This window comes from Meleagris gallopavo, chromosome 20 (genome assembly GCF_905368555.1).
Source record: "Meleagris gallopavo chromosome 20, MGAL_WU_HG_1.1, whole genome shotgun sequence".
Taxonomy (NCBI): Eukaryota; Metazoa; Chordata; class Aves; order Galliformes; family Phasianidae; genus Meleagris; species Meleagris gallopavo.
In genome coordinates, this window is record NC_139423.1 from 5,686,363 (window position 1) to 5,814,983 (window position 128,621).

Below are 128,621 nucleotides of genomic sequence, written 5' to 3' on the forward strand. Positions count from 1 at the left end.
AAAAGCAAACACTCCTCAGGCAATTTTTAAAGCCCAAGTGATGAATGAAACTCCATTTTCCTCCCCATTAAAAAGAGGAAATCAGGTAGGTACTGCTGCTGCAGCCAATCTGACGCAGGGCTGCAGAATTCATCCCTGGCCGCCTGCATGCAGGGCAGTCCCACAGGGCAATGTGTTTCCAATTGCTGTGTCCCCAACCTCTCTGCAATGCAAACCACGTGTGGATGCTCACCTGCAACCCATCAGCACCCCGCTACCGAACAACGCGGCCCCAACGCTGTGAGGAAAGCAGGGGGAGCCGAAGGCAGCCTCCAGCACCACCATCAGCATAGAGACAGTAGGGTGGTGCCCCACCTCCAGCCCTGTGCTGCACGGCTCGGGCTCCTCCAAGCAGCCCTACAGTATGCCCACAGCTGCATCCCCACACGGGGTCTGCTGGGACCCCCAGCTCAGAGCTGCCCCCGGCCCCGATCCCTCCTGCTCTGGTGTGGGGAGCCCAGGAGAATAAGCAGGTCCTGAGGGGCTGCAGGCAGCTGCAATTAACTGTAATTAGAACAGGTGGCTGAGGGGCAGCTCAAAATCTCTCTCTGTTTTATGAAAACGCATCAAATCCCCACGAGGGTCTCACACTGCTGCGCTGGGGCAAAGCCTTTGTCCTGTGCTGCTCAGCGGGGGAGGCACGCTCACACATGCGTGTGTGCTCACGTGTGTGTGCACCTCGCTGAGCAGAGCGGCAGGAGAGAGCAGCAGCGGATTTGCAATTGGCAGAGCTGGGGCACTGAGCCCGTTCAAGGCTGCAGCCCAGAGGGGGACACATGGGGACACCCTAACCCTAATCCTGTCCCAACAAAGCAACCCACTCCACTCCTCCCACCTCAAAGGTCAATGCCTGGCAGAGCCCGGGAAGAACTTAGCAAGAATTTAAAAACATAAATTAAAACAAATTGCTTTTTTATATTGCAAATAAGGGCAGTTTTATCGTTTTTATTGCATAACAACCATTAATGAAGTGCAGTTTCAGGTCACCTTAATTGCTCGGAGACTAAAGTTCAATCCATCGCTGCGGCGCAGGCTGGAGGACACCGTGTGTCATGTGGGGACCTGACAGGTTGGAAGCAAGAATAAATTTATGGTTGCTATTAGGAAAATGGAGAAGAGGGTTCTGTCTGTGCAGGCATTCAGCCAGGAGGAGCAGAGTAGGGTACAAAGCACAAACCTTCTCGGGGAGGAATACAGGGAGGACGGGGTGTCCCCAAGATGTCCTTGGTGGACCCTCTGGTCCCCCTCCAGCAGAGGAAACGAGTGACACCGCGGGTGGGGAGCTCCGCGCTGCAGACATCGCAGATTTGGGCTGGGAAGGGACAGACCCACGCGGGTGCCAGCACCGGGCCTGGCGCAGGGCACGCGCGGGGGTGATCGGGAGCCGGGGGAACAACATGGGTTTGTGCCCGACACAGAGCAGCGCCCTACCCGCACCCCGGGGCAGCTGTGAGCACCCGCGGGCCTGCGGGGATCGCACGGACACGCGCGGCACACGCACGACGCGCGCCTCTCGTCCGTCTCGCATGAGCACAGACCCTCCGGAGTCACCCCGCCCCGCGCGGCTGTAACAGCGGCACACGCACGAGGATGCGGCCCCGCCGCCCCGCAGCACACGCGCGGGCGCCCCGCGCAGCCCGCACCCACCTGCCTGCGGTGCGCCAGCCGCAACGGCTCCGCCAGGCCGCGCCCCCGGCCGGCCCGCATGAATGGGCGCGCTCCGCCCCGCCCCTTTTAAGGCAACTAGCGCGGAGCGGAGGGCGGGGCCCGCCGGATCCTCGCCCCGCCCACCACCGCCGCCAACCCGCCAATGAGGGCCGCGAGCGGAGCCCCCGCGGGCGCCGGCCTTTGTTTGTGGAGGGCGCCGGGGCCAATGGGAGCGCGGCGGGGGGAAGGGCGGGCCAATGGGCGCGCGGGGGGAGGGGCGGCGCGGCGCGGCCGGGGATGCCCCAGCCCGGCCACGTGCGCGCGGCGCCGACACCGCGGGGCAGCGCCCGGGGCTCTCCCCGGTCCCCCCCCCTTTTCACCTCCCCACCCGGTGCCTCCGCAGCCGTTCCCGCGCCGTGCTGGGGCCGTGGGTGGGCCGAGCGCTCGCCGGGAGGGAGGCGGCGGGGGGCTCCCGAGGGGCTGCCCGCAGACACCCGCCCCGGTGGGGTTTGCTGAGGGCTGCTCGGCCCGTAGGGAGCGTCGTGCCCACCCCCTTCACGCCCGCTGGGCTCACGCTGACCGGGAACGGCGCGGAGCCGCCCGCGGGGCCGCAGGCGGTCGGGAGTCGCGCTGCCGGAAATGAGTGTTTTGCTCGGAAGGCGAAGGGCGCTGCCATTTTTTTCCGTTTCTGCCAATCTGCGTCCCGCTTCCGTCCCCTGGGGCGGCGCTGGCGACTGCGGGGCTCGGCCTCGTGCCCCCGCGGAGGTGCGGTGCTGCGCAACGGCAATGCCAGGGGTCGGCAGCACCGGCGCCGTGCTCGGGCTGCGACCTTCTCTGTGCCGCACGAGATCCACGCATCCGTCCATCCGTCCATGTGTCCATCTGTCCTTCCTGCAGCGCTGCCCATCCTCCATCCGCAGAGCCTCGGGGCGGCCCCGATACCGGCAGTGCGGTGGAGGGAACCCGGCACACCCCCCCAGCCCCGGTGAGAACAAAGGAGGGCAGCTGCAGCACCGGGTGTAGCGCCGGCCCACACCGCACCCCGGGTTGCACAGAGCTGGGCACAGCCCTGTGTGTGATCCCATCCCCACAGCACAGCCCTGGGTGTGATCCCATCCCCAGAGCAACGTGGTGGCCACACTCACCCCCGCTGATGCTGCACTATAAAGAAAAAAATCTTCCACGGACGACTTTTGTCACCAAAGTCATTAACATAATAGGACTTGCACATCAAAATTGAATATTAATGCTACACCCGGCTGCGGAGTGAGACGGATAATTGCTCTAATACATTTTCCAGTAGGATTTTCGCATCGTAGCAGCGACTGCATTTGCAAACCCGATTATTACCGCGTCCGATACAATGGGACAGCGAATAGGAGTTCAGCTGGCTGCCTTTTTTTCCTGGGAGCACAGCACAGAGCTGCCCTTCTCCCATTAGCAGAACATAGAGTTGGGCCGGGCCCTGGAAGGGACACCGGAGGGGACAGGGATATGAGAACACGGCAGCTCTGTCCCCATCTCGGTGCCTCAAACCCAGTGCTGTGCTACCGCTGTATGTCCCCCAGCCCCGCCACCAGCAGTGCCATCGACCACGAGGGCTGTCGCTCACCTCTTGTGCTGAGCCAGAGGAGTCTGCAGAGCCACAGGGAGCCCGCACGGGGGCTCGGCACAAGGTCCCTTTGGAGGTGATGTCCCCAGGCCGGTGACACAGCAGCAGTCGTGTGCATGGAGCACGGCACTGCAGGGCACCCGGGGTGCAGCCGGAGCCAGGCAGGGCGAGGTGGGCAATGCTGTGGCTATTTCACAGCTCACAGATCTTATGCACATGCATGGTCCCAGTGCAGCAACGCCAGCCCTGTGCGCAACCCTTCGGGGGGAATGAGAGAGCATGGGGAGAAATGGCAAAAGCCCCGAAGCAGGCTCCTTCTGCTGGGAACGGCTCAGCAGAGCTGGAATTCAGCTCTGGGAAGGGGGCAGGTGCCAATAAAGCTGGGTGCCAACGCAGCTGCCTCACTGGACCCCAACACCGGCCCCATTTTTGGGGCTGCCACTGCGCACAGCCCCGCACGGCAGCACGCAGCCTCTGCTGCCCGTGGGTGCCTGCGGTGCGGTGCAGCGGAGCCCCGCATGGCTCCAGGGCCGAGCAGCGGCGGGCAGAGCCGCGGACAAAGGAGACCGTGCGCTCCGCTCCGGGCCGGGCTCTCCTTTGTTCCCCGCGGGCGCAGAGAGAGCTCGAGGCCGGCCCGGTTCGGCCCCAACAAAGCGCGGCCCCGCGCCCCCCCACCGCCCTTTGTCTCCGGGGCCGCCCCGGGTGCGGACAAAGGCGCGCGTCGGGATGCGCTGGGTATTAAAATCTCCTTAATTAACCCACGCTGGTTTGCACCATTGATTGTCCCGCCGGAATCTGCACGCGAGCACCGGGGCGGCACCACACGGGGCATCGCCGGAGCGGTGCGGGGCTCAGAGCCATCGCTGTGCTGAGAGCACCAGAGGCTCGGAGCTCGGAAAAATTTTTTTTTAATCTTTAATATATATATATTCAATTGTTACTATTATATACAGATATATTTTTTAGCCGAAACAATTCTCTCCCGTTTTCCACCCCCGCGGCCGTGCACGCACCATTACTGACTGCCGTGCGCTGCTCCCGCGCCGCTCCGTCCCGGTTTTTCCCGGCCTCGGTGCGTTCCGCTGCGAGGAAAGAAACGGAAAGAAACATTAAGGAATGAAAAAGAGCTTTTTGCGGGGTTGGGACTGCGCTCCCCCGCACATTCCCGCTCCCGTCGAGGCTCTGGCGGCCGTTCCCCGCTCGTTATCCCTCGCTCCCGGTGCGCTGTGCGGTAACGGAGCGCTCCTCGCTGCCCCAGCCCCATCCACACAGCGCTCGGTGCGATTTATCCGCGCTTTTCAACGCTTTTATTTCTCGGATAAAGGCAGAACGCGGGGAGCGGTGCCTCCGCACGGCGCCTCCCGAACGCTTCGGTGCGCTCTGAGCACCGACTGCGCCGCGACGGCCCCGGAACGGCCCCGAAACGGCCCCGAAACGGCCCGGCCGCGAGACCACGTTAACCCGCACGGACAGCCCCGGTCATCCCGCACGGCCCTCCCGTTACTGCGCACCGTTCCCATCGCTGCCGCGCACGGTCCTCTGCGGTTACGACTCACAGTCCTCCCACGGTGCACGGGGTGCACGGTTCCCCCATTACCGTACTTAACTCTCCATAACCGTGCACCGTTCCCTTCCGTTACCGTTCTTAGCTCCCCCGTTACCGCGCACGGTTTCTCCCGTTGCCATACGCAGCTCTCCGTTACCGCGCACCGCTACCGGTACCGCGCACCGCTCCCCGCTCGCTGCCCGCCGCCTTCCATCTCTCGCTGCCGGGGCCGCGGTGGCGATGTCCGCCTGGGGAGGGTTTGGGGAAGGGGATGGTGGGGGGGAAGTGTCGGGGGGGGGAAGGGGGGGGAAGGTTTGGGGGGAGCCTGGAAACGGCCCCGCCGCTCCGCTTTCATCGCAGGGCCGCGGGCCGCCTTGAAACCGCGCGGCCGCCGCTCGCTCGGTGCGGGCGGCGCGGGGCGGGCTGGCGCGCGGCCAATGGGCGCCGTGTTTACACTGCGTGATTGGCAGCGGGCGGGCGGGCGGGCGGCCAATCCGCGCCGCCCCCGGCAGGGCGGGGGGAGGGAGGAGAGGGGGAAGAGCGCGCGCGCGCGCCGGCGGGAGTGCGCGCGCGCGCGCGGAAGTGAAAGAAGGAGGGGGCGGAGGTGGGGAGGGGGGAGGGGAGAGCGGCGGGGTTAACCCTCGCGGTGCCGGGTTGGGGCCGTGGGGGGGGGGGGGGGCAAAAGGAGCGGGATCGAGGTGGAAGTGCGCGGGTTGGGGTCGGGGTTTGCGAGTCGCGGGGTTGGGGAGCGCGGAGCGGTGGGGGCGGAATCGCCCGCTGTCCCGCGGGACGGCGCAGCCCGCTCCATCCCCGTGGAAAGAGCGCTCGGCACAAACAAACGGGCTCCTTAGGGTCGTTGTTTTGCAGGGGGAGGTTGCGACGCAGCAGCAGCAAAACGCAACCCCCCCAGCGCCGCAACGCAACCCCCCACCGCGCCGCACGGCGCACGCGTGCGAAGCGGGCAGGGAGGGGAAGGGGGCGGGCGGCAGCGGGGCGGCGCGCTCCCCTCCCCGCGCGTTCCCGCGCGCGCCTTTCCGCGCTCGCGCGCGCGCGCCTCCCCCCTCTCCTCCCCCCCCCCATTCATCCTTCGGGCTTGAATTCGGCGCCGCCGGGCCGCGGCGCTGCCCCCACCGCGCGCGGATTGGCAGCGCCCTGGCGGGGCGCCAGCCTATTGGGGGGCGGCGCTGACGCAACGCACCGCGGGGCGGGGAGGGGGGGGGAGCGCGGGAGGGGTGCGGGAAGAACGGGGGGGTGGGAAGGAGGGGGGGGGGGGGGAGGCCGGCGGGGCGCGAGCGCCGCGCGGCGGCCAATCAGGGGGCGCGCGCGCGGCACGCGCTTATTAGCATGCGGGGCGCGTCGCGCGGCGGAGTGCGCGGCGGGCGGGGAGGCGCGGCGGGGCCCCCGCTCCCTTTCTGCAGGAGCAGCCGGTGCATGGGCAGTGCGCGGGTACCGGCGGAGCTCCGTGCGCACCCCGCCAGGGCCGCCCCGCGCCGCTCCGCCGTGCCCTCGCCCCGCGCGCGGAACGCCCCTCCCGTAAGTAACTGCAATTAAATGGGATTTTGTTGGTGTTGTTGTTGTTGTTTGGGGGGTTTTATTTTAATTTTTTTTTTGCGCTTTTTAATTTTTTTTTGCGCGCGCGTTTAAAAATAAAATTGTGTTGTTTTTTTTTTTCTTGCGTCGCTTTTCTTTTTTTTTTTAATGTTTGGATTTTTTTTATTTCATTCCTATGATGATGGTTGTTATTTTTAAATACACATTTTTCCGCTCGCTCTCTTCTCCCCCGCCGAGCGCCCCGCGGCCGTCCGCGCTCGGGAGGGGCCGCGGGGTCCCGGCGCCGCGCTCCGCTCCGCTCTCCCTCTTTGTTCGCCGCCGCCCGCCCGGCCCCGGTGCCGCCACCCCGCGGGATCGGCCCGACCGCCGCCGCCGAGAACAATGCAAAGCCCCGACGGGCCCCGGCGCTTTGTGCGGCCTCCGAGCGGCGGGCACCGAGAGAACGGGAAAGACCGGCCCGGAGGAGGGCTGCTAGAGCCGTGGATGGCACCGCGGGGATGCGGGGCTCGGGGGAACGCGGCCGTGCCGAGCGGCGCGCCGGGGAGCGGGGACGGCGGGGCGGTTCGTGTCGGGGAACGGCTGGAGAACGGGGAGAACGCGGCGGGAGTAGCGGAAAAACGAGGGGTGGTGCGGCGGCGAGAGGGGAAATGGGGGCCGGGAAGCGGGAGGGGAAGGAAAATCGGTTCCGCCGGAGCGCCGGAGATTCGGGGAAATTACGGACCGCGCGGCGCCGGGATCGCGGATCGGGAGAAGCGGGGAACGGCGCGCCGGGAGCGGCGGAACGAGAGCGGAATCGCGCGGCGGAGCGGCGGGGAAACGCGGAGCCGCGCACCGGGAGCGGCGGGGATATCGGCGGCTCCGGGCGGCGGGGAAATCCGGCGGCGGGATGCGGGTCGCGGTGCGGGCAGGCCGCGCTCACGCTCTGCTTTCTCTCTCGTTCCCCAGGAGCGCAGCACCATGAGCCCGCAGCTCCGGCCCTGCGCTGCTCGGCCCCGCGACGCCCGGCCCGGCCCGGAGCGGCGCTGAGAGCCCCGGCCCGGCCCCGCCATGGACGGCCGCGACTTCGCGCCCGCCCCGCGGCTGCTGCCGGAGCGGGGCGGCCTCGGACAGCGGCACGGTGCGGGGCGCGGCCCGGGCTCGGCGCCCCCCGGCCCCTTCCAGCCCGCCAAGTTCTTCCCCGCGCCCATCTCCATGGCCACGCACTCAGGTCAGCGGCTGCGTTGAGGTGGGGGGTTTGTCGGGGGAAGATTAAATTCAGGGAGGAAAAAAAAAAAATAAAAAGAATAATTTTTTATAAAGGGGTGCGGGGTGCTGCGGGGAGAACAACGGCGCCGTTATGGGCGGTGGAAAAAGAATGCGGCGGAGCGCGGCCGCGGCTTTGTGCGCGGTGCGGGGGGGGCGCGGAGCCGCGGCTCCCGTCGCCGCGGCTCCCGTCGCCGTTTTGCTGCCCGGCTCGAATTCGCTCTGCTGTAATGGGATTACAATTAGTGCGTGGATTAGGGCGGGGGGCACGGCCGGGCCGCGCCGGGGGGGCTGCGGGTGAAGGGGGGAGCGCGGAACGGACCCCTCCGGAGCGGTTTCGCTTTGTGGCTGCGGCCACGGAGCGGCCCCGGAGGTTGGGGAGGGGAGGGAAATACATTGGGAGTCCAAAAGCAGAGCGGTGCTGCGAGGCGTAGCGCGGAGCTGGGGCTAAAAATACCGTGGCACGAATTATTATTATTTTATATTAAAAAAAAAAAATTAAAAAAAGAAGGGGGGGGGGAGAGGGAAAGGAGGAAAAAAAAAAAAGAAAGAAAAAAAAAAAAAAAGAAGCCAAAGCCAACAACAGAAAGAGCTAAAAATATTCGGCGCTGTTGGCACCGGAGCCGTTCGGCCGCGGCACGGGGCTGAGCAGCGCCGGCACTGCGGGCAACTGAGCTCCCCAAATGGCTCCGGGTCGGACTACAGCTCCCAGGAGGCACTGCTGAGCGGGGCTGGGGGGATTCGGAAGGAACCCTGAGAAAGGGGGGTTTAAAGGAAAGGAAAAAAAAAAAAACGAGGGGGAGAAATAATGTTGTAGCGTTGTTTGGTGAAAGGCGTCGCTGAGGGCCGCGCGGTTGTGGCGGAGCGGCGCTTCGGATGGCGGCTGCTTTTGGATGTGAGACGGGCCGGGGGGGCTCAGCCACATTGATACGGGGATGGGGGGGCGAGGGGGTGAGGGGGAAGCACCCCCAGGGTGAGCTGAGGGAGGGAAACGCGGCCGGAGCGGCGTCAGGGCTGCGATTTTTGCCCTTGTGATGTATTTATGGATTAACCCACAGCCGGGATCGCGGCGCAGCGGCAGCGGCACAGAGCTGTGCTGCCAGCAGGACTGCTCTGCAGCACGGACACGCTGCAACCCCTGCACTGCTTTGCGGCCGGGGCCGGGCTGCAGCCCTACGCCGGTTTGCATCGCGGTGCCGCTTTGCAGCCCGGCCGCGCGGTGCCGTTCTGCATCCCAACCACGCAGTCTGGGTTTGCAGTGCTGCCGGTGCTCCGTGGCCCCGCTGCTGCTTTGCAACCTTCTCCCGCTCTGCACCCCGCTGCCGTTTTGCACCCCGGTGCTGCCGTGCAGTTTGCAGCGCCGGTGCTGTGCTCTCCTCCCTACAGCTGTGCGTTGCATTCCGGGTTCGGGCCGAGCGCTGCTGGGACGGGGCTGGGCCCTAAAACAGGTGGGGATGGGGGGGCTACTGCTTGGCCTTGTGGCCCCACAATGGGGGGTTTTGGGGGATTCGCCTAGAGCTGGGCTTGGGGCTATCCGGGGCCGTGGGGGCTGCGGTGCTGGGATTGCTCCGCGTTCTGAAAAGTAGGTGTCAAAGTTAAAACAGATTTTGAGATTAACTTGTCTACTCCTTATTAGTGACACTTCTGTGGAAGATTACTGCGGGGTTGGGGGGGGTGGGGAGCGCACATGTGTCGGGGAAAAGGAAAGCAGGATGCTGAGAAACCCGAATCTCATGGAATCGTGCTGGGGTGGGTCCATCTGTGCACGGGTTGGGATTGGGATCCAACGGGGGGAGGGGGGGTGGCTGCGTGTCCTCCCCCTCCATCCCTCCTTTGTCCTCCGGCGCTCAGGCGGTGACCCCGTGGTGTGGGCTGGGGGCAGCGCTGGGGGCTCAGGGCTGAGCCCAGAGGGAGGGCCCGCAGCTGCAATTCCCCCCAACCCCTCGGATGCTTCTGTCCCCCCCCCCACGCAGCCGCTCCGTGTCCCCGTGCCAACAGCCGGGCGGGCAGTGCTAGCGGGACGTAAAAATAGCAGATTTGGCGATGGAGTGACTTTGCAAAGATTCGCACGGGCTTTGAACTGCGGCCCCTCCCTCCTGCCCGCGATAGCGGGTAAATAAACACTCACCCAATAATCTCATTCTTGGAGTTCTTCTTTATCCGCTCCGTAAAACGAAACAGATGGGCACGGAGCTGCGCCTCCAACCCCGGCACTGGCAGCGCTCAGCCCTGCCGGGACACCCGGGGGTCTCCTGGGCCCGGCAGCGACCCGTGGGAGGGGTGCAGTGCTTTGCTGCCTTCGCCTCTGCTTTGTGCACAAGGACCCCCGTGCATGCACAGGGTGAGGTTTCCTATACGCTTTGCACGAGGGGATTTGCATGGGGTGAATAGGGGTGAATAGGGCTGAGCGGGGGGACGGACAGCCCCGCGCCTTCCTGGCTTCCCCGCAGCCCCATCCTATTGTAGGGCACGGAGCTGCTCCCAAAATGGCCTCTGCAGCAACGGGGGGCACACGGTGTGCGACGGCAGTGTGCCGAGCCGCGTGCCAACCGTGCAGCGTGCTTCAGTCGTGCAAGGAGCTTGCACCGTCCTCGTGAGCGGCGTGCATGGAGCGGCGTGCAGCCCTGCTCTGTTCCGTCCTCCCCTTCCCTCCGTCAAAAGACGACAGATTGCAAGTGGCACTTAGCACGGAGAGACTGCCTTGTGATTACCCATCGGATAACATTTTAATTGTACTTCTGGCACTCTGTCAAGCTAATTTGAACGGCGTTTCAATATTACAGCATTTATTTAGTGCCATAACAATATGGATTAATCTTAAATTATAACGGCGGGGAAATTATATTACACTTATTTGCTATTTGCCAAATATTTAAAGGGGCCACGTTGGGTTAAAACGCGCTTTGCACGGAGGGGAGCATGATGTGGTGAGGGGGGGCATCCCCAGCACCTCCCAGTGGGGTCCCCAGAGCTGGGAGTGGCACCTCCAGGGCTGTCTGGCAGACGTGGGGTTATTAATGATCGCAGTGTTGTCATCGTGCTGGGATGAGGAGGGGGCCGTGCAGGGGGGTGTCCCCAGAGAGGGGTCCAGGGCTCTGCTGTGCCCTCAGTCTCACGCGCCACGTCCCATGTGTGCTGTCCCGGTGACCCCGGTGGGGGGGGGTCGCCTCCAGCCCCACATCTCGGCGTGCAGCCCCAGCCACGGCCCCGCTAGGAATGTTCCAGCCCTGAAATAGCCGAGGGAGTAACCCAACCCCACGGGGTGCTCACGTCGCAGCCGCGCACGCGGGGCAGCCCCGGGGACACCGCGGTGACAGCATCCTGAGGGCAGTGCCCCTCTTCCAGCCCCGTGTCCTGGTGCCCCCGCTGCATCCCGAGGGGGGCAGGAGGGGGTGACCTTTGTACCGGGGCATGGTGTGCGTGACCCCCGTGCCTTGGTGAGGTTGGGAGCAGTGGGGCGTGGGAAAAGCCGGGGCCTTCCCAGAGAGAGAGGGAGGGAGGGAAGAAGGGAGGGATGCTGCGTGGGTGCACGGCCGGGGACCCCCTCCCTTTCCCGGCAGCGCTGCTTTGGTTGTGTGCCCGTGGCCCCGCACCCCGCTCCGGGCGGGCGCCCAGCAAGCAGCTCAGCCGGAGCAGATGTGGCCGGAGTGCTCCTGCGGCCCCACTCAGCACCAGGGGAATCTTTTCTGTCTTCCCAACACATTCTCATCTGTGCCGGACCGGGCGCGGGGGCGAAGCGCGGCGCTGGGGGGGCTCACACCCTTCCTGACCCCCCGCTGCCCATCCCTGCGGGACGCGCTGAGGCCGGGCGCACTCGGTGCTGCGGTGACCCGGTGGTGGCTTGGGGCTGTCCTGCAGAAAAACCCCCACGCTCCCCCCGGGCTTCCCGGCCCCCACGGTTTGGCCGGGGATCAGAACGGGGATCAGAACGCAGTGCGGTGAGCTCCGCTTTTAACCCTTTCCTCTGTCCAGTCCAGCCTCGATTGGGGGATCCCAAATCCCACTGTATGTCCCCACTGTGCCTCGGTTTCCCTGCTCATGCTGCAGTGGCAGCGGGACACGAGTGGTTGTGTGCTGTGCCGTGGTTGGCACAGATGCGGGCACACCGGGGATGACCCCACGGCTGTGCCCTGAGTCCTGGTCCCGCTGGCTATCAGTGTGGGGAGTTTGGTGCTGGTGCAGAGCCGAGAGCGGTGCCAGCAGGGCTGAGTCACAGCGCTGGCCTCGGGGTACAGGCAGTGATGCCAGGGAGTTCCCGGCCGTGGGGCTGTGGGATGGCACCGCCTTGTGCTGCGTGGCTGTGGGGTGAGATGAGTTCCGCACAGCCTCAGAAGCCCTTCGTCCCACAGCCCCGCACTGGGAGAACCGAGGCCGTGGGAAGGGCTTCGAGCAGAGCCGAGCGTGCGAGCGGGGTGGGAACGTGGGGGCCTGCATGCGCCTGGGGATCCATCCGTGCCAGGGGGCGTGAGTCATGGATGGGACGCGCAGGGAGGGTGCGCTCCGGCCCCGTGTGTGTGCTGTGTGTTTTTCACAGCCTTTTTCACAGCTTCCAGAAGAGGCTCCTTCTGGAGCCCTCGGCTTCCTGCCGAGCTCACTGCGTCGCCGTTCCCAGCTCCGCACCACGGTCCCTCTGCTCCGTCACCGCAGTGCCGCGTCCCGACCCAGGCGTGGGGGCCGTTCCCAGGGCCACAGTGGGCTGCGGCCGTGCCCCCGACCCACGCGGCCCCGATGGCCGGCGCAGGAAGGAGCGAGCTGCCTGAAACCACATCCCCGACACTCATCCCAGAGGCATCCCGGCAGGATTAGCCTGGGAGCGTGGGCAGGCTTAGAAAGCAAAGCATCACTTCCTGCACCGGCCGGGCGGGCGGCCAGCACCGGTCCTCTGTGCCGAGCCGTGCCGAGCCGTGCCGAGCCAGGGAAGGGCCGAGCGGCCGCGGCCCCGCCAGCCCACGTCGGCAAACACATGCAGGCAGGAGTGGGGCCAAGCGTGGAGGGGCTGCTGGCTACCGGCTCCGATGTTTCCACCATGACCTCACAGCTTGGCCCGAAGAGCGGGGCAGGGGTGTCCCTGCGGGGCGCCCGGTGCCCCCCGGGCCGCAGGGCGGGGGCTGCCCTCTGCCCTCCCCATCCTCTGCTGTGCTGTCCTCCCTGCACACGTGTGCATGGACACACACATGCACACTGACAAAGCAGCGCCTGATGCACCGGCGTTGCTCCAAGGAGCCGTGCCCTGGTCGCAGGCGGCTGTCCCCATGTCCCCAGCCTTTGTGTCACCGCCTCCCGGGCACTGGCAGCGCTCCGGCTGCTGCGGCTGGCAGCTGCCCCACTGGGAGCAGCATGGTTCCGTGTACCCCATCTGTCTGGCTTGGCACAGCATGGCACAGCAAGGGGTTGCCCACAGCAGCTCAGTGCTGGGGTCGCAGGGAGCTGCACGCATGTGCATGGGGTGCACACACGGGGACAGGGCACGGGCGCTCCTCGTGCAGTCACACCGGGGAGATGTGTGGTCAAGTGTGTGTGCACAAGATGTGTGTGTGCACAAGTAGCATGCACGAGGGATGCTGCACACACGCGGCCCTACAACAGGTGTCTGTGCACAGCTGTGCAAGGGCAGGGGGTGAGTGACTGTACCAGCACAGCGGGAGCTGAGGATGTGGGTGCAAGGCGTGGCTCAGGGCACCCCCTGACTGTCTTCTCTCACCCCGCAGCAGGGAGCGGACTGATGGGGAGTGCACCCGCCTCGTCCTTCATGGGGAGCTTCCTGAGTGGCAGCCTGGGCTCGGGGGCTCCCAGCCACCCCTCGGGCCCCACCACCTCCCCCCCAGAGCCGGCTTTCCGCGGGCCGCACTCCGGCACCTCCCAGATCTGGTTCTCACACTCCCATGAAGGTGAGTGGGCACCTGGGCGCTGTGCAGAGGGGAGCACGTCCCACAGACCCCCCTCCCAGGATGAGACAAGGCTTGTTGTGCTGCATGCAGGGGGTGTTGTGGGGCTGCAGATGAAGGTGCTGTCCCCCAGCACTGTGCACAGAACTGGGCTGAAGCCCGGGCGGCTCATGGCACAGGTGGGCACTCTGCGGTGCTGAGTCTGGGGTGCACTCGGACGCTGGAGGTGCTGCGGGACCCCTGGGTGCTGCATGTGCAGTGGAGAGCTGGGATGATGGGAACCACCGCTGTGCCGTGATGAGCTGCAGCTGCGGTTCATCGGGGCTGCGGTGGGAGGGGGCAGCCCTGCGGTGTTCCCCCGGCGCGCCGTTGCCCCGGCCCCACCTGAGCGGGGGCCGACAGAGTTAAGACGTGGGGCGGTGGTGCTGGCGCAGGGCCCTGGCTCCCAGCCCAGCTGGTAGTTTGAGCGGCTGCCAGCTGGCTGCCGGCGTGCCGGGGCCTGCGTGCCGCACGGGGGGGGCCGGGGGGGACCGGGCAGCACACGCGGCTGACGGACGGCTCAGCCGGGTTGGGGAGTTCCACGCTGTGCCGGGCTGCCCTGAGCAGGGGGTGTATATTGGGCTGGGGTCACGGCCCCTGCATGGCGAGGTGAGGGCAGAGCGTGCACGGAGAGCTGCACACGTGGCACATGTGTGTGCATCACGATGGGTGGCACCGTGCAGCAAGCGGCCCCCTGACCGCTGCACCCCCCACAGCACCGGGGTACCCCCGCTTCTCCGGGAGCCTGGCATCCACCTTCCTGCCCATGAGTCACCTGGACCACCACGGGAACAGTAACGTCCTCTACAGCCAGCATCGCTTCTATGAGAGCCAGAAAGGCAGGTACCAGGGTGGCAGCGGAGTGGCACTGGGGATGGCACTGCGGTGCCTGTGGGGGATTCATCCTGGAGCGTGGGGGCTGCAGGACACAGTGCTGTGTGCAGGGACGCGGTGCCCATCCCTGGGTGCCCCCAGAGGGCTGTTGCTGGAGTAGGTGGCGTGTGCCCGGGATGGAGCAGAGCCGTGGGTGCAGGGTGGTGGGCAGCCGTCCCAGCTGCCACTCTCGCTTTTCAAAATATTGTGGCGGGCGCTTAATAGGGAACATTGTTTGGGTGGGTAATGGAGCTAATTAGGCCGTGCCTTTCCCCGCGCTCCTCCTCTCGTTAGCGGGGCGCTGGCACGGCCGCGGAGGCGCACACTGCGCGGTGCCGGAGGGGCTGACCCGCTCCTCTCGCCCCACAGATAACTTCTACCTGCGCAACCTGCCCGCCCAGCCCGCCCTGCTCCCCGCCGGCCACGGCTTCCCCGGCATCGCCCGCGCCGCCCCCGGCCCCCCCGCCGGCTCCTGCAGCCGCGAGCGCGACGCCGGCCCCCTGCCCAAGACCCCCAAGGACTACGACCGCTTCCTTGCGGCCAAGGAGAAGGCGAGCAAAGCGGACGGCAAGGAACGGGTGCCGGAGGACGACGGCAAGGAGCGGCACCGCGCCGTGCTGCCGGTGCCACCCGAGGGGCACTGCAAGGAGGGGCTGCCCCCCCGGGCGGGCGCCAAGCACCTGCCCTCCTGCCTGCTGGGTGCCAAGGGGCTGGAGGGCGACGGCCGCGCCGCGCTGCCCAGCTGTGCCGGCAGCGCTCTGCCCCGCGCCGTGCGCTGCGCCAAGGAGCCGTGCCGTGAGCCCGCCGCCCCCGAAGCCCCCCCGGCGTACGGAGAGTGCCTGGAGCGGCGGCAGATGCTGCACCACGCCGTGTCCTACGCCGTGCCCGCTGGTCCGGCCCCGCTCGGCGCCGCGGCCGCCGGTTCCTTCCCCTGTCTGCAGCTGCACGCCGGCCCCGACGTGCTGTGCCCGCTGCCGGAGAAGGGCGGGCGGGAGCTGAAGCTGAGCGGTGCCACCTTCGTGCCTTCGGTGGGACACCTGACGGACAAGAGCCGCTCTTTCCAGGTGGCGGCCGAGGGCTGCGGGATGGAGCGCGCCGAGGGCAAGGAGCGGCACGGCGACGCCGAGAACCCCGGCGCTGCCTACGGGGCCGCGTTCCACCACGGCAAAGCTGAGGGCAAAGCCGAGCGCAGGATGGAGTGGGGCGGCCCCGGCGCGCGGCTGAAGGGCTTGGAGTACCTGGGGGGCGGGGGCGGGGGGGCGGCCGAGGGGACCCCCTATGCTGCCCTCGGCCCCCCGCCCAAGGGCGCCCTGGAGAAGGGGTACTTCGAGGTGCCGCCTGCCCCCGACTGCGCCCGCGCCCCACACCACGGTGAGCCGCTGGGCGCCAAGCTGGGCCCCTCCTGCTGCACTTTAGAGAAGGGCCCCAAGGAGCCCCCCCCGCAGAAGGTGGCGCGGATCCGGCACCAGCAGCACGGCACCGGCGTCGAGGCGGAACAGTCCGAGGGTCAGCGCAAAGCTCTGGAGCTGAACTCGCTGGGCTACACCGCACCCCCCCTGCCCCCCTGGGGCGTGCAGGGCCAGGGCCCCCCCATGGGCATGGCGGAGGAGAGGAAGGGTTCCTACCTGGACCCCTTTGGCACGGGTCTGCAGCAGGCTGCACTGATGACTCAGGGCTCGGTGCTGAGCCAGGATATGCCCACCCCCCCGGATGAGGTCTCGGCCATGAAGAACCTCCTCAAGTACAGCAACCAAGCACTTATCGTGGGTCAGAAGGCCGCTCCCTTCGTGGGGCTGGGCGGCATCAAGGGCAGCTGCGCCCACCAGGATGCCAAGTTCCCCCCCCCGGCCAAGGGGCAGCCGGAGCTGCCGGACTGCGCCCGGAGCCGCGAGCACGAGCTGGGGCACGGCGAGGGTGAGGTGCGGCAGCCACCGGTGGGCATCGCCGTGGCCGTGGCGCGGCAGAAGGATACGCTGAGCCGTCCTGAGCCTTCCTATGGCAGTGGGTCCGGCCGGCAGGGCAGGACGGCCGCTGGCATCAAAGGTAAGGGCTGGGGGGTGGCGGGGGCCTGGGGGTCCCTTTGGGGCTGCGCTCACCTCTGTCTTCTCACAGCCGGCACCACGCGGCCCATGCACGTCATCGACCTGGAGGCAGAGGAGGAGAGGGGACGGCTCTGCGAGGAGCGCCTGGGGCTGCCGGGACGAGAGCTGCTGCTCCAGTGAGTGCCACGCCAGGGGGGATGGGAATGGGGCTCCCCTTTACGGTGTTACCCACTTAAGCGTGGCACGGTGCCGCTCAATGCCATGTGCCACCAAGGTCTGTTTCTCCCCCAGGGACAACAAGGAGCTGGTGGAGTTTGCACGGATGCACCCCTCTGGGGGTTGTCCCGGAGACCTCACCCCCCACCTGATGATGGCGGGGGGCTCCTCGCTGCCAGCAGGGCAGCTCGGGGGGGACCCGGCTGCCCACGCACACCCGGCGCACACGCATTGGCTGCCCCGCACCCGCAGCCCCTCCATCTGGATGGGGGGGCACTCCTACGGTCGGTGCCACAGGGGGGACACGGGAGCATGGGGCTGCCCCCCTCACCCCACTGCTGACAGCCCCATTTTGCCCTTCTCCCCCCTCCCCAGGCATTGGCCACCCCGCGCTGCACCAGAACCTGCCACCCGCCTTCCCCACCTCCATGCCCAGCACCATGCAGCCCGTCTTCCCCCTCTCCCAGGAGCCCCCCACCCAGCTCGTCATCCTGCCCACTGAGCCCCCTGCCCACGGCACCCCCCACACGCTGGGTGAGGCTGGTGGGTGTGGGGGGGTGACTGCGGGGCATCCTCGCTTTGTGCTTGGGGGGGGCCTTGGGGTGATGCTGGGAGTGCAGGGATGTGCGACGGGATTCCGGGGGTGTGCGTTTAGGACCTGCAGGATGACCCCATCCCACGTCCTCGTCTGTGCTGGGGGAGTTGCAGGGATTGACAATGGGGGAATCCACGTGGGTGCAGATGTGGTGCAAGGGTGGAAGATGGGGGGTCCCTGTGGGTGCAGGGTGTGAGGAAATGCACCTTTGGGGTCTGCAGGATGACCCTCTCTTGGGTCCACTGTTGACTCCTCCTCCCCCCACCATTGCTTGCAGCTGACGTGATGGACCAGGCGTCACTGTGGCCCCCCATGTACCCAGGCCGGGGTCCCGGCGCCCACCTGCAGCACACGGGGCAGCTGCCTGTGTACTCGCGCTCCCAGTTCCTGCGACAGCAGGAGCTCTACGCCCTGCAGCAGCAGCGGGCGGCCCAGGCCCTCGAGATCCAGCGCCAGGCTCACGTCCAGGTGCCATGGGGACGTGGGGATGCGTGGGGGCTGCGTTGGGGTGGGATGCAGGGCTGGGACGGTGAGGTGGGATGCTGCTGGGTGGGATGCGGGGCTGGATGTGTTGCAGGGGCACATGCTGACCTCATTCCCCGCAGCGCAAGCCGGAGGAGCAGCCCCTGGAGCTGGAGAACGTGGGTCCCGAGAAGCCCCTCAAGCCTTCTCACAAAGCAGTTGCCTTAAACCCCCCGGCCAAGGGCATGTCCTCGGCTGCACCTGGGCCTCCCAAGCTGTCCCCTTGCTGCCACTCCCCGGCCCTGCGGCACCCGGCCAAGTGCCCCGTGGCGCTCCCCACGGCCCCCTGCACTTTACCCGTCTGCCCCACTGCCAGCTCTGCCGTGGCCCCGCGCTCCCCGGCTGACAGCCCCGTCCCCGTGCAGAGCAAGGGCAGCGACGGCGAGGACAAGCGTGGGGAGGGACAGCCGCCCCGTGACTACCCCAAGTCCCTGGAGCCAGGTAGGGGCACGGCAGCGAGGAGGAGGAGGAGAAGGAGGTGGGGATGGGCGTTTGAGCTCACACTGAGCATCACTCGCTCCCCGCAGACCTGCCTCCGGGGTACAGCTACCCCGCGTCCAGCATGGGCTTCTCAGAGGTGCCCCCCGCCGAGCCCGCCGACCCCGACACCATGCAGGCAGGCTCCCCGCCAGCTGAGCCCGAGCAGTCACGGACCTTCAGCCCGGCTGAGGAGCCCATTGCTGCGCGGGAGCTGCCATCCACCGGGGCTGCAGCCGAGGGTCCGGGTGCCGTGCTGCACCGGCACCACCTGCTGCTGGCTGCGGCGCCGGGCGCTGTGCCCGGAGAGGAGAACTTTGGGGCGTGCAGGGAAACGGCGGCGGTGTTGGAGCAGAGCTCTGCAGAGCAGCAGCACCCGGTGCCCACAGAGGGATCCTCCCCGCTGGGCCCCCCAGATGGAGAGGAGGAGGAGGAGGAGGAGGAGGAGGAGGATGAAGAAGAGGAAGAAGGCGACAGCGAAGGCTCAGGGCCGGAGGGCAGCTGTGATGAGGAGGAGGAGGGCGACGGCCCCAACCGTGCACCCAGCAGGCAGCAGTGCTGCACAGGAGGGCTGGAGGCTCTCATCGCCGCCGGCATCGACCTGGGGGAGCTGCCAGCGCTGGAGTCCCCCGGGGAGCCCCCCCCAGCACCCCCTTCTCCTGCACCCTGCACTGTGGGACTGCCTGGCATCGCGCTGCTCAGCGAGCTGGCCGAACTGGAGCTGCGCCAACGCCGCTGTGACTTGGCCATGGAAGGTGAGCAGCCCTGTGTGCCCCCTCCCCATTGCTGTGCCCCCCGGTGCCTCCCAGGGATTCTCTGTGCGGTGCATGCAACGCAGAGGTCGTGCAGTGGAGGGGCTGCAGCATGTGTGCAGGGCTGTGCTGGGCAGAGTGCATGCTGTGCAGCAGAGGAGGGGCTGTGTGCACACTCGCAGTGTGCATTCACAGCACAGGGCCGTGTGAATGCCGTGCTGGCAGTGCAGGGCTTTGTGTGACTTCACAGCGCAGCGCTGCATGCACGAGCTGTGCGTGCTCACGGTGCAGCGCTGTGCACGTATTTGCAGAGCGGGACCATGTGCATGTTTCCACTGCAGAGCTTGTGTGTGCATGATCCGTATGTTTGCGGCACAGGCTGCTGCCTGTGTTTCCCTGTACATTTGCAGTGCAGGGCTTTTTGCATGCTTGCACTCTCTGCAGCTCAGGGCTTTGTGTGTGTTTGAATCACGTCTTCGCTGTGCAGGGCTGCATGTGCCTTTTGCACGTGGTGTGCTGCAGCAGCACGGTGCCCACAGCAGAGCCCTGCTCACAGCCCAGGTCCGTCTTTGGGGCTCTGCTCCAGCGCTGGCTCCAGACAGGCGCCGGGATTCCCTCCCAGCTCGGCTTCCCCAGGGAATCCCGGGGGCCCCTGCAGGGAAGGCCCTGGCACCTCCCCAGCGCCTCTGCAGCGGGCGGGCGGCCGCGGGGCCCTGCGTGCTCGGTGCTGGCCGTACCTTGCTATGGGGCTGTGGGTCTGTGTGTGGGGGCCATGGAGTCCCCGCGGATCCCCTTCCCACGGATGGGGCTCTGGTTGGGGCGCATCACTGTGTCCCTCCCCACCCTGGCCTTGGCTCTGTACACCGATGAGTTCATCGCTGGCTGCTGCCATGCACCACCCCTGCAGCTCTCTGGGGACACACTACGCCCTTTGTGCCATCCCCACGCTTTGTGGATGTGCTGTGGCAGTGTGTGCATGCAGCACCCCGTACCCCACAGACCCCTGTGTGCCCTGCTCCCAGATCCCCAAGCCTCTGGGAATGCTCCCTAAGCCCACCCATGGGTGCTGCCCCCATACGTGTGGTTTGTGCCACTCCAGTGCAGCGTGCGCTGGGATGTGACAGGGTGGTCCTGGTGCATCCCTGCTGACCTCAGCTCTCGGCAGGGGAGGACGAGGACCTGCTGGCCTTCAACCTACAAAACCTGGCCACGGTGGCAGCTGCCTGGTCGCTAGTGGAGGCGGCCAGCCGGGAGGGCAGCCCCCCAGCACTCAGCCCCCTGCCCGCCTCCCCGCCGCCCCGTGCCCGCGTGCCGCGCCGCAAGTACACCTGGACCCCCAAAACCAAGGCGGTGAGTGAGCGTCCCCCCGCCCCGCACCACTGTGCCATGCTGGGTGAGCCGTGCCCGGGGTGAACGGCCGTGTCCCCGTCCCCAGGTGTGCCCACTGAAGGCGGCCATTGAGCAGCTCAACACTCAGGAGGTGGAGGTGCGGATGCGGCTGGCTGAGCTGCAGCGGCGCTACAAGGAGAAGCAGCGTGAGCTGGTGAAGCTGCAGCGGCGGCATGACCACGAGTAGGTCCCCATCCCTATCCCTGTCCCACGGGGGGTTGCAGCCCTGGGGTTGGGACTGGGGGCTGCATGGTTGTCACCGGTGCAGTGAGTATGAGGCAGTGCTCAGCCCAAAGGCATCAAGGCACAGCACTCACCGGTGTGATGAGTTCGGGGCTGCGCTCAGCCTGGTAACATTGCAAGGGCAGCACTCATCAGTGCGATGAGTTCTCAGGGCTGAGCTCAGCCCGGCGGTGTCGCGGCTGGTGCTCAGCGATGTGATGAGTTGGGGGCCGTTCTCAGCCCCGTGGCATCACTCGGGGTGGCACCCACGAGCGCAGTGAGTTCGGGGCCGCGCGGAGCATCGTGCGGGCAGCGCCCATCGGTGCACTGAGCTCCGGCCGTACTCAGCCCGGCTCAGGCTGCCCCCGGTTTCGCCCCGCGGCTGCAGGCGCGACGAGAGCTCGCGGAGCCCGGCGCGGCGCGGGCCGGGGCGGCCGAGGAAGCGCAAGCACTGCAGCACGCTGGGCCGGGCCGAGAGCCGCAAGGTCAAGTGAGTGAGCGGGGGGCGCGCGCCCGCCTGTCCCCGCGTTGGGGACAGAGGGACCGACCCTATGATGGGGGTGGTGGGGCCGTCCCCGGCTGCGGGGGTCTCCATCCCGGGGCCTCCCCCCGCCCGGACGCGGGAGCAGCGTTGCATAAAAGCCTCTTTATCTGCGCTGTATAAAGTCATTGGTCACGCTGCAGTGGTGTTCATTGCTGCCGGCGCTTTATTATTATCCATTAGCCGCCCGGCGCAGTCGTTTTCACACTCACGGGCCCTGTATAATTGTCCTTCTCTGCTACAAATTGCCTCTCCCGACAGGCCCATTTGCATAAATCCTCCGAGCTAGTCCAAACACGATTGGAGTGTGTGTGCGCGCGCGGCATCAGGCCCGATGATTTGGTAATAATAGTTAAATCTGCACTAAATGGTTCCTTCAATTAAGACAGAGGAAAAAAAAAAAAAAAAATTAATCTGGAGGTTTTATGTCACAAAACATTTAAGAGAGTGAAGGTTGCGGGGGGAAAAAATAGGAGGGGTGTGTGGGTCGAGGGGGGACGGTGGGTGCCCACGGCGCGCTCCCGCAGGGCGGTGCAGAGCAGCCTGTCCCTGCTGTGTGCCGAGCTGCGCGCCGAGCCACAGCCCAAGAAGAAGCGCAGCAAACTGGAGCAGCAGTACGGAGCCATGGCCGGGGCTGCGGTGAGTGCACCCCGCTGCGGGGCCGGGCTCTGCGGGGTGAGGGGCTGCTGCCCATCCTGAGCGTCCCCGTTCATTTCTTCTGCAGGAAAAGGTGAGGTGCAAGAAGAGCAGCGCGCAGAGCAAGCTGGCCTGTAAGGTGGCTCACAAAGTGTCGCAGCTGAAGCAGAAAGTGAAGAGCAAAGGGCTCCCTGCTGGCATCAGCCCCTTCCGACGGAAAGAGCCTAACCCTGGCAGCCGCATCCAGAAGAAGCTGGCCCGTCCCAAGAGCTCCAAGGGCACAGCCAAGTACCAGCCCCAGGAGCCCGACCCCTGTGAGATCCCTGGCTTCAAAGGTAAAGAGAGGGATGGGAGTCCTGCACGGGACTGGGGATGTCTCACGTGGGGCTGGGAATATCTCACATGGGGCTGAGGGGGTCCTGCATGGAGTTGGGGGGTCTATGTGGGGCTGAGGGAGTCCCATTTGGGTTTGGAGGAGTCTGGCATGGTGCTGGAGTGTCCTGCATGGAGCGGGGATGGCCCCATGTGGGGCTGGGGGTGTCTAGCATGGGGCTAAAGGGGATCCTGCGTTACCTGGGGAGGTCCCACATGGGGCTGGGGGCGTGCAGTGAGCTGCACAGCACGGAGAGGCTGCATGGAGCAAGGAGATGAGACTGCTGCAATCCAGGGACTGTTGCAGTGAGGGTCTGATGCTACATGGAGGCTGCACACGCAGCTCAGGAACCGCTTGTACCCGGGTACCCCCAAAGACTGGGACCCCCCTCTCACCCTGCCCAGCACAGGGGGTGTTTGGGGCCACCACAGGGCACAAGGAGTCCTTCAGCCCTTTCCCCCCACCGTGCAGATGGGCGCAACGAGGACTCAGACAGCGATGATGGGGATGAGGAGCCCGACCTGTCTCTGCTGCCCTCAGTGCCCATGGCTGTGCTGGGGCCCTCCCCGTCCTCTGTGGTGAAGATGGAGGCCAACGAGAAGGCAAAGAAGAAAAAGGAAAGGCAGGGACTGCTAGGTAACAGGACTTGGGGAGGATGGGGTTTGGGGGACCCCTGTGCGGTGCCAGAGGGAGCTGATTCCTGTTCCCCCCACACCCCCAGGCCCGTGCCGCCTGGGCAGCCCTGAGGGCGAGGTGAAGATCAAGCGGCGGCCGGGCAAGCCGGGTGCCGGCAAGCTGGAGAAGGTACCGGCACGGCGCAAAGCGGGCGGCTGCGAGGAGGGGAGCAGCAAGAAGAAGCTGAAGGCAAAACCCAAAGAAAGCCTCCGGGCGGCCGTAACCGGTGGCCCCAGCTCCGCCGCCCCCCCCTCCGCCTGCAGCCTGTTTGGTGCTGCGGACCCCCGGCACTTCGGGGCGAGGGAGGACGGCGCACGGCTGGCCAGCGAGCGGCTCAAGAAGGCCACACGCAAGAGCAAAGTGCTGCAGTCAGCACTGCGGGTGAGTGCAAGGCTGGGGGGTGCCGGGGGCCATCGGGTGTCGGTGCTGTTGGGGATGGCAGAGGGACTGCGCGGTGTGGGGCTTACAGGGGATGCATGTGTCGGTGGGGCACAGGCGGCACCGTGGGGCTGGGGTAGGGCTGAGTGCCGGGACCCTCCCCAATGGGTCTGAGCCTCCTGTCCCCACACTGCAGCGGAAGAACGGGGCCCTTTCGCTGGCCCTCTCACCCCGGAGTGCCAAAACCATCCTGAGCAAGGGCAAGAAGCTGGGCAAGGTGAAGAGCAAAGTGGCCAGCAAGCAGGTGAGCAGCCCCCACAAACAGCGTGCCCCCACACCCGTGTCCCTCACCCACACTGAGCTCCCGTCCCACAGTGCAAGGGCCGGGCGGTCAGCAAGCTGCTGGAGAGCTTCACCGTGGAGGACGACTTCGACTTCGACGACAACAGCAGCTTCTCGGAGGAGGAGGAGGAGGGCAGCGCAGGCGGGCGCCGCTCCCCCCCACCCCACACCTGTGCCATCCAGAAGGAAGACCTGCGGGACGGGCTGCACATCCTCATCCCCAAGGAAGACAGCCTGCTGTATGCCGGCAGCGTGCGCACCATCCAGCCCCCTGACATGTGAGTGGGGCCAGGGGCTGCGGGATGGAGAGCTGCGGGGTGTGGGGTGGCAGTGCTGAGCCCTTCTGTCACCCCCCTCTCCCCAGATACAGCATCATCATCGAGGGTGAGAGGGGGAACCGGCAGCGCATCTACTCACAGGAACAGCTGCTGCAGGAGGCAGTGAGTGGGGATGGGGATGGGAACGGGGATGGGGATTGGTGACAGGGACAAGGATATGGATGTAGAATAGCTTGGAATGTCATGGGATAGGATGAAATGGAATGGCACTGCATGGAAAGGAATGATTCCATTGCAAGGAACCTTCAAAGTTCACCTAGTGCAAATGTCTTAAGGTCCACCCAGTAGCTAAAGGGATAGGGATGGGGGAATGGCAATGGGGACAAGGATGGGGATGGGGACAGGGCTCACACAGCCCTGTGCTGCCCGCAGGTCCTGGACGTGCGGCCACAGTCACGGCGCAGCCTTCCTCCCGGCACCCGCGTCTGCGCCTACTGGAGCCAGAAGTCACGCTGCCTGTACCCAGGGAACGTGGTGCAAGGTGAGGGGTGGTGGAGGCAGCAGCGGGGTGGGGGGCACGGCCCTGTCCAGCCCCAGCCCCACGTCCTGCCCTGCCACAGGCTCCTCCAGCGACGAGGAGGAGGACGACCCTGAGGCGGTGATGGTGGAATTCGATGATGGGGACACGGGGCACATCGCCGTGTCCAACATCCGTCTGCTGCCACCTGACTTCAAGATCCAATGTGAGTGGGATGGGGATGAGATGGGGATGAGATGGGGATGGTGGACGGGAGTGCGGGGACAGCGCTGAGCCCTGCTCTGCCCGCAGGCACAGAGCCGTCCCCTGCGCTGCTGGTGTCCAGCTCGTGCCGGCGGAACAAGCGCTCCTGTGGCGATGTGGCTTCCCCTGGCGAGCTGCCCCCCGGACTGTGCACCGAGAGGCACGACGGCCCCAAGGGCCCCAGGAGTTCGGGCAAGAAGGCGATCTGCAAGGAGAAAAGCGGTATGGGCTGGGAGGTATAAGTATGGGGTGGCTGGGCGTTAGCAATGGTGAGGGAGAGGATGTTGTGGGGGGTGCAGAGGGGCAGAGGTGCAGGCGTGGGGCAGCGTGGTGCGATGTCAGAGTTGGTGGGGTGCGGGTGGATAGAGGAAGTTGTGAGGTTGGTGGCGTGGAGGAGGGGAGAAGACAGGGAGAGGGAATGTGGGGAGGTGGGCATGGGGGGGAGATGGAGAGATGCAGGGAAAGGGGATGCAGGCATAGAAAGGAGAAGACCAGAGAGAGAATGTGGGCGTGGAGAAAGGATGCAGGGAAGGAGGGAATGCAGATGGGGAGGTTAGCAGGAGACGGGGATGTGGGCAGGGAGAGGGGAGGCAGGGAAAGACGCAGGCGTGGGGAGGAAAGGCAGGGATGCAGGAGGAGGGGATGCAGTGCGGAACTGAGGCTGTGACCGCTGTCCCCGCAGGCAAAGCCCTGGAGCTGCTGTCGGGCAGCCGTGCGCCGGCGCTGGGTGAGCCGCTGGGGCGGCGGGGCGGCCCTCTGCTCAGCTGGTCGGCGGTGGCGCAGACGAAGCGGAAGGCGGCGAGCAAAGGCACGGCCGTGCTGCAGAACCTCTTCCAGGTGAACGGCAGCACCAAGAAGCTGCGTGCCAAGGAGGCCCTGTTCCCCGTGCACCACCACGTCGCCGCTCCCGTCTTCGGCAACGGCTTCGGGGCCGACTCGTTCAGCCGCATCGCCAGCTCCTACGCGTCCTTCGGAGCCGGCGCCGGGCTGGTGCTGCCGACCGCACAGAAGCTGCTGCGCTGCAAGAAGGCGGAGCGGCTGGAGGCTGAGATGGGCAAAGGCGGCCGGCGCAGGGCTGGCGGCGAGTTCCTGGTGAAGCTGGACCACGAAGGGGTGACGTCCCCCAAGAACAAGAACTGCAAGGCCCTGCTGCTGGGCGAGAAGGACTTCGGGGCCAAGCTGGAGCGGCCGCTGGCCAGCAGCTACGCGCACTCGGCGCTGGGCAAGGAGAGGAAGGGGAGGGCGGCCGTGCACCCGCTGCCCGTGGGGCTGGCGCTGCGGAAGTACTCGGGTCAGGCCGAGTTCAGCCTGAACTGCGACAGCGACTGCCACAGCTCCTACTCGGACATGGATGAGGAGGAGGATGCGGGCGGGCTGGGTGCCGACGTGCCCTCGCGCTTCATGACCCGCCTGTCGGTGTCCTCCTCTTCCTCGGGCTCCTCCACCTCCTCCAGCTCCGGCTCCATCTCCACCTCCAGCCTCTGCTCCTCCGACAACGAGGACTCGTCGTACAGCTCGGAGGACGAGGACTCGGCTCTGCTGCTGCAGACCTGCCTCTCGCACCCGGTGCCGGCGCTGCTGGCGCAGCCCGAGGCTCTGCGCTCCAAAGGCTCCGCGCCGCAGCGCTGCTTCCTCACCAAGGCGGCCGCCGCCGGCCCCAAGGCCAAGCTCAAGCGCAAGGAGGCCCTCAGCTTCTCCAAAGCCAAAGAGTTCTCCCGGAGGCAGCGGCTGCCCTCGGTGGAAAACCGGCCAAAGATCTCCGCCTTCCTGCCCGCGCGCCAGCTCTGGAGGTGGTCGGGGAACCCCACGCAGGTACGGTCGGCCCCGGTGGGCGCAGAGCAGTGGGGCGCTCAGAGTGAGCGTGTGCAGCATGGGGCACCGTGCGCGGGGGTGAGGTGCGTGGAGCCGCGTGCTGAGAGCAGCGTCTGGGGGTGCACAGCTGCATGGCGGTGTGCAGGGTGTGTGGAACAGTGTTTGTAGCGCGGTAGGGCGCGTGGGCGCAGAGAGCGTGGTGCAGTGTGCTTGGTGCGTGGCTGAGAGGGAGCGCAGGGTGTGTGGATGCATGTCTGGATGCGGGGGGCGTAGGGCAGAGCGCTTGGAGCATGGTGCGGGATGTGTAGGTGCAGAAAGGCACGGAAGGACGCAAGGTGCATGAAATAGGATGAGCATGGCGTATGGAACGTGGTGCACGGGGTAGGATCTGTGGATGCGGAGTGCTTTGAGCGAACACATGGAACATGGGGCACGGTCTTGGGGGTGTGCAGGCCCACGGTGCGCGGAGCAGAGTGCAGCGGGTAGGATCCACGGGAGCAGGGTGCTTCAAGCAAGCGCATGGAGCGTGAAGCACAACCTGCAGGCGTGCAGATGCACTGCGGGGTGCAGGATGCTGGGTGTGAGCGCGGTGTGGGTGCACAGGGTGGATGGGGAGTGCTGCGGGATGTCGGGGTGTGCAGTGCCCTGACCGTGTGCTCCTTGCAGCGGCGGGGCATGAAGGGGAAGGCACGGAAGCTGTTCTATAAGGCCATCGTGCGGGGCAAGGAGACGCTGCGCATCGGGGACTGCGCCGTCTTCCTGTCGGCCGGGCGGCCCAACCTGCCCTACATCGGGCGCATCGAGAGCATGTGGGAGTCCTGGGGCAGCAACATGGTGGTGAAGGTGAAGTGGTTTTACCACCCCGAGGAGACCAAGCTGGGCAAGAGGCAGAGCGACGGCAAGGTGTGGGGTGGGGTGGTATGGGCACAGGTTTGGGGATGGGGGTGGGTTTGGGGTAGGGTTGGGGATGGAGTGGGATGGGATGAGATAGGATGGGGATGGGATGGGCACAGGTTTGGGGGTGGGGATTGGGATGGAATACGGACGGAATGGGGATGGGATGAGATGGGATGGGGATAGGATGGGCACAGATTTGGGGATGGGATGGGATGGGCACAGGTTTAGGGATGGAGATGGGGGTGGGAGGGGATGGGCAGAGGTTTAGGGATGAGATGGAGATGGGGATGGGATGGAATGGAGCAGATTTGGGGATGGGATTGGATAGGATGGAATGGAATGAGTTGAGATGGGAACAGGTTTGGGGGTGGGATGGGATGGGCACAGGTTTGGGCATGGAGGATGGGGATAGGGACAGGATGGGGACAGGTTTGGGGATGGGGATGGGATGAGGATGGGCACAAGTTTGGGGATGGAATGGAATGAGTTGGGATGGACACAGGCTTGGGCACGGGGATGGGGATGGGGATAGGGATAGGATGGGGACAGGTTTGGGGATGGGATGGGATGGGATGGGATGGGATGGGATGGGACGGGACGGGACGGGACGGGACGGGACGGGATGGGATGGGATGGGACGGGACGGGACGGGACGGGATGGGATGGGGACGGGATGGGATGGGATGGGATGGGATGGGATGGAATGGGATGGAGGCAGTGCAGTGAGTACCAGCGTGTGACCCCCCATCCCTGCAGAACGCTCTGTACCAGTCGTGCCACGAGGACGAGAACGACGTGCAGACCATCTCCCACAAGTGCCAGGTGGTGGGCAGGGAGCACTACGAGCAAATGACCCGCAGCAAGAAGTACCAGGACCGCCAGGACCTCTATTACCTGGCGGGAACCTACGACCCCACCACCGGCCGCCTCGTCACCGCCGACGGAGTGCCCGTCCTCTGCTGACCCATGGGGATGCGGGGAGGGGGCACGCAGCCCCCCGCCCCCCCCCCGGCCATTATGCAAAGCCCGGCCCGGCCCTGGGGCTGCGCGGGGGGGGGGGGGGGGGGGGAAGGGGGAGGGGGGATGGGGAGCTCCCGCACAAGCCATACTTTCCCTTTAGTACCTCTGACTGTTTGCCAGCAGGTAAAGCAGAAATCAGGTGTGTTGTTCTATTTATTTTGCGTGTAAATATTGTTATTATTTCTTCCGGGAAGTTTTATGGAGAAAAAAAAGAAAAAAAAAAAAAAAAAAACACGGAAAAAAAAAAAAAAGAGGAAAAAAAAAAAACAAAACAAACAACCCGACAGCAAACAAAGGAGGAGAATTAAAATATTAATAATAATAATAATAACGCGGGGAGGGAGGAAGGGAGAGGGGGGGACGGGGGGGGTCCGATTCATGCACTGTTTCCCCCCAGCCTGGCTGGGATGAGGACAGCGGGGGGGGCTCTGTATATAGGGGGGGGGGGCGGCGGTGGGGGGGCCGCGGTGCAATAGCGGGGGGGTCTGCGGGGCGCTGGCCCGCCCTGCCCTGCCCTGCCTGCCCCACCGCCCCCCCCCGGCCGCCCCTCCCCTTTTCCCCAGCGCTGTAAATGTGTACAGAGCCGCGGGGGGCTTTTCCGGTTGTCAACACTAAAAAAAAAAAGAAAAAGAAAAAAAAAAAAAGGAAGAAGAATAAACACGAAACCCACAAACACACACACACAGAAAGCTGGAAAAAAAAAATAATTAAAAATAATTAAAAAAAAAAAGTGATGACCAGAAAGGAAAAAAAAAAAAAAAAAAAGGAAAAAAAAAAAGGATTAAAAACATAAAGGTTTTATGAACAGCAAACTCTATGTAAAGGCCTTTTAGTATGGAACTTTTTTATTGATAACTTGGCTTATGAATAAATATATGAACCGTTGGTTCTGTGTGATGTCCCCAGTGTGGGGGGGTGCAGGGGCTGCAAGGTGCGAGCAGCACGGTGCAACGTGCATGCAGGGAAGGTGCACCGTGCGTGCGGCGGGGGGGTGGAGGGGGGATGCAGAGTGCATGCAGTGGGGCGCAGCACGGTGCTGCAGGGTGCAGGGTGCATGCGGCAGGGGGTGCAATGGGTGTGCAGCAAAGTGCTGCAGGGTGCAGGGTGTGTGCAATGTGCATGCAGCAGGGTGCTGCAGGGTGCAGGGTGCATGCAGCAGGGTGCAGTGTGAATGCAGCAAGCTGGAGCAGGGTGCAGCATGCATGCAGCAGGGTGCAGGGTGCATGCAGCAGGGTGCAGTATGCATGCAGCAGGGTGCAGCAGGGTGCAGCGTGCACACAGCAGGGTGCATTACACATGCAGCAGTGTGCAGCAGGGTGCATTACACATGCAGCAGGGTGCAGCGGGGTGCAATATGCACGCAGCAGGGTGCAGTATGCATGCAGCAGGGTGCAGCAGGGTGCATTACACATGCAGCAGGGTGCAGCAGGGTGCAGTATGCATGCAGCACGGTGCAGCGGGGTGCAGTATGCATGCAGCACGGTGCATTATGCATGCAGCACGGTGCATTATGCGTGCAGCAGGGTGCATTACGCATGCAGCAGGGTGCATTACGCATGCAGCAGCAGCCGCAGGGCTCTCCCAGCACAAGGGCAGGGCGGGAGCTGAGCGCTCGCTCTCTTCTCTCTCACCCCACGTGGGGAAAGACAGACAGGCACCGCTCGCACGCCATTGGCCGCGCCGCAGCCAATCAGAGGGCGCCGTTCCGCAGCTCCTCTCGCCCATTGGCTGGCGGGGAGCCCTTTTGTTCTCACCACCCGGGCGCGGTTAACCCTTTCCCTCCCGGCGGCAGCAGAGAGGCGACCGTGGGCGCGGGGCGGGCGGTGCGGTGACGTGGAGGTGTTGGGGCGCACCGTGTGGGTGGGGGGGCGACGGGAGCAACGCAGCGGGGCTGAGCCGGGGGGGTGCAGATGAGCCTGGAGCTGAGAACGCGCGAACTCGTGGCGCACGGAGCGGTGCTGCCCCCTGGCGGCGGGAGGACAGAGGGACGGAGCCTGGGGGGGGAAGGAGGAAGGATGGACAGACAGGTGGATGGACAGACGGAGCGGCAGATGGACGGCCAGGTGTACGCACGGAGGGACAGACGGACAGCAGGGCACAGCCCGGCGCTCACCGCAGCAGCGTCCGCCTCCAGGCAGCTCCATTCCCCAGCAGCCCCCCACACCAGGCAGGGAGCTGAGCCGTGCCCCCATAGCAAGAAGGGGCTCCATTCACCTGGCAGCGGCCACAGCCCCTCAGGATCCAACCATAGGACCCCCCCGTGCCCGTGAGCTACCCTACCCCTCACAGGGCTCCCTTTTAGCCATACGACACCCCCGAAGCCCCCTGCAGACACACACACACACAGCCCCGGGTTGGAGTTTACTGCAGCGTTTTTTTCCTTTATTATTATTTTCCTTACACAATGATGTGTCGTTGGGCGTTAACAATTTCTCAACCTGGAGGATGACTTTCCCAATTTTGGTTTCCTACCGTCACGTGAGAACATTTAAGGCAACGTACAAAAAAAAAAAACCCAAAAAAGAAAAAAAAAGAAAAAAAATCTTACATAAATTAAAACGATGCATAAATTTACAGGTGTCAATGCCAAGTTTCAGCAACCCGCGTTGAGGAACCTCAGCCCCGTGGTGGTTATAGAGGGGTGGGGAGGAGGAGGGCTGGTTGGTAAGGCTCGGATGCAGATATGTTTCCCAACCTTGCTTAGAACAGCGGCGACAGAAGTGGGTGTGGATGGAACTCCTACCAGCCTCTACACCAAATCTGGAATACTCTGCACTGGATGGAAGCCTGACTGACTCTGAATACCCTGTACACATCCGGGCACGCAGCACAACTCCCCCCAAACAGATCTGTGCAGGGTATTTCTCTAAAGGTGTGCACCAAATGGTGAATAAATGATCGAATCAAGTGCCAGCTCGACAACCCAGTGCTGACACATCTAACAATATCAGGTACAGACTTTCCAAGGGCAAAGTTTCTTTTGAAAGAAGGCTTATTCCAGTTTTATGAGGCTAGCATGAGGTGTATAGATTTGCCAGGGCAAACGTATACTAGTGAGACGACTCATGCAGCAGATGCTGTGCACCTGCCAGCAGTCCGTTTAGAAGCATTTACGGTGCACGATGGATGGGCCGGACTCGTCGTATTCCTGCTTGCTGATCCACATCTGCTGGAAGGTGGACAGGGAGGCCAGGATGGAGCCGCCGATCCACACGGAGTATTTGCGCTCCGGAGGGGCGATGATCTGCAATGAGAGCGGTGGTCAGGGCTGCCCTGTGCCTCCTCCCAACCAACCCGAGCTGCTGGGGGATGAGGCAGCACTCCTTACCTTGATCTTCATCGTGCTGGGTGCCAGGGCTGTGATCTCCTTCTGCATCCTGTCAGCGATGCCGGGGTACATGGTGGTACCACCTGACAGCACCGTGTTGGCATACAGGTCCTTCCTGATGTCGACGTCACACTTCATGATGGAGTTGAAGGTGGTCTCGTGGATGCCGCACGACTCCATGCCTGGCAGGGGGGGAAGGCAGTGGCACAATCACAGGCTGCACACACACACAGCACACCCAGCCCCGCACCTCCCTCTGCGTGCAGCTCTAACCCAAACCTACCCAAGAAAGAGGGCTGGAAAAGAGCCTCCGGGCACCGGAATCGCTCATTGCCGATGGTGATGACCTGCCCATCAGGCAGCTCGTAGCTCTTCTCCAGGGAGGAGGAAGAGGCAGCAGTGGCCATCTCCTGCTCGAAGTCCAGGGCAACGTAGCACAGCTTCTCTTTGATGTCACGCACGATTTCCCTCTCAGCCGTGGTGGTGAAGCTGTAGCCCCTCTCTGTCAGGATCTTCATGAGGTAGTCGGTCAGGTCACGGCCAGCCAGGTCCAGACGCAGGATGGCGTGGGGCAGAGCATAGCCCTCATAGATGGGCACGGTGTGGGTGACACCATCCCCAGAGTCCATAACAATGCCTGTGGTGCGACCGGAGGCGTACAGGGACAGCACGGCCTGGATGGCCACGTACATGGCAGGGGTGTTGAAGGTCTCAAACATGATCTGCCGAAAAGGGAGGCAAAAAATAAGTGAGCTGAGCACTGAGAGCTGAGTGGGGTCACTCACACTCGTGTTAGCACACGCATGCTTGCATGCAAAAAAAAAAAAAAAGAAACCCAACAACTGTGATGTGAAGGAAAAGCAAAGAAAAGCAGGCAGAAAACACAAATGAAAGAAACCTGAGACGTCAGGGGGGAAATGCCAGGAGAACAGAACCCTGAAAATGGTGGGAGAGAGATGGCTCAGGGTTAAGGTGCCATAAACAAAGGAGGAGGAGGATGGTGCAGTTGGCAGCAGCCTACCTGCGTCATCTTCTCACGGTTGGCTTTGGGGTTGAGCGGAGCCTCAGTGAGCAGCACCGGGTGCTCCTCAGGTGCCACACGCAGCTCGTTGTAGAAGGTGTGGTGCCAGATCTTCTCCATGTCGTCCCAGTTGGTGACGATGCCGTGCTCGATGGGGTACTTCAGGGTCAGGATGCCCCTCTTGCTCTGAGCCTCGTCACCCACATAGCTGTCCTTCTGCCCCATGCCCACCATCACGCCCTACAAGCAGCCCGCAGTCAACAACGCGCACAGCCCCACCGACCCCCCCTTCCCCATCCCACACACCCCCGCCCCACACACACACACACACACACACACACACACACCTGGTGCCGGGGGCGACCCACGATGGACGGGAACACGGCGCGGGGCGCGTCATCCCCGGCGAATCCCGCCTTGCACATGCCGGAGCCGTTGTCGATCACGAGCGCCGCGATCTCCTCTTCCATCTTGGCGTGTTCTGCGGGACGGTCGCACCGTCACCCCACCGTCACCCCCCGCCATGCGAACCCCCCCCCCCGCCCCCCCCGCCACCCATGGCTCCGTCTGCCGCCATTCGAATCTCCCGCGCCGTGACGTCACGCGCGGCCGCAGCCAATCACAGCGCGACCCGCCCCACCCCAACGGCCCTCAGAGCGGGCGCGGCCACCGCGCGCCGGGACCGGGGGGGGGGGGGGGGGGGGGTTGGGGGTGAGGCCCTACGGGGCGCTGCGCAGCGCTGAGCCCCCCCACCCCCACCACGCTCCTGCCCCGCACACCCCGCGGGATCGCGCGCACCGCCTCAGCCGCTGCCGGCCTCGAGGAGGGGGCGCGGGGCCGTACCTGTGCGGGGAGGCTGCGCCCGGTGCTGAAGAGAGCGGTGACGCTACGCGCGGTCCGCTGCCGCCGGCGGAGTGAGACCGTCCCGCTGCCAGCCCCGCGCTTTTATATCCAGGGGACGGCAGCCCCGCCCACCCGGCCGAGAACATCGCCATATATGGAGATCTTTCAGAAACACGCGCTCCCATTGGCTGGCCCGCACCCGGCCACGTGGGGAGACTTGCCGGCTCGTCCCCGCCCCGAGCGCCCCGGAATCTGCATGGGGCAAAGCATGGGGTGGGGGTGGGGGGCAAAGCGGGGGGCGGCCACCCCGGCCCGGCCCAGCGCCCCACGGCGGTGCCCCCCCCGGTACCGTCGGGTTCGGGAGGCGGAGGTGTGCGGGGCGGCCTCCGGTGCAGTGCTGGGATCAAGTGGGGGGTACACGGGGGGGGCACTTAGAGGTAGGGCACACTGAGTGTAGGGGACTCTATGGGTGACACACCTATGGGTGACAGCCCGTGTAGGGGACGCCCCGTCTCGGGGGCACTCGTAAAGGGGACGTTTCAAATAGGGGACACTGTGTGCGGTGGGCACCCCGTGTAGGGGATGCTGGTACAGGCGTGCCTGGTATAGGGGACATCCCATACACATGACACCCCCTATAGGGGACAGCTGTCACCCCACACGGGTGAGACAGGCCTTGCTGGAGGGCACGTGGTTCTCGTGCCCCAAAACACAGCATCTCCCATCATTGCCATGGGGCCAACCCCTCTGTGCTGCGGCCATACTGTGCCATAGTGAGGGGCCTGGGGGTGGGCAGGGGCCTGGGGCGTGTGGGGCATCATGGAGCAACAACAGGCTGTGTTGGAGCCCCGTGGATCATACTGGTGTCCCATGGACCATACTGATGTCCCAAGGACCATATTGGTCCCCAAAGGACCATGCTGGAGCCTCATAGACCACACCGCAGCTCAATGGATCATGGACCCTGTTGGAGCTCCATGGTCCGTTCTGGTGCGCTGTGGTCTGTATTGATGCTCCATGGTCCATACTGGTGCCCCATGAGCCATGCCAGTGCCCATGGACTGTACTGGTGCCTCACTGTCCATGTTGGAGCCCTAGGAACCACGTTGGAACCCAATGGATTGCATTGGTACCCCACAGACCATGCCAGTGCCCATGGTTTGATATAGGGCGGTCATGTCAGAGCCCTATGGGCCATGATGCTGCCTCACAGTCCACACTGGAGCCCAGCAGATTATTCTGAAGCCCTGTAGATCATATTGGAGCCCTCTAGAGCATACTGGAGCCCAACAGCCCACACTGGAGCCCAATAGCCCACACCGGAGCCCCACAGCCATGTCGGGGGCCCGTTCCATGCAGACACAGTGGCACTTTCCATGCACTGTCCATGCTCCCCATTGCATCTCCCAGTGATTCCGTGCACCGTTCGGCCCCACACGGCTCCGGCACCACCCGTGGGCCACAGCGGTGCCATTGGGGCGGAGGATGGGGAAGGAGCGCCGAGCGGTGCCGGGGGACAGCGGGAGGGGCTGGGGGTGCCGCGTCCCCACGTAGGGCAGTGTCCCACCCGTGGGGTGATGTCCTCGGGGCGGGCGGGGCCGCAGGTACCGCGGCACGGCTATATTAGGGCACATCGGGATGGTGGCACGGCCGCGCCCGGCACCGAAACCGCCCCCGCGGGGACTTTCGCCCGGGGAGGGGGGAGCGGGAGGAGGAAGAGGAGGAGGAGGAGGAAGCGCACGGTGCACGTCGGTCTCCTTCCTCCTCCTCCTCCCCCCCCCCTTCCTTCGGGTGAAGGTCCCCGCGGTGCTGATGCGGTGCCCCCCCCCACCCCGTGCGCACAGCTCTGTCGTCGTGGTGACGGTGACAGCCCACCCCATCCCCCCCGCCGTTGTCACGGGGACGGCGGGGCGTTGCGCAATGTCCCCCCCCCCCCCCCCACACACACACACCCATCCCCGACACCCATCCCTGGACCCTCTCCCTCCCGTCACACCCCAACACGGCAGGGGGAACAACAGGGTGGAGCAGGACACCCCAATGCCAACACCACCCCAATATTTGGGGAGGGGGGGTGGCATCTGTGCGTGTCAATGCAGCTCTCAGATCTCACACCACACACCTCCAGCAGCACCATAGGATGCCCCCCCACTGCCCCTCAGCCCCTCTGCAGGACCCTGACCCACTTAGCCACCCCCCCAGCCAGAAAGCCAAGCCGTATCCATTTCGGAGGGGGTCAGTTTCAGCGCGCCATGCAGCTCGTGTAACGCAGCGCTGGGGGCCGCCGTGCCCCCCCCTTCCCCTCCCAGGCACGGTAAAGGGAGAGCCATGAAAAAGTCATGAGGCAAACAATCCCCGGGACCTATTTTCGGGAACAATAACTCGCTGCTGCCACGCTGACACTGGAGCTGGGGGGGGAAGGAGGCAGTGAGAGCACAGAGCCAGGCGCTGGGGACCGGGTGTGACCGCTTATGGGACACCACCCATCCCCAGGGCCCTCTGTGCCCCCATCGGGCAGCACCCAAAACCATGGGATTGGGGTGAGCTCAGCCCAAGTGTCCCCAGCAGCATCTTTGTGCTGGGGGATACATGGCACTATAGGATGCCATCCATCATGCCAACACATGGCACTGTGACACCCAACACATGGCACCACAATGCCCAACACATGGCGCTGGAGGTCCCCATGCTGCAGTACCCAAAACATGGCACTGTGATGCTCAACACATGGCGCTGGAAGTCCCCATATCGTGATGCCCAACACATGGCACTTATGATGCTCAACACACGGCACTGGAGGTCCCCATATTGTGATGCCCAACACACGGCACTGGAGGACCTAATTCCACAGTGCCCAACACATGGTACTGCAATGCCCAAAACACAGCAATGAAGGTTCCCATCCCACACTGCCCAACGCGTGACACCCAACAGGGCCCTGGAGGTCCCCAGGGCCCAACACACGGCACGATGATAACGACGCCCAACGCTCAGCTCTGTCCCACCACAGACACAGGGCTGCGTGACCCCGAGCCGCAGCCATGGGGGGGGATTTGGGGCCGTAGGACAGATGGAGGCCAAGGGCCCCAAAGCAGGATAAAGGGTTTAAACTAATCAAAATGCCTGGCTAATTGTAAGGCGCTTAGGGGCTGGCCGGGAGGCGGCGCGCCGGGAGGTGACCCGCTGCTGAATCAGAGAGGCCGGTAACCTTAGCCTGCAGGGAACGGATCCGTGCGCCCAGATCGGGTTCCCACCCAAGTTTTCCACCCACGGCTCCGCGGTGGGACGCCGAGATCCGGAGCTGTGCACACACGGGGCTGCCCGGTGCCGGGCGTCGAGCCGCTGTAGGGCTGTAGGGCGCGGGGCAGTAGGTTACCCAGCGGCAATCTGGCCGGGCTCCGTAATCCCACCTGCCCCTAATTGGGCGTCCCCCCCCCGCCACGCCGTGCTGTGCCGTGCCGAGCTGTGCCGCGGGGCCATTGCGGCAGCGGCGCCCGGCAGCGCAGACGTCCTCGCAGCCCCCTGGGGCCGCCCCCCCCCGGCAGAGGCGGAAGATGCCAACGAATGGGATCCACCAGGTCCTGAAGATCCAGTTCGGGCTGATCAACTGCGAGAGCCGCTACCTGACGGCGGAGAGCTTCGGCTACAAGGTGAACGCCTCGGCGCCCAGCCTGAAGCGCAAGCAGATATGGACGCTGGAGCAGGACGAGGCCGACAGCTCCGTCGTCTTCCTCAAGAGCCACCTGGGCCGCTACCTGGGGGCCGACAAGGACGGGCAGGTGCGCTGCGAGGCCGAGCAGCCGGGCCGCGATGAGCGCTTCAGCATCATCACGCAGTCGGACGGGCGCTGGGCGCTGCAGTCGGCGCCGCACCGGCGGTTCTTCGGCGGCCGCGAGGACCGGCTGTCCTGCTTCGCTCCCAGCATCACCGAGGGCGAGCTGTGGACCGTGCACCTGGCCATGCACCCGCAGGCCAACCTGCTGAGCGTCAGCCGCCGCCGCTACGCGCACCTGAGCACCCACGAGGACGAGATCGCCACCGACAGCAACCTGCCCTGGGGGGTGGACGCGCTCATCACGCTCTGCTTCCAGGACAAGAAGTACAGCCTGCGCACGGCCGACGAGCGCTACCTGCGCTGCGATGGGATCTTGGTGCCCGAGCCCGGCGCCCGCACCGGCTACACGCTGGAGTTCAAGGCGGGTAAGCTGGCCTTCAAGGACTGCGATGGGAAGTACCTGGCGCCCACCGGGCCCACCGGAACGCTCAAATCCGGGCGCAGCTCCAAGCCGGGCAAGGACGAACTCTTCGATCTGGAGGAAAGTCACCCCCAGGTGGTTTTCACGGCGGCCAACGGCAGATTCGTCTCCATCCGGCAGGGTAAGGGCTGAGCGGTGGGGCACGGTGTGAACGTGGGGGGTGGTCAGCCCAAAGTGTGGGCTCTCGGCGAGAGCACCAAGAGGAGACCCTACGAAAGCAGCCCCAGCTTTGGGACGGGCACCTCATGGACCCTGGGGATCGCTCAGCCCAAAGCAGCCCCAGCCCCGGAGGTCTCCGTGAGAGCGCTCTGCATGGAGAGGAGAACCTATGAAAACAGCCCCTGCTGGGGGTACAGGGCCTGGGGGTCCTTGAGGTTGGTCAGCTCCAGGTGTGGGCTCACCATGAGAGCATGGCCAGGACACCACTCCGGGAGGAGACCCTATAAAAACAGCCCCTGTCTGGGGTCAGTGTGTGACCACAGCCCTGCTGCCAGCTGTAGTGTGGGTTGCTCGGAGGCTGCCCTGGGAGCCCATTTGGGACTGGCAGTGGATCTGTGCAGCACTCCAAGTGCTATGTGCATATATGTGCGTGTGCAAGGCTCTGTGTGGTGCACTGCAGTGCATGCATGTTTCTGTGCAGGTCACGCATGTGCAACGCTGTGAGCATGAGTTCAGGCACACGGCTCCATGCAACTTGTGTGTGTGTGTGTGTGTTTGCAGGTGCACAGCTGTGCAGGCTGTACCTGTGTGCAAGCAAGGCTCTTTGCAGCACTGTGCATTCACCTGCATGCCTCTCTGCAAGGCTGAGTTTGGTGTATGAATGGAGTGCATGCCAGGTGCTGGCAGCATGCATGTTTGCACACACCGTGCTCACAACCAGAGCTGGCACACAGGGCCGTGCCATGGCCCCAGCTGCCCTGCTGTCCCCATGGCACTGGGAACGTTTGTGCCAAGCTCCTTAGGGCCGTGTGGGATATAAATAGGGGTCTGTGCACGGCTGCGCTGCTCAGATGGGCACACCACAATCAGATTAAGGGCCCAATTAGCCCGATTGTTCCCGGAGGGATTTACCCTGGGAGGGGCCGAGGGGGACAACGACACAACACACCCCACACGTGTGCTGATGCCCCTTCCCACCCGCAGGCGTCAACGTGTCGGCCAACCAAGATGAGGAGCTGAACCACGAGACCTTCCAGCTGCAGATCGACCGTGACACCAAGAAGTGCAGCCTGCACACCAATGCTGGCAGCTACTGGACCCTGGTGGCCCACGGGGGCATCCAGGCCGTGGCTACCGAAGTGTGAGTGCAGCAGGGCCGGGGGGGGGGGGGGTGGGCTGGGGGTGCGGGCAGCCCGGTGACACCGCTGTGCTGTCACCCAGTGCTGCCAACACCATGTTTGACATCGAGTGGCGCGGGCGGCGCGTGGCCCTGCGTGCCAGCAACGGCCGCTACGTGTGCACCAAGAGGAACGGGCAGCTGGCGGCCGTCAGCGACGCGGTGGGTGAGTGCGGAACTGGGGCTGGAGGTGGGGGTTGGTGGGAACGGTGCCCTCCCAGCCCCGCTCAGCCCCGTCCCCGTTGCAGGGGAGGACGAGGAGTTCACCCTGAAGCTGATCAACCGGCCCATGCTGGTGCTGCGGGGCGAGCACGGCTTCGTCTGCTACCACCGCGGCTCCAACCTGCTCGACTCCAACCGCTCCGTCTACGACGTCTTCCACGTGGGCTTCAGCGACGGCGCCTACCAGATCCGAGGTGCGTGGCGGTGTGGGGGGATGCGGGGCTGCCCACGGCCCCGCTGACGGCCCCACCGACGGCCCCGCGCTCTCCGCAGGTCAGGGGGGAAAGTTCTGGTACGTGGCGAGCAGCGGGGCGGTCTGCAGCGACGGGGACCTGTCCGAGGATTTCTTCTTCGAGTTTCGGGAGCGCGGGCGCGTCGCCATCAAAGGGAAGAATGGGCGGTACCTGCGCGGGGACCCGGCCGGCACCCTGCGGGCCGACAGCGAGTCGGTGCTGCGGGCCACGCTCTGGGAGTACTGAGCCCGGGGGCGGGGGGAGCCGGTGGCACCGACGGCAGCAGCCGCGTCCCCGACCGTCCCCAACTCATGTCATTAAAGTGCGTCTGGATTGCAGCAAGGCGCGGCCTTTTTCTTCGCGGCCAAGGCACGGTGGGTCAGGATCTTGCCTTCATCCCCACCCCGTGGCCCCATAACCCCGAACGGAGAGCGTGGGTGCCGTGCAGAAGGGCACAGGGACGCGGGCTCGCTGCCAGGGGGTGGCAGCAGGGCACGGGGATGCCACGTGCTGGGGACGGAGCAGCTCTGCGCTCGCTGTGCCACGGGGTGGCGGAGTGCTGCAGTGCCCCTCTGGGTGCCCGCAGGGATAGGGGTGCCGTGGGGGCTCGGGGAGGGGGCTGCAGCCCCTCCGGCGGTACCGCGTGGGGCTGGGGAGAAGCAGGGTTCCGGCGGTGCGGGTCCCCCAGAAGTTGGCACGGAGATGGAAAGGAAAAGAGAGGCGCAGTCGCTGAGCGGCACGATCGTTTTCATGGCGGACGACAGATTTACAGACACCGGAGCAGTGCGGGGAAGGACTGAGCCCCCAAAACACGCTGCACCGCCACAGAGATACGAGATCATTTATAGAAACAACGGGGGAGCGGAAAACCCCCTCCCCTGCCCAGCAGAAAACGGGGCTCCCCCGGGCACCCTGGCACAGCACCCTGTTTGTCCTGATCCTGAAAGGCAAGGCGGCACGGGGGCACAGCCCGCAGCCGGGATGGAGCTACGCTACCACGGCCGCAACGCCCCACGAGGCTGCACAGCACCGGGCGGCAGCGCAGCGCCGGGCCAGCCCAGGAGCCCCGCTCTGCCGCCAGGCGGCTTTCGGGGCACACGGCCCCTCCGTGCTGCCGACAACACGACCACGACACACGCACACACACAGACCACCGCCTCGGCCGCCGGCCCTCCTGCCGGGCACGTTGCCCCTCTTCGGGACTGTCCCCGTCCCCGGGGCGCGCTGGCTGCTCCGCTGCTCACAGCAGGACCAGGCTGGGGTTACGCAGCTGCTGGTAGATGTGCAGGAGCTTCTCCGTGTCCTCCTCGGTCAGGGGCGGGTGGTCGCGCAGGGACCGCGCCTCTTTCAGCAGCGTCTGCGGGAGGAAAGAGGAGGAGCGGGGTGAGGGTCGCGGCAATAAGGAGGGGCCCATAGGGAGGGGTCGGGGGCGCGGTGGGCTCACGGCTCACCTCGTGGTTGGTCTGGATCTGGCGCAGGTACTGCATGCGGAGGTCAGGGGGCCCCGAGCCCTGTGCAGCCTGCTCCAGCACCAGCGCCTGCGGGGAGCAGAGCTCTGCTGCGGGGGACTTGGGGAGGGAGTGGTGGTCCCACTCCTCATCCCTGTGTGGCACCGCGCTGTGCCAAGTACGGCTGCCACACGGTGGTGCCTGAAAAACCATCCCACAGAGTCCAGCGGGATCTAGGGGAGCACTCGGGGCTGTGCCCCACGGCTCCATACCTGGATGCGGCGGATGACGGCATGGTGCATCCTGCACATGTGGGCCAGGGACGGGCTCTCCATCAGGATCTCCACCGCCTGGATGGGGCCGGCCGGGCTGAGGTCATTCACGGCCACCTGGGAGAGCACCAAGGCCCCACTGCAATCCTCGCAGGGTTGGGGAAGGGCTGCCCCAGGTCCCCCCACCCCACGGGCAGTAGGGCTGGGATGGTGACTCCATGCTGGGCCCAAAGACAGCTGCCGTTCCCTCCATCCCTGCTCCATGCACAGCCCCTCACTGCTCTCCAGGCCAGTACAAGTTTGAGGTCGACCTGCTGCCCGCTCCCCAGTGAGACGCGGGCTGCCAGCGTGGTGGATTTAATCCGGCAGGCTTAGCCCAAGCAGAATTAACGCTGTCGCTAATCACATTGGCAATATTAGTGCTCTCAAGTGTGAACCAACCTGAACCAGGTCACTGCCAGCACGCAGGCGGCTGGGCCCCTCGCCGGAGGGTTAGCCGACCGTGGCAGGAGAGCTGTGCTGCAATTACTGCTTTTCCTTTGCACTTAAAGGGGGATTTTCACATTAGAAGGGGAAAAGCTGCAGTAAGTTGGATTTACACCCAGGACCCAGCCACGTTTTCCCTTCTGCAGGCTCAGCATGGAGCAGCAGCCCAAAGGAGCCTTGAGAAAGTCCTGGGAGGGGAGGAGGGGCCCCAATGGCACAGAGTGCGGGACCAGGGGCTGACAGGCAGGCCACGTGTCATGCTGCTCCCCAGCGGGTGAGGAACAGAGCTCCGAGGGGCAGGACAGGCAGTTCCTTGCAGGGCTAACCCCTTCCTTGCCTCTTGGATGATCAGCTGCACCTCTCCTCCATCCGGAGCCACACCACACACCGAGGTCACCTCCCCACTGCTCAGCGCCGAGGCTGCAGCGTTCTCAGCCAGCAGCCAGCGCAGCGTGGCACAGCTCAGCGAGATGTCTGGGGGTGAGAGGAGAGAAAGCGGAGTGCATTATGTCTGTGCACAACCTCCCGAGAGCAGGGCCACGTGAACAGGTGGAACGGTGCATGCCTGGCTCTGCCCATGTGCGTGCAGTTGCCGTGATGCCAGGGTGACTCCGGGTTTGGGGACATCCCCCTCCAGGCTGTCACACTGCTGGAGTGGCAAGCTGGGGCCTGGAACCCTCCTCCCTCACCCCGGGAAGGGGATGGTGACACAGGACAGCTCTCCTAGGTCAATCCCAAGGACCTGCTCGGCACACACACCCCCTGCGGGCAGCACCCACCTGAGCCGGAGGTTTTCAGCGCGTTCTTCAGCAGCTCTGAGGACACTCTGATGGACGCTGCTGAGGGTGGCATGCTGCCCTCTCCTGTGGCACATGGCTGCTCGCCGGCTGTCCCCACCTCGGGCTCAGGCTGCTCCTTGGATGCCTTCAGGAAGGTCTCCACGGGATCCTGGGGCGCAGGCAGTGAAGCCACTTTGGAGGAGGGCTCCGGCCTGGGGTGGCTGCTCTCAAAGTGCAGGCACTGCAGCACGTCAATGGTGCATTCACTGAGGGGCAGGCAGATGCCCTCTCTGTCCGGGGACAGGATGGGCGAATCGTCCGGGAGGAGATCATCCAGGGCTTCAGGTGAGTCAGAGCCACTGCCCAGGATATCACGTAAACTGTAGTAGAGGGCACAGGAGATGGTCAGAGGCAGATCCAGCTTGGTGTCTGCGGCCGAGCCGAGGGGCAGCGTCAGCTCCCGCTTGGTCCCAGGGAGGAGCTGGTCGATGGGGAAGGTGAAGGTGGTGGCCGAATCCACAGACTCCTCCTCTAAGGCACAGGGGCTGGCCAGGAGCTGAACACACAGGGTCCAGCCCTGCTCCAGGCTGTACTCGCTGCAGTTCTCCAGCAGGCAGGAGATGGTGACGGTATCACGGAGCAGGAGGCAGCTCCAGTTGGCAGTGACGGTGCAAGCAATGGGCTTCTGGCCCTCCTGGCTGGACAGCAGAGCTGCGCTCACGTTCATCACCTGGTTGAGGCTGGCCAGGGCGCGGTTCTTTTGGTCCACCGCCTTCTTCAGGAAGGAAACTCTGGAAGGACAAAGCGCAGTGCTCAAAAGCAGGGGGGCCAGCAGTGGGGACAGTGGGTCTGCAATCAGGGGGTTAGCAGACAAACCCCAAGCTGCTGAGTGGACCCTGAGCGGGACCCGCCGGCCAGCCCCGGGCTGCAGCTCCCAGCGATGACGAGCTGCAGATGGGAGGGCTACAAATCCTGCTCACAGCTTTGGGAATCCCCCTCTGAAGGGGGAACCTCCTCCCCAAGCACAGATGGCCGCAGAGGGCTGAGCAAGCGCTGCCCTGCCCTGCCTGTGACAGGCCTGGCAGGTGCTGAGGGGTGTCTGGGCACGCTGGCACTGTGCCTTGCCCTCCTTCTGTCACCAAAGCTGCAAGCAGCAGCGTGCCTGCACAGAGCAGCAGGCAGGGCTGCCAGCAAACTATTTTTATACCACTGAGGCTGGGGGCTTCCCTTCCACCTGCTCTGGGAAAGGAAACACTGGAGGTGGTACTGCAAGAGACCTTCTGAACAATGCTTGGGGCAGGAGCTGGTGCACCTCTAGGTACCTATACCTCATGGCTCACACAGGGCCAGCAGCAGCACAGCAGCCCTGCCCTTACCTCTCCGAGGTGTTGCCTATCCCGGACAGCAGTGCCTTAATCCTCCGGCCAGCCTCGGCGGGCGTCAGCTCCACATCAGCGTCCTCGGGGCTGCATAAGCCACAGGTCATGAGGCGGCCTTTGGCAGACAGGGCCAGAAGCTCTGATTCACCTGTGGGGCAGCACGGGGTACCGAGGGGTGCTCAGCCCATCGGCACGCTTAACAGCAAGAACTTACAAAAAGGAAGGGGTCAACAAGAACAGATGAAAGACGGAGCCCGACACGGACCATCACAAGGTGTGTGGACGCACACGGCTGGGCAGCTATCCTGCCCCAATCCACCCCAAGACCCAGCGTGCTCCCCACAGTTGGCAGTACCTTCTGATGCCCGCGAGGACAGGGAGAGAGCCACGACGCTACAGATACTTAAGCTGGCTGGGGACAGGACGGGCGGCAGGACGCCGCCGCAGCTCTCTGCGTCCTCGGGGTCAGAGCACTCGCTGGCCCAGTCCAGGTCGACGGCGGAGATGTCCGAGTGTGTGCTGTAGTACATGCGGCTGCCGCTGCCGCAGGCGGCGCAGAGGATGGGCCCACGCAGGTAGTACTCCCTGAGCTCCGGCACCGTCGTCTCATCCCTCTGGTCTGCCTTGACGGCCACCATCTTGCCGTAGTGCCCCACGGCCACCACGCAGTCACAGCCGGCGTCTCCAAACAGCGGATCGTCCTCGGCGTCGTCTTCCTCCTCCTCCTCCTCCTCCACCGCCCGCCGCTCCGTCCGCAACGCCCCGATGAAGACGATGGGCTCTTCCAAGTGGTGGAGGATCTTCACGGGGGGGTCCTGCCCGGAGACGTCGTGGCAGCCATCGGCGGGCGGCGAGCTGAGAGCCTTCAGCGGCACAGAGCAGAGCTGTCCGTCCGGGAAGCCGCACAGGATCATCGGGGACTCCAGCATGGCGGCGTCGATCCCGAAGAGCAAGCTGAAGAGGGGCTCTTCCAGCACGAAGCCCCCGGAGCACCACGGCCCCTCCCCGCTGCCCGCCGTGCCCGGGGAGGAGGCGCAGCACAGCACGGGCAGGAAGCGGGACGGCGCGCCGTCTCCCTCCTCGGCAGGTGTGGGGCCGGGGCAGAAGCCCACCTCGCTGACCTGCCGGTACGGGGGGCTGTCCTGCTCGGGGCGTGGCAGCTCGTGCAGCTTCATCCACCATTTGCCGTGGGCCTGGGACAAGGTGATGACGAAGTTGTTGAGCAGAGTGAACATGCACAGGCTGGAGTCTGGGAAGATGCAGGCGTCTGAGTCCACGGGGAAGACGCCGGAAGGGCAATTGCTTTCTTGGCCGTCGCCATCCGTCTGCTCCATTAACCTTCAAGCAAACAGGCAAAGGCTCGCAGCCAAGGCTCGGGGCGAAGCCAGCGCTTCTCTTGGCTGCCTCATCCCCTGGCCCTCGGACCAAGCTCCCCACAGCAGGGCAGGAGCAGCGGCCCAGAGAGAGCCGAGGGCCAAACCCCGAGCTGTACAATGCACGTGTATCCCCTGCGCCATCACCTCACCTGCTCTGCTGGTCCAGGGACACGCAATAGATGCCGCTGTGGGCGCAGAGGATGTACAGCTGTCTTGTCAGGGGCAGCAGCTCCACGTGCCACACCTGATCGGGGCACCTGTACACTGCCTGGGTGGAGAAAGGGAAGGATTACGGTCCCACTGAGCCCACAGGAGGTGCCAAGGAACCCCGGTGCCCATGCAGCTAGGCAGAGAGGTGCACTGTTGGGTAAAGAGGGAGCAGCTCGCTGAGCAGTGCTTCCCCCTGGGCAGCCCCAAAGAAACTGGGAAGGAAAGCAGTGATTTCCTGCAGAGGAACATGGTGAGCACTTCCAGGAATTGGGCTGTCACCGGGCAGTGCTGCAGCTGGCACTGCGCTCAGGTTCATGAGGCTGCGGTGCTGCTCCTGTCCAGGCAGCGGCTGTGTGTGGTGGGTGGGAGGGAAAAAGGAGGGAAATGGCAACCTGAAAGCCCATACATGATCTACTTTCCTGAGAAGGAACACAGTGTAGGAGGCAAATCCTGATATTACAGTGATGGCTTTCTTAGAAATGATAATAAGGACAAATTAAAAAAAGAAGCTGTGTATAACTCAACACGACGACTGCTGTTAGTCACAGCGGAGACAACAGCGAAATCCTTTGTAGATGAGAAACGAAAGGGACTGGGCTTTGTTCAGCGTTCGCCTTGCAGGGCCTGGGGGGAACTCAGGCAGCATCCCACCCCCTCTCATTGACACAGCCTGGGATGGAGGAGCCCAGGGGGGTCCCAAGGTTTCCCCACCTCCTGTTCTGGTACCAAGGACCACTCACCTTCAGCACCTTGCCCTCCTGGTCGTAGATGTAGACGAACTCGCTGCCATTGCAGAGGTAGATCTCGCTCTCATGGCACAGCACGCGGGGTTTGCCGGCCACCAGCCCTCCCACCGGGCAGCAGAAGCCAGCCAGGTAGTCCACCCGGTGCCCCACCTGTGCCATGGTGCCTGGGGCATGGGGACGGTGCTCAGCACGAGGGGGGAGGGAATGGGGACAAACCCCAAGGCCACAGCCAACCCCCCAGCACAGAGACTAGCTCAGGACTCTCCAGCTCGCCCCGCAGCCCCCCCAGCCCCAAACCCAGGCCCCACATTTTCACTCCTTGCCCTATGCCCCCCCAGCCCTACATCCCCCAACCCCAGCCCCTCACCTCACCCTGCATCCCCCCGGCCCCAAATCCCCCTGCTCCATCCCCACCGCACACCCCACAGCCCCCCCAACCCCACGTCCCCCTCCCGACCACCCTCACCTCAAGCTCCCCCCCCCAGCCCTACATCCCCCACCCATCACCTCACCCTGCAGCACCCCCGACCCCAGATCTCCTCCCACATCCCCCCCATAACTCCACCCGCCATCCCCACCGCAGCCCTCTCTGCCCCACATCCTCTCCCCAGACCCTCACCCCTTTCCTCCGCCCCAAATCTTCCCCTAACAGCAACCCCGATCCCCACCCTACAACCCTCCCCAACCCCACACCCCCTAACCTCCCCTCCCCCCACCCCCCGGTGCGTCCCGGAGGGGCTGCGGGTACCGGGCCGGGGGGCGCGGGCGGCTCCGCTTTACGGCTGCGCGGCGGCCGCCGCAATGGGGCGGAGATTTTGCGACAGCGGCCGTAAAGCGCCGATGGGCGGACTCCCTTTTGCGGGGAGGGGGGGGGTGGTTCGGTCCCACCCTCCCGATGTCCGGGCTGGGGGTCAGGGATCAGGCAGCGGCGCTGTGGGTGTGAGGCTTTATTAGCGATGCGGTGGGGCTCAGAGTGAGCTGCGGTGCTACTTCAGGGCGGGATGGGGCAATCTCCGGCGGCGTGGGCCTGGCCCCGGGGCAGTGCGGGGCCCGGGGCTGCGACTCAGTTGATCCACGAACGCCTCCACCTCAACGAAGCGCCCCGAGAGCCGCCCCAGCTGCTCCTTGAGGGCGCTGAAGTCCTCGTAGAGTTCATCCAGTGCCCCCGACAGGGCGCGGATCCTGTGCCGGGAGCGGAATGAGGGCTCCGGCTATCCAGGAGCTCCCCGGAGCCCCCCGGCCCCGCTCCCGCCCGCCGCTCACCGGCCGTAGTCGGGCAGCACGGTGTGGTGGTGGAACAGCAGGAGGTTCCGCAGCTGCGAGGTGATGGCGAACCTCCAGTTGTCCAAGATGAGCGTCAGGTTGGCGCAGCCCCGCGTCGCCCGCCCGGCTGTGGGGATGGGATGGGGCAGGATGGGGCCGGATGGGCAGGACAGCCCCCAGCCCGGCTGCAGGCTGCGCGCCCGTCGCGGTGGCCGTGCCGAGGAGGGGTCCCTAACGTTACCGTCCGCTCGCTCGTCCCACGCCGCCGGCTGGCGCTTCAGCTTGGCCGCACCGCCCAGAGCCGCGAGGAGCAGGAGGGGCAGAAGCCGCGCCATGGCTGGAGGTGGTGCGGTGAGACGGAGCCCGGCTCCGCGCTGACCTCAGCCCCGCACCAGGACGCCGCTACCGGGCGCCGGCCCAGATGGAGCCGGGCCCCGCATCCCCCTCGGGCCCTTAATTGGAGCAGAGCTCCCGGCCCCGCCGCAGGAACGCATCGCCACCGGCGCCGCAACGGGAACCCGGGGCAGAAGGAAGCGCCCGGCCCCGCGGCTGCCGGCTGGCGTGACCCCGAGAGCGGGCCTGGCACGTGCGACCCATCCCTGCCTCTTACCTGTGCTGGGACCCGCCTGCAGACGAGGCAGCTGCTCGCCGGGCTCGGATCCGCCGGCTCTGGCTCCGTGCAGCTGCTGCTGTCCCTTTTTAACAAGCGGGCCTGGCGCGAGGCCCGGCCGCACGCGGCTGTGCTGCTGATTGCAAACAGAACTGCCCGGCCGAGCTGCAGGCAGGGCACGGGTCGCCGAGGGCAGCGTCCGTCCATCTGTCCGCCCAACCCTGCCAGAAGGACGGCCGCGGTCCAGGAACAGAGCGCAGGAAGGCGCAGCGCCGGCTCTTGTTTCAGGTGCTTTTATTCAACGTTACTTGCAGACCCTGCGACTGGGTCGTTCAGTCCAGGCACCGCAAACCGCTGCAACCCCAAACACCAACAAACCGAGGGGAAAAGCAAACCGCAGCCGCAGCCCGAGCGCCCCGCGGCAGGGGCGGGGCCGGCAGCCGCTCCTCAGCACAAGGCAAAGCCCACGGGCAGCAGCGAGGGTCTCTGTGCCCGTCCCGGGGGCTGCGCCAGGACGGGGCCTCACGCCTCCCTCCTGCAAAGCGGCACGAAACAGTGCTAAAACCGGAGCCCCAGGAATTGAACCGAAACCCGAATCACCAGGGGCGGGGCAGCCCTGAGACGGGGTCACAGGGCACTGCCTGCCCCTTCCCAGCCCCATAGCAGCCCCTAGTCAGGCTCTAAAGCAGGGAGAGAGCAGCAAGAGTGTAGCCCGGCCCCCACCTCCAGCATGGAGCCCGGGGGGACACGCACAGAAATTAGCGGGTACTGCAGCAGAGGCCTGGCTTATGTGGCCCTCCAGCACATTCCCCGCTATCTGAGTGGACAGCAAAGCCTTTGGGGAAGGAACAGCCCTCCTGCAGCCCCCACGAATGACCCAGGCTGCCGTAGCATCCCTGCAGCCAGAGAGAGCGAGGCTGTGGGTGCAGCGTCAAGCCGTGAGCTGGCACGTGCCCACTCCTCACCCACTGCCAGGGATCCTATCCTGCTCTGGGAGCACTGCCAACACACATAGTCTGGCCCGGCAGAGCTGCTGCCTGGTCCAACACTGCTAACAGTCATCTGCTCACCCCGCATGGGCTGTTTAGCACGAAAGCTGTGGGTATGGCCAGGCCAGGGCTGCCTGGAAGCCAAGGCTGGCGGCAGTCAGCCACAAAGGCAGGAAAAAGGGAGCGGGGAGCAAAGCTGGGGGCAGGGAGATTGCCACTGCCTCCCTGCCTCCTCTGCAGGGTAGGGGATGCTGTGGACAGGGGAGAGGGAAGGGAGGGATAGGCTCTGGCCGGCCCCACACAGAGCCGCCCTGAGCCCTGCTAGGCAAGGGCCCATCCAGAGACTGAGGTGAAGTGAGAGGCCAGCATCAGGCTAAGCCCAGGGCGCCCACCTCATGATGTGACAGCAGGGCTGCCCCTGGAAGGAGAAAAGGGGCAACCAAGGAGGGCTGGAGCGGGAAGGGGAGGGGTAAAGCACCACTCCTGCTGCTCAAGGCTTTGCTCTGTATTGGAGTCGGCCGCCGCACTGCTGTGGCTAGGTCCGGGGCAGGCTGCACATCTCGCAGTGGTCCGTGCCTGGCTGGTTCATGAAGGTGCAGTGCTGGCAGGCCCACATGGCCGCCGACACGGCGTGCGTCGAACCGCCCACAGCACCATATTCATGCAGTCCTGGCAGCTGGACACCAACTGTGCCTACGAGAGAAAGAGCAGGGTCAGAGCAGGGAGAGGTGCTGGGAACGGACAAGAACCCTGCCTACATCCTGCCCCAGCAGGCAGGAGCCTCCCTGCCCACAAGCTGCCTTCACCCCAGGGCTGGGGCCAGGGGCTGCTCCCAGGCACGGACCGATCTCAGCACCCACACTGAGCACCAAAAACCCTGTGCTGTGCCCACACCAGCCAGCCCAGCCCACAGACTGAAAGACAAAGGACTGTGTCCCAGGGACCCCATTTCTTACTGCAGAGCTGCTCGATGGTGGCCCACTGCTCTGACTTCTTCCAGGTCTGTGCAAGCTCCTCGTTTTTGGTCCTCACAGCTTCCAGTAACAAGCTGATGCTGTCCTGAAAGCCAAAAGAGGGATATCAGTGCTGGATAGCTCTCTTGCAAACAGCCTGCAGCTATGGCCCAGAGCCTTCCAGCCCTCCGCTGGTCACACTGAGGCAGAGCTGCAAGTCTGACTTATCATCGTTTTCTAAAGAGCCTTTGGGGTTGCACAAGTGACGTTTGCTGTCGGGGAGTAAGATTGAACTTATCCCTTCTGCTCCCCCCAGCGTTCAGATGTACTCTAAAACCCAAAGGCTTCAACTCCCTCTGCTCAGAGGCTGCAGCTGAAAGCTGTGCTGCCCTGTGCTGTGCACACTGAGCCCAATGCCCAGCAGGGCACAAATGTTCCCAATGCAGCTGTCTCGGGAAGCACCGTGCCCAACCCCCAGCCCGTGTGCAGCCCCAGCCTGATCTCCAGCTGCCCAGGGTCAGCCCAGCTGCCCCGCACATGCACCCACGAGGCCTCTTGCAAACACATGGCTCGTTCTGCTGGCATGTTGCTTGAAATGGGAAGGTCCGAGGGTCCAGATGTTAAATGGGGGCCTGGGCAACCACCAGTACCATGGCAAGAAAGGCAGAGATGCATGAGCAGGAAGCTGCTGGCCTCACAGAAATCTGGGGGCTCCGATCTTGTTATCGTTACAACAGGAATTTTTGATTCTGAGATATTTTTTATAAATGTTTCCAGCACTCTGAGCCGCAGCCAAGTTGGCTCCATCCCACCTGTGACCATCCTAACAGCCCTCACCCCCTCACTGCTCCGAGCAGTGCTCTGGGAGCTCTTGGCCCAGCCGGGGGCTTCAGTTTCACTTTTAAGCCCTCTGCTGAAAGGTCAGTCTGGAAGAACAGGCGTCGGGCCAGCTGCTTGTCCCCAGAAGGCATGGGACGTGCCTGGAGCTGTGCCGGTGTCCCCCGTGCAGCAAGAGGGCCTCAGTGACACTGACATGTGGCCGTCTGCTGTCGCTTACGTACCCGCAGAGGCATGACCTCGTTCGTGACCAGGAAGAGAAGCAGATGGAAATCGGAAACGATGTCTAAGAAAACAGAGGAAGTATTCTGGGACAGGTAGGTGGCCAAGCTGTGGAAGTCCTGCAAGACAGGAAAGTAAGAAAAAGAAGTCATTTTCCCTCCGTGTGATAACTTTGATTTCCTATTCAGATCCACTAACAGGCACGGTAACTCTTGTCCTCTTTTGTGCGACGTGCAGACCATCCTGAAATCAGACCCCAGCCTGGCTGTGCTGCAGCTAACAGCTTCCAGAGAAAAAGGGGTCCACATTACCCCTCCTCTCCCAGCAGCACATCCAGAGCTGATCCCAAACCCGAAGTACTGAGCAGAGGCAGTGAGCTACAGGCAAAGCCTGGTCCCTGAGGAAGAGGCAGGCGACGCTGCCCTGCCATCTCCTGCTTTCTCTTCCCTGCTCTCATTGTGCAGGAGCCCTTCGTTTGTGACTGCTTTTGGAGGAAGACTTAGACACCTTTAGCATGGCCTCCTAGCAGAAACTAGCTGCTTGCTTTAAAGCAACTCAAGTCTTCCACGTGCTGGCAAAGTCCCGTGCATGCCTCAGACTGCAGCAGCTGCCTCTGCTCAACACTATGAGCCCCATTCAGTAAAAGGTCTCTGTGTTTTAAGTGTCAGCCCAGGAAGAGAAGATGGTGCTGCTGGAGCTGGAGCAACAGACCCTCGTCCTACTGCTGTCACAGTGTCCTGCCCTGTCTCCCTGGGGCCAGAGCTCAGCTGGGTTGCTCTAGTCCCCACCTCTGCGGGCTGTATCTGGAGACGAGGTGGCCCAGAGCTCAGCCCTGAGCAGGGGGAGCACACCCAGCCCCATCTGCATGCAGGCAGTTTGGCAGTGCTGGACTGAACCACGGAAGGGTGATGTAAGGGCACAACTGCAGCTGTCCTTTTGCAGATATTAGAAAGTATAAGGGAGACAGATGACATCTCAGTATGAAATAAAGCTTTGCCATCGATCGCTTACCTGAGTTTCTCCCAGCACATCATGGTTCTCGATGGGAAATGGATTTTGAGAAATAGAAAAAGTGTAGACTGGATCCTTGGGGAAAGTTGTAGTAATCTGAAAATCCAAGAAAGGATGACCAGAGCATTAGCAGCAGGAGAAGTAAAAGGGCTACAGGAAGAAAGGCTTCTGAGCACCAAGAGCAGCCATGGCTGCACATTAGAGCTCAGCCAGGAAGGCAATTACAGCATGGATCTTCTGATGGCTTTTAACATTTAAAGCAATGTTGCAATCAGTGAATCCCCCAGCTTCCGGCCATCACTTTTAATGAAGCTGAGGGAAGTGCTCTGAGCTCAGTTGTTACAACAGCACAGCAGTTCCCCCTGCAGCTCTGCCCTGCTTGGGGTGTCACCTGGGGGTGTCCTTAGTACTGTGGGGGACAACAGAGCTCCTACACCAGGACTGTTCCACTGGGTTCTGGACTGGATAATGCCAAGAAAGCATCTCTTCATGTTATTTAAGTGTCTCTGCACTCAGAGGGGCATTAACCCTGCCTCCTGTGCCAAACGGACAGGTGGGAAGGGGGAACACAACACTGCTCCCACCTTAGCTGAGAGGCTCCTGGGTTCAGAGGCCAGCAGTTGACAATTAAACCAGTTCTCGCTCTGAGGGCTTTAAAGCTGTGGTGTCAGATGCTCTGCCCTGACAGGGAGGCTCTTTGTAAGCAGACATGCAGAAATACCTGCCAGTTCAGTATTAACTCGAATCATGAAAAAACGAGGCAAAACAAGATGCTTCAGAAATGCAGCTTTCCAGACTGCTCCTAAATGCATGTTCTGTCAATCTGTTTTCATCTTAATTACACCCCAGGTAGTCTGGAAACAGATGCCTTTACTACTTGAGCAATAAATACGTTCCAGCGCTGTCGACTGGCACAGGGTGTCCAAGGGCCCTGCACAATGGGCCCCTTGTTCTGAGCCACGCTGATAAGGGGCACACACACAGCAGGCGTTGGCAGGCACGAGGGGAAAGCTCCTGGCTGCCAGCTTCCCTGTGCTGCGGGACAGCACCGATGCCAAGGGCAGCTGGAGCAGAGCAGTGGCTCTGGGTGGATTTAATCCTTATTGGCACTAACTCCGACTCAGCAATATCATCTGTCATCTGAATTATTTTGCTTTCTTCTCTCCTATACCGTAACAATTCTCTTTCAAGCCAAAGGGCAGCGCCGTGCCCCAGTGCCTGGCAGGGCTTGCTCATGGGCAGGCCGTGGCTCTGCTCCAGCCAAGCTCTGTGCTGTATCTCCTACTGCCCTCCCCCAGGAAAAGGCATTTTTGTAGCACCAACCTGGTCTGCTGAGTCACCACAAAGAGCTGGATTCTTAATTGCTGCTAAGGGAGACGCAAGCGGAGCTCTCTAATTAGCTCCCCGCGAGGTGGTGCCCAGCACACACATGTGGGGCTGCCTGCTTCTGCCACGTGGCTACGTGCCACCTCCCAGCAGCGATAAGGCAGCAGGCAGGGCCTTCCCAGAAAGCAAGGGTGTTCCCTGGCACCACTGCAGGCTGTGCCCAGAGAGCACTGCATCACTCAGAGCATGCTGCCTCCTGCACCTCTGTGCTAGAAGTGCCGGGCTGTAACGGGGAAAGGGGAGAGAGAATCAGCCTATCCTACAAATCAGCTCCAGCGTGAAATTTAGAGGTGGGTTAGGAACTCTGCTCTGACCACCTCTTGCTGCCAGCAAAGTGCAGTGAATACTTACGTCTATGATTAGGTACTCGACAGGGAGAGGACGAGCCAGCTGTGTGATCTCATTGCCAAACTTGTCTATGTCCTGAAAGACAAGAGCGTGATTAGTGCAGAAATGGCAAGAAGCCTCAGGGAGGCATCCCCAAATAGATCCCCAAATCCACGCTGCAGCTCGGGAATCCTCTGTGTTGGTAGATGGTTTGGGGCACAGAGGAGGACACAGAGCTCTGCAGCTCCTCCAGCTCCAAGCCCTCTGTAACTCTGATGCTCACATGAAGCATCTTGTCATGAACATTTGCCACCAGAGAGATGGCAAGCATTATCTGGGGAGTGTAAATGCCACTTCAGAAGCAGCACTGTCTTAAAAGGAGGGATAGCTCCACATCTGCTTTCTCAGCCAAGGCAAACCTGACTTGCTGCAGAACTTGCCTCTAATCTGAGCTTGCTTCTACTTGGGAACTGGAAGTCCAGGCACTTTCTCACATGCAGACCTAAAGGGCCAGCACATCACAGCGCATAAACTTGTTTGGCTTTGCCAGGTGAACTGAACATAAAGTTTAATTATGGAGAAAAACGGCCAGCATACGTTCATTAATCATAAAATGACAATTAGACCTGATTTATGTCAAACATGCCGAGTTCAAACACAGCTTCAGAAATAAATTCATAAGAAGTGACACTTTTCATTAAAGATTCTGTAAGAGGGGGTTGTATTTTCTACCTAAATCATCACTTAACATGTTATAAATCATTCACGGAGCCACGTATAAATTATACACCCATGATTTCCAATCAGAGACCTTACATAAAAGTTTACATTGATGTGCAGAGTCCCAGCGGCCGCAGGCAGACCCGGGCTGAGCCAGCAGGACGAGCCGCCTGGGGCTGCCATCCTCCCACAAGCCGCATTTTCCTGTTGGAGAACACCACTCCCTGCTATCAGCACTGCTCAGTTCCTCTGGACGTGTGCAGGGGAGGTATGCAGCCGCTCACAGACGGACGCTGCCCCAGCAGGCTCTGGCGTGCCGAGTGCCTGAGGCCGCAGCCCCCTGCCTCCAGCCCCCTCCCCACCTCCACCCCAGCAGCACCCCCGTCCCCAGGAACGATTTGCTTTGTCAAAATCCACCTTCTTGTCTTTGAAGCTCCTTTTAAAAGCAATCCCGATAAGGATCTTTCCTCCTTGAACATGACAGCTTGTTGGCCCCGTGGTTATTTCAGCAACAAGCTGGTGGCTGGTGGCCTCAGATCTCCACGGCTCTGACAGCGGCAGCAGGAGACGTGGAGCCTTTGCAGAGAGATCACAGGGCCTGAAAGCCAACCTGCTTCTAGATGGCAGCGATAGCGCCGGAGCCACAAATCACATCCAACCCAACTGCACCAGCATCCCAAACACAGTCCTGCCCCTGCAAGAAAGAACCTGCAACAACTCACACATAATTAGCCCATCTGGAATTCATTTTCAAATCTAATTAAGTTCTAATATGCAGAAACATTTTTCCAGCACCTGTTCGCTTTAATCTCCGCCTCTGGGGATTTCCATGTTAAATGCCTCCTTTTTAATGTCACGCTGCTGAGGCCTTCAAGATGCATGACATGGTTACAGCCGAGCTGGAACCTCGCTCTCCCCGAGTCAGAGGAGGTGCCCAGACCCTGCTGCTCCCCAAATGAAGCCCCCCCAACCCAGCCAGCACTTCTCTCCAGCCTCCATGCACCATTTTATCAGGCAATTAAGTTTTAAAGGCCTTAACAAATGTCAAGCTGGGAGAACTGCTGGGAGACAGACGTCTCCATCCCACGCTCGGCAGTGGCTCTGCATGTGGGCGCTTCTGCACCCCACGGCCCCAGACCTCAACGCCTCCGCACTCCGCTCAGCGGCCACGAGTGGGGCAGGAAGGGGTTAACAAAGTGAAACTCTTTGGCACCTGGACAAAAATCGAGCAGGGAGGCCTGGAGGATCAGGACAATGAATCATCCTGAAGACAGGAGCAAAGTGAGATTGCATCAGGCACTGCGATTGGAGGCTTTAAAACACTGTTTTGAGGCAGAAGCTGCAAACCCACAAGGTCAAACAGGGCAAAGGATGGGTGCACGATGGGTGTGCTGCCATGCAGGTCGGGAGGCACAGCACAGCTCTGCACACCGTGAGCTGCAAGAAACGGTCCTGGGTGGCTTCAGGGTTTCCAACACGAGGTGACGGAGCAGCCAGGAGGGAGGCTTGGCTCTGTAGTGGCTGCCCCTGGGCTGCCAGCATCCTGTGCCATTTGTCTTCCCCACTCTGCTAAAGGCCCTGTGGAGCTGAGCAACTCCGGGTTTGGGGCATAGCGAGACCCAGCGTTGCTTTTCCCTCCTCCAGGAGCCTTCCTGAGCAGTCCTGTACCCCACACAGAGCAGCCAACACACAGAAACAAAGCGACCTTTCTACAAGTAAGCAACAGGTCAGAGAGAGTTGAAACACTTCTCAGGAGACTCCTGGTGAGCTAACTGAGCATCCTCCTCCCCACAGCAGCTGGGACATTTAAGGCTAAGAAGGCTTTTGCAGTCCAGGACAAAGCTTTGGGAGGAAGCCAGGGGAAGTCCTGTGCTGTCAGAGAGATCCCTACACAGCCTGGCTACTGCCTCCTCCCTGGCAAGAGGATTTCAAAGCGCATGGCCAGAAGCAACATGTGCCACACTGGGAACCGCCTGGGAGCAGCTGCAGGTCTGCAACCCGATCAGCTCCAACAAAAACAAAGCACCCCGCTGCTGGTCCCTGCCTGGGCCAGACGGGAGCAGGGCTGGCAGCGAGAAGCCAGGGCCCAGGCACCACAACAACTGCTCTAAATGCAAAAGGCACTTGCTGGACTCTCTGGGGCAAAGGGTTCTTTCACAACACTGCTGCCATTGTGAAGGGTTTTCGTCCTGAAGAACCTTCGGGCAGCATTAAGGCAGCTGTAAAATGCAACTCTTCACAAGGATGGCAACTTGCTTGCACTAAGGCAATACCTGTCATAAGAGCCAAAGCCGGCCCCTAAATCCAATTCTTCAAGTGAGTCTGCAACACACAGCAATCCTGTAAAACGCAGCAACCCTTCCCCCACTGAGACTGAGCTGCCCACGAGGCCAACAAAGAGCAGAACGTACCCCATCTGTGGGATGTAGGGGCTGTGGGAGCAGTTGGGCACTGCTGCTGGGCACTCAGCATGCCGGGATGGAGCTGGGCGCACACAGGCAGCTCGGCCCCAGGCACAGGCAGCCTGCTGGGAGGGGTCAGACCCAACAGAGGCACTGGGCACAACAAGCAACGCCATCTCTGGGTAGCAGGTTCAAAGTTACACTCTTACTGAAATGAAAACCAACCTGGATGTTTTCTAGAACCAGACAGACGAGGCAGGTGACTGCTTGAGGGCAGAAGGAATGGAAAATGCCCATGTGTCATGTTCAGCTGAAGAACAAGGCGCAGTGGCCGTTGCGACATCATTTTGCTCTCAAGCACGCTGGTTACCCCAGTTTGTGCGTCTGTGTCTTGACAACAGAGACTCCATCCTGGATTTCCTTGCACTGAACTTGCCAAGAAGCATGTGCTGGTTGTGCAATGTTCAAATTGGAAGCAGCACGGCCCTGTGATGCTTCACAGACAACCTGGGAGGCGAAGGGGATGTGCTCTTCCCTCTGGCTGATCTCACCTGGAGACGCCTCTCGGTGCAGAGCAACTCACACCCACACCCCCAAAGCCCTGGACTTCCACACTAGAGCAGAACTCGGCCTTTGTCAGCCAGGAAAGCAATGGCCCTGTGCAGAAAGCACACCCTGCCAATTCCACGGGGGTGGTTCCTCTGAGCAGGAGGGCTAACGGCCAACACAAAGAGAATGGTAAAGACATACAGAAATCACAAGGCTGGAGCTCAGGAAAAACGCCTCGCCCCAGCAGGACGAGCCTGCTGCCATCAGTTTTCCCACTTCCATGCAGGAAGAGCCCACCCGTGCCAACACAGCACCAAGGTGAGTCCCATTCAGCTGCTGCTTCTGCTTTGCAAACACAGCATAGAGCAGAGCACACGCAAACAGCTCGCTGATGGAGGACAGACGTTGTTCTCTCTGCAGTCACCTCCACGTGCACGCACTGCAGCCCCAGACACTGCAGGTCTCCTACCTGAGCCCCTCCTGCAGCATTACCCACCCCACACACTTCTAGCAGTCACTGCTGAAGTGACAGCACTGCTGTGAGTGGAGGCACAGGGCACCTCTGAACAACGTGACCGAAGCACTGCTGTTAACTTGCACTTCCATACATCTCTCTTCCTATTTGCAAGAGCTGAAGGTGAATCTTCTGCATCACCCTGCTGCAGGCAGGTACAGGAGGAGTTCAATAGATTTTTTTTTCCTTGTATATGGATGCAAAGTTCTATAAATACATTCATACTAAACTGACGTTGACCTTCTGGTTCGCATCCGATTATAATAAATTTGTGTTAGCTCCTTTCATCCTAAAGGGCTTTTCAAATCAACACCAAGTTTATTATAGAGGAACATATATATGAATTTTTCTCTCTATCAGCGATAGCTTCTCAGTTTGAGACAAAATGCAGGAACTACTCCAAAGGGCAACGCTCTGCCTAAAGCCAGAGGTGGGGAGGCAGCACAGAGGGAACCCCCACATCAAGGACCGCTCAGCTCCTGTAGTTTTGACAGAGGAAGGGGCAGCAGGGCACTGCAGAGCCAGATGCTCTCTGCTGTGTGGCCAAACACTGGACTGCTGCTCCTCAAAAGTGTGTTTAGCCAATGCTTTGACACCATTGTTGTCACCAACCCAGTAACTATGAGGTAGTGTCTCTGACCTCAAGCCTTATACATTTAATGAGACCCCAAAGGTTTTCAAAGCCAGGAGTGACTAAGCTTTCCATTGATTTAAGAACATTCCAAAAAATAAAAAGAAAAAAGAAAAAAAAATTAAGAGATCCTGCAGCCAAACACGTTTAAGTCTAAAGGACAATTACACCCGCCAGAGCAGTCCTCGAGCACATCGTGAAAAAGGCAATTATGGATAGAAGTTATAAAACATATGAAATAAGCTGCAGCCCGACCCAGTGAATCAGTTGCTCATGGAAATTTCCACATGATGCCGGAGCCATCAGCGAGCGCTCTGTTCATCTCCCTGCTTCAGATTAGGAATGGGAGCAAAGACCTGAGGGGAACACCCACGGGCTTCCTGCTGCTCTGAGCACCCAGGGTGGCCCACATGTGGGACGCAGACCTGCAGCCTCCTGCAAGGCTGCACCCCGTGTGGCACAGCGCTCTGCAGGACCGCAGCACGCCAGAGATGATGTCAGCTCCTCATCCAAGGCCAGCCGTTGCACAACTGAGCCTGTATCTAAACGGACCTGGCTTATCAGCTCCTCATAGCAAGCTGTCTGCACGCTAAGGAGAAAGGCACGGATTTTATCTGGCTTTCTGAGAGTACAGATTCCTTTCCAACACTGAATTTAGCCGAAAGGTGTTCCTCATTTTTAGGTGGAGCCAAAGCAGTGCAGCACTGAGGGGTGGAGCCTGATGGGCTAATTTGGCCCAGCTTGCATTTCCTGATCTGAGCTTTGGGCAATACGGGAGCATCCTGACAAGCTCTGCTTCTGCTGGAGATGTACAACGTGCTCATTTCTGCTGGCCCAAACGATGGCAGCTCTGCATAGCCCAGCCTCCTCCATGGACGGCTTTAATACATGGCAGGAGTGCTGCAGGCTTTGAGCATCAGACAGACAACAAGGAGATAACTAACTGGGGTGATGGATAGCTAATTAGCTAGCATGCCATGCCATTAATTAATTCTCCTGCCCTAGTTCATGGGGCACCAGCATACACAACTTTGAGACGCAGTGCTGTTAGCGTCTGCAGAGATCCTGTCCCCAAGTTTCTAACTCAACCCTGCACACACAGGAGGTCTGAGGAGCTCCAGAAACGACTGCCAAGTGAATAATGACAGCCCATTCATCATGGAAACTGTACTGGGAACTGCAGCAGGCCAGATGCCAGCAATGCTCTTGCATGGCACTTCAAATGAAAGCACTTTGGATCCACACATCTCCCACTGCTCCTCAGGACCAGCTTTTGGAGTTTACTGTCTGACCAGAGCACAGGATCAGAGCACAGGATCAGAGCACAGGCAGGACACTCAGTGCTAGAGAGGAAGGCCAGGGATGCACTCCTGTGCCACGACTGGTCTGAAAGCCTTCACACCTTCCTTTTGTTGCAAAGAAGCACGCACAGGGCTGCCTCTCGCCTTGCTGCATGAATTACACTCTTTTGTTGCATTTCTTACCCAGCTGGTGTCTGTCAGCGTGTCACACGTGAGCGAATCCCTGCACTGCACAAGGAGCCCACTGCTCTGACAGCACTATTTGTGCTAGCTCACATCACACAACGGTGAAGTGGAGGAAGCTGAACTCAGACGGGGATTAAAATCAACAGAGAACATGGCAGATTCAGCCAACAAATACAAGAGGAGGTGAATTCAGAGTACTTGCTGTGGGCTTTCAGTGGATCACTTCATTTAGAAGCTGGATAGCCAATGGCTACTGCTGCCCTGGAAATCGTAACAGCTCTTTTACGAGGGGGAAGTGGAGCTTATGCAATTACTTTGCAGACATGTGGTGAATGGTTACTACCGAAAATAGTTCAGACCTCAAAGACAGCCCTTCCTGAGCTGGCCGTGCTGATTTCCAGACACGCAGCAGAGCCGTTTTTGCAGCTCCCCCGCCCACAAGCACGCAGGGCTCACCTTATAGAACACATCAGGCACATACTGCTCACTGCTGGACTCCTTCGCGTAGCCCAGCTCTGGTGCGTCGCGGCAGGGCAGCAGGCACTCATCGCGAACCAGCGCCATGCACTGATTGGAGACCTGGTACCCCTCAAAGTGGACCTGGTTGTCGGGACCACCTGGAAGACAAGAGCCCAGATCAAAGTTACATAGGAGAGTGATTTGAACCCGGGCCATTCTGTGATTCTGCGTGTGATTTGCTGGGTGTAACTCGGAGAGGCACGACTCAAGAGCGACGCAAAACATACAAGCTCTTCTAAGAGTGAGAAGAAAGCAGTGGGGCTGCTGCACAGGAAGCATTTCTAGGCAAGAATCTTCCTCCAAGCTCTACGCTTATTTAGTAACATGTACTTCTTCAGCACCATTCTCACACTTGGCCTAATGGGACAGAGTGACACAGAGAGAACTTTGCCAGGAGCTTAAGTGAGGCTTAGCTGTCCTTTTGGACAAAGTCACAGCTCAGCAACCTGCAGGTTTCACTCATCCACACACGGCTCCTGCAAGCCTGCTTTACCTCCAGTGTACCACGACCTGCAGATTCAGGGCTTGCCACCAGGTAATGTCAGGCTTAAGAAGAAAAAAACTGTTTTTTCAGCCTATTATGGATGGCTTGGAGGAAATCTGACATGGAAAGTAGAAATTAAGACCCTGGCTCACCAATGCATCACATGTTTGGTGCTTTAATTTGGATAATGTAAGCAACGTCGGGTCATATGTCATTAGAGCACAACTGGAAAGAGAAAATACAGGCAGATGGTAGGAAAGCATTACTATTTCCAAACCTAGGAATTCAGGAGGGGAGAAGAATTAACCCACATAGGGGACTTAAAGGCAAAGTTGATGCAAACTATCCAATTATACTTACAGTGCACAAAAGGAAGGAATTGGGTATTTAAATAGAAACCTGATGGGCTGATAGAACAGAAGAGAATGAAATTATCTGGAACAGAAAAGAGGAAATATTCCTTTTCTTCCCTTTGATCTCTAACCTGAATCACTCACTGCTCCAGAACAAACACTCCTAGAAATTAAACTTAGACCAAGACACGAGGAAGGCCTGAACAAAGCCAGCCATCATTTTCTCAAGAAAACACTTTGTTTAAAAAAAGAAAAAATAAATACAGTAAAAGAGTGAGATATACATTTATCTTTAATGGAAGATTGATGTGTTCAGCAGCCTGGAATGCAGGGCAGCTGATTGCACGGGTCTGCTAACTGCGAGAGCATTCTCACCAAAAGAGGCTCCAAAAACACTTAAACTGAGCTCAGAAGAGGCAATATAATATCACACTTTGACTTCTCATATTGGACGCTGTTTGGAAGTCATGGTTTTTTTTCAGTGTGCTAAACAGACCCAGAACCCAGTGTATCTGCTCCGGGGAAACGTTAAATGAATACATGTGTGTCATCCCACAAAGAAGAGCACGTTGAACCTCTAATGCTACAACTCTCCCAGCACATGCCAGCATTGCCCTGGAGCCCAGTGCCTTTGGAGACTTGCTGTGAAAGTGGCTAAAATCAGAGGGGACAAAGCAAAGCATCGTGCAGGCTTCTGTTTCACTGGGGCAAACAAAAAACATTTCCATGCACAGAAGAGCAGGGAATCCTACATAGAGGTTTCCCACTCAGCAGCACAAGGGAGATAAAGATCCCTCCTTCATGCTGAATCACCTAGAATAACTTTCAGGATCTGGATTGCTGTGGTTCTGCACCGTCGCTTTCAGGCAACAGGACTTGGAGATTAAATGTTCGAAACAAAAAAAAGCAATTGACAGATATTCCCTTAGCTGCAGGCAAAAAATGCTTTCTGGATCAGAGAGGTGGGTGCTCCAGGTATGAGCTTCAACTGAGATTCCTGCAGGGGACAGGGTAAATAGTTGAAGAGAAGATAACACAAAGAAAGAACAAAAATGTATTTTACTTGATGGAACAAGGCAAAGCCCTTGTAAAATAGGACAGATGAGGACCAAGACATCTGAATTCCTCTGGCAGAGCTGCATATTCTTCTTCTATTAACAAAAGATAATTTGTGTGTAACCAAGAGAGCTGGGGCAAGCTGAGGCCCGTTTATACCTGTAGCCACAACTGTGACAAACTTGGATCCAAAATGACCATCTGGAGAAAGGCGACAGATGTTGGGGTGCTGGTTCTGAAAGTTTCCAGCTGTGATGCACTCTTCTGCACTAAGATAGTACGTGTCCTGAGGGAAGAGCAGAGACGTCAATAAAAAGCCCAACACGATGCAGCCTAGACCTATTTCCCTGGTCTGTAGCCAAGGAAAACTACCACCACCCTAGTAAAACAAGCTTTCGTAGAAGCTGCAGAGACTGGGAGAAGAATGTGACTTATCAGCTCTCCAGTCACAAGCCTGATTTTTGCCAGAACGACCGTCCCACTTTTGGTCCCACCCACCTTTCCAGGCTCGTTTTATTATGGTATTTCATTTTCTAAAGGGATATCCCTGATGTAAGAATTACAGGTAACTGAGAAGGTCAGAGTTTGAGGACTCAAGCCACATGCCTCACAAAGCCCTGCCTACATCGTGACTCAATCACTTTTGCTTGCTGAACTTGCATGGCACAAGAACTCTCTCCACTCAATTTTTCTTAAACCACGAGCATAATTTTCTTAAAGCAGAACAGGTGAAAGATTGCAGGCAGCTCTGCCTTCTATCCAAACAGCTCCAACCCCTCCAACACTGCTCTTTGAGCTCAAGCTCCTTTGTCTTCAGCAGCTGAAACCCACACATCACCAGAATTTCAGTCTCAGTGTCACCCCCAGCCCTGTGCTGCCCTCCCTCTCTGTTTGGCAGAGCCAGCAGCCAGGTGATGACTCAAGCCCTCAATACCAGTGGTGGTGATGAGTGACACTCTCGAGTCTCACCTTGTTCCTGCTGTACCGAACAGTCCCTTTCCGTGTGTCTTCAGAGACCAGATCAGTAAATATCCAGCCAACCTATAAAGCAGTGTTACGGAGAAAATTGCTTTAAGAGAGGGGAAAAAAAAAAAAAAGGAAACCCAAACCCACAGAAGAGAGCTTATACATTTTCTCCTAGCAGGACAAGATGTTCTTGGCTCCTGGCGCAGCCTTGCTGCATGCTGCCTGAAGGAAATGGCTCTCCCAGCTGTGCTGGGCTCATTTGAATACGATTTCCAGGAGCAGCGTGCCAGCTGGCCAGCCGGGGGCACCTGCAGCTTTATGTTTCACTATGGAATATTTTTTCATGGAAAGATCTGGAGGCTGCAAGAGGCTTCTCAGCCGCTACCTCCTCCCACCCACAGCAAAAAGCATTTCCTATTGAGCATTCAGAGCAAAGCAGCATCAGAAGTGCCAGCAGATGACAAAGCAGCTCACATGATCTCATTTTGAAGCCTGCAGTCCCCAGTTAAGATAAAGCTTGTATGCTCCCACTGGAGTGTGACTCATTCCAAATCAGCCTGCTCCCTTCCAAAAAATACATTCCTGCTTTTTGCATTGTTTGCACATACGAGTATAGATGTGTACACACACACACACACCGCTGCATGAACCCTTCTACACGTGTGCTAAAAACAGCCCTGATCAGCCCCTCGTGACCGACTCCCAGAGCATTAACCCTTCAGGGGAAGGGCCAGTGCTGCAGATGCCCAGCAGAGCCCAGAAAGACAAAAACCTGCACGTTAAATCGCATTGATTAAAAATATCTGGTGTGAGAAGTAAAGTTAAAATATGGAAATAAACAACACATACAGAAGCTTTGGTTCAGACGCTGGAAAACGCTGAAGATCTTATCTTCAGAGAACAAAAGACCTCACCACAGATGTTTATAGGCTGCTGCACTGAGCCTTTTCTGATTTGCATGTTCTTTAGCAAGTCAATTCTTGTTTGTGTACGTCTCATTCCTAGCATTCACATGATACCAAGTGACTTCCCAAAACAGAAAAATCTATTGGTACAGGTTTGAGAGATGTCAGCAAGCCAGCAGATCCCAGCGCCCGTATGTCCTGATTGGATTACTGGCAGGCCACGGGCACAAGGGGAACAGAGGACTGGGGCTCAGCTGCTGGGGGACCTGAACCTCCTGCCAACATCCAGCTTAGCTCACCGCAGCCTGTCTGAGCAGCACTGAGAGGCAGGACCTGCTGATGAGAATAAAAATCCAGCAGGAGCCTCCGCTCCTGGAAGCGGAACGCAGATTCTGCCAGAAGGAAGAATAAACTCAGAAGGCAACTCCAGCTACATCTGTGCCAAATTAGCACTTGCAGGGAAGATGCTACCAGGAATGGCTCCTGTCAGAGGAGAAATAAAAGGAAAATCGTGTTTTTTCTTCTTTGCTACTCCCTTTGATGTCATTCATGACAGAGGATTGCTGACTGCAGCTGAACAGCCCTGCTGCATGCTCGTCCTCACAAAAACATTCGTGGTTGCTCTTTTTTTTTTTTTAAATATACTTAGAAGGGTAAGAGCTACAACACTTAGGCCAGATTTCAAATGAACCCAAATGGTCTTCAGTAGCCCCACAGAACTGAAGAGAATTGCTGGTGACTTTCTTCATTGCCATGCAAAAGATGTGTGATATCCAGCATCATCCTAACCTTTCTCAGTCCAAGCTTGGCAGCAATCTCATCCACAACCTCTGCTTTTGGATCTTCCAGGATCTCCAGGCTGTTCTGTGTACCGATCTGCACAAAGAAAATCTTGCTAGTAAAACAGTACAAGAAAAACCACAGCATGCTTAACTTAACCACCACCACGAGCAAGGCAGAGGATGGAAGAGCAGTTCTGCATTTTCTCTTCAGCATTAGCTCTGACTGCTCTCACTCCAGAGACCCCCGTTACTCACAGCCTCATCCTGCAGGAGCTCTCCAGTTAGGTCTGCAAACCACACAGGGGTTTATGAATGAAAGACTCTTGCTCAGCACTTACAAACAGGCTATCGCTGCTTCTGAGAGCTTTGAAAAAAGAGAGGTCATATAATTTTCCAAAGCTCTGTTCAACCTGCCAGTCCTGCCCTTCTGTCTCATTTGTTGGAGTCTCTGAGCAGTGCTGAGGCAGAAGTTCAGGGAATGCAGAGGCCACCACCCAGGCCTGGAAAACACAACTCCATCTGGGTGCGTTTCAGAGGCGAGCTTTCTCATGTGGGGAGATGCTCTGCCAAGAAGCACAGCAGAGACTGCTTGCCAACAAAGTAAAAGCTTCCTTGCTTTTGCCACGCACAAGTAAACCACGTGAGCTTCCAAAGTGAGAATTTAACAGCGAGACCGAAACGGAGGGCACGGCTGTGCTGATATCCGAAACAAACAGAAGAGCTTACAAAAGCTCCGTTGCAGCTCGGTAACTCGGAGCTCAGCTTTCGGGCTGGCTGAGGCCGGACTGCAGGACCTGCAGGGGCTGTGGAGGCACTCGGTGGTGCCGGGCACCATCTAGTGGTGACTCAGCCGCTCCCACTGACGGACCAACGTAACCCATCAAAGCAGCAGATGTGATTTCTGTCTAATTAAGCTGCTTTAAGTTTTCCTGGAGAGCTGGTAAGAAATTAAAGCGAAGGCTAACATTTTTTTTTTAAGTTAGCATAGAATTTGTTTTCAGCTGTTCTGTACCATAACCTCGGAAATGGTAATCAGAGAACAGAGGAACGTAAAAGAAGAAGAATAAAAAGCTAACCTCCGTTTTAAAATTCTGTCAGTGGCAATAACCAGTGACAGCATTAGCAACCAGAGGGCCATAAAAAGTCATTCTCACGGGACTGTTTTCCTAATAGAGTTGCACTAGGAAACCCTGCACGAGATTACCCAAACAGAGAAGTGTTTCTTTGTTCCCTGATTATCTTTATGAGTCAACAGTGACGCCTGGGTACACAGCCTGTGTTACCTGTGGGGGTTCATAGATGGCAGCCACCTCCGCCCTGATCCCCAGAGGGATGTCTTTGTGCTCCGTGTACCGGCCGTACAAATAGCCAAGATGCTGGTTTCCTGTCTTCCGCCAGAAGTCTAGGAAGCGATCTGCAATTGTGTGGTTCTCAAACATGATGTTGTCAACATGCCTGTATTTCTGTTTGACAAAGTTCAAGCGTCAGGCCATCCTCCACTGGGTCCAGCTCCTTCGCCTACTGCCAACAAACACCTTCCCCAGCTGCCCAGGATGCACGCAGCCCCTTACAGGTGAACCATGGCACCACAGGAACAGGGAATGCTGCCTCCCTCCCCTCTGCTTCAGCTTTCACCACCACTCCTTGGCCCAGCAAGCAGAACTCACCATGGGCTGGGCCGTGGGGAAGTGCTGAGCATCCCCAGAATCCCCTTAGCTTGGCTTCTTTACTAGGGCCCTTATCCCCTCAGCTTTTGCAACTGGAAGAGACAGTGAAATTTAAGAGGAATCAACGAGAAACAGTGGGAGGGCTTTTAGATCCCGTGAAGGAATAAAGAAGTGGAGATTCACTGCTAGTGGTGCCAGCTCAGATGTCTCATATTAAGACAAAACTGCTGAACCAGATACATTCTGGAGTCCTTCCTGCAAGGACTGAAGACCTTAACAGCCATTTCCTCAACAACTGCCAATACACAAAGGCATCCTGCTCCAAGCTGGCTGTTCTTGAAGTCATCTCTCCAAAAATAAAAATCAATTCTCTTTGGCTTGAAGCTCAAGGGCCCCTGTAAGCACTGGCTCACCTGTCTGTTGAGAGTGATGGCACTTGGTTGACACTTTGTGCAAATGCCTTCTGGCCAAGGAGGGTGACCTTCACAGCCTGACTTGATCTTGCAGCTGATGTTTTCCAGGGCAACAAATTTTCCCCTGCAAGAAGGAAAAGAGAAGGCTGCTGTTAACATGGTAAATGCTTTTGGGTCTCAAAAAAGCAAGTGGCCAGAAACATCGCTGAGGAAGCAGGGAGGAGATACGGTGTCACCAATGCTTTGCATCTTCAGAGGACCTTCAAGTGCCACACCAACTCTGTGGAGTTTGTCCACCCCAGCCTCTAATCAGGTACTCTAGTGAGAGCACAGAGAAAACTCATGGGACACAGCTTAAATAATTTATGCAGCACATAGGAAGTAATAGATTATATTGTGAAGGCAAATCAGAGCTCCTTTCATGTGCACAAAGCTTCCTGCGAGGGGAAGTTCCCTTCAAATCAAAGTATTACAGACTTGAGCTACATCTCACAAAGGCATTAAAAAACTCCCAACTGCATTTAGGAATAGGAGGGAGGAGGTTACACCTCTGCATAACTTATTTAAAGGAGCTGAGCTCTCAGTTCAGTCCTTATTTGTCCTGTCACCACAGCATCCTCAGCCCCACCATAAAGCAGGGATGTCTTCTCCTCCCATTAATGTGTGAATCAATGAACAATCAATGGCAAAAAGAAACTGTTTCTGAGAGCACGTGGCAAATGGGACAGTACAGAATCAGGCCCTGAGACATGCTAGGCCCCTCTGTTGCTTTATTCACATAGGAAGATCAGAAAACAGTTGGTAAATAAAAGCTCCTCAGATCCACCACACGCTCAGTGCCTCCCCACAAAGCTGAGACCCAGGCTTGGAACTTGGTGTAAGCAGGGAACCTCCTTCCATCCATCTGGCCTTCTCCCCCACCAGCAGTGTTCCTGGAAGCAATTAGTTTCACACACACACACACACACACACACACACACACACACACACAACACACAAAAGAAATCCATAACCAAGCTTTTCCTTTACTTTTAAACATGTTTTCTCCTCAGCTTAACATTCAAAAGCTGCATCCAACATTACTCCAGTGAGAGCTGTGCAAATGTGCTTTTGTTGTTTTTTGTTTTGTTTTGTTAAGATCAAAAAAAGCACAGCTAGATTCCCTTAAACATTGAGGTTTTCTTACTTGTCTGCCCCTCCGGTCAGCTTCCTGATGTAAGCATGGAACGACATATGCTTCACAGGAGGTTCCAGATGGTTTAAATAATCCTCATCAAAAGGCTGCCAAAAACATCACACAAAGAAAAGCCAGGTCAGACACCTGCCTGATGGTACACTGATCACTGAACAAATGGATGTTCTAGATTCAACCCCACTGTCTCTCAATGTGGAAACAATCAAGAAAATTTAGGCTCCTTTTCAAGACAGCTACTACTGTGACAGAAACAGTGGGACCTTACAACAGTGAGTTTTATTAACACCTCCTACTTTTCATAACAGATTGGCTCCACAAATCAGAGCGAGCCTCAAAGGCAAAATGCTTTTTTCTTTCAGTGTGTAACAACAAACAAAAAGCCCAGCTGCTCAAACAAGGCCAAGGAACTTCTGAAGCACATGGCAGGGATGTGAGGAACAGCCATAGTGGCTCACACAGACTGCTCACAGATCACTGCTGCACGCCCTAAATTACACAGCTTAGCACATTTGTAGGTGTTACTAAAGCTGCCTTCAACCTGAATAATAGGTGGTTAAACTGGCGAGTGCTGTGATGCATGAAGAAAGGGGGATGAAACAAGAAGACCCAGGCAACAGTGGAGAGGGAAGAAAATTAGAGCTCTCAAAGTACCTTCTGTTTAAATCATTACTGCAGAAAAACAGAAGAAATCCAGGGTCACGAAGGCCCAGAGCTTTAACTAGCCTGGACACAAGCTGGCACCTCTGAAAGTGCATGGCAGGATTCTGACTGAGAGCTGCCATCTCTATGTGGGCAACGCTACGAGGAGAAGCATTCCTACTGGGAGAAACTGAATCCAAGAGCTTCAGGTGACGTGCCTTCCCATGGTGATTTTCTGTAAGACTTTCCTGGGCTCTTACCTCTAATGGTACACAATGCACACATTTACCCAAGGGGCCGTGGCGACACCTATGCAAAGAGAAACAGAATTAGCACAAGTCTCATTCAGTAACAGAGAAGTTAGTCTAGAGTGACTGTTACAGCTTAACAGTTTTAGTGTAGAAGACCTAGAGAATCATCTGACCCTGAGCAACTCTGCACTTATTATGGCATTTGACAGACAGCAGTAGTGTGAGTTTAAATGTGAGAGTGTTGGATCAAGATCAAACTCTTCTCGTGTCTGTGTCACTGGCAAGCAATTCTGCTCTGGACAGCCACGTGAACCAACGTCAGATTGCAGCTTCTCAAGTTTTACAACTCCACCTGGAGGTTGTATTTCAATTCAAAGAATTTCAAATGTACGTCACAGGGCTGGCCTGTGTGGTTTTAACACAAAGACAACCAAAACATTCACCCTTTATCAGTCACTAGAGGATGGTCTGGAACAAGCAGGGAAGCATGCGTTTATCAGGCTGATAAGGACCTGCTGGGTGAAGTTACAAAGCAGAGGGGAAAACATCTCCTTTTGAGGAGGCTGATTAAAAAGAAAACAGAAGAATCCCCGTGCACCTCTGCCTCAGCACTACGAACAGGTCAGTGCTAGCTTTGCAAAGACATCCTCTAGAGAGCAGCATGGATGTTGGCCCTTCTGAAAACAAAATGGATGGGATCCAGTTGCAGCAGTGCTTTTAACAAAGTATTGTGGCAGATAATGTACATAAAGGACCACTAAAGGCTGCTAATGCACTCAGCCAAACGCCAGCATTCCCTCATGTTTAGATTGATATGCACTCACAAATACAGGAACAGGCCCAGACACACACATTTTATCATAAATATCCGCCACTGTGCTTTGGCTCCCTGCTAAGAACAATACCTTCATTTATTCTTTTGAAAAACGTGGTCAAGTTAAAGACAATGTTTTTGCCACGGAGTGGTGGGTTTTGCCTTTATTGTTTCAATAATGTGACACTCGCCTCATTTATCGTCAGCCTGAAAAGGTTAGATAGGATTTGCTACCTTAAGGCTTCACCTCTCCTTGCTGCTGCAGCACTGAAGATAAACCATATGGAAGACAATACAAAGGGGAAGGGTGAGCTACTCTGTCTTAGAAAGAATTCCTGGTTGCCTTTAACATTTCCACTCGAGTCCTTTCAGAAGCTACTTTGTGGAGGGGCCTAGCCCCAAACCAAGCACCATGCAGGAGCCAACTGGAACACTGTTAACAATGAGTCACAAAAAACAACCATCCAGACAGAGGACATTTCAGCAGCATCAGTGGAGATTTATGGTGGTATTAAGTCACCATTGTATTATTACCCTTACAAAAATACAAGCTGCTTTGTTTATCTAAGCCTCTTGCAGCTAAGAGTTTTGGCAAAGTTAAACCTTGCTGCATTCCTGTTAGCAAAATGGACTCAACGGTTTCACAGGAAGGTTAAGAAAGGCATGTGATGGAAAGGAAGCCAGAAACCAAGCAGAGGCAGAGACCCAAGTCCAAATTCCACATCTCTGCCATTGGACGTGGCTTCCACTCATCCCCTCCATTTTACTTTTCCTTTATAAGGAGTGGTGGGATCTGAAGACATGGAAGGGCTTCTGCCTGGGACATCCCTGGCCATGTGCCAGACACCCATACCTCAGAACTGCAACCAAAGACATGTGCAGCTGTATCAGCTGCCCCTGCAGGGCAGTAGGAAAGGCGAGGGTTCTAGAGAGCCTAGAGGAGCAGTCTGCATTTTACCAAACCCCAACGCTGTGCTTTCCATTGCTGCTGGCTGAGCCACACCGAGGCTGAAGCTCTGGCTGAAAGCATTTCCTTGTTCACGCCTCTCACACAAGATGCAGACCCAGCTCTGCACACCTGTCACCTCAGGACCCGGATAACAGGGAGCTGCATACTGATATCATATGGGACAGAAGCTGCTGTTTTCAGAGCACAAAATATATGATTGCTGGTCTCCTAACAGGGGCCACCTTGATCGAAACAATAGAACTCTGAACGAGTCCTTCCTGGCTAAGCCCCTGGAATTTTGGTGTCTGCTTCCTTCCTCAGCTCACCAAAGCCTTACTTTAACCTTGCAGGACAATGGCAAGGGCTGTTTTCCCTTGTGAATATTTCAAAGGCAGCGAGGATAAAGCAGTGGCTCAGACGGCAGTTCCCATAGCACGCTTCCTGGCTCTTGTTTCCAGGCAAGATGTGACAGTCTGGTGAGGCACAGATGCACTGACAGCAAACAGCCTGTCGGTACTTACAGCTGCTGGTCTCGATTCCGATAAATCTTCCCATCCTGTTTGATCAGATACTGGTCGATGTCATCTTCCACCACCTGGGGTGCCCCCACCGGCCGCAAGCTCTGGGAGACAGAGGTGTCCATGGTCTCTGAGGATGAGCCTGCTGGGCTCGAGGGGTACAGAAACAGCATATCGCCATGCCTGTGGGGGTGGAAAAACACACAGGCATCAGCACAGCACAGCTTTGCTTCCAGATACAGTGGGGTGGGAGCGCAGGTGATAAGCCACGCTGCACTCAGACAGCTGGAAAGGCTCAGGCTCCACCCCCTTCCACCAGCAGCTGAACTACACCAGACCTTCTCCCTAACCACTTGAAGGAGTTGGCTCCTTTCTGCTGCAGAGCGCAGGAAATGCCTGTGCTAGATCTGCTGCTCGTTACAAACCACATCAGCGTCCACGCTCCTTCAGCATACTTCTAGGTAGCAAGCTTCCTGGATCACAGAGGAGCGTGTGATGTATCACAGCCTACAGACAGGCTAACAAACGCGGCTCTACTAAGAGCATTAGCTACCTCCTTCTCTTGCATCTTTTTATCAGGAGACAAGATCAAGGAAAAAAGAAGAGAAAGCAGAAAGAGGTAACAGCTCCACCAGAGAAAGGGATTGACGTGGCTCCTGTGCACATCAAGTCACAGCCCTCCCAAGGCAGCTCCCAGTGCTGACACAAATGAGCTGCACACAGCGACACAGCTCTTGTATTTTAAGTCAGTTTAACGTTATTCTTGATGTTAACAGAATGAAGACATTCCAATCAAACAAAGTGAATCAAGCATTTGGTATTTCTGATCTCCCTAGGCACCTGGCTTCTGCCTAGGGGATCATCAGACCCTGGCATTAAAGCAGGGGGGAAAAAAAGCAAAAGTACAGTTTGAGTGCAAGCAGAGATGAGGGAGCAAACACGAGGCCTGTTGCTGACTCACACAAGCAAACTGCAATGCAAAAAGAGACCAAAGAAACAGCTGCCACAGCCTAACGCCTAGTTGTTTTGACCACCACCATTTCTGCATGTCAGTCAAGGCTGTCTCTCCAAGCAGCTGGCGAGTGACAGCTGAAAGCTAGAGACTGCTGGACTGTGATGGTGGCTGCTGCTGCTCAGCTCAGAGGGGAGAGTTCAGACAAGCTTAGAGAAAAGGCACCCTGTTGTACAAAGCTCCCCCTCCGCCCACAGTACTCTCTGTCAGGACTCACTTGATTTTCAGTAAGTTGAGGGATTTGTTTTGTGATGCTGTGATCTCTCCTGTCCTGTTTCTATTGGTGTAGACAGAAAACCCATTATTCCTGAAACCAAATTCTTTTGCAACCTGAAAGAGAAAGGATGACAAAGTTTAAGATACCTCACACCCCAGGTCAGATGCTGAAAGCTGCTCAGAGCAAGTGCTAAGTCCAGGGAACTTCTATTGCAAAAGCTTAGCTGAATTCATCCTCATTTCTGAAGAGCACAGGATAACTGAGAAAAATAGAAACACTTAGTAACACAAGCAATTTAGTAAGAAAGCAACTTAAACAGAATGTGTCTCACTCGTTAACACAAACAGTGTAACATCTAAACCCAGGCAAGCACTGTAATGACTACAAGGGGAGAAACTATCCTCTCCAGTCCCCACACTCCAGCCCTGCAGCACACACCAGCCACGTCATTCTCATCTTGCTATCACCAGAGTTCCTTGGTCCAGATCTTCGCCTCTGTGGCTTTTCTGCCCTCAGTTCGTGCCTATCAGTTATTACATACATTTCAGAGAAGTTCTTCCTGCTGTTCTCCTGCCTGTTTCTCCCTCCCTCCCCCTCCGCCATTTGCCTATTTTCTCCTGACAGAACTTACCCTCACAATAACCATTTCTCAGTCTCAGCCCCCAGGAAGGCTTTTTTCCACCTCATCCTGTCAGCAGCACAGCTGAAGCTGTTTTACTCTTTATCAAATATCATTTATAGCCTCTTCAACTTTCAAATTCTGCTATGTTAAAACTTAACCAGTTTAGAAATGGAGCTAAAAGTTTGTCTAGATGACAAGCTTCTTCCTAAATTCTTAAGTTAAATGCCCATCTCTGCAGCTTTGGTAGAGCTCAGAGACAGCAACTGCACACAGTACAACTCTACCAAACCACCCTGAGCTAGGAAAGAAACTCAAGCACCTCTTTCATTCAGCTCTGCAGGAGGATATAGTTCTCCCCAGATCAACAGGCAATTTTAGTTAGAGCCACTGCTTTTGTTCCGATGTTAGCTGCTGGCAAGCACAATTGTTCTGCACTCTCTTTGGTAATACAAACCCTTGAAACCGAGCACCTTGCTTTGCACAGGTTCCAGGAGCTTTGAAAGCAATGCTTTTTCCGTGAGCGAGAGCGTTCAGAGGCTGCAGTTGGTATCTCTGACCCAGCCCTGAAACCCATCCGGATTTTGGCTTAGTCAGGAGGGGATTGGTGTCGTGGTCTGGGCCCAAGCTTCAAACAAAGCATGGACTCACAAACAGCTGAACATTTCAGCCTGCTCCCCTTCTCCCTTGCAGGGAGAAAGGAAATCTAGCTGACGAAAAGAATAGCCCTTTAAGAAACACAAAGCACTTCTCTTGTGAAGAAAAGAAACCCTAATCCAGAAGGTAAGGAAATGGAGAACTGCTCCCTCTTAAACAGCAAACACCGAGCAGCTGCACCAGACAAAATAACAAACTGCAGTCAGCTCCACATCTGAGAACTCCAAAACTCAGTGTGTTCCTCGAGCCCCAGGGTGGAAATCTTTCCCATGAGACCCCCAGAGACTCTCACATTGCTTTATGATCTTGCCTTAATCATTTGCTTGCTCTCTCCTTAACTATAAAGGAAAACCAGTGGCATGCAAAACTCATTCAAATGACATTCAAATCACAGATCATGCAGCTGAATTTTAACTGGATCATGTTTGAAGAGGCCAATCTGTCAAACAGCTGGAGTGCCTGTGTTGTCAGCCTTTGCTTCCACAGCTGACATTTCCCTGGGAGAACAACCTCTCCCAAGAAAGCTCCCATTCCCAAAAAATTCCAATTGAAAAGCTGAATAAGTTTTCTTCTCTAAATAGATTCTTCATCCCTCTGGAACTGATCCCCACAGCATGTCTTCCCAGTAAAAGTTAAGCAACGCCACCCATCACAGAACAGCACGGCCAGCCCTGCAAGGGAGGAGAGAGCTGGAGTACCTTCTTGAGGAATGTGGCCACTGTCTCTCTCTTGGTGGCCGTGATGCGTTTCACCCCTTCTGGCGACTGCACACGGATTATCTGGGGAGAAGAGGACAGACAGCCTGAGTTACGTGGGGAGCACAGAGCCATCCCTGCACACTGGAGCTCTGCACACACAACACATTCCCCCCCATCTCTGCTTTTAATGCAAGAGTGCAGACGCACATGGGAGTGATTTGGTAGCACGTGAGCAACATTTGTTGGATGAATTACCCCCGTGTTGGAGACCCTGCAAAAAGCTGCCATGGAAAAAAAAACCAAAACGCTGACGCTGCTTTTTTGTCCCAGCTCTGACCTCACATGTGGAATTCAGCTTTGAGAATGGGGCTGAATCAGAGCTTTTGTGGGAGAGCCTGCACACAAACACGGCTCTAAGCAGCACTAATGGCCACCTGCACAGCATTAGGACCCGCATTCCTGCTCTGAGGGACCGAGAGTCCCAGCAGTGAAACACCGCCAGTTCTGCTGCAGCCTTAAGTAGGAGGAAGAAGAAAACCAGCAGCAAAACGAGAGCTCGGGAAGGAGCAAATATGAACCTGGGTGCCCCCGCCTTCCTGAGGACAGGGCAAACGAGCACCGACGTGCAGAGAAGAGCCACAGAGCCACGTCGGGACACTGACAGGAGGGAAAGGCAGACCGGGGCGACACGGGAAGCTGCCAGCATCCCCGGCGGGTCTCCTTTACCCTCCGCACACCGGGGCAGGGAGCGGCAAGGAGCACCGCACGGCGCTTTGGACGCCCGCCCTCCGCTCCTGCCCCTGCGGGCGGCCCGGCCCGGGCCCCGCGTTACCCCGAGCAGCGCAGCCCCACCGCGGCCTACCCCGCCCCACAGGAATCTGCTGCCTCATCGCCCCTCCCCCGCCCCACACCGCCTCCTCCGGGCCGCACTCACGATCGTCTCCGCCATGGCGCTGCCCGCACGGCCCCCTCACAGCTACGCCTCGAGGCCTTCGCTCCTCTCGGCCCCCTCCGGCCCGGCGCCGCCCCACGGGGCCCGGCCCGCCGCTGCCCGAGCCTCCGCCGCCGCCGCCGCCTCCCGGATCCCGCAGCCCGGCGTTCCGCCGCCAGAGGGTTCCTACGCTGGGCGGGGCGGTACGTCGCTCCCCGGTCCCCCGTAGCGCCTCGGTGCCACACACATCACCGCCCCCCGAGCGACGCGCGCCCCTGTCTTTTCGTTCCGCCGACGCACATCGCCCCCTTAGTGTGGGGTCTTTCGGTATCCCCATATCCCCACCGAGGGGCTTTGGGAGTCGGGGCAGATCCATTTAAGAAGACCCCCCCAACCCATTCTCCCTAGTGCTGCCCTAAGACCACAGATACTTTCTTCCCACCCCCACCAGACCCTCATTTCCAGCCCATTTATGGTGCCAGTCTAAAGGGGACCTAAGTGGGCCCAGCTGTGGGGCCGGCAGTCACAGCCCTATTTAAGCCCCGGCCGCAGCTTCTCACATGATGGGAGTGTGACTGCAGCAGCCCTGAGAAGCAGCATGGTGCTGGGCAGGGAGAAGCTGTCCCAGTTCTTTAGGCCCTATGGGGAGGTGGGCAGCAGGGAGAGCAGCCGGCTGCTACCCCAGGTAACACATAAGGGCCCCTATGCTGTGGGGTGGGACCTAACCCTGCTGTGGGGGGGGACCGTGGGGTGACCCCATGTCATGGCCCTGAGGGGGATCCCATAGGCACCCTGTTATGGGTGGGGGGGTCCCCATAGGGATCCTGGTTAAGGACAGGGCCCCTGGGAAAGCACATCCCTCAGCTCACAGACCTCCAGGGAGGAAAGGAGGTGACCCCACACCCTATCCTTGGGGTTCCCTATAGGGATAAATAGGGGTTCCTGTTAGGGGCAGGTGTTCTAGAGGAGCTCACCCCGTGGTCTTCCATCTTCATGGATCCCAGGAATGCCCCATGCCTGTTGTTTCCCTGTGCCACAGTGGGATGTGTGGTGTCTGTAGGAGCCCGCAGCCCCCTTAGGTAGGGTACATGGGGGGTATGAGGGCTGGGTACCACTGTGGGAGTGTCCTGGGGGTCTGTGGGCCCTGCAGTTGCTAAGTGGTTCTTCTGCCCCCTGCAGACGTCCCAGCTGGTGGAGCTGCCCCAATCCTCCAATGACGATGATAACATCTTGCTGCTGGGGGATGCAGATAATCCTGTGGCCAAGCATGACCCAGAGGAGTGGTGCGCTGCCTTCTGCAAGCCAAGTGCCTTCAGCCACTGTGTGCGGCACTTAGCCTTCCTCTGGAACCTCCTCTTCCTCTTGCTGGGCCTGCTGACCCTGGCCATAGGGGTCTGGGGGCTGCTGGCCAAGGGCTGGCTGCAGGGTGAGCGCTTGGCCCCGCTGGCCTCTGACCCCATGCTGCTCTTCGTGCTGGCAGGGCTGGGGGCCAGCACCGTGTCCCTGGCTGGTTGCCTGGGTGCCCTCCGCTCCAGCGCCTGCCTGCTACGCTTCTTCGTGGGGGCCACGTTGGCCTTTGTGGGGCTGGAGGTGCTGGGAGGACTGCTGCTGCTGGTGGCGCGGCAGCGGCTGCGGGACGCGCTGCAGGATGCCCTGCTGCTCTGCCTGCTGCGCTACCAGGAGGAGCCCGACCTGCGCTTCCTGGTGGACGAGGTGCAGCGCAGCCTGCGGTGCTGTGGGCTCAACTCCTACCGTGACTGGGAGAGCAACCTGTGAGTGAAGCCGGGGGCAGGTGGGGGCATGGATAGGGCTAGCAAGAAAGCATCAGGCACTCAGCACTTCTCCTCATATGTCCTGCAGGTATTTCAACTGCAGCGCGCCCGGCGTGCAGGCGTGCAGCGTCCCGGCCTCCTGCTGCCTGGATCCACAGCAGAACGGCTCCATCACTAATGACCAATGTGCCTTTGGGGTGCTGCACCTGGGGGACATGGCAGCTGCTGGTGTAGTGCACCTGGGGGGCTGTGTGGTTCAGCTGGGTGCCTGGCTGCGTGCACAGGCTGGAAGCATTACCACCGGTGTGGCTGTGCTGGTGCTGCTGGAGGCCACCGGGCTGCTCCTGGCACTGAAAGTGCTGGCAGACATTGCACCTGGAGGGGCACGAGGCTGAGGGTGTGCTGTAGGGCTGGAGAGGATACTGAGCTCCCTGCGCTCTCCTTCCCGTCCTCCTTTGTTGTACCTGTGCATTCCATAATAAAACTCTGAACCCTGCCTGGATCTGGTCTATCTCCTCTCCATCCTATCCTCTCCTGTGTGGTTGCACACCCTCACAGCACAGGTAGAAGCTTTCTGGCCCCAGATCATCACACCAGACTCCTGTGTTTATTTCAGGTTTTAATGAGCATTTCTCCAAGCTATGCCCTGCTATGTGGATGGGGCAGTTTCTTAAAAAAGCACAGCTATAGGACAGGTGGTGGTGGCCTAAGCCAGCCTAGATGATGCCATACTGGGCCAGCTCGTGCAGCTCCAGGTGACTGAAGGCTTCCCAAGGGCAAATCACGGTGATATCTGTGGAGAGCAGAAGCTGCGTCAGCACAAGTCCCAGCCTGCCGCAAGCCCTGCAGCAGAAAGGAATGGGGACCACATACCTGTTCCTAGCCCCTCCATGCCTGGGATGTCATCGCCAAACCTGCAAAGAAACCAGGTGTCTGTCCTCACTATGCATCAGCCCCGAGCAGCATTACAGGGGTGCCTTCAGGTGTGTCCCACACTGGGCCTCGGTGCTCAGCCCTACTCACCCCTGCACTCCTTTTTTGGGTGGCTTGCTCTTGAATTGCCGTGTCTGCCTCTGCTTGAACTTAGGTGGTCCTTTTCGGGGGGTGGCAGGTCCGCCAGTCACCCTGGTGGCTGACTTGAGCTCCGGTTTGTGGGGCTCCAAGCTCATGGCTGTAGCAGGGCTAGCAGCCTGCCCCGCGTCACAGCTGTCCCTGTGGCTCTGGTGCTGACACGGGGTGGTTCCTCACACCTGGCACAGGGAGGACATGGGGCACTGGGGTGAACCTTGGTGTAGCTGCAGCCATCCCAAGTGCAGAGATGTGCTGTGCCATCCGGGTGCCCTTGTTCCTACCCTGCCGTGAGCCCTGCAGAGCTGATCCGCTTTCCGGGCTGCTCTGGGGGTGGGCACTTTCCCACCCCTCCCTGGAATTAGGCCAGCTCAGACCCCACTAATCCCCTTACCCCAAAGGCAGCAAAGGGCATCCAGGGGGGCACACTGAGCCCCTGCACTCCTTGGGGCAATGCCTGCAGCCCTTTTCCCCCACTGCAGGTGGATGTGCACCAATGGGTGTCCCCACCATAACTGTGGAGATGGGCATCACAGGTGCCACTGTGAGTTGAGGGCAGTGCAGCTATGTGCCAGGAGTGAGCTGTGAGCTGCTCGCAGGGCTGGCTTGCAGCTGGATGATGCTCAGGTACAGCTCACAGGGCTCTGAGCGCTGTGGTCTGGAGGGGCTGCAGCTGATCCTGAAATCCCAGGGCAGCACATGGCTCCATCCCTCCCACGGGCATCCTGCAATCTGCCAAGCACTGGGGCTTTGTAGCACAGGCAGCTCTCACTGCCAGCTTGGCAGCACTCAGCATGGAGCCTCATCTGCAAGCGCAGGAGGTGAGCGTGGCTCCAGCTGGGCAATGCCATGCACTGCAGCCCCAGTGCCTCCAAGTCTGAGTGCTGTCTCACACATAGCAAAGCCATCACTTACCGTGCCCAAGCCCGGTGCTGCTCCAAATGACTCCCTGCAGCCTGCTCCACACGTCCTCCAAGTGCTCTGGGTGGTGGCTGGGGGCTGGCAGATTTATCCTCTTCGGGATAATAGGATTAAGTCCCTTCTTCTCAAATGGGTAATCTAGTGTCCTTCCCCAAGTGCCTGTGGGGAGGAGGGTGGGAGTATGTGCGTGCATGGGGAGGGGGTGTCAGGATTAACGCCACGGGGATGGGCTGTGTGTTAGCACTGCTGCCTCACCCCACAGAGCACGGTCTTGGAGCAAGGAACAGCTGCAGAGCACCCATGGGGATGTCCTGCATCATCCCTGGAAGGGACACCCCTATGCTTCGAGCCACTGCACCATGAGGACAGGGATGGGACCATAGCCAGCAGAGTGCTCAGGGCAGTGCTTCATAATGGTGCTGACACCAAGCACAGCATGCCCACACCATCCCTGTCTCCATTCCAACCAGGATCACAAAACACAAGGGTCACCAGCTCATCTCATGTGTCACTGAGGACACCTGAGCACAGACAATCTGAGGGCACTGCAGGCTCTGCTTCATCAGCCCAAAATGTGGTGGAAGTGGCCCACTGCCCACTCTGCCCTGCTGCTTGGGAGTATCACTCCAAAGCCTCCTGTAATCCCAGCACTAAAGCAATTACAAAAAGGTATAATCTGAGCACACTTTAATTGAACTTCAGCCCCTTCCACTAATGGCAATTAGTTAGATTTCAGCAAATAGGATTAGATGGATCCAGAGGTGTTTCATATGAAGCTGGCAGAACCGGCCTCTTTTACAGCAACGGCCAGTGCCCTGTTGTTAATTAATGCTTCTAGACTGAGTTCAGTCTAGAACTGAGAGTCATAGCGAATGCCACTCAGGAGCAACTCTTGGTGGCACTCGGTGCACTGGCTGGATGGGGTGAGGTTCTGTGTGTCATCCGGCCGAGGCTGTGCTCAACTGGGCAGGATTTGGTGAGGTGATGCCTCAAGGTGAAGTTTAAGGAGTTTCAAGGCAGAGATGAATGAGGAAGCAGCAGCATTGTGAGGAGCTGCCCTTGATGGGACATTGCAGGGCCCACGTGCTCCAGCTGCACGCTCCCCCCTGCACCCAGCAAATCCTACAGCATTGGGAAAGGGCTGGAAAAAAAGCCCGCCCCCTCCAGACAGCGGTCACAGAGAAGCCCCTAAGAGGCTTAGTGTAGGGTGGGGAGGACAGTGTGACACCACAGCCCATCTCCGTCACCAGGCTGCTGTCATGCTGCGAGGATGAGGCAGGAGCAGTGGGAAGGACCCTGCCCTTAGCAGGGATTTTCAGCCTCGGGGATAGAAGCACGGAGTGGTGACCACGCCTGCATCGTCAATGCTGGGGCTACACGTGGGGTGCACGTGCTTGGTGAATCCCTCCAGTCTGATGCAAACAAACACTGTAACTAAATCCCCATCTCACAAACCAACATCCAAAAGCCCACAGATACGCCGTGTCCCAATCCTCTTGTCCCGGGGAGACTCCTGGAGCTCAGCAGGAAGATCCTCACCAGTTTTTGGGCTGTGGACAGGGCTCAGTCCGTCCCCATGCGCAGCCTGATCTCCAGCTTCAGGACCGCTTTGATGCTCTCATCCTGCACGTGCTGCTCCACGGCCGCCAGTGCCCGCTCCCCACCATCCCCATAGTGCTGCAGCAGCTGCTCCACGTACTCGATCCAGACGCAGTTGTGGCAGCCGCTCATGCAGCAGTTGGTGGGCGGCGGGAGCTCAGGGGGGTGTGGATAGGGGGTCTCAGCTCCCTGTATGGCTTCCCCCTCACCCTGGGGGGTTCCCATCTGGCAGTCGCTTCTCGGGGTGTCTGAATGCTTCCCATAGCTGCAGAAGGTGCTGGGGTGGGGGGCTCTGCGCTGCTGTTCCTGCAAGGGATGGCTCTGTGGTGGTGCTGGGTGGGTGGGCTGCCCCCAGCACTCTGCCCTGAGTGATATCCCCCCCCACAGCACCCTGGGGCTCTGCTACACCTTCACACAGAGTCCTCTTCCCCCCCCCGACCAGCCCCATACAGTACTGGGCCCCTGGTGCAGCCCTCGGACCCGCCATTAGAGCCCTCAGAACTCGAGTGCAGCCCCAAAACCCCTCGGTGCAGCTCCGAGAGCCCCGCTGCAGCCCCCAGACCCCCATTGCAGCTCCCAGACCCCCACTGCAGCCCCCAGAACCTTCAGAGCAGTTCCTAGAGCCCCTAGAACCCCAGTGCAGCCTCCAGAACCGTCATTACAGCCCCCAAATTCCCCATTGCGGCCACTCCCCAGCCCCCACCCAACCGCCGACCCCCTTCGTGTCTCCCCAGGCCCCTCCTCCGTGCTGCAGCCCCGCCCCGTCCCCGCTCACCTCCCGTCCCCGCCCCGCCAGACCCCGCGCCGCCCGCGCCGCCCGCAGTAACATCCCGCCGCCGTGCCCCGGCAAAGGCCCGCCCCCCTTCCAGTTCCGAGAGACGGCTCTCTCACCCAATGGTAGCCCAGCTTCTAGGCAAGGTCAGCCAATGAGAGTGCGGCAGCGGAGCAGAGCCAATCGGAAGAGAGAGGCGGAGCGGAGGCGTCGGAGGGCAACCGGAAGCGGAGGCAGTAGAGGGAGTGGAGAGCGCGTGGGGAGCAGCGGGGCCATGGGACTGGGGAGAAAGAAGGGACCGGGACCGGGAAAGGGACAAAGAAAGGGACAAGGACTGAGACCGGGACATGGAAAGGAACAGGGACCGGCCCCGGGAAGGGGCCCGGCCGCCGCCACGCCACGCGGCAGGTCAGTGCCCGGTGCGGTGGGCTCGGGCAGCCTCTCAGGGCCGGCTGGGTCCCGCTGAACCGGGCTCCCCGATGCCCCATCACAGCCCATACCGTTCCCGTTATCCCCCAGGAAGGAGAAGGCGTTGGTCAACCTGAAGCCCAAGCACCCCGACGAACAGGAAATCCCCTTCCGCCTGCGGGAGCTCATGCAGAGCCGTGAGGCTATGAAGCACCCCAAAGCCCGGGCAAGGCGGGCAGCAGGTGGGGGCCTGCATCCTCTAAAATGTCCCCAGCCCAGCCTGTCCCTGCCTGTAATCTTGCTGTCTGTCTCTCCTAGAGAAGCCACAGCGTCCCCAGGGGACCGAGGCACAGGAGGACATCCCTGTGCCCAGGTTCCGTCGGCGCAGAGGGGAGTCGGAGCGCTCCTACGTGTGCCGCATGGAGCGGGAGGTGCAGCATGTGCTGGTCCTCAGCAAGAACCAGGTGCAACGGGAGCCTGAGAAGGAGGCAGCAGCACCGCAGAAGTCTCAGAGAAAGAAAGAGTGAGAGCAAAACCAGCACGGCTACTGAGGCAGGGCTGGGGCAGCCAAGTCCGTGCTCTGATTCTGAGACCCAGCTCTACAGGGCTGGATCTGAGTCCAGCCCTTGGAGCAGCTGTACACTCCTGATGCTAGGCTAGTCAGGGGAGAGCAGCAGAGCTTGACTTTCAAGGGGATTCCACGGGGTAGAAGCTCTCTTCCTCTCTGCAGGTTGTAAGATAGCTCTTCAGGTTTCAGAACAAGAAGCTGGACAAACTGCGGAAGAAGAAGGAGGAGAAGAAAGAGGCTTTGCTGGAGAAGAGCCTGTTCCAAGGTGGGAATGGCGCAGGGAGGCTGACTGCAGCGACCCATGTGCAGAGGTGGGAGCGGCGTCCTCCCTGACACCAGGTTCTCTCCCAGACCCAGTGGCATTCGGTGAAGTCGTGACAGAGCCACCCACCATCACCTCACGGCCCCGCAGTGGGGGTCCCACTGAGAAGGTGAGGTTTTGGGGGCACGGGGCTCTGTGCCTGTCTCTGCATCCCTGACCCATCCCATCTCTGCCTACAGGCCGGTCGGAAGCGGCTCCTGCTCACACCTCACCTGGGCCAGAGCCGGGCAGCCCCCACTGTGCCAGTATCACTGGCTCGTCAGCGCATCGTGCAGGAGGAGCGAGCGCGTGTCATCCAGGCCTACCGGGACATCCAGAGGCGCAAGCAGCAGCAGCGGGACGCGGCACGGGGAGGCACCCAGCCTAGCAGTGGGGTACCAGGCTGAGCCCACCTGTCCCAGTGAGGGAATGCAACCCCTGGACCCCCGTGTGGAGCAGCGTTTGGATTGTACTGCCCTTGTGGCGATCAGCTGGGCGCACAGGCAGCAATGGGGACATGAAACCCTGGGACTCAGTGGGGACTGTTCCCACTTTGCTGCCAGTACAGAGACCTGTGCCCTTCCCAGCACCTCGGAGTGGGCACCCTACAGAAGGCAGGGGCATACCTATGAGGTTATGGGGCCACGGACCTGTTGTAGTAAAAGTGCTGATAAATGCTGACGATGTGTGCTTGTTTGTGCCTCCTGCACCATCCCAGCTTTGCTGGCAGTGTGCAGTGGCTGGGAAGGAACAGCGCTGCGTGCCAGCAGATGGCACTCCCAGCCTGCAGCACCCATGGCATTGCTGTCACCACAGGCTGGCCTGGCAGTGCTGGCACTGCACATCCTCTGGTAGGGGCAGGACCCTCTGCTGGATACTGTGCACGACCATTTCCTGCCCTGGCTGCAGTGAGGAGGGCAGCAAGCCGAGCCCAGAACACAGCATTTCTTATGCTGAGTCCATGTTCACCTGCACAGTGTCACTTTCCTCCATCATCACTCTCACCCCTCGGACTCGTTGCATGAGCCCGCAGTCCTCAGCTCCCTGTGCTTTCAGTATCCCCAGTCCACATTCCTGCCAGGCACCAGGATCGCTGCTGGGACCCCGTCCGTGCCCCGTGCAGGAGATGACAGCCCGTCCAGCTGCCCCCGCTCTCAGCCTCAGGGCTGCAGATCGCTCCCAGCACAGCGCAGCCCACGTGTGCCCGTGCGGCCGTTTCACCTGCACAGGACAAAGGCAGCGCTGTTCCTCAGCCCCGTGCCGCACAAAGCGCTGCCTGTTGGAGCAGGGCCGCCCTGCGGCCAGCACTGGCAGAGACCGGGGGCTCCGGAGGGGCTGAGGCCGCCGGCAGCACCGGAATGGCACAGCCCAACCCAGCCCTGAGTCCTTGCACGGGGCTGAATGGGAACAGTGTCTGTGCACCTTGTTTATAGAGAGACTGCTGTCCCCAGGGCTGTGTCACCCCAGGATGGCTGTGCTGCTGGCTGGGGACCACAGTGTGCCTTGCGCAGGTCGGGGCAGCTGTGGTGCACCCAGCTTAGCAGAGGGGACGCGCCATGTGCCATGCAGTGCCAGGAGGAGGGCAGGCTGCGGCAGCCCCGGAGACCTGGAGCTCTTGGTGCTGCCTGGAGACGTCCCCACAGCCAGCTGGCACCAGGTAAACATGAGTGATGCAGCACAACCCCAGGGGCACAAGCAGCGCCTGATGGGAGCCTGCTCCAACTGCACATCATCATCTGCTCTGGCACCTGCTGTGTCATGACAGGGCTGCGCCATGTCCCCAGTGCCAGGAGCATCCCGGGGAGCAGGGGGATGTGCCTGCAGGGCTGGGACACGGTGTGTGCTGAATACTTGCACATGGTGCCTTCAAGGAGACTGGGTCACCCACCTCCCCCAGCCAACCACTATGGAGCCATTTCAGCCCTGAATAATTCATAATGCTCCCGTTGGCTCAGCCACAGGCTTCCTGCCCGCAGCAGAAATCGCTGCAGAAAAGAAAGGCAATCTGAGCAGAAGCTGCCCCTGACCTTGGCATGTCCTCTGCACCATGCTACCTTCTGTAGGGTATCCATTTGCCCGTTCTGGCACAGCTGCCCTATCTGCACCCTGGTCCCAGTGCAGGAGCATGAGGCCACTTGGGGCCATGCTGGGGATCCACAGTGCCACCAAGGAAGGGAGGAGGGGCTGAACACAATGGCACAGAGGTGGAAGCCTTTGGCTGATGGATGCAATGCAGCTGGGCACCCCATCCCCATCATACTACAGGACCACATAGGAAAACTCACCTTTATTGGGTCTGACCTTAAAAAGGGGAGAGGAACAGAGGAAGGAGGGGGCTCAGCTCCATCCCAGTGCCCTGAATGTGATCCTCAAGCCCTGGCATGGAGACTGGGACAAGGCACAGATCAGGCAGTCAGAGCCGCGGGGAGAGGCCACTGGGAGGTGAAACCCAGAGCACCCCCATGTCCCCCAGTGACAGGGGGAGCGAGGCACAGCAGGAGGGTTCAGAGAACTGGGGATGGCTTGGGGTGCAGTGCCCTGGTCTGGGCACAGCAATTGGTGAGGTTCATGAGGTGCAGCCCTGGGCAGGCACCCCCACGCTGCTGGCTGTCCAGCAGCAAAACATCCCCAGTCCACAGGGGACTGGTGTCCGTGCATGGTGAAGGCAGTGTCGGGACAGCATGGGGTGGCAGTGGGGAGCTGGGCAGAGCAGGCAGCCTGCAGTGCCACAGCCAGGCAGCATGGTGCAGGCTGCGGGGCTGCATCCAGATGTTCCCAGCTCAGGAACTGGCTCCAACAGGGTCAGATGCACCAGGCAGGGAGGCATAGTAGGGTCACGGCTGCGCCAGTGCTGTAGGACCTGGGCTTCACCACCGGTTCCTGCTGTATGGGGACAGCACCTGCAGGCACAGCAGGATGGCACTGGGCAGTACGCTGAGCAGCTCAAAGCCATCCCCACCCGGCGCCATCCCCACCTCTGCCTGCATGGGAAACTGCAGCGTAGGCAAACTTTGCACCCTGACTCTGGCCAGCAGCCCAGCACCACTGCCCCCTCCCTGCTGCTTGTTGCTCATTAACCCACCTGGCTGCCCCGAGCATCTCGCTGTGCTGCAGCGTGTCGGGCCTGCACGGCGAAAGCATCCTCGGCTCGCAGTGTGGAGCTGGCACTGCTGGCGGCGGTGGCACGGGGCAGGATCACATCATAAGGACCTTCACTCTGCAAGGGCATAGGGGAATGTAGAGGACTGGGAATGCTCCTGGGGAGCTCAGCAAGGAGGGGACCCACCCCAGCACCAAGCATCCCAACCTGATGTGAGGATCAAGTGCACCCTATATACCTTTATCTGGCCCCATCCCAGCCACCTGTTATTGATCAGCTCGGTAAAAGCTCATCTCCATGTGGAAGGCACTGGTGCTGCCCTTACCGTCCCCTTGTGCATCAGAGCCATCTCTGTGGGCTGGTAGACGCTGGTCAGCAGCTGCCCATTGTAGCCGCTATACGGGGACACCGGCTTCTTGGCTGCAAAGAGACAGGGACGGTGAAAAGGCTGAAAACACGGGCCTCGCTCAGCCGCCCTACCTGCGAGCTGGGCCTCGTTAGCAGCTTAATGAGCCGACAGCAGCCAGCTGCCCTATGCCCTTCCCTGGGGACGTCCCTGGGGTTTGCATCACTGCAGGGCGGGAGGGGCACCCCCAATGTTATTGCAAGTTCTCTCGAGTGCTGTCACCTCACTGACGCTGCTTCCACTAACGAGCAAAGAGCCAACCCAGGGCGGAGGGCCGGGAGCCGTGGGCACCCCACGCTGGGGAGGGGAGCGCGCCCGGAGCAGCTTGAGCTCAGCCCCAACTGGTACACCCAGCCCGGCGTGTTTTTGGGAGCCACAACAATGCGGGCACGGCTCCCGGCCGCTGGGTGGGTCGTGGCAGCAGACGTCTCACTGTGCTGTGCTGTGCCGACCCTGCAGCCCGGTGCCTACCGAAGGAAGGCTCATCCATGGAGAAGGCTTTGTTTTCTACAAACATGCTCTGCGACTTCTGCTCCTTCAGGATGGTCTCGTAGCCCACCCCACGCGTGGGGTACACGTCGTCCTCGTAGCCTTGCTCAGAGCTGCGCCGCGTCACGTGCGTCACCTCGGGGATGACGTAGAGGAGGATGAAGGCGTAGGCGTTAGACACCAAAGCGATGGCCAACGTGGGGTCATCCCAACCGGGCTTCTTGCCCACGTGTTGGTTTCCATAGAGGTACATGGCCGTCCATGCCACCCAAATGGCCATGGAGAGGCCGGAGGTGGCCAAGATGAAGACGCCGTGCTTCCTCCAGCGCGTGTAGCGGCCGCACAGGGTTGGCCAGGCGGTGCCGAAGGCAGCCACCAGCAGCACCATGACATAGATGAGCGCCATGACGAAATCAGCTTCCGTCAGCCCGCAGGGGTCCGTGGATCCGCCCTCCTGCCGGGCCACCGTGATGATGAGCCACTCGGTGTTGATGATGACCTCCACCAGTGCCAGGAGCAGAGCTATCGCCAGCGTCACCCAGCCTCGTGGGCCACGGTTCCTCCGCGCCAAGAAGTTGAGGGCCACGGCGTGTGCCAGCAGGCAGGAGAAGCAGAGTGCGAAGAGGACACCGAAGAGAAAGCGGCGAGAGGTGCAGGTGGAGAAATCTGGCCCCACGATGAAGTCAAACGTCAGGCAGAAGAGCCCGAAGGTGCCCAGCAAGAAGAAGGTCTGCGTGGCCACCAGGCTTTTCTTCTGGGAGTCCTCCACAAAGGGCAGGCTGGCCACCAGCACGATGGTGAGCACGAAGCTGGTCACGGCACCCAGGCTGGCCGCAGCCTCCAGCACGATGCCCCATGCTGCTGACAGGTCACAGAGGTTGTAATAGAGCGAGGAGAGGTCCTGGCTGCATCCTGATGGAGGGGTGCTCTGGGCACGGCCCACGGGCAGCAGAACCAGCAGGATGCAGGCAGCTGCTGGCACTGCAGCACCCATCCTGCACGGCAGGTGGGTGCCAAGCGGGGATCCACGGACCCTGTGGGGAAGAGAAGCATTACAGAGCTGGGAGCAGGAGCTGGTGCTGCTTGTGCTGTCTGCAGGTGCTGGAGCATCTCTGTGGCAAGTGATCAGCTCCCGGTGAGCCCGCCCCACCACAGCCCAAAGCAGCTCCAGATCAGAGCAGGCAGACATGCATCTCCTGTCACCTCCTTGCCTGGATGCAGCACTGTTCATGTGGGCCTCCTGGAGGAACCGAGCATGGGTCTGGGCTGGGAAGCAGAGCTAACACTTGGAGACACTTGGGGCTACATGCTAGCGTGGCTTTGCATGCCAGCTTGTTCCTCTTTTTGCTTCTCCTGGCCCACTTCCCTCCTGTGGCTCCGGGCACTGACCCACCACGGGTCTCGTGTCTGACCATGCACGCCAGCGCTCCTGGTCACATGCAGCCGCAGCCCGGCATGGCAGTGTGGCACGGCATGGCACAGCACGGCGTTGCCCTGTGGGTACGGGGTCTGTTCCCACTCCCAGCCCCAGGGAGCGCAGTGCCGGTAGCAGGGGATGAGGAAGGAGAGGGGCGAGCTGCAGCCCCTGCGCTCCCCTCTGGGAGGAAACCGGGCAAGAAAACAGCAACAAGGTCACTCCGGGGCTCAGACAGGGGGGTGTTCCAGCCCCCAGCTCACTGCCTCCGCTTCCAAAACCCCCGCCCTGGGGGACCCGAAGGCCTTCAACCCACTCCCCTCCCGGGGCCCCGCAAACATCGGTATCCAGGCTCCGCGGAGCCCCCCCGGCCGGGACCTCCCGTCCTCGATGAGGACACCGGGGGACTCATCCCCTGCCGCCCCCGGCCCGCGGCGGATGGGGACACCAAGGGACGGGGTTCCGCCGTCCCTCCCAGCGGCACCGAGCCGGTTCCCCCACACCCCCGACTCGGGCTGGTCCCGACTTTCCGTCCAAGAGAGCCCGTGGGGCGCACGGCTCCCGACCGTTCCCGGTGTCCTTCTCCTTCTTGTTCCCGGTCCCGGTGTCCTCCAGCCCCGCACCTTTAACCCCTCCCGTCCGGCTCACCGGCTCCAGCGCCCCGTGTCCCGTCGCTCCGCCGTGCCGTGCCGTGCCGTGCCGGCGAGCCCCGAGCCCGCGGCACCGTGCGCGCCTGCCCGGCCCCTCCCCGAGGTGCGGCCGCTGCCCGGGGAGCGCGCCCGGGGCCGGCCGGGACCTGTCCCACCGCACCGAGCACCCGCAGCACGGGAGCGGGGGAGCAGGTGGAGAGGAACGGGGACCGTCTCCCAAAACGGGAGGACCGAGCGCCGGGTGGAAGCGAGCACAAAGCGAACTCGAGCACCGGTGTAATGAGTTGGCGGGGTCTCAGCACAGTCGGGTGCCGGGGTCACAGCACGCCGTGCCGGAGCAGCATCACCCCGAGCTGTAACTGCAGCCGTGCAGCCCCGGGCGGGGGCCCGAGGGGCCTCCCGGAGGAATGTCAGCTGACGGCTGAGCCCTTGGCACCGCTCTCGGGTGAGCCTTTCCTACGGGGGTTTGGGGCTCGGTGGTCCCAACAGCGGGGCTGCACCCGTGTCTTGGTCATGGCACCCCACAGCCACTCCATCCTTGGCTGTGGGGTGCCATGACCAAGACACGGGTGCACCCCTTGAGGCTCAGGGCACCCATCGCTCTGCCAGTCCCGGAGGAGGTATCCAGGCGGGCCCTGCTATTTTGGGAGGGTGAAGCAAGACGGTAAAGGATGCAGCCGAAAGTTCACCGTGCCTCTGGCGGGTCCTCCCCCAGTCCGGGTTGGTGTGAAAACAACCCGAGGAGCTGAAGCCGGTGACACCACTGCACGGGGAGCAGCACCCACAGCCACCGTCTGCCTGCCTCCGCCTGGCTACCAGCGCCGCACCGGGGCAGGATCCTCCCTCCCCGCTGGGAACGCACACGTGTGTGCATTCACACAAGCACTGAGCAGCGCTGAGCGCCCTGCAGAGGGGCTCCGCTGCCTCCCCGCCTCCTGCCACGACCTCTGTGTGCCTCAGTTTCCCCAGGAAGTCGAGTTCTGTCTAGGAGCGAGGCCCCGCTTCCCCACCGCCCCCGCTGCCCCAGCGCCGGGCTGCACAGAGGCCGAGCTGCACGCGGCTTCCTGCAGTGCTTCCTTCCGCTGCACAGAGCAGCCCCGGCCCCGCAGCCCCCCGTTCCCACCGGCTCCCATCCCACGGTGGCTGCTCCATGGAGCCCGCACCTCCCATACCGGCTGCTCCAACCCACGCCGCACACCCCTGCTGTTTCTCAGGAGGTGTTTTTGAAGGTCCTACAAAACCCACAGCAACACCCCTCTGTGGGGTAAGCTGGCTGATACAGCTGTATGCTGGGGCGTTCGGTGCCTGGCACGGTGTGAGCGAGGGCAGAGCCCGGCCCTGGTGCCCTGCTGTGCCGGGGACTGAGCCCTCCATGGCAGCACTGCCGGATGTCTCCCAGCCCCGCAGCGCTCGGCACAGCCAGGAATCAGAGCCAGGCTTCTGAGCAGGACAGGAGCGGGCCCGTTCCGAAAACATGGGCACGCCGGGCGCATTTTTTCCAGGCTTACCTCTCTGCAGAGCCGCAGGGCCGAGCTGACGGCAGCACGGCGGCCGAGCCCCAGCTCACCTTGGTGAAGGTGAGGGCCGTACCTGGGGGCCGAGGGGGGGCCACGTGCTCACCCTGCCCGCCACCTCTGTTTACGCCGGGGCTGGAGAGCTGTTTTCCATCTGAGCTGGTTCTGTCCAGAAAGGAGCCCCTCTCTGCAGGCGGACGCGGTTAGCACGTTTCCACCTCCCTCTCCAAGTAAATAAGCGCTGGGCGAGGGGGGGCTGGCGGCAGCCCTGGCCTCCGCACACGGGGCCGGCGCTTGGGTTCAGTGCTGCCCTTCCCAGCCAGGCCCTCGTGCCCCCCCCCCCACCAACCCCACGGTGCGGCCCCTGGCTGGGTTATGGGGTGGGAAATCCTGCAGGAGGGTGTGGGGCGGCGGGAGGTGCTCACCGCTGGGTTAATGTCTAATCCGGTCCCAGTCCTTCTCTCCTGAAATGCCAGAATTAATGGAGCGAGCACCTCCCTGCTACCACCCACCCCAGCAAGGCTGGGGCTGAACCCTGTTGGTGGGAGCAGGGCAGTGGGGGCCAGATCCCCCCAGTGTAATGCAGGAGTCAGCATTGTGCCCAGGGCTGCAGAGTGTGAGGAGCATTGCCCTGGATGTGTGCCTGTACCCAGGTGGATCAGCCCCACATCATGAGGTCATCCTGAGTTCATCTTATGTGCAGTAGGGGCAAAGGTACGTGGGCATCTTACTGTGCCCCATCCCACCACAGTGCTGGGCTCAGACTAGTGGGCGCAGGGTGTTGGGTTGCTCTCTGTGCCCTGCTTGGGGCAGCCCAAATGCTCCAGGGCCAGCCGAGCCCCCAGCCCTGGGGCAGCTCCATGGGTGCTGGTTTATGTGGAATTACAGTGGAAAGGCCGCTCTGTTTGGGGGGGGATTATAGTAAGGACCTTATGGGAGAATTAGGATGGAAAGTGGGGCAGGCAGGGCTGTTGCTCGAGACCCGGCTGCTCCCACGGGTCATAGGGTGCCAGCTCCCTGCTGCTGCCCGTGCCAGCTCTGCTGGGCGTCCTGTCCCTGCCCTCTGGTGGCAGCTGGGGACAGGCAGGCTGGCACTGCCCTGGCTGCTCACTCAGCATTGCAGCAGTGTGGTGGTGTAAGCGAGAGTGTGGCTCTGGGCTGTGTGCGTGCCACGCGGCGGGGACATGGGTGGGAGCCGGGTCACACGGGACTGCAGCACCCCGAGGGCACCAGGCTGAGCAGAGGGACTCGTACGGAGCCAGACCCACGCAGCATTACAGACTGAACATCGGAGTTTATGCAGGAGAGCCCAACCCCATCACATTGCCTCCTCCCCGGGGCTGCAGAGCTCACCTGGGCCCAGCCCTCGGTGCAGGTTTGCTGCGTTGTTGGAGCTGGAGAGCAGCTGTGAGCTCCCACCACCCCCAGCACCGCAGCTCTGTGTGTGTGGGCACAGCGGGGCAGCATCCCTCGGGCATGGTCCCACTGGGTGCTGGGTGAGCACCGAGACCCCCGGCTGGTGGCAGCCCCCTGCTGAGCACGCCGTGCCCGGTAGCTGCAGCGGGCTCAGGGTTGGGGGCACAAAGCGGGCGCCGCTGTAGCGGGGGCCATGCCACGTGTGGGCACACAGCACCTCGCTCACGGCGCGGCGGAACGTCTCGCTGACAAAGCAATAGAGGAAGAAATTGAGGGTGGTGTTGAGCATGGCTGCCATGTTGGCGATGTCCAGGGCCAGGTGCACGCGCCAGTCCCTCTTGACCGAGGCCACGTAGAGGTGACACATCATGACAGCGGTGCGGGGCGCCCAGAGCACGATGAAAACGGTGGTGACGGCCAGAAGGAGGGCCGTGGTTTTGCCCCGGTGCGGCCAGCGGCTCCCAGAGCGCCCGCGCTGCTTCAGTTTGTGGATGATGACGGAGTTGGTGGCCAGGAAGATGCTGCAGGGCAGGAAGTAGATGGTGACGCAGTGCACCCATTTGAGCACTCTGTCCAGTGCGGTGGGTGGGTCAGCGTCACGCCAGGCGTCCAGCCACCAGTAGAAGGGGATGCCGGTGGCCAGAGCCACGGCAAAGACAGCGGCGATGATCCTGCGGGTGCGGCGGGGGTAGGAGACGGCGCGGTACCGCAGCGGGTGGCACAGGGCCACGTAGCGATCCACGGTGAGCAGGACGGTGACCCAGATGGAGGCGTGGTTGGCTGTGAACTCCAAAACGTTGACGATGTGGATGAAGGCGCGAGGCACCGCCCGTGCCAGGATGGCCGTCTGCAGAATGAAGCCCACGAAGATGATGAAGACTTGGGTGAGGATGTCGGACGTGGTGAGGGCCAGCAGGTACCAGTATGACGACTTCTTGGTCCTCGTGGCCAGGCGGGACAGGGCCACGGCTGTCAGGACGTTCACTGGAGGGAGGGGAGCGGTGCCAGATGGGTGGTCAGACCCTGGGCTCACAGCCCCCCGGTGCCACGCTCAGCTCCACAGCGCCTGGTGGGGTGCAAGGGGGGCTGGGGAACTATAAATATCGTGGTGCCATGGGGATTTGTAGAGCTGATTAATCCCTTCCGTGTGTCAGCCCCAGCAATGGAAATACCGTCTGTCCCCGCTGCTGTGGCACCCACCGATGGGGCTGGGGTTACACAGAGGTGAGTGGCACTGCGGGGAGCATAGAGACCCCACGCCCCAAAATCTCTGGGGTCAGGCGGGGAGCTGCAGCTCTGCCCCTTCAACCCTGGCAGCCCCCAACCCCTCACCTGGCAGCCCCAGGCCCAGCAGGACACTGTAGTACACGACAGGGAAGATGCCAACCATGCAGGGCGACCGCTCCGGCTCCGGCCATGTCACCGCCGTGCTGTTGGGCACCGGGACCATCGCCCTCCACCACGTCTTGGCTGTGGGGGGACACGGGGAGACTCAGAGGGGTGAGGGCACCGCCGACGGGGGCATGGCATGGGGACACCGGGGTGGCTCAGCTCGCCCCATCCCTGATGGCGCATTTTAGAGCTGTAGGACACGACGCTCTCGGGGTCATCAGGGTGGTCAAGCTGCCCGATGTGATCGTTGTTTATCTCCCCTGGCCCCGTTTTATCGACTCGAAGAAAGCTGGCTTAAAACAAAATGTCCTTGGGCGGCTGCCGCGGGGTTGGGGACATGGCTGGTGCCCGGGGCGCGGGGCCAGGGGCCGGGAGATGGCAGTGCCAGGGGGTGGCTCCGCACAGCCCCATGCGGCATGCGGCCCCGCGCCCGACCCCATTCACAAACCCCCGCCCCGCGCCCCGCGCTCCTATTGGCCCGAGGGCGCCAGGCTGCGGCCAATCAGAGAGGCGTCCTCCGAGAGCGGGGGAACGCCGCACCCGAGCGCTGCGTTGTGATTGGTCGGAATCGTTCTAAATTAGCATTTCCCGCGGGAAGCTGGGTCCTAGTGCCGGGGCAGCGACGGCGGGAGTCGGGGGGCGGCATGGAGCCTTGGGATCCTGAGACCGGGAGGGCCGTGTCCTAGCCCGACCCCTCGTACTGGCCCCATTCCGTCCCTCCGTGGCCTCTATACCGCCCTGGCTCAGCTCAGCTCCCGCTGCTGCTCTCAGCCCTGTATGTTCTCGTCTGTCCCCCCGCCCGGGGGGTCCAGGCCCTCAGCGCCCCCCAACTGCCGAGCTCGGCCAAGCCCCGACGGCTCCGGGACCAACGGAGCATCGCGACCCCCGCGCCAAGCTCCACCCGAGCTCCCGCTCAGCGCCTGCCCCCAGCTCCCCGCAATGCCTGGGGTTGGGCCGGGAGGGGGGACAATAGGGGGGTCCCCATACTTCCCTCCCTGAGAACCTTGGGGGCTTTGGCCCTTTTTCCCAGCATGGACCCGAGCAGACCCCCAACCCCCGGGGCTGTGTGGGAGAGAAGAGTGATGCTAATTAACTGAAAATTAGATCTGGCTAATCAGCGAACCCAGTCTCTTTGTGCCCCCCGGGAAACGGGCATCGATCGGCTGCTGCAGGATCATATTAACCCTTCCCTAGCCCTGAGCCCTTTACTCTGCAGAAAGGGGCTGTGCCTGCTGGGAGGGGTCCGGTCCGGGTCCTTCGCCCCCCTCCTCTACCCGAGGTCCCACTCCTGTGCCCGGTGGGCTCTCACCTTGGTGGCTTTCGTGCCACCTTCTGGGCGTGCGGTGCCACCTTCAGTGCGTGTCTGTTCCCGCTGATAGCCGCAGCATGGCACAGCCCCTGGGGTGCGTGGAGACGCGGGGCGGAGGGAGAGCGGCGTGGGCAGAGCCGCGAGATGGGATGGCTCCGAGCTTCGCTGCTGCCCCCGAGCCGCGGATGGGGGCCCCTGGGGAGGCTGAGCTTCGGGGACAGAGCTCATCCCCACCCCAGCATGACAGGGACGGTGCTCTGGGTGCAGCTTGCTCCCATGTCACCATGCAGGTGCACAGAGTTTTGCTCACCTAGAGGCTCAGGGGAACACAGGGGCTGACACTTTGCTGTCCCTCCCGCAGCACAGGCTCCTTCCTTGCCTCCAGGACAGATGGACACAACCTCATCTGAGCCAGGTCTGGTGTTATCTGAGTGTGTACGTGCATGTGTGTGTATTCACACGTGTGTATCTGTGCCCATGTGTGTACTACTCCAGTCCCCTCCCTCCTGGAGGCCATGCTGCAGGGAATGTCTGCTTGTGCCTCAGTTTCCCCAGCAGCACAGGGATGTAGGAGCTGCCGGTGGGGACACTGATGTCCCCTGCTTGCAGGAGCTGCCTGGCACAGGTCTGCAGTTCACAGAGCCAGTGCAGCAGCTTCTCCATCCCATGAGGTTTAGAGGCTGAACACAGCCTGTGCTGCCCTGCCCTGTGTCCAACTGAAGGGTGACAGCCCCTGGCCAGGCACAGTGGGGGCCCTGCAGGACGGAGCCATGCTGGCACAGTGCTGCCAGGCACACGCTCCCGGCAAGCTGTTGTTTTGCAGGCAGGTGGTTAAATGAGGCAGCAGCAGATGTGGTGAGCCATTAACAGGCTGTGCCGCTGTGAGGGCCCCTCGGCCCACATGGCTCTTGCTCCCCATTGCAGCAGGAAAGTGCACTTGTACTGTTTGCTCTGTTTGTGCTGTGCCTTGGGTCACCCACCTTGCTAGGCTGCAGAGCTGCTGGCTGGGCACATCCAAGGGGCCAGGTGCTCTGTATCCCGTCCCCTTCTGTCCCTGCTGCCCCCCACGAGGGTCTGGGGAGGGCTGGGAGCGCAGCACGCAGCTGATGGGCAGCTCATCTTCCATCCCACCTCAGTGGAGCAGAGCCAGACGGGCAGCCTACCCTTGAGCTGCAGCCACATCTGCCCACACTCAACATCTGGAGACCCCATTTAATCCCACGCTCCTCTTTCACCCCCCGGCACCAGGCTGTGCTCAAGGATGGAGCTCCTTATCCCCCATCCCCATCCTCCTCCAGACACTCTGGATTTGGCCCCTGTCCTCAAGTGCCCTCCCCGGCATGAGAACACCCCCGGCTGTGGTGGCACCGTGCCGGGGCCGGGCACTCTGACGCAAAAGGGGCAGATGGGCTGAGCACCCCCTGCTTGGCCACAGCCTCCCTATCCTGCGGAGAGTCCCGGCCAACGCCACAGCCATCCTGCCCTGCTGCACGCACTCCTGGCCTTTGTGCCCATGCACTCCCTGTTCTCACAGATCTTTCTTGCACCGAGCCGCCGGGTGCCACGCTGCCAGCAGTGGGGCTGGGAGCGAGCGTGAAATGCTCGGCAGCCTCGTTGAATTTGTGCTTCACTTAGCAGCTTAACACCAAAGCTGCAATAACTCTGATGCCAGCGCTAATCCCATCAGCTCAGACAGCTACTCGATAACAGGGAACTGGCTAATATTCCCCTGTGTGGCTCCAGCCCGAGCAGGGCACGCCACTGCCACACACTGAAGGTCACAGCATTGTTCGATGTTGTCTCCTGGAGGGGTGGCCCAGCTGCCTAACAGACAGACTGAAATCCCATTCCTATCTCATTCTATCCTCACCATCCCACCTCTATCCCTATCTTCATCTCATTTCTGGTGCCCTGTGCCACTGCAAAGCCCTGCACGAGCCGTCGGGGTGGGCGAGGGGCCAGTGAGGGCCGGCACCGAGCACTCGTGCAGCGCACGCAGTGTCTTGGCTGCAAAGGCTGGGAAAAGGGCAGGCAGTTCCTGCCGGCAGCCCGATGCCATGGTGATGGGAGGGCGAGGGCTGCCGCCGCCATGAATACCCATGAGGTGGGGGAGCCGGGAGGCTGCACGCACTGTGCCCTGAATGCAAAAGCCCCAGTGCGTCCCCGCAGCACAAAGAGCCGTGGCTGCGCACGGGGCCGGCGCGGTCCGACGGCAGCGAGCGGCAGCGACCCCACATTGTGCCCGGGGCTCGCTGGAGCACGACGCCCTGGGACGTGGGGCTGGGGGCCGGGGTGGGATGGGATGGATCGGGGCTGGAAGCCGTTCCCTTGGTAACGGCGGGTCCCAGTTTCCACCAATCGATGTGGCGGTGCGGGCTGGGGGGGCTCGTGGCCTACATAAGCGCCCGTCGGGCACCGCGCGCCCCGGCAGATGCGAAACGATGGCGAGGCTGACGGGCACCCGGCCCCCAGCTGCCCGCCGCTGGGGCTGCGCTGCCACCGCTTTCCTCCTCCTCCTCCTCACCGTGCAAGCTGGTAAGGGCGGCGGTGGTGGGGGGAGGCACGGAGGGGTCCCTGGGTCCCCCAACTGTTTGTGCTGTGGCGGTGATTTAGGGCTGAATGCGGCTCTCCGGCAGACATTGTGCCGTGGGGGGGGATGGATGTGGCTCCTGGGTGTGCTGTGCCCCTCGGGGAGGTCCGGCTGCCCAGCGCAGGGCTCGGCACTGCGGGCATTGCGGGGCAAGGGACTGCGATTGCCTCCTGATCCCTGCTCAGCTGGGCTTAAGCCGGCACTGGGATGGGTAATCTGCGGGATTGCCAGACGGCCAGAAGCAGATTGGAGAGATGGAGCCAAATTCATCAAGATGAGCTGGGGAGGAAGTGGGAGGTGTGCCAAGCATGTGGGAGGGCGAGGAGCAGGAGGAAGGCTCCCTGTACCCACAGGAACAGAGCTCCCTGCAACACTCTCCCTGTGGATGGGAGGTGTGGGTTCATGGCACCAGGAGGAGGCAGGGATCACGCTGGGAGCAGGCACGGTGTGGTGCCATCCTAGCAGCATCCACTACTGCAGTACTGGGGCCACTGGTACCTCAACCTGCAGGGATTCCCAAAACCTACCTCATATGCCCCCCCATGTCGGCCCACTTGGGAGGGCTGGGGTTTGGAGGAGTTCTCAGGGCACTCTCTGACCATAGGGACAGGAGAGGACTGGCAGCCCGGGCTGTGTGCCAGCGTGCCTGGCACAGGGCCATTTCCCAGCACGTCCCAGCTTGGTACATGGTGGTCTCAGCCCTTCTGCTGCAGAAAGGCAGCTTGTTGGCTCCCAAAGACACAGCTGTCCCTATGTCCCCTTGTCCTCCCCACATACCCTTGGCAGCAGCCAACCCTTTGGCACTGTGGGGAGCAGAGGGAGGATGCACACAAAGCAAAGCTTCTCCAGCACCCTGTTAGCCACACATCCTGCCCTCTTGTGCCTGGTGCTGGGGCACAGCAGTGGGACAGCAACACCTCCCCACAGCCCAGAAAGCTGACCTTGGCGGCGATGCCACTGCGGCCACCATCAACCACTCACTGACGCTGCTGCAGAGGCTGCAGGAGCTGCTGCAGAATGGCAACAGCAGCGACTCGGTGCTGCGGGTGCGCACGGCCGCCTCTGATGAGGCCAAGGTCTTCCACACCCACCAGCTGCTGCTCAGCCTCCAGAGTGAGGTCTTCGAGGGGCTCCTGCGCAATCAGAGTGTTGTCACCCTGCATGAGCCGCCTGAAACTGCTGCGCTCTTTGAGAAGTTCATCAGGTGCGTGGGGAGCCCAAGGGATGGGGATGCCCATGGGAGGGATGCCGACAAGGAGGGAGGTGTTCCTATGGGGACAGTGGGAACTCCAGGGGAAAGGGATGCCCAGAGGGATGCTCCCTTCAGTTCCACAAGGACCCAGTGGGAAGGAGACATCAAGAGGGATGGAGCCAACTGGGTAGGGTGTCCCAGGATGGGGATGCTGGGAGGGATGTAGCCAAGGAAGGATGTCCTCTCAGGGGCCCTATGGGATGGGAAGGATGCAGCCAAAGAAGGACGATGCTCTCTCAGGGACCAGTGGGTTGGGAATAGAAACAGAGAACAGCAGTGTCACCACCCCACGCTCCACTCCAGGTACCTGTACTGTGGAGGGGTGTCCCTCCTACTGCACCAAGCCATTCCCCTGCACCAGCTGGCCAGCAAGTACCGGGTTTGGGGGCTGCAGCGTGGCGTGGCCGACTACATGAGGAGCCACCTGGCCAGCGAGTCGAGCCAGGGCCACGTGGTGGGCTGGTACCACTACGCTGCACGCATCGGGGACACGGCGCTGCAGGAGAGCTGCCTGCAGTTCCTGGCCTGGAACCTGTCGTCCGTGCTCGGCAGCGCCGAGTGGGCTTCGGTCAGCGTGGAGCTGCTGCTGCTGCTGCTGGAGCGCTCCGACCTGGTGCTGCACAGCGAGCTGGAGCTCTACACCGCTGTGGAGGCCTGGCTGGCCCGGCGGCAGCCCGAGGACGCTGTGGCTGAGCGGGTGCTGCGTGCCATCCGTTACCCCATGATCGCACCCAGCCAGCTGTTCCGGCTGCAGACGCAGTCAGTGGTGCTGGTGCGGCACTACAGCGCGGTGCAGGACCTGCTCTTCCAGGCCTTCCAGTTCCACGCCGCGTCCCCTCTGCACTTTGCCAAGTACTTCGACGTCAACTGCAGCATGTTTCTGCCCCGCAACTACCTCGCACCCAGCTGGGGCTCCCAGTGGGTCATCAACAACCCGGCACGGGATGACCGCAGCACCAGCTTCCAGACCCAGCTTGGGCCCAGCAGCCACGACTCCGGCAAGCGGGTGACCTGGAACGTGCTCTTCTCTCCACGCTGGCTGCCCGTCAGCCTGCGCCCCGTCTACTCAGACTCGGTGTCCAGCGCCATCCAACCGGTGCGCATCGAGGACGGCCGCCCGCGCCTCGTTGTCACCCCGGCCACCAGCAGCCCCGACTTTGCTGGTGTCAGCTTCCAGAAGACGGTGCTGGTGGGTGTGCGGCAGCAGGGCCGCATCTTTGTTAAGCATGCCTACAGCTTCCACCAGAGCTCGGATGAGACGGCTGACTTCCTTGCCCACGCCGACCTGCAGAAGCGCACCTCTGAGTACCTCATCGACAACGCCCTGCACCTGCACATCATCATCAAGCCTGTCTACCACTCCCTCATCAAGGTGAAGAAGTAGTGGAGCTGTGGGCACGGGGCTCTGCCTCTTTGTCCCCTCTCTGTAGGTAGATGGGGCCTCTCCGCTGCTTGCCTCTTCCTGCTGTCCCCACTGCCATCCCTGGGTGCCTGTGGGGAGCACAGCGAATGTGCAACCACGTGGCATGGGGACACAGGGACGGCCCCTGCAGTGCCACCTCTGCACCGACGTGGCTGGAGCTTGGGGTGTGGTGGGATGGGGGTCCAGCTGCCTCCCCCAGCAGAGGACACTTGTGGAGCACGGCGCCTTGTTCCTGCCTGGGTGTCTTTCACCTCCTTCCTAATAAAAGCAGAAAATGAGTGCAGGGAGCGTGGGGCATCTTTGGGTATCCCCTGTGCCTTGGGATGGATGGGCGCAGGGCCGCATCAGCTGTCACACCACTCCTAGTCTTCATGCACTTCCTTTTAATGCTCCAAAAGGATAAACCTCAGCTCCTGTGCCGCTCTGCTGAGCCACGGAGGTGCTGAGCAGCCGCACAGTCACTGCCCAGCACAGCTGTGTGTGTCCCACGGGGAGTTTTGGTCAGCCGGCCCCAGCAGGGCTGGCACTGCGGGCTACGTAGGGCGTCGAGGTGGGCAGGACGGGTGCTCAGCCCACTGCTTGGCACGAGGATGGCTGTGCTTCAGCAGGGAGCTCGGCTCAGCACTGGGGGTTCCACCTGTCCTTGCTGGAGGTCCTTGGGCCAATCGCCACGATGCAGCTGAGCGCTGGGTGCTGACCCTGCCTGGAGCTGGGGAGATGGACAGAAATGAGTCTCCTGATGCTCTCATCAGGGTGGGGTGCTGCTGCCACCTACCCCGTGCTTGGCGACCTCGAAGGGCTGCAGCTGCCTCTTTCTCCTTTTGGCATCCAGAGGCTCTTCCCTCTCCTCCAGCTTTTTGCACACTCACAGTCAGGCGCCTGGGGAGGGGCCGGGCTGGATGGCCCCCAGGAGGGTGGCTGTTCCCTCCAGGCTGTCCCTGCTGGCAACACGCCTCGGTTCGGGGGCATTTGGCACACGGGACTGACACGGAGTGGCCACGGCCACGATGCTTTTGGCGCTGCTCAATGTCTCCTCCGCGGCGCAGCGGCACCGTCAGCGCAGCACAGCCGCTCGCCTGCCCCCGGTACTGTGGGCGTGCTGTGCTCACCTCTGCGGCGCGGGGCGCCCGGTGCTGGCTGAAGGGTTGCACGGCAGCGGCTGGGAAGTGCCGGGAGCCACCCTGGAGCAGGGAGTGGGAGCGCAGCTCTGCGTTGTGCAGCTGCAGCTGGTGCAGGCGGCACAGCAGGGCCAGCACCTCCTGATGCTGCACAGAGCTGCTCCTGCGCTGCACGGCCTCCTCCAGCCGCCGGGTGTGCTGCTGGCTCTGTTGGAAGCGCCGCTCCAGCTCTGCCTGTGGACGCACCCCCGGGTCATCCCCCTTCCCAGGGGTCAGCATCCCTGCTAGAGGGCCACCAATCTGCCTGGCCCTTTGCCCTCTGCACGCATCCCAGTGCTCTGGGGTGAGTGGTGCTGCTAGGCAGGGACTCCTCAAGCTCAGCTCCCTGCAGATGTGGGGTTAAGCTGTGGATGCTGCATTTGGGGCTCCCGCACCTTCTGCTCCTGGAGTCTGCCCTGCTTCTCCACCAGTGCCATGAAGCTCTCCCGTGCTGTGATCACGTTGGGTGGTTCTGGCACATCCGTGTCCGTTTTCCTCCTGCTCTCCCTGGGCCCCCCTGGCTTCCCTTGCCCCTCCTTGCCCCAGCGCCATGTTCTCCTCTTCCAGCTGCAGGAGGAATTTTGGGGTCTCAGTGACACAGCCCAGTTCTCTGGGGACCCCACCTGCACCCACATACCGAGTGATTATGCGGAGGTGCCGGGCAGCTGCCAGCCGGGTGTGCAGTGCTGTGCCCTCCAGCTGAACCAAGTGCTGGCACAGGGCTGCCTGCTCACGGCAAGCATTGAGCAGCTTGTCCCGCAGCTGGACCTGGGCTGGGAATATGGGTGTCAGCACCAAGCCCTGCAACTCTGGGGCAGCACAGTGGGGCCAGGCATACCCTGGGTGTAGCGGATGGCACGGTGCTTGCCTGGCCCTGGTGCGGTGTACAGCTGGTGCTTGAGGTGCTGGATGTCCTCACGCAGGTTGGCCACAATTCTGCCACGGGGTGAGTTGCTGAGCAGGTTGTGCTTCACCTGAAATGGGCATAGTGTGAGCATCTCACTGCCTCAGCACAGCACATCCCCAGCTCGGGTCCCTGAGCACCGTGTGACTGCGCAGCAGGGACAGGCTCTTATGCCCTCCCTGCTGGGGACCAGGGCTGCTCAGGGAGGGGACAGGAGGATGCTGGCAGGAGGTGGGATGGTGTCCACCCTCCCGGTCCCACCGTGGGATGGATGCTTTTGGCGCGCTGGGCGTAGGTGAGCGTGCTGCGGGACTCCTCAAAGGCAGTGCTGGCAGGGCTGATGTGGGCGATCATCACCGTGTGGCTGTTATCCCCGAGTGAGTCCTGGGCAGCAAAGCACACAGCTGAGTGGGGTGGAGGGGGCAGCCCGTGCCCCCCGACACCATCACACCTTCAGCAGGCGGGTCAGCTTGCTGTCACGGTAGTTGACGTGCGCGCTGCCCGCCGGCTTGCTCAGCGCCTTGATGCAGTTGCCCAGGGCCAGCAGTGACCTGTTGATGTGCGCTCCCTCCTTCATCCTCTGCCCACAGTTCTGTGTCTGGGCAGTGAAGTGAAGGCAAAAAATGTGGTAGCAATAAAAAGGGGCCAGGGGTTTCCCAGGGGTGCATGCCATACCCAAGCCGCCCGCTCGGAGCCTGCCAGGTCGATCAGTTGGAGCCGCCCGCGGCGCAGTCCCCGTCCCCGCACAGTGACCTGCAGCACGGCGTGGGAGCGTGACGACGTGCGGTTGGCAGCTGTGGGCTCCTGTGTCCGCTGCTGATTCCCCCTCAGCAGCAGCTGTAGGACCTGGAGAGGACGGGCTGTGCTGGGTAAGGGGCTCGCTGCTCCCCGCTGCCCCCCAGACATCACCTGTCCCACCTCCTCAGTGCTGCTGGCTGACACCTCGGTGATGCCGACCACTCGGACAGTGCCACGGGAATCCTCCCGCAGCTGCAGGGAGTGTGGTGAGGGGCTCAGCAGGTCCCAAATCACCTCATTGTAGATCTGGGTGCAAAGGGGGGAGCTGGGAACACCCCACATGGCATGGGCACCCATAGGGGGACACAGCACTGCAGCACAGCGACACCCTGGCTGTGTGCCACTTGCTGCTCCCTGCCTGCCCCAGAGATGGAACATCCCATGCACCTCTAGGTAGGACATGGAGACCTCATGCTCTGCATCACTGCTGCACTCCTTGATGGCATGGAAGAGGTCACCCAGGGCGCGGGCACAGATGCCAGGCTCGCTGTCGGTGCCAAGCATGGTGTAGGTCTTCCCGCAGCCTGGGGGAGAGGGGATGGCTCATCTGAGGCCGGGACTCTCTCTGCAGCCCCTGCCATATGGGGCCCATCCCTGAGCCCCTCACCAGTGGGGCCATAGGCAAAGATGGTGGCATTGCAGCCGGAGATGACGCTCGCGATGAGGCCTCGGGTGGTGGCACGGTACACGGTCTCCTGTGGGAGGGTGAATGTCCCAGGGCACATCCCAGTGCCCCCATGCCACTTGGCTGTCCCACACCGTGCTCCTAGCTCCACATCCCCACACCCGGCCCATCCCATGGACCCACCTGGGTAGATGTGGAGTCAAACGCTGCATCAAAGACGTAGGATTTCTCCCGGGAGCGGCTGGCATGCAAGACATTATCAGAGTTCTGCATGGGGTCTTGCAGCACCACAACCTGTTGGCGGACACAAATGGGGCTGCCTAGGGCACCTGTCACCCCCATGCTCCTGGGGTCACCTCCAGCCTCCCCTTTGCCAATGTTTCCTCCAGGCCAGGGCCCTTTATGTTCCTCTATTGTCCCATTGTCCCCAGGCAGCGGCTGGGGCTCAAAGCTGCTTTGTGTGCAGTGCCAAGGGGACCTGTCCAGCCGGCTGCTCCACTGCCCGCTAGCACAAAAGCACCTCTGTGAGTACAGCCCAGCAAGGTGCCCGCAGCTGCACACCTCCAGCTGGTTTGCAATGCAATCACACCATAGGGATGCTGTTTGTACCCCTGCACCAACCCCAGACCCCTGCTTGTGGGTGATGTCAGGAGAGAGGGGGCCCAGTGCTGACCCCATTGCAACTGCCAGCACCCCCGCAATGCAGATTTCGACTTCTGTGGCAAAGCCAATCTCATGGCTGCCCAACTCTCCCTCCTCACACAGCCTCCAGGCCTCCCCTGTAACCTGAGTTGGGGATGGGGAAAGGCGGCACTGGGGTCCCACAGCCCTGCAGGAAGGGCTTCTCCTGACCCAGTGTCCTTGCGGACTCCCATCCTGCTGTTTTGTTGTTGTAGGATCTCTGCAGGGAATGTAAGGCTGCAGGTGCACCCCATCCTGTTTTGTGCACACATCACACGTGTGTGCATCACATGCAGCACCAGGCGCACCCAGGCATGTCCAGAGTACACTGAGGATCCCACCTTGTCCAGTGTACCTGATCCCCCTGTCCCCTGCCTTGGGTCCCCATCCCACAGCTGTACCTGCTCATCCAGGCGGTGGGCAATGGGCCTGGCACCCCTCTGCAGTTCAGCCACACTCATGGGTCGGATGCGAAGAGCCACCTGCAAGACATGGCCGGTGAGTTTGGGGCAGAGAGGACAAGGATGAAGGGACAGCAGAACGGGGACCTGCATGCTGGCCATCGCTGGATGCAGTCTGGCACTGGGCTGGCACAGCCGGCAGCTGATGCAGCCCCCGGGACCCCCCCATGCTGCAATTAGAGGCTCATTTTCCTGGGAAGAAAGCGAACACTGCTGGGATTGGCCATAAAGGGGCAGCTGGGCAGTGAGCCCTCCCGCTGGCACCGGCCCCTTGCTGCCTTGGGGACAGGTGGCACAGGGTGGGGGAAGCACAGAGCTGTGTCCTGCTCAGGCTCCTGGAAACACTGTCACGCTATTGATATAATTAGTGCTGGCACTTAATGAGGTGCTTGGCCAAATCGCAAGGCTGGTGCTGGGCTTCCTCTGTGCTTTGGGGTAGGAGCCACACCTGACGGCTGCACGTGAGCTTGGGTTGCACTGACTGGGTGGTGCCTCGCTGCATCCTCCCATTCACAGTCAGCAAACAGCCACTGGTTTGCAGGGGCTCTGCTGACCCCAAAGCTGGCTGTGCTGGATCAGCAGCAGTGTTCTGCTTGGAACTGGGGGGCAACAAACCTTGTGCCCCCGCCCCATGGCAGCAGGCATCCTGGATAGCAGGTGACACTCGTTGGCTTTGTAGTGGGGCTGGGGAGGGGTCCTGCTTCCAGGCTCACCCCCCAGCCCCACTGCACAGATGCAGTCCCCCCAGCAGCCCCATCCCCCCGTCACAGCTGTGCTGTGGGGTGAACACAACAGGCAGCTCATTAATAATTGAGCGGTGGATAAGCCGGCAGTTGGGCTGCACTGTGATAACAGCAGGGCTGTGTTTACCCAGAGCTGATAACCCCAGCCCTGGCTCTGCAGGCAAGGATGGGGGGAAGTAATGGGCTGGGCGAGGGGGGCTTTGCCCACACCAGGATCCCAAGATGTACCATAGGGCACCAGCTGCTGTTGCACCATGGTTGGTGGTTGGCTTTGCACCGTGGCCTGGTCCCAGGAGGGAGATGGAAGGGAGAAAGGACGTGACCTTCCCCCTCTCTGCTCAACCCCGCTGTGACAAAACAGGAAGCGTGGTGTGGGAAGCTCCTGTTTATTCACACTACAGAAAAATCAGGAGGGCAAAGGGCCAGGGAGCATCTGTGAATGGCTTCACAGTTTCTGTGCGATCTACCGGTCCTGTCTGCTACGGCTCCTGTGGAGAGAGCAGACACAGTGTCTGGGGCTGCCCCACGGAGGCAGAGACCCCAGGAACCCAGCTAGTGGGCTCATCCCTGCACCAACCCCCAAGCAACCACCCCAGCAGGGAGGGGGAAAGCAACATGAGGATGGTTCGAGTTGACCTTGGCAGCGTCCTTTTCCTCCTCCTCTTCCTCGTACTTGGGCAGCTCGCCTTCCTCCCCCTGAGCCACCACCTCCTCCTCTGTGTGTTCTTTAGCCTGAAAGGCAGAGGTTGATTAGTGTCCCCTGCAGAACTCCATTGATCCCCACCACTGCCATGCAGGGCTGGGGATGCTCCCACAGCTGCTGTCCCAGTACCTTGCTTCTGCCTGGCTGCTGGGCCTCTGCCCGTGCCCTCCTCTGCAGCTCTGCTTCAATGACCTCGAAGAACTCCTTCTGGGCACGGTCGAGTGCGTCTTGGGGACCCTCCTCCAGCATCTCCTCTGCCTCCAAGCCCTGACCCTCCGACCTGGCGCGTTCCTTCAGCCGCATCTCCCGGTGCCGGGCTTCCAGAATCTTCTCCCGCTTGGTCTCCCGCTCGAACATCTAGGGCAGAGAGGGGCTGAGGGGAGCAGAGGACCCCATGGGGACAGCTACATGCTGGCTGCACTAAGGGCTTTGCTGCAAGGCACCCGGCTGCTTGCCACCTGAAGCACACATACCGCGTTGGCCAGGTTCTTCTCATTCCTCTGCAGGGTGCAGAGCCCAGAGGAGATTTCCAGCAGGGTGATGGTGCCCAGCTTTGAGCCACAGCCCATCACGCAGCCGTTGTCCTGCAAGCGCAGGCTGGAGAGGGGCTCGTCACAGATCTGGGGAGGGAGGATGGATAGATGTCAGTGCTTAGCCCTTATCTGCTGCCCTTAGGGAAGCCAGGCAGGATGAGCTGGCAGAGAGAAACCCGTGTGTGTGCCAGCAATGGGAGCCTATGTGCAAATCTGGGGACTTGAAGGCTGCTGCTTGACAGAGCAGATCCAGAGCTCTGCACAGAGACACATGAGTTCCTCCATCCCCTGACCCCGTCCCCAGGTGCTCCTCACTCTGTGCCTTGTGGCTGGTGTTACTGCTGACCAGGGCAGCTCCCATTTCCCCCAGAGCGAGAGAACAGGAGCTGTGGGGAGCTGACCTTCAGGCTGAGGGATGGGTTGTTCTGTTTGAAAAGGAAGTCCCAGATGTCCAGTGTCCCATCCATTTTGGTCGTGAAGAAGACAGACGGCCTCACGGTGCTCCAGCAGCCATCCGTCAGGTAGGAGAGGTGGTACCTGCCCGCAGACCCCATGCTCACTGCCAGATGCTCTGCCACAGAGCAGGAGGGTTTTTGCAAGGCAAACCTATGCACGCTGACACCTACCTAGTCCACATAATTGATGATTCCTTCGTCTCCTCCGACCAGATCCGAGCAGTCCAGTCACCAACCGTCAGGAAGATTTTGGGGAAGAAAGGGTTCCTGGCCAGCGCATAGACAGGCCCATGGTGGCCGCTGTAGGTACCGGCGATTTTCTCGGGGGCTGTCTTGGCCTTGCGGTTGCAGGCGATGATGATGCCCTGCTCTGTGCCCACCATGAACTTGGTAGGCTGAGGGTGGGAGCAGAAGAGCAGCTGTCAGCAGGCTGGGGACCTCGTGGTGTGGGGGACAGCTGCTCAGTGAAGGGCTTTGCAGCGTGATGAGGGGGGCCGGCTGCAGCAGAATGGAGCCCTGGGACACACCGTGATCGGGGGCTGCAGAGGCTGAGCTGCCAGCGTGGCCCCATACTTTAGGATCACACCAGCTTCTGACAGATAAAGGTGAGTGAGAACATGCTGCAACGCTGTGCTCTAGGTTTGCCCAACTCACACACCTGCCATGTTTAGGACACCGTTTCTTTGCAGGAAGCTCACCATGGTGGGCTCAAATTCCAGTGTGCTGGCACCCAGAGCATTCTCCAGCAGCTCCTTGCGTGTGATGTCCAAGACCAGTGCTTCAGTGGGCTCGGATAGCTTGCGGATGTCCCACCACAGGACCTGCAGGGGAAGGATACTGCAGGGCAGTGGCTGCTCTCAGCCATGAGTGCTGGGAAGCCAAGCACCCTGGAGCTGGGCAGCTGCCTTGTGTCAAAGCACGCTGGGCTGCCAGTGCCTGCCAGCAGCGACTGTATGAGCACCCAGCCCTTTCCCCGTCCCTGCCGTTTACCTGCCCATCAGTGGAGGCTGAGAAGCATTCAGTGCCAGTTTTGGACTGCAGCCAGATTGCACCATACACAGGGTCTCTGTGGCTGGCCTCTACGGTGGACACCTCCACGGGCAGCCCCCCCTTCCTGGTGTCCCAGTAAGCTGTGAAAGAAAAGGAGCTGTCAAGATATTCTCCAGCTGCCTTGCCCTGCTCCTTGAAACCAGGGAAGGACCCTGAGGCTGGGATCCTGCTACTGTGATTGTACATGGAGATGCCCATCCTGAAGGGATGAACAATTTGTGCTTTCTGCAAACACGAAGCTAGATGGTGGGAACATTAAATAGCCCCAGTACTTCTTTCAGCAATCATTTCTGTGGCAGCTGCACTGAAATCCCCAGAGGCAATTCATCCCCCCAGCTCCTCTCCTGCTCTGCAGAAAGGGCTGCAGCAGGACCAGATGTGGTCTTAACACCCCCAACAGCAGTTCTTATGCTCAGTGCTGCTCAAAACCATCCTATCTGACCTGACCCTGGCTGTGCTCTCCTCCCATGTGCCTTAAGGGCAGCGACTAACAAAGGCAGGTCCCAGGGACACCAGCAGCTATCCATCCCTCTCTGTCTCTGACAGGCAGCAGAGGACGGGTCACGGCTCAGGTTGGGCAGCTGGGCCCTGGTGGCACTGAGCCACACTCACTCCCTCTCGCTTGCTTCTAATTAGGCAATTGGATGTGATGGCGCACGCTCTGCTGGGCCGGTGCCACACGCCTGGGGAGCTGTGCAGGACGTGCTGAAATCCCCCCTCCATCACCTGCGGAGCGTGCGGGAACAGCCCCGTGATGCATGCCCTGTCAGATCTGATTGCTGCTGCAAATGGCAAGGAAAACATCAAAATGAGAGCAATTAAATCAAAGGGCTTGCGTAGCCAAGTAAATAACAGCCATAAAACGAAGCTGGCAAAGAGGGGCCCTTTACCAGGCACATGAAACAACAGCACAAAAACAATTCATTGAATTAAGTGATGGCAACTCTTCCAGGCTTTTGCCACATAAAGAGATGTGGCTGTGGGTGAGGCAGGAGTGCAGCACATGTACTGCTTGGTGCTCTGACCCAGCAGCACCTGCCATGCTCTGGCTGAGCACCCCAAGTGCCTGCAACGTGCTGGGTAACAGTGCAGGTTCTGAGCAGCCCTGAGAGGAGCAGGTCTGTGGATGTGGGTGTGGTACTGTTGGAACCAAGCTCTTGTTGAATTTAAACAAAGCCAGACCCTCCTTATTGTGGCTTCATGCATAAACTCATTTTCCTTACCCATCTGTCCATTGTAGCATCCCCCCACCAAGATGTGAGAGTCTTTGGGGTTGTACTCCAGGCTCACAAGAGGGGATGATGGCTTGAGAACAAGCTCCGGCTTGTTGGGATTTTCTGCCAAGAAGGAATGAGTAAAGAGTGATGTGCAAAGGCAGCCCAGAGGCACAGCGTCCTGTTTCCAAAGCAGGCTCTCACACCACGTCACAGGGATGGGAGGTGACCTGCCCTTGGCTGTCAGCCTGGGGACAGACCTGTGCTATCCTGACCCCCTTCTTGGTACTTTTCACTCCAAAACGCAGCAGGTTGGAGCCTGACAGGAGAGCAGTCCTCAGCCTGGGCTTATGCTGCCTCTTAATCAAGCACAGATCAACCATAGAAACACAAAAACCACATAAGAGACATGTGGCTCAGCTGCCTGTTGTGGTCGCAGGCGCTCTGGCTCATGAACTCATGTAGTGGGATTTGAGCACCTGCTGACCAGCTTTCAGGTCCCATTTCTGCCCTGCTTTGCATTGATCTGTGGGCAAAACAGAAACCCAACCCCTGCTCACCTCCTCTAGAGTGTTGTGGTGCTTTACTACATCTGTGAGATGCTTTGAACGCACAAAGTGCTTCCGCAGTGGCAACATTACTGACAAGCAAGTTTTCTCATCCCCTTACCGAGATCCCAGATGTATGAGTCAAAGCTCATGTCTTCTGCATTCTGCTGGAACTCCAGGCTGGAATAAGCCACTGCCAGCTTCTTGCATCTGTCAGGGTGCCAGGACAGATGGGCGGCTGTCCTCTTTGTTACGTTTGGATCCCTTTTGATAGCAGGACATCAAAAAAAGATGTTAGTTTGTTAACAGCTTTGTCACACCCTGGGATGACTGTCTGCAAAGGAAACGGTGGGAATCGCAATTAAAACAAGCTGCAGCCCTTGAGCATTGAGTGCAGGAAATGATTCTCCTGGGGGCTGGGTGGGGGAAGAAGAGTTGATGATTTAATAAAGTCTTTCCAGTTATACATCTCTAAGAATCCAATTATGTTACCGGATCTGACTTCTAGAAATGACCTAACAGCCCCTGACATGTGCAAAATAATCTTTGAGGCATTAACAAAAAATAAAAAAAAAAGGGATCCTGCCTAGATCACTGTTAGAAGATGCTCAGAGCTGCCTCTGCCCATGGGCATTGGCACTTATGTTTGAACTGCCCAGGCAGGACGAGGAGGGGAGGAATTGACGGGTTACAGGGCATGGGGCTGCAGGAGGTCTCCCCATCCACGAACTGTTCTAAAGCCACGGCTTTCCCCTTGCTTGCTCTAGTTTTTAGCAGCCTGTCACAGGGCTGCAGAGCAGGATGAGCACTGTGGACAGAGATGGGAATGACTGTGGGTTTTGTGGAGGGGATGGCGGTTCGACCTGATGACGTTGATGGTTTTGGCGGAAGGAGCCTCGTCTTCCAACTCGTCCACCTCCTCCTCCTTGAAGTACTCCTCGTAGATGTTGATGGCATTGTTCTGCTTGACGCAGTGCTCCATCAGCTGCGGGCAGAGCACCGTGAGGTCACGCTGCCAGCCTGGGGCAGTGGATGTGTGTGGGGACAAGGGACGGGCACGGCCTCACCGCCCCGAGGTGTGTGATGGTGTTGACGTAGTTCTCCTCTTTCTCCACTTTCTTGCGGAAGCGCAAGGTCTGCTCCTGCTCCTGCGGGTTGATGTCCCTGGGCCAGCCGCCCTCCACGTGGTTCACACCACGGCTCTCCACCTCCACCCGCTCCGTGTTGGCCTGCAGGGAGCCACAGGCCGGAATTAATGAACGTCCCCAGGGCTCACCAGCCCGGCTCCGCGCGGCACCGCAGCCCTGCTCACCTCGTGCTCCGACATCTCGCTGCCATGCTGCACGCAGGCGTCCACCGGGTTCCGCAGCACGAAGTTGTCGGCCAGGCTGGGGTCGGGCTGGATGTCCACGCACACCTTGGCGGGGCAGTCGGAGAAGTTGCAGTGGCGGCCGAACTCGCTGCGCTTCCTCGTGTAGATGTGGACGATCTCCATGGTGGGCCCGGGCCGAGGCCTGGCTCAGCGCGGGCAGACCGGGCCGCGTCCGCCGTTACCCGGCAACAGCGGGCTGGCGTCACGTGATGGCGCCGCCATCTTGGGAAGGGCAAGGCTGGCGTGTCCGCCGTTCGCCGCCATGTTGGGAGGGCAGAACGTGGCTAATTAGGATCAGCTAACACTGGGACCGGCTTTGTAATTAGGGACAGGCTTGGACTTGCGTGTGTGTGTCCAGCCCCAGCAGCCGCAGCCTCGCATCCCCTGCTGGTACCCTGACTGCAGGCCACAGCCAGTCCCCATCCCAACACAACCCTCCTGCGGGTGGCTGGCAGCCCCTCCTCACACCCATAGCGACCAGCACCGGGGCTGGGTATCACAGGGCATCCACGATAGCTGCAGCACCCACAGGGTCCAGGGGAAGAGCAGCAGCATCTCCCACATCACACCCAGTGTCCCCCAGGCCACTCTCAGGCTCTGCAGAGAGCAGCCCAAGATGTGACAGAGCACTCAGACCCCATCAGCAGCCCCACGTTGCCCCTCACAGCACCCTGCACACCACCAGGATGGACAACTCCATGCCCCTGGGGAGGTGGGACAGCAGCGAGGAGATGGGTTTTAGTACAATAAGTGTTTATTGTCTTTGCCCCGAGGGCACATAGAAACGAGGCAGGATCCCCACTCCTCCCAGTGGGAGTCCCAATGAGGTTAGTCCACATGCGCTGGGGAACAGCTCTCCTATGGTACCGTTACATCAAAACGTTAAAAGCCAAAAAAAAACAAAAAACAAAACAAAACAAAAAAAACACCAACAAAAACTATTAAAAACTTTCAGGTTACCAACAGCCAATAATGCTAGTCACGTGTAACAGACAGATGGAGTTAGGGGACAAAGGGATATGTACAGTTATCTTTAAAAGACACAGTGAGTCACTGCTATCAAGTAATACCCCAATGGGGCTCTGCCCAGGGACAGCCCCTGCTCTGCCACTGCACTGTTAGCTCACGGGGAGCTGGCAAAACAGGGAGGGGACAACCAGAACTGCAGCCCAGAGGTCCCAGGGCAGCCCACACCAAAATGAACAGCCACAAAGGGCCTCAATCAGCTCACGCTGGCTCCTCCTGACTCCTTTGCTGCACCCTGGCTTAGCCCAGAGCTCTGGCAATGCGGGCAGGGTGGCAGGGATGTGTTCCCCTATTGGCACAGCCAGCTCCAGTCCTTAAAGCTCTCCAGGGAATTTGTGGCTACCCCAGAGCTGTCCTGCACGTTACAGGGGAACCTGCCCCAGGGAGCAGGACTGCCCAAAAGAGCCAACAAGCCAACATGCATCGCAGCAAATCCAAGCTGGAACAGAGGCGGCAAGCTGAGCCGCATCTCTGCACCTTCAGGTAACTTACAAAACGCAAAGCAAAAGAAAGCCAGCAGGGTCAAGACATCCCTATCCCACACCCCTTGGCATAGAGAAGGTGGTGGTGTCACTAGTGGTTGGTACTGCATTGCTACGGGATGAGGGAGCCGCTCTGGGACAGCCCCAGTCCCAGGGTGTGCTCCAGTCAAAGGAACCCAGATATGGTCCCCGTCCGTGGCATAAAACCACCTGAAGCAGGTGCAGGTGGAAAGGGAGAGGTGAACAACCTCCAGCCTTCCAGGACAGCCGCAGTCAGTCCAGAGAAGCATCCCATAAGGCAGGAAGACGTGAGAGTGAGCAGAAGCTGCCAGGGAAGAGAGCGCAGGGAGCATGGATCCCGCGGCCGGAGCTCATCTGCAGCCCCTCACCCACCAAGGGGCTCTGGGTGTCTTTGGTTTCCATCAGGGGACGCCAGTGGCTTTTTCTCCTCCCTCGAGCTGCAGGACGAGCTGCTAGGCTGGGAACTCGGTGTGCTGGGGCCGGAGGTGCTCATCGGTGACAGACAGGTAGGTGGCTCGCATGCTTGGGGAGTACTGCGGGAGAAGATGGGGTGAGCACAGCCAGAGCCCCCCCAGCAAACACCCACATCCTTCCCAGCCCAGAATCACTGCTAGCAAAGAGAAAGCCTGAGGATGGATGGGAAGATTGCTTCCTATTGGTATTAATCCCCCCATTAACCTGGGTCTCTCCAGCCTCTGCCCCAGCTGGAAGTTGGGAGAGTCCCCAGACAAAACCTCCAGCTCTGATAATGGAGCACAATTCAATTTCTACAGCACTTTGCTGGAGGGAGGAGCACCCTGACTTGGCATTAAGGAAGATTATTCTGAGTTCGTTATTTCGGACTACAAAAGTCCTTCCCTAGGGATCTGAATCCTGGTTAAATTCAACCATCCAGGGTGGGGAGAAGCGCTCAAATTAATCCGTGTTCACCCCTCCCCCCCCAAGAGCAGCCCTCCAGCTGTGAGGTCCGTGCAATCGGATTAAAGCCTCCACGCTTTCACCTGATTGCAAAAACTTTCCCCAGCAGAGGAGAGCACGGGGACCTCAACCATCACAGCAGTGCCATGGCTGTCACCCTGTTCCCACGGCAGCCCCACAGCGGCAGCCCTGCAAGGGGTGAGCTGGGATGGGGAGGAATGAGTCCTTGGGATGCAAGCATGGAAACAGATAGATACTGTTAGAAAAGGAGGGAGAAAAACTGCACAGACAAGGGATGGGGATGGAGACCACTTCCAGCTCCCTGGCATGGGCAGGCTGCAAACTGAATGTGGCCCTGTCCCTCCCCAGCCCTCCAAGCTCTGCCCAGGAGCAAAGAAGCCCCAGAGAAGAAGGGATGGAGGGAGCTGTAAGGGTGGAAGTGAGGACAGGAGCCCAGGGACAAGAAGTGGGGAGGATGAAGCAACTGAACTTACTCTTGACGGGCAACTTAGCTCCAAAATAATTGATGCAAAATAAAACAAAAAGAAATAAAATAAAGCAGGCATTAACAGGCAGGGTGGGTTTAAATAAACAGCGAGGGGGGGGGGGAAGGGATGTGAGCATGCATGGATTACTGCACAAAGTGTCCTTTGAAATTCTTGGGATGAGTAAAAAAAAAAAAAAAAAAAAAAAAGTAAAGCAGACAGAAAGAGAACTATTTTGGTCTCCTCCAAGCACGTGGTTGGTGACCTCTCCCTGCAGCCCTCATGGGCTGGTGAGGAACTGGGTTAGCGAGATGGGGAACAGCGATCTGCAGGCAGATCCGGCACAAGAGGAGGGGGCCCTGCCCCTCTGCACAGCCCCATGGGGGGTCCCAGCACCCACCGCCCACAGTCACAAGAAGGATTTGGCCTCGCCTGCCCACCGTACCGTGGGAGGGGGGGAGCCCCTGCCGATCAGCGGCACGTTCTCGTAGCGCGGGTTCCCTCCGAAGAGCACCGCTTGGTTCCTGCAGGGAGAAAAAGATGCTTAGTGGGGTAAAGCCCCCAGCGCAGCATCCCCTGGGTGTGGGGAACCCCTGGGTGGGCTCACATGTACTCTGAGACTGGGGCATTGGAGATGGTCTGTGCCGGGGGGTGCAGGCTGCTCTGGCTGCCCAGGCTGCTGCTGTAGCTGCAGAAGCTGCGGAGCTGTCCTCGCACTGGGTGGTGGGCAGCAATGCGCCGTGCCTGCGGGTTGAAGGGGTCCTCTTCATCGATGTCATCGTAGTCCTGGTCCCTGCAGGGGTGTGAGGTGCGTGTTATCATCAGCCCCAGGAGCAAAAAGCAAGGGAGGGGTCCGTGCTGCCCCCACCTGCCTGCCAGGTGCCTCCAGGCACGCGATGCAGCACAGACGATGGTGGAAAAGGAAGCGGCCACCAGCAGGGAGAAGAGCACCAGGTAGAGCAGCCCCTCCACACCATCATAGCAGATGCCAATGAGAGCGTCCAGGTAGTCCTGCAGCAATGGGATGCCGTAGGGATGGAGGCTTGGGGGACCCTGGAGGCTGCGTGGCTGCGTCCTGGCCCCCCCCTCACCTTGTGCAGCCCACGGCAGTCCAGCAGGGCCGTGAGCTGATGCAGGCTGGTCTCTGAGGTGTTGAGCAGCTGCTGGACCCCCAGGAGGTCTTTCTGTGGAGAACAGAAGGGTGAGAACAGACGGGAACAGGGGGCCAAACCCCACTCCCTCCACCCCATACCTCAGCTATTGGGAAGAGAGGCAGGGCGAACTGGATCAAGCCCTGAGTCTGCATCTGCATGGTGGTGAGCGAGCGCTGGAAGACGGTGAGAGCCTGCAAGAGGCAGCGGGGAGGGGGGAAAGAGGGGGTCAGAGCTGGGTGGCCACCCCCCACCCCAAAGATCCCATCCCCCCGTACCTGCTGGAAGGGACTGCTCAGGCTCTGCTCACAGTACAGGTAATAGTGAACAACCTCTGCAAAGTAAAACGGAGACGTCACTGTGAGCACCACAGAGAGCAGCATAGGGAGAGTCAGAGCGTGGAGCATGGCTCCCCTGAGCCCCCCCCATCACGTGTTAGGGAGCACTAGGGCTCTCTACCTGCACTGATCTCGCTCTCTGTCTGGTTCATGATGAACTTATCCGGGGCCACACAGAAATCACTGGTGCCCTGTGGGGATGAGACAAAGCACAGTGGGGTTGGGACGGCGCTCAGCAGCCCCACAGCCACCCCACGGCCACCACTCACCACCGCTGCTGCCGTGTCCACAGCCATGGAGCACCAGCTGAGGATGAGGGTCAGGAGCCCACAGCACAGCATCCTGCAGGGAGAGGGATGAGCACGACAGGATGGCACCATGGGGACAGCCCCATCCCGGCCCCGGGTGGGACTCACATGGTGAGGAGGCAACGGGAGCGTTTGGCCAGCCCCAGGCAGGCCAGCAGGCAGACGGTGAGAACAAGGATGAAGAAGAGAAGGTAGGACAGCCACCTAGGTGCAGAAGAAGGCCTCCGTCAGCGCATTCTCCCCAGCACCCCAGGGTGAGGAATGCTCAGAATTCTGTCCCATCTCACCGGTAGTACTCCACATAGGCGACGTTGGCAGCCAGAGCAGTCAGGTCGTCACTGACACCATGCCAGCTGGGCAGCCCTGAGAGCTGCAGCACGATGCTGCCTGCCAGCTGCTGCAGGAACTTGAGGGTCTGCAGGTAGTCAGCCCGTGCTGCCAGTACTTCGGTCAGCTGCTCTAGGTGCTGCTCCAGGGCCACCTGCAGCTGCTGTGTGGTGCTTGCCACCTGGGAACGAGGCACAGGGAGGATCAGCATGGCTGGAAAGGGGCTTGGGGTTCCCCTGCAGTGCAGATAAGGTGAGAGCATGCCTGGCTGAGAAAAAGGTTCAAGGTATCCTGCTGCACCCTCCAGCCTTGGCCACTCCATGAATGAGAGTTAGTGTGGGGAGGGGGGATAACCCTACCCTTTGGGCAGATATCTGCATCCCCAAATCAAGGGATGCAGCAGGGAAGGGCAGATGAGGTGCAGTGGGGACGGCCTCGGCATGGATAACACAGCACAAAGGCCCCATTCTGCAGGGCTGACGTCAGCCTCCTGTGCTCAGCTCAGCCTGGCTGCCCCAGGGGGCTCAGCCCAGCCCCGTGGCATAGATGGGGAGGGTCCCTCACAGCCCCCCCTCCTGCAATGGGAACATTAGTCCCATTTCAGGCAGATTTTCAGTGCTTTCTGCCCTGGGAGACGCTAGCTTTGCAAGGAAAAGCTATGAGTGTGCAGCAGAGCAGCACAGAGGGGGCTGGGGGGGCCCTATACACAGCCCTACCAGTGTATCGATGCCAGTCAGGGTGTGGTTAGCGTTGTCCAGGGCGTAGAGCAGCTGGTACACCCCATCGTTGGTCTCACTGTTCCCATAGAAGCCGATACCAACAGCCGTGCTGGGGGCAGACAGAGGACCCAGGTTAGAGAAAGGGGAAATGCTCACCCCAAGGCAGCGCTTAGCTTTGGGAATGGGGACAGCACTGCAATGGGGACCTGCTCTGATTTGGTGATACCCAAGCCCAGAGCTGCTCCATGGGCTGGGCACTGGATCCTGCCAGACCCGGAGAGATCAAGGCAAAGCAGATTAGGGGAATGAGCTGGAAAACACCCATGCTGACAAGCAGCTCCGGGCAGGGATGCAGCCGACCCCAGCACGTGTCCGCGGCCACACCAATAAAAATGACAAACAGCAACCCATCGGCTCCAATTTGGTCTCAGCCCAAGATCCCACTGCATTCAAAGCCCTTGGAGTCTGCGAACACCACGTCCCTGTGCTCTGCCTTGGGATTGGGGAGAGATCATGGGACAGGTGCAGGGAGCTCAGCGGGGACATTTGCTGCGCAGCGCAGGCAGACAGTGAGCCTTTGTCTGCTGTGTGACGAAAGGGAACCGCGTGCTGCTCCCGGGGGCACAAAGGGGGGAGGAAAACAACAGAAGGGGTGGACAGCGCGAAGCGCTGCTTCCCCTTGCCTAATTGCTGCGGCCACAATTAATGGTGGTCACAATCCTCAATTAAGGGCGGCCACAACGAAGTGCGGCCGCTCCGGGCTGCCAGCTGGGTCACAGCACCGCCCGCCATCTGCCACGGGCTGGGATTAGTGACTGCTGGGATTAGTGGGAGGGTGGTAAAGGGATGGGGATGAGACCCCGGGGCTGTCCTGGTGTGGCGCGGGCATGGAAGCGATGTGCAGCAGCGCGGGACACGGTGGCAGCACCCCTCACCAGCAGACAAGCCCGGCGGTGACGGCCATCCAGGTGACACAGCAGGAGCGGGGCCGCTTGGCGTCGGGCTCCTGGTCCCGTTTGCAGCAGCAGAAGCAGATCAGGTAGATGGTGAGGAAGAGGAGATTGATGCCGAGACAGACGGCGGACACCAAGCCGAAGAAAAGCAGCGACTGCGGAGGGAAAGGGGACGCGGTGCGGCTCGCAGAGCGACTCGGGGAAGAGGCGCTGGGGGTGCTGGGTGGCGGGGCTTTCCACGGGACGGTCATAAGGGGAAAGAGGAAGCGGCGCCCGTCCGCGTCCCCGTTCCCGCGGCGCAGGGTGGGTGCGGAGCTGGGAATGCATTGCCGTGTTCAGGCAGTGCCCGGGATGCTCAGCGCAGGGATCGCACAGCGCTCCATCGGGGGTGCTCGCACAGCGCTGCCCCGCGCCAGGATCCGCTGCAGCTGCGGTTCGGCCGTACCGGGAACCGGGGGTACCGGAGGTACCGGGATTAACGGCGGGGCCCAAACGCGCCCTCCCCGGGAAGAAGTGCGCTTTGTGCCGGCAGCAGGAGGGGTGAAAGAGGTCACTGCAAGGAGCGGGTGTTTGTTTGTGTTGGTGCGCGAACCCCCCCCGCGCGGAGCGCAGCCCCCAAAAGCCCGCTGCAGAACGAGCGTCGGGAGTGCGGGGGGACGGAGGACCCGAACCCAGGGCAGGGGGGGCACGAAGCGCGGGGTCCGTACCTGCTGGTAGTCGGGGTCCCGCGGGTGGAAATCGGCTGGCACGGGCTGCAGGCGCAGGCCGCGGTGGGGCAGCCCGTGCAGCCAGGCCGCCCACCAGGGCGCCAGGTAATCGGCGCGGGCGGGCGGCATGGCGGGGCCGGGCCGGGACCGCTGATGGCGGGGGGCAACGCGCCGCCACGCCGCGCTCCGCCCTCCAGGCCCCCTTCGAGCGGCCACGCCCACCGCGGAGACCACGCCCCCTACTGGCCACGCCCCCTCGGGAGCGCGGGCCGCGTGCTGCCCCGCGCCGTGCGGCTCTTTGCTCCGCGCTGTGGGGCACCGCGCCCCGGTGTTTCATCGAGATGTCAGCCGGATCGCCCCATCCGGCCTGCGTCAGGCTCTGAGCGCCCTGATCGAGATGTAGGTATCTCCGTTCTGTGTCGGAGGGTTGGACCCGGTTAAAGGTCCCTTCCAGCTCAAAGGATTCCGTTACCTCCTTGCATTGAAGCACTGCACCCATCACCTTGCTGCTATAGGAGCACCGCACCCCCTGGGCTTCCCGTTAAAAGGATCATTGAATCCTATCACTTTACTCCCTTCATCAGGGAACTGTACCCTAATGATAGATACCCATCACCTCAGTGCTAGAGGCACCACATCCCTCCACCTCCTGTAAGAGCATTGCTGCCCCCATAAGCAAACTGTACCCTAATGGGATGACGGGGACACACCGGCACTCTCTTATAGGGCCACACACCAGGACTCTGTCACAGGGGCTGAGCTTGAGCTCAGACATCAGCAGTTGAGGATGTTCCCACCCCACCTGGTCACCCCAGCGTGGCTCCTGCTGCAGCAGTGCCCCAAAACTGCTCCATCCCAACTGCCTCAGCAAACAGGAGCTGAGGACGTGCTGGGCATCCCCCACATCCATTCTGGAAAGACACCGAAACTTGTACATCATGCTGCAGGGTTAAGTTGATGAACACATCTACCTTCCACTCCACACTGCCACCACAAATCCCTGGCAAAATACCATTCCCTGCCAAGAAGTTTTACTCTTTATGGCTCTCCTCTCAAGCATGTGTTATTAATGCCCACCGCTCCAGGTACAGCGAGCTGCACCTAAATCAGGAACGGGGCGAAAAAAAGTGACTGAGGATCATTTTGTCTACTGCAAAAATCTTCCACTAGAAAACCGTTTCCTTCTCCCCAGAGGCAGTGCATTGCAAAGGGCTGGGAGCTGGTCTGGAGCTGACCCTGAGCCCAGGCAGTGTGTGGGTGCTCCCAGCACTGCTCACATTCACTGGGCCCCAGAAGACCTTCAGGGAACATTGCATCGGGGAAGGCGATGGGGAACCACAGTGGCCTGCAGACAAACCACCCACTCTGCCAGCCTAAGGAGTTTTCCTGCAGCCCTGCTGGGAGGCTCACCCAGAATTAATGCCAGCAAAAGCTACAGCTGAGCAGTCTTCTGCTCTGGCACGCAGTCTCACCGGGCAGCTGCCAGCTGGATGGGCTGAGGAGGCCCAACACTTAGGATGTGAAAGCAGACCATATGGCAGCTGACAAGATGCTCCATTCACATGCACAGAGCAGCTGCCTCAGCCCCCTGGGGTGCCCCTCACTGCAAGCTCTGCTGGGGCACAGACTGAAACCAACTCCTGAAGCACCAGGCTGTGAGCTGGCACACTGGGGTAGCTGGTCCAGGCTATGCGTGGAAGAAGCCATCCCTTCTAGAGCAGTTAAAGGAACACGTATGGCTTCAGCACGGTGCTGTTTGGAAAGGACAAGTCTGACACTGGAAACAGTTCCAATTTTTATTGTAATAAACGTGGAGAAATCTAGGTGCAAACAGTTCATTTCAGCTCCTTCACAGCCAAACCTAGGGAGGAGAAAAAGACAACAGAAGTTTGAAACGTGGCTCATCACTCTGTCTGCCCTTGTGCAGGAGACACACAGGTGCAGCTTATTACTGGGTTTGTAGAGGGCTGGGGCAGCTCCCCTTGCCTGCCAGCACAGGCTGCAGCTGTGCAAAGAGCAGTCAGAGCCCCACAGCTCCCCAGGCACTTATCAACGCTTGGAAGTTTGAGGAGCATTTGCTCAGACAGACTGCACCTTCTGCCCTGCCTTCTATCCTGAACTCAGCTGTGCTCCAGCACAAGAACCCAGACCTGGGCTGGCCCCTGGGGGGTCCCCCTGGTGATACCTGGAGGCAGGGACTGCTTCAGCTTCTCTGCCTTCTCCTTGTCTGTGATGACCAAGGTGTAAAGGTACCGGCTGCAGCGCACCTTGAATTTCACATTGTCCTTGTTCTTCTTGATCTTGACAGCTGCAGGATTAAGGAAGTGGTTAGTGGGACAGCAGCAACCCCACACGTTCCCTTTTACGAACCACGTCCATTTTCTGTGAAAGCACAAATCCTACACATCCCAAAGCAAATGCGGAGATCTTTTTGTCTCATAGCAGATATTTACAAGTACCATCAGAAGTTTACAGCATCACAAACTCTAACAGAGCACAAGAGTGCACAGTGGACTTATTTCGTGTAATTCTCTGCATCTGAAGAGCAGCTCTGACCCCTGTAAGGAGTCTTCTCAACTCTGCATGGCTGCAGGCAATGCTTCATCTCCTTCACAGCCATGCAGGCTTGTTTTATCTAAGCAGCTTGCTCAGAGCTGTGGTCAGTTGCTCTCCTTTCCCACTGCGTTATACTGCATTATACTGAGCCCTGGCAGCTCAGTATAACAAGCAGTAGAGCTGCTGCAAAATCTAGAATGAGTTGAAAGGTACTGAAATGCTTTGTAAGCAGCTGTCAGCAACTATAATAGCAGTGCACACTGAACTATCCCTCTCTCTCCCACACCACTGAATTAACAAATCATTTCCAGAATTAAAGCACCTCATCCCCATGACAGCTACATCCAAATACAGGAAAAAATAAAGCAAAACTCCTCGCACGTTGTTAAATACCGAGACAAGACATTCCAGCTTTTAAATTATAATTGTCTTCGTATTTGCAACAATAGAAAACCTGAGTTTAAGCGTGATTCACTTGTCAGGTGTCACAGAGCTTTAACAGTACGTCTTTTACCTTGTCAAAGATTTACTAAGTCACAGACAGGCTAATATTTGCAAATAGCTTCTCCCCCCCCCAGTTGCAACTTGGCTTTGGCAAACCCCCATGAGTGAACAGCAGCGGAAGAAACCCAAATGAATGAGCACCAAGCCCTGACCAGCTCATCCCTGGGATTGCACCTCCTCCCCTGCAGCTCATCTGCAGCCAGGATAGCTTCGCTCAGCCAATGCTCAGCAAAACCTGTTGCAAATGCCACTGGTGTTGCACGCAGACACAGCCTCAGCACCAGGAGTCCCTCAGCACTTCCACAGCATGGAGCTGTTCGGCCTAATGGGTGACACAGGCCTGCAGCCCCACTCAGGAGAAGAACTGCTGAAGCACACCCTTACTCATCTCCTAAAGCAGCTTCAGCACTCACACTTTGCATCCTTCCTCCTGGCTGTCAGCAGAAAGTCTTTGATCTCCTCAATCTTGCGAGGCTGAAAGATGAAACACAGTCAGCATGGACAAGGACAAGAGCTGATACCCTGTATTCTGCCTTTAGCACAGCCACTCGGCTGGGGCTCAGCCCAGACCCCCAAGTGCACCCCCAGAGACAGGACCAGCTCTCCCCACACCTTTCCCTCACCACGAAGGGGAAAACTCCTCACTCTGCACAGACACAGACCCAAACAACAATGGACATTCCCCTACTGACCCCACAGCCATAAGGAACCAGAGAACCTCCACCCACGGACTGAGAGGAGCCCCACAACACGTCTGCGAGCCCCCACCCGCTCCCCCACGAGTCTCCTCCTCACCATGACTCCGGCGCGGGCTCAGCTCGTTTCAACCTGCGGGAGAAATAGGCCAAGATGGCGTCAGCGCATCATCCCTACGGCCTCAACGACCACCCCACGCCCGCCGCCCGCCATCAGCTCCTCCCGAGTCACCAACGCCCGCCCTGCAGCCCCCCGACGCCGCCCAGCCCCACACAGCCTCGGATGGCGGCGGATTCCACACGGCCCCACCCCGCGCTCACCGCTACGGCTCTCTGCTACTGGGAGCGGAAAAGGGAAGGCGCACTTCCGCTTCCGGGACGCCCCTCAAACCCCGCCCTTCGCAGCGCTACGGCGCGGACGGAGGGACAAAAAGCGGAGAACGCGGAGCGGCGCTGTGCTGAGTTGTTGGGTGCTGCACCCCGCGGGCTCTGCGGATCTTGTTGGCGGGTGCTGCTACGTTGTGGACAGAAGGGATGTCGATCGGTGCTTGTTGAAGGAGCTCCGGCCCTACGGATCCGCCCAGCCCCGCGGTTCCCAATCTGCAGCCCCGCGGCTCTCAGCCCCCGGCCCGCCCCAGGAGCTGAGTGCAATGCAGCCTCCTGGCCACGAGAGGGAGCCGCAGCCATGCGCAAAATCATCCAAACAGACCCAAATCCGCGCTCCTCCTCGGGGTCGGGCGGTCCGTCCCACCGCCCCCGGTGATTCGGGGCTGCTTCAGGCAGGGGCGGCGCTGCCCCGGGTCGGGAGGTGCCGTAAATTAACGGAGACGCAGCGGGAGCTGAGATCTGTCCGCTTGTGCGTGCACAGACGTGGCCGTGAGCTCCCCTAGGCTGACCGCGGTGGGTGTGAGCTCACACGAGCGTGCACAGCTGCGTGTGCTGGGTGGGCTGCGCTCCCTCCCTGCCCCGCATCACCACCCCCGCCCCACGCCATCACCCGCAGCGCTGCAATGGGGTGCGGCTGCGGTTAATGTCGTCTTTGCGTTGCGTTAAGGGTGGACGAGGTGACCCCCTGTGCTGCGTCCTGCATGAACGCACGTCGAGGGGCTGTGAGTGCTGGGAACGATGGCAGCTCCTGACAGCTGCAGGGATGCTGGCAGCGCCCCGGAGTGATGGGATGGGGTTACAGGGAAGAAGGAGACACTGGGAGATCACAGCTCTGCTCAGAGACAAAGTGGGGCAATTCCATCCCCTTCCCTACGCCCCTAAAAATGAGTTTTGTAATTGTTTGATTTACTTCTCTCATCCCGGATCGGCTGATCTACTCCGCTGCGTTTTAATTGCTCCGAAAGTTGAGCAGTTTTTCATGTTTTAAGGAGTGCTGAATTGTATAATTAAAACACTAACAACGTAAATCAACAGTGCGGAAGAAAGACAGCAGAGAATTAAGCGGCGGCGTGGCGGCATCATAAAACCAAAGCAGCATGGAAAGTGCCCCATAGCGGCAGCGATGCTGAATGCTGATGTCACATCTCAGTGCCATGGGGTGGAGGTGGGAATAGGGGGGGGATGTGGGACAGCTCTGGGAGCTGTGGCAGTGCCGTGAATGGGGGCTCAGCCTCTGCCTGGTGCTCGACCCCCTCGCCCCCAAAATCGCCAAGTTTTGGCCCAAAATGTTGCGTGGTCCTGTGCCTTCCATCCCCGCTCCTGCCTGAGAACAGATTCACTTTGACTTTATTAATATCATTTAAAAGCAGAGTGGGCGTATAAATCAACAAAAATAATTCATGAGAGTCATTAGCTCCTCAAAGAGGGGATCTTTTTTAGGACCGGCTTTAAATTAAGGGGAAAAAAAAAAAAAAAAGAAAAATTGCATTCTGAAACTGCAGCTTTTAAAACACATCAAATACATTTCCTCCCTGCCTCCCACCGGCATCGGCTCCTCCGCCTAGCGAAATTCAATTAGCATCCTTAATTCACCCTCTGGCTACCAGTTTGATATTAAAAACTCTCATCTCGCAGCTCTGCAGGGATGGGGGAAGCCTGGGATGCTGACCCCCAGCAAGCCACGTTTCCCCCTCCCCAAACGCCCCACGGAGGTGGGCACTGCTGGGGGTCTTGTCCCCAGGCTCTGTGTCCCCGTGCCCTTGGGGACAGCGGGTGGCCGTCCTGCTGCACGGCGTGCAGAGCTCAGCTGGCAGGATTTGTGTGCACCGGCGATTAGATGCTATCTGCTTATCGGCAGCAGCACGGCCGGCTCTGGGCGAGGGAAGGAGATAGCAAACAGCGGCCAGGAGGAGAAGCAGCAGCCGATGGGATTTCTCTCTCTCTCTCTCCTCCCAATTCCAAGTTCAGTGGCTGCCCAGCATCACCTGCTGCCAGCTCCATCGCTCAGCAGTGCTGGAGCTGTGCCCTCTGCCCGAGCGCTGCTTGCAGCCCGCTGCTCCGTCACAGCCGTGTTTACACACACAGGGCAGCCCTATTTTCCTTTGGTGTAATTATGCCATCTGTAAAGTAGTTGCAAACTGTTTCTCATGGTGGAGGGAAGGAGCTGCCGTGCTGCGCTGCTGCTTGTTGCAGCCCCCACTGCCCTGCGGCTTTCTTCCCACCCTGTTTCTCCCAAGGACACGGCTGTCCTCTGCTTGTGGGGCCCATGTGATGCTCTGGGAAAGTTCACGCTGACATCCCCCTGCCCAGAGGGGAGCCAGAAGGGAAAACCAGCAGGAAAAGCACACAGCTGCTTGGTCCTGTGGGTGCTCTGAGCACAGTGGGCACCGCTGCTCCCCCAGGGAGCTGCCAGCAGGTGAGCAGCAGGGCTGGCTCAGCCGGGCGGGTGGTGCTTCCAGTGAGTGTGTTTGTCCAGGAAAGCGGCGCTGGACAGAGGTGGGAAGGAGGCATAGCTAACAGGAGACATGAAACGACAGGTTGGGAGGGAGGGTCCCCATTCAGGGAGCAAACTGCGGCAGGAATGGATTTTTTCCCTCTGTTTACTCGAGGTTCCCCCCTGGTTTGCAGAAGAAAGGCCGTGCGTCACCATCAGCTGCTCCGAAGAGACAGAGCAATTTGCTGAATGCGTTTATTACTATCAGGGACTGAAAACTATTCCCAATCACTCGGCACTTCCCTTCATTCTCCCTCTCTCACCTCTCGGAGCACAGTGCCCTGGCAGCGCTGCCAAGAGCCGATCAATCCGCTGCTAATGGCAGCCCCGTGCTCTGCCATTCATCAACCGGGTCCTTAAAGAGCATCCGACGCTTCATGGTCGACTTGGGGGGGAAAAAAAAGCCCATCTGCAGGCGAGATCATATTTTCTCCGTCTCCCCTTTTGTTCTGTATGTGCTGAGGACAAAGGCGGCTCAGGCTGGAGGTGGGGAACAGGCAGCGGAGGGGATGAAATCCCACGAAACAAAAGGTTCCGTTATTATGCAAAGTGGGAGCAAATTTGGGGAGGAGGGGAGCACAGAAACTGTGTCCTGTGGCAGAGCAGCGGTGTCAGTCGGGCAGGAGCCCTTCTTCGCCACGATAAGAGGAGAAGGAATGCGGTGGAAGTTTTCCTGCGGGCATCGGGGGCTGTTTGAGGCACGGGAATATTGTTGTGCAGTAGGGCTGGGCTGGGGTCAGATCCTGCCCACCATCACTGCTATGAGTTGTGCTGGGCTCAGTGGGGCACAAAAGGGTCCCTTGGTGGGATGTGGGGCTGCTGTAGTGGCACAGGGACGGGTCCCCTTGTCCTCTGCAGCACTGGGATCTGCTGCAGAAGGTGATGTGGGAGCAGAGCCTGGAGCTTATGGTGAGCCCTGCAGGAAAGCAGCACCAGGAGCACAGCAGCAGCAGCTCTAAGCATGACATTCAGGAGGCTCCTCACCCACCGGGGCCTGTGAGAGCCCTGGCTGCTCTTGTCATGCCCTTGCTGGGGTTCCCCTGCCAGGTGTCCTTAATCCACCACCACGGCACGGCATGAGCAGGGCTTGGTGTCCACAAACGCCTGTTCCGTGGCTGCCTCTCCAGAGGGGCTTCTTGGCGACTCAGGAGAGATGTGCAGAGAAAAGGGAGATTGGACAAGCCCACCTTAATTGCATTTTGCTACAGCAAGGAAAGGAACTCTTCCTCTGGCTGAGCTCTGCGCAGTGTCCCTGTGAGCCACCAGTGTCCCCACATCACCATGAAGTCCCCTGTGCCGCCTTGGGAAGCCACAGTTCATGTATAAATGCCAACATCACTCACCTTGGGGGTCCCCACTGGTGCTGCACGGAGCCTCAAAAGCCACATGCTGAGTCGGAATGGGTTGGCAGCCGTGGGACACGGGATGGGCAGGTGTGTGGCACTGCGCTGTGACATCAGTGATGGCACCAGTGGGGCAAGGGCAGAGCAGCTGTGGTGCTGCCTGGCTCCCCGCCACCCCGTGCAGCTCAAGTCAAATTTGGTGTCATCCTGCAGAGGAAGATTATGGAAATTTTCCTCCCCCCTTATGCATAATTTTCAGACTCGGCTGCAGCAGAGGCTGTGTGGAGAGATTGGGTGATGGGAATGTCATCTGCGATTCGATTATCTCCTCCTGCCTTGCCTTTTTTTTTTTTTTCCTTGTGAAACCTTCATCAAAATACGTAGATCTAATTAGGACAATTACAGCGCGAGGACAGCTGAGAACCCACCCAGGCCCTCTCTGCACCGAGCTGAGCGTTGGCTGCTTGGATACCAGCAGCTGGGGGGTCCTATGCGGCACTGCTCGGGGACGGCGGTGACATCGGGGTCCCGCTGCCAGGCAGCTGGCCTCGGGTTTGTCCCGACAGCTTTGCCATCAGCATCTGCTGGCGACAGATCCGTGCCACGAGCTGCAGGGTCTCAGCGCCTCTCTGACACATCGCAGGGGGAGCTGCCCCCGGTCCCGGCACGCGGGTGCTGCTCTGCGAGGAGAGGCTGCCCGTCAGCCTGCAGCTCCGCGTCCCTCATTGGTATTCTGTCCCCGCTCCGTGGCAGCCGGCAGGATGGGAGCGGAGTGACAGCGGTGACAGGAACGCCTGCCACGGGGACGGCTGTGGGACGGCGGGGAGGGGACCCAGAACAGCACCCGCAAGGCTCTGTGTGCCCGCGATGGGACGTGTGAGAGCCCCGATGGTGGTGTTCCCTGCTGGCACTGGAGCACACGCCCTTGTGCTGGGTGTGCGTATCTCTGCACTGTGCCGTCAGCTGTGTGGCACTGCGAATGCTCAGCACGCACCACCCCAGAGCAGATGGGAGGGTCCTCAGCCAGGGCTGCTCCCCTCTGTGCCGAACCGCGCACCACTTCTGGTGCACAGGAGCACGCAGGAGGTGCTTAGGCGCTCGCTCGCACAGCCCCGGCCGTGGGGCAGCCCGCAGACAGGTGTGGGTTGTGCTGCCCCGCCGGAGCGCTGCCTGCCCTGGAGCGTGGTGGGAACGGGGGCTGGCGGTCAGACAGAGCTGCTGCACGGGCAATTAAGGGAAGTGCAAATTGTCAGACCCTGTGATTAACTCTGCCTCCAAATCCGCATGAATATTAAAAGCCGACATTGCCCAGGCTCCCTGCACAATGAATTCTGTATGAATCTTAAGATAAATCGTTTGGATAACTTAGCGGCAGCTGTACTCCCTCGCCACCAACTGCCTCCAAAAATCATTTCAAGTCAGGCGAGAGGAGCGAGAACAGAGGCCAGATGAATGCGGGTAATTACGATTCCAGGCTCAGCAGTGCTGGGATCAAGGCTGGGCAGCGCAGGGCGCCCAGGGCTCTCCGGAGGCGAAGGCGAAGGCTCCGTGTGTTCGGTTTGTTCCCAGGAATGCTGACAAGCCCCTCCGCTTGCTGTGTGCTGTCGTACTTGGCCAGGGGGGACATTTGCTTTGCATCCATATAGCTGCAGCCTGGAGGAAAAGGAGCTGCCTCCTTTGGGACGGAGGGAACACAGCATGGGGATGCGGCACAGGCCTGCAGCTCCATCCCATCC

The 128,621-nt window shown here is 60.2% G+C and overlaps 18 protein-coding genes across 36 annotated transcripts; 5 read left to right on the forward strand and 13 right to left on the reverse strand.

The window, feature by feature from the left end:
* Positions 1–2,874: 2,874 nt before the first annotated feature.
* On the reverse strand, positions 2,875–5,928 carry LOC116217313 (uncharacterized). Its single transcript, XM_085240480.1, has 4 exons — positions 5,875–5,928; positions 4,960–5,668; positions 4,312–4,380; positions 2,875–3,556 (listed from the first exon to the last, which is right to left on the reverse strand). The coding sequence occupies exons 1-4, from the start codon at positions 5,926–5,928 to the stop codon at positions 3,507–3,509; spliced, it is 882 nt and encodes a 293-aa protein (XP_085096606.1). The 3' UTR covers positions 2,875–3,506.
* A 217-nt stretch (positions 5,929–6,145) lies between these two features.
* BAHCC1 (BAH domain and coiled-coil containing 1) lies at positions 6,146–29,267 on the forward strand. Of its 6 annotated transcripts, none has more exons than XM_085239792.1 (27): positions 6,146–6,377; positions 7,341–7,602; positions 13,346–13,525; positions 14,278–14,400; positions 14,804–16,477; positions 16,547–16,652; positions 16,768–16,976; positions 17,068–17,235; positions 17,565–17,755; positions 17,893–18,250; positions 18,337–19,041; positions 20,204–20,388; positions 20,474–20,610; positions 21,038–21,139; positions 21,718–21,829; positions 21,915–22,161; positions 22,671–22,835; positions 22,921–23,255; positions 23,449–23,556; positions 23,628–23,872; positions 23,959–24,034; positions 24,305–24,413; positions 24,493–24,615; positions 24,702–24,875; positions 25,336–26,465; positions 27,132–27,368; positions 28,119–29,267. In XM_085239792.1, the coding sequence occupies exons 2-27, from the start codon at positions 7,443–7,445 to the stop codon at positions 28,323–28,325; spliced, it is 7,566 nt and encodes a 2,521-aa protein (XP_085095918.1). In that variant the 5' UTR covers positions 6,146–6,377; positions 7,341–7,442; the 3' UTR covers positions 28,326–29,267. The 6 variants fall into 6 exon arrangements, with proteins under 6 accessions (XP_085095918.1, XP_085095923.1, XP_085095922.1 ...); XM_085239797.1 differs by having other exon boundaries at positions 17,068–17,226; XM_085239796.1 differs by having other exon boundaries at positions 13,349–13,525.
* Positions 29,268–30,736: 1,469 nt separating this feature from the next.
* Positions 30,737–33,656, reverse strand: ACTG1 (actin gamma 1). Its single transcript, XM_085239799.1, has 6 exons — positions 33,575–33,656; positions 33,079–33,212; positions 32,732–32,971; positions 31,994–32,432; positions 31,711–31,892; positions 30,737–31,626 (listed from the first exon to the last, which is right to left on the reverse strand). Exons 2-6 carry the CDS (start codon positions 33,199–33,201, stop codon positions 31,483–31,485), a joined length of 1,128 nt encoding a protein of 375 aa, XP_085095925.1. The 5' UTR covers positions 33,202–33,212; positions 33,575–33,656; the 3' UTR covers positions 30,737–31,482.
* A 3,472-nt stretch (positions 33,657–37,128) lies between these two features.
* On the forward strand, positions 37,129–39,896 carry FSCN2 (fascin actin-bundling protein 2, retinal). Its single transcript, XM_010721496.4, has 5 exons — positions 37,129–37,951; positions 38,974–39,130; positions 39,211–39,332; positions 39,415–39,582; positions 39,662–39,896. Exons 1-5 carry the CDS (start codon positions 37,129–37,131, stop codon positions 39,865–39,867), a joined length of 1,476 nt encoding a protein of 491 aa, XP_010719798.2. The 3' UTR covers positions 39,868–39,896.
* Positions 39,897–40,351: 455 nt separating this feature from the next.
* FAAP100 (FA core complex associated protein 100) lies at positions 40,352–47,202 on the reverse strand. 2 transcript variants are annotated; one of them, XM_085239893.1, is made up of 10 exons: positions 47,066–47,201; positions 46,312–46,481; positions 45,511–45,629; positions 44,341–45,323; positions 43,983–44,133; positions 42,607–43,397; positions 42,165–42,301; positions 41,342–41,458; positions 41,073–41,159; positions 40,352–40,978 (listed from the first exon to the last, which is right to left on the reverse strand). In XM_085239893.1, the coding sequence occupies exons 2-10, from the start codon at positions 46,474–46,476 to the stop codon at positions 40,862–40,864; spliced, it is 2,667 nt and encodes an 888-aa protein (XP_085096019.1). In that variant the 5' UTR covers positions 46,477–46,481; positions 47,066–47,201; the 3' UTR covers positions 40,352–40,861. The 2 variants fall into 2 exon arrangements, 1 of the variants encoding a protein (XP_085096019.1); XR_014887390.1 differs by lacking the exons at positions 40,352–40,978; positions 42,165–42,301 and having other exon boundaries at positions 47,066–47,202.
* A 47-nt stretch (positions 47,203–47,249) lies between these two features.
* On the reverse strand, positions 47,250–48,351 carry LOC146543077 (uncharacterized). 2 transcript variants are annotated; one of them, XM_085239896.1, is made up of 4 exons: positions 48,191–48,351; positions 47,822–47,917; positions 47,581–47,707; positions 47,250–47,499 (listed from the first exon to the last, which is right to left on the reverse strand). In XM_085239896.1, exons 2-4 carry the CDS (start codon positions 47,913–47,915, stop codon positions 47,304–47,306), a joined length of 417 nt encoding a protein of 138 aa, XP_085096022.1. In that variant the 5' UTR covers positions 47,916–47,917; positions 48,191–48,351; the 3' UTR covers positions 47,250–47,303. The 2 variants fall into 2 exon arrangements, with proteins under 2 accessions (XP_085096022.1, XP_085096023.1); XM_085239897.1 differs by lacking the exon at positions 48,191–48,351 and having other exon boundaries at positions 47,822–48,184.
* Positions 48,352–48,467: 116 nt separating this feature from the next.
* On the reverse strand, positions 48,468–76,027 carry NPLOC4 (NPL4 homolog, ubiquitin recognition factor). Of its 2 annotated transcripts, XM_085239894.1 has the most exons (17): positions 75,867–76,027; positions 74,933–75,013; positions 72,959–73,071; positions 71,733–71,912; positions 69,458–69,506; positions 68,550–68,644; positions 67,364–67,487; positions 66,567–66,746; positions 65,291–65,377; positions 63,600–63,671; positions 62,790–62,916; positions 60,675–60,835; positions 53,940–54,011; positions 52,203–52,298; positions 51,194–51,310; positions 50,136–50,238; positions 48,468–49,872 (listed from the first exon to the last, which is right to left on the reverse strand). In XM_085239894.1, the coding sequence occupies exons 1-17, from the start codon at positions 75,879–75,881 to the stop codon at positions 49,715–49,717; spliced, it is 1,830 nt and encodes a 609-aa protein (XP_085096020.1). In that variant the 5' UTR covers positions 75,882–76,027; the 3' UTR covers positions 48,468–49,714. The 2 variants fall into 2 exon arrangements, with proteins under 2 accessions (XP_085096020.1, XP_085096021.1); XM_085239895.1 differs by lacking the exons at positions 72,959–73,071; positions 74,933–75,013; positions 75,867–76,027 and adding an exon at positions 73,105–73,197.
* Positions 76,028–76,193: 166 nt separating this feature from the next.
* TSPAN10 (tetraspanin 10) lies at positions 76,194–78,126 on the forward strand. The gene is made up of 3 exons (XM_010721494.4): positions 76,194–76,548; positions 77,043–77,635; positions 77,724–78,126. The coding sequence occupies exons 1-3, from the start codon at positions 76,462–76,464 to the stop codon at positions 78,028–78,030; spliced, it is 987 nt and encodes a 328-aa protein (XP_010719796.2). The 5' UTR covers positions 76,194–76,461; the 3' UTR covers positions 78,031–78,126.
* A 111-nt stretch (positions 78,127–78,237) lies between these two features.
* PDE6G (phosphodiesterase 6G) lies at positions 78,238–79,757 on the reverse strand. The gene is made up of 4 exons (XM_003211487.5): positions 79,619–79,757; positions 78,659–78,885; positions 78,509–78,549; positions 78,238–78,428 (listed from the first exon to the last, which is right to left on the reverse strand). The coding sequence occupies exons 2-4, from the start codon at positions 78,802–78,804 to the stop codon at positions 78,352–78,354; spliced, it is 264 nt and encodes an 87-aa protein (XP_003211535.1). The 5' UTR covers positions 78,805–78,885; positions 79,619–79,757; the 3' UTR covers positions 78,238–78,351.
* On the forward strand, positions 79,200–83,953 carry CCDC137 (coiled-coil domain containing 137). Its single transcript, XM_010721493.3, has 7 exons — positions 79,200–79,247; positions 81,958–82,403; positions 82,515–82,645; positions 82,722–82,926; positions 83,154–83,236; positions 83,323–83,402; positions 83,473–83,953. Exons 1-7 carry the CDS (start codon positions 79,200–79,202, stop codon positions 83,677–83,679), a joined length of 1,200 nt encoding a protein of 399 aa, XP_010719795.2. The 3' UTR covers positions 83,680–83,953.
* Positions 79,639–82,098, reverse strand: OXLD1 (oxidoreductase like domain containing 1). 2 transcript variants are annotated; one of them, XM_085240116.1, is made up of 3 exons: positions 81,999–82,098; positions 81,164–81,529; positions 79,639–79,783 (listed from the first exon to the last, which is right to left on the reverse strand). In XM_085240116.1, exons 1-2 carry the CDS (start codon positions 82,050–82,052, stop codon positions 81,188–81,190), a joined length of 396 nt encoding a protein of 131 aa, XP_085096242.1. In that variant the 5' UTR covers positions 82,053–82,098; the 3' UTR covers positions 79,639–79,783; positions 81,164–81,187. The 2 variants fall into 2 exon arrangements, with proteins under 2 accessions (XP_085096242.1, XP_085096241.1); XM_085240115.1 differs by lacking the exon at positions 79,639–79,783 and having other exon boundaries at positions 80,295–81,529.
* Positions 83,954–85,544: 1,591 nt separating the features above from the next.
* GPRC5C (G protein-coupled receptor class C group 5 member C) lies at positions 85,545–91,155 on the reverse strand. 3 transcript variants are annotated; one of them, XM_085239967.1, is made up of 5 exons: positions 90,840–91,155; positions 87,250–88,301; positions 86,698–86,792; positions 86,355–86,489; positions 85,545–86,172 (listed from the first exon to the last, which is right to left on the reverse strand). In XM_085239967.1, exons 2-5 carry the CDS (start codon positions 88,259–88,261, stop codon positions 86,140–86,142), a joined length of 1,275 nt encoding a protein of 424 aa, XP_085096093.1. In that variant the 5' UTR covers positions 88,262–88,301; positions 90,840–91,155; the 3' UTR covers positions 85,545–86,139. The 3 variants fall into 3 exon arrangements, with proteins under 3 accessions (XP_085096093.1, XP_085096095.1, XP_085096094.1); XM_085239969.1 differs by lacking the exon at positions 90,840–91,155 and adding an exon at positions 89,330–89,739; XM_085239968.1 differs by lacking the exon at positions 90,840–91,155 and adding an exon at positions 89,305–89,438.
* A 993-nt stretch (positions 91,156–92,148) lies between these two features.
* Positions 92,149–94,404, reverse strand: GPR142 (G protein-coupled receptor 142). Its single transcript, XM_010721492.3, has 2 exons — positions 93,594–94,404; positions 92,149–93,245 (listed from the first exon to the last, which is right to left on the reverse strand). The coding sequence occupies exons 1-2, from the start codon at positions 93,709–93,711 to the stop codon at positions 92,164–92,166; spliced, it is 1,200 nt and encodes a 399-aa protein (XP_010719794.2). The 5' UTR covers positions 93,712–94,404; the 3' UTR covers positions 92,149–92,163.
* A 2,984-nt stretch (positions 94,405–97,388) lies between these two features.
* Positions 97,389–100,486, forward strand: BTBD17 (BTB domain containing 17). The gene is made up of 3 exons (XM_010721486.4): positions 97,389–97,497; positions 98,480–98,756; positions 99,108–100,486. The coding sequence occupies exons 1-3, from the start codon at positions 97,404–97,406 to the stop codon at positions 100,186–100,188; spliced, it is 1,452 nt and encodes a 483-aa protein (XP_010719788.4). The 5' UTR covers positions 97,389–97,403; the 3' UTR covers positions 100,189–100,486.
* Positions 100,487–100,499: 13 nt separating this feature from the next.
* Positions 100,500–105,958, reverse strand: KIF19 (kinesin family member 19). 7 transcript variants are annotated; one of them, XM_085239960.1, is made up of 14 exons: positions 105,825–105,958; positions 104,941–105,045; positions 104,794–104,874; positions 103,895–104,005; positions 103,694–103,781; positions 103,474–103,610; positions 103,207–103,332; positions 102,964–103,134; positions 102,740–102,886; positions 102,550–102,672; positions 102,223–102,358; positions 102,022–102,157; positions 101,780–101,951; positions 100,500–101,579 (listed from the first exon to the last, which is right to left on the reverse strand). In XM_085239960.1, exons 1-14 carry the CDS (start codon positions 105,825–105,827, stop codon positions 100,761–100,763), a joined length of 2,355 nt encoding a protein of 784 aa, XP_085096086.1. In that variant the 5' UTR covers positions 105,828–105,958; the 3' UTR covers positions 100,500–100,760. The 7 variants fall into 7 exon arrangements, with proteins under 7 accessions (XP_085096086.1, XP_085096088.1, XP_031412202.2 ...); XM_085239962.1 differs by having other exon boundaries at positions 100,500–101,168; positions 101,337–101,579; positions 104,794–105,045; XM_031556342.2 differs by having other exon boundaries at positions 100,500–100,936; positions 101,003–101,579; positions 104,794–105,045.
* Positions 105,959–105,966: 8 nt separating this feature from the next.
* On the reverse strand, positions 105,967–111,677 carry DNAI2 (dynein axonemal intermediate chain 2). Its single transcript, XM_010721489.3, has 13 exons — positions 111,412–111,677; positions 111,167–111,328; positions 110,963–111,084; positions 110,221–110,363; positions 109,561–109,674; positions 108,278–108,417; positions 107,986–108,108; positions 107,459–107,682; positions 107,234–107,369; positions 106,773–106,919; positions 106,429–106,656; positions 106,233–106,328; positions 105,967–106,084 (listed from the first exon to the last, which is right to left on the reverse strand). Exons 1-13 carry the CDS (start codon positions 111,592–111,594, stop codon positions 106,076–106,078), a joined length of 1,827 nt encoding a protein of 608 aa, XP_010719791.1. The 5' UTR covers positions 111,595–111,677; the 3' UTR covers positions 105,967–106,075.
* Positions 111,678–112,207: 530 nt separating this feature from the next.
* On the reverse strand, positions 112,208–119,150 carry TTYH2 (tweety family member 2). 2 transcript variants are annotated; one of them, XM_085239966.1, is made up of 14 exons: positions 118,907–119,148; positions 118,182–118,354; positions 117,244–117,355; positions 116,488–116,708; positions 116,309–116,404; positions 116,162–116,234; positions 116,014–116,083; positions 115,833–115,888; positions 115,656–115,748; positions 115,495–115,587; positions 115,272–115,414; positions 115,011–115,196; positions 114,849–114,927; positions 112,208–113,533 (listed from the first exon to the last, which is right to left on the reverse strand). In XM_085239966.1, the coding sequence occupies exons 1-14, from the start codon at positions 119,033–119,035 to the stop codon at positions 113,453–113,455; spliced, it is 1,605 nt and encodes a 534-aa protein (XP_085096092.1). In that variant the 5' UTR covers positions 119,036–119,148; the 3' UTR covers positions 112,208–113,452. The 2 variants fall into 2 exon arrangements, 1 of the variants encoding a protein (XP_085096092.1); XR_014887403.1 differs by having other exon boundaries at positions 113,467–113,533; positions 115,276–115,414; positions 118,907–119,150.
* Positions 119,151–120,688: 1,538 nt separating this feature from the next.
* On the reverse strand, positions 120,689–123,106 carry RPL38 (ribosomal protein L38). Its single transcript, XM_003211510.5, has 5 exons — positions 122,983–123,106; positions 122,762–122,794; positions 122,380–122,440; positions 121,092–121,214; positions 120,689–120,767 (listed from the first exon to the last, which is right to left on the reverse strand). The coding sequence occupies exons 2-5, from the start codon at positions 122,762–122,764 to the stop codon at positions 120,742–120,744; spliced, it is 213 nt and encodes a 70-aa protein (XP_003211558.1). The 5' UTR covers positions 122,765–122,794; positions 122,983–123,106; the 3' UTR covers positions 120,689–120,741.
* Positions 123,107–128,621: the final 5,515 nt, after the last annotated feature.

Coding starts and splice junctions, on each gene's coding strand:
- PDE6G (XM_003211487.5), bottom strand. CDS start 78,804: ATGAGCTTGGAGCCCCACAAACCGGAGCTCAAGTCAGCCACCAGGGTG. Junction 78,550..78,658: donor CCCAAAAAAGGAGTGCAGGG/GTGAGTAGGGCT, acceptor GTTTCTTTGCAG/GTTTGGCGATGACATCCCAG. Junction 78,429..78,508: donor CATGGAGGGGCTAGGAACAG/GTATGTGGTCCC, acceptor TGCTCTCCACAG/ATATCACCGTGATTTGCCCT.
- TSPAN10 (XM_010721494.4), top strand. CDS start 76,462: ATGGTGCTGGGCAGGGAGAAGCTGTCCCAGTTCTTTAGGCCCTATGGG. Junction 76,549..77,042: donor GCAGCCGGCTGCTACCCCAG/GTAACACATAAG, acceptor TGCCCCCTGCAG/ACGTCCCAGCTGGTGGAGCT. Junction 77,636..77,723: donor CGTGACTGGGAGAGCAACCT/GTGAGTGAAGCC, acceptor TATGTCCTGCAG/GTATTTCAACTGCAGCGCGC.
- OXLD1 (XM_085240116.1), bottom strand. CDS start 82,052: ATGTTACTGCGGGCGGCGCGGGCGGCGCGGGGTCTGGCGGGGCGGGGA. Junction 81,530..81,998: donor TGGCGGGGCGGGGACGGGAG/GTGAGCGGGGAC, acceptor CATCCCTTGCAG/GAACAGCAGCGCAGAGCCCC.
- ACTG1 (XM_085239799.1), bottom strand. CDS start 33,201: ATGGAAGAGGAGATCGCGGCGCTCGTGATCGACAACGGCTCCGGCATG. Junction 32,433..32,731: donor ACCGTGAGAAGATGACGCAG/GTAGGCTGCTGC, acceptor CCTTTTCGGCAG/ATCATGTTTGAGACCTTCAA. Junction 31,627..31,710: donor CCAGCACGATGAAGATCAAG/GTAAGGAGTGCT, acceptor CTCTCATTGCAG/ATCATCGCCCCTCCGGAGCG.
- GPR142 (XM_010721492.3), bottom strand. CDS start 93,711: ATGGTCCCGGTGCCCAACAGCACGGCGGTGACATGGCCGGAGCCGGAG. Junction 93,246..93,593: donor GCTGGGCCTGGGGCTGCCAG/GTGAGGGGTTGG, acceptor CCCTCCCTCCAG/TGAACGTCCTGACAGCCGTG.
- DNAI2 (XM_010721489.3), bottom strand. CDS start 111,594: ATGGAGATCGTCCACATCTACACGAGGAAGCGCAGCGAGTTCGGCCGC. Junction 111,085..111,166: donor CCATCACACACCTCGGGGCG/GTGAGGCCGTGC, acceptor CTCTGCCCGCAG/CTGATGGAGCACTGCGTCAA. Junction 109,675..110,220: donor CTCATACATCTGGGATCTCG/GTAAGGGGATGA, acceptor CCTTCTTGGCAG/AAAATCCCAACAAGCCGGAG.
- FSCN2 (XM_010721496.4), top strand. CDS start 37,129: ATGCCAACGAATGGGATCCACCAGGTCCTGAAGATCCAGTTCGGGCTG. Junction 39,333..39,414: donor GGCCGTCAGCGACGCGGTGG/GTGAGTGCGGAA, acceptor TCCCCGTTGCAG/GGGAGGACGAGGAGTTCACC. Junction 39,583..39,661: donor CGGCGCCTACCAGATCCGAG/GTGCGTGGCGGT, acceptor CGCTCTCCGCAG/GTCAGGGGGGAAAGTTCTGG.
- RPL38 (XM_003211510.5), bottom strand. Junction 121,215..122,379: donor CAGGAGGAAGGATGCAAAGT/GTGAGTGCTGAA, acceptor TTAATCCTGCAG/CTGTCAAGATCAAGAAGAAC. Junction 120,768..121,091: donor GAAGCAGTCCCTGCCTCCAG/GTATCACCAGGG, acceptor TCTCCTCCCTAG/GTTTGGCTGTGAAGGAGCTG.
- NPLOC4 (XM_085239894.1), bottom strand. Junction 65,378..66,566: donor CCATCTATGAACCCCCACAG/GTAACACAGGCT, acceptor TTCTTTGTGCAG/ATCGGTACACAGAACAGCCT. Junction 51,311..52,202: donor ATGTGCTGGGAGAAACTCAG/GTAAGCGATCGA, acceptor CCTGTCTTGCAG/GACTTCCACAGCTTGGCCAC.
- BTBD17 (XM_010721486.4), top strand. CDS start 97,404: ATGGCGAGGCTGACGGGCACCCGGCCCCCAGCTGCCCGCCGCTGGGGC. Junction 97,498..98,479: donor CCTCCTCACCGTGCAAGCTG/GTAAGGGCGGCG, acceptor ACCTCCCCACAG/CCCAGAAAGCTGACCTTGGC. Junction 98,757..99,107: donor CTCTTTGAGAAGTTCATCAG/GTGCGTGGGGAG, acceptor GCTCCACTCCAG/GTACCTGTACTGTGGAGGGG.
- BAHCC1 (XM_085239792.1), top strand. CDS start 7,443: ATGGACGGCCGCGACTTCGCGCCCGCCCCGCGGCTGCTGCCGGAGCGG. Junction 16,977..17,067: donor GATGGGGGGGCACTCCTACG/GTCGGTGCCACA, acceptor CCCCCTCCCCAG/GCATTGGCCACCCCGCGCTG. Junction 24,414..24,492: donor CCCAGGGAACGTGGTGCAAG/GTGAGGGGTGGT, acceptor GCCCTGCCACAG/GCTCCTCCAGCGACGAGGAG.
- LOC116217313 (XM_085240480.1), bottom strand. CDS start 5,928: ATGAATGGGGGGGGGGAGGAGAGGGGGGAGGCGCGCGCGCGCGAGCGC. Junction 5,669..5,874: donor GCGCGCGCGAGCGCGGAAAG/GCGCGCGCGGGA, acceptor GTTTGTGCCGAG/CGCTCTTTCCACGGGGATGG. Junction 3,557..4,311: donor GCGCACGGCAGTCAGTAATG/GTGCGTGCACGG, acceptor TTCCCCCCGAAG/GGTTGCGCACAGGGCTGGCG.
- GPRC5C (XM_085239967.1), bottom strand. CDS start 88,261: ATGGGTGCTGCAGTGCCAGCAGCTGCCTGCATCCTGCTGGTTCTGCTG. Junction 86,793..87,249: donor CATGGATGAGCCTTCCTTCG/GTAGGCACCGGG, acceptor GTCTCTTTGCAG/CCAAGAAGCCGGTGTCCCCG. Junction 86,173..86,354: donor GAGATGCTCGGGGCAGCCAG/GTGGGTTAATGA, acceptor CTGTGCCTGCAG/GTGCTGTCCCCATACAGCAG.
- KIF19 (XM_085239959.1), bottom strand. Junction 103,611..103,693: donor CTTTGCCTATGGCCCCACTG/GTGAGGGGCTCA, acceptor CCTCTCCCCCAG/GCTGCGGGAAGACCTACACC. Junction 101,952..102,021: donor CACCTCCGCATAATCACTCG/GTATGTGGGTGC, acceptor TTCCTCCTGCAG/CTGGAAGAGGAGAACATGGC.
- LOC146543077 (XM_085239896.1), bottom strand. CDS start 47,915: ATGGCGCGGCTTCTGCCCCTCCTGCTCCTCGCGGCTCTGGGCGGTGCG. Junction 47,708..47,821: donor GTGGGACGAGCGAGCGGACG/GTAACGTTAGGG, acceptor CCATCCCCACAG/CCGGGCGGGCGACGCGGGGC. Junction 47,500..47,580: donor GTGCTGCCCGACTACGGCCG/GTGAGCGGCGGG, acceptor CTCCCGGCACAG/GATCCGCGCCCTGTCGGGGG.
- TTYH2 (XM_085239966.1), bottom strand. CDS start 119,035: ATGCCGCCCGCCCGCGCCGATTACCTGGCGCCCTGGTGGGCGGCCTGG. Junction 114,928..115,010: donor GCCCCAGTCTCAGAGTACAT/GTGAGCCCACCC, acceptor TTCTCCCTGCAG/GAACCAAGCGGTGCTCTTCG. Junction 113,534..114,848: donor GGGGCTCCCCCCCTCCCACG/GTACGGTGGGCA, acceptor CTTCTCCCGCAG/TACTCCCCAAGCATGCGAGC.
- CCDC137 (XM_010721493.3), top strand. CDS start 79,200: ATGGGTGTCCCCACCATAACTGTGGAGATGGGCATCACAGGTGCCACT. Junction 83,237..83,322: donor GGAGAAGAGCCTGTTCCAAG/GTGGGAATGGCG, acceptor GTTCTCTCCCAG/ACCCAGTGGCATTCGGTGAA. Junction 83,403..83,472: donor GTGGGGGTCCCACTGAGAAG/GTGAGGTTTTGG, acceptor CTCTGCCTACAG/GCCGGTCGGAAGCGGCTCCT.
- FAAP100 (XM_085239893.1), bottom strand. CDS start 46,476: ATGGCACAGGTGGGGCACCGGGTGGACTACCTGGCTGGCTTCTGCTGC. Junction 44,134..44,340: donor GTCCTCGCGGGCATCAGAAG/GTACTGCCAACT, acceptor GCTGCCCCACAG/GTGAATCAGAGCTTCTGGCC. Junction 41,459..42,164: donor TGCAGCTGATCATCCAAGAG/GCAAGGAAGGGG, acceptor GTGCTCTCCCAG/GTGGCCGTGAATGACCTCAG.